A 141,320-nucleotide genomic window follows, 5' to 3' on the forward strand; every position below is an offset into this window, starting at 1 on the left:
CTCTCTCTAGCCGACTTGTTTTCTTTTCTTCCTGGTCTGAGAACCTCTAGTTATTAGATCGCTTCTCTTGGTTTCGTGTGTCTGTCTATTGGGTTTCTTTGTGTCGTATGTGTTTTTCTGTCTGGGAGTCCCCGTGTTAGATTGTTTTTTGACGGCTGAGGTTCTATTTCTTCTTACTCGTGTCTCTTTGTGGGGTTTTATTTGGTTATCTGCTTGTTTTTTCCTGTCCTCAACTTCTGTTTTGTCTTGATGAGTCTTTTGTCTTTCCCTGGGGCATTTCTGTTGGTTCTGTTGTGTAAGTTTGAGTGTGTGAAGCTTTTATTTTCGTTGTCTTTGTCCCTGGTAGTTGGTAGGTTTTGTCTTTTGATTTGTCGGCATTTATGGAGGTAGTAAATGCTTCTATGACTCCCCCTCTTAAAGGCAAATGCCTTTCTGTTAATGATGCATCGGTTAAGTTGGTTCCTTGCGAATCTTCTCGAAAAGCTCTATCTACTTTTTGTCTGTTGGGAAAAGTGGTGGCCCCCATGGCTGTGTGTGAGGCCAATGTAGTGGAGTTTGTGGCCAAAGCTTGGAAATTCCCTGTGACAGTGGTGGCTCTGGTTGAGGGGCCTCAATACACTAACTGTTTTGAGCTAAGCTTTGCTCGTGAGGAAGATAGGAGTTGGGCTCTTGATCATGGCCCTTGGTGCATCCGTGGCTACACTTTCTTTCTCCAAGTTTGGTCCTCAACCTCGGAATCCCCTTTGCTGAGCGATACGATGCGGCTTTGGATTCAGGTACACAATATTCCTCATGAATATTTTTCTATGGCTAATGGGCTTTTGTTAGGTGGAAAAGCAGGGAAAGTAATCTATGTGGATTTGAAAGAGAACAACCCTGCCTCTTGGAGCAAATATCTCAAGATTTTGATTGAAAGAGATTACAAAACACCTTTGTTTTCAGGTTGTTTCTTCGACCTAGATTCGGGAGTTAAGAAATGGCTCCAGTTTAAATATGAACAAGTAGGCATCTTCTGCTACTTTTGTGGACGACTGGGACACCAAAGACGAGGTTGTACGATTTCTTCGCCGGAGCTGGTTACCAGTGAAAATGGGACCCCCTTCCCTCTTTTCGGGCCGTGGCTATCTACATCTTCGACCTATCGGGATGTCTTCGCCAGCGCCAATTCATTCTCTCCAAGTCGTGATCATGTTGGATATGCTCTGTATCCCCCGTTCCGCCGTCCGTCTAATGAGATCGTTATCGGCCATGGCGATGGTGGTTTCAGGAGCTCGGTTTCCATTGTTCCTCGTGGTTCGAGACGGTCAGGGATGGTGACTAAACGGGGCCCTCTGTCCGCTGGCAGTTCTCATCGGTCTGTGTGGGTTTCCAAGCGGAGACCAACGGGTGGTGTACCTCTCCGTTCTAAATCGGGTGAAGATGGAAATGTTGAAGCTATTCATTTTGAAAAGGAGTCTGGAACGTTTCCTGGAATAGAAGTGCCTATTACTGAAGCTACAAATGACCGTTCATTGATGAGTGTGCCTATTTTGAATTTATGTGGAAAAGAAAGTGTGGTCTCTTTAGTGGATCGGGCCCAGATGGAGCCCATTTCTGCAAGTGGGCCGAATGTAAATGCAGAAACAATTGGTGTGAATCTCTTGAGCCAAGAAACTTTGAATGTTACTAATATTGGAAATAAAAAAAGGGATGTTGGGCCTATTGCTATTGGGCCGTGTGTGTATAACAATGGGCTGGCCGCCCATAATGTGGACGAGAATACTAGCCCAATGCTCCTTCATACTAATTTGAGTAACATTGTTAGTGGGCCTCCTCCCATTAATAATAATACTCTCTCATGTGGGCCTACTTTGATGCAATCTAAAAAGTTATCTTCTCCAAGCCGTGAGTTAATGGGGTCGGCTGTTTTGGGTGCTAATGATAATAATAGTATTGGGCCAAATAGTTTATCTCAAGCTAATGTTGGGCACATGGAAACTACATCCATTTTGCCTAATGCTTCTCATGGTGCTATGGAGCAAGCTAATGAAGAAAAAGCGTTGACTCAATTTTTTAATGCTCAAGAAAGTTTATTGCATGACCTCAAGCACTTTGGGAACCTCGACTTGTATGAAATACGGAAAATAGGAGGGGATATTGGGGTCCCGGCTTCATCGGAAGTTAATGAGAGAACAACTCCTTTCAAGAAAAGAAAATTTGAAGCATCCGCCTCTCTGTGTTCTAGGCCCCACAAGGTTCCTCGCAAGTATCCAGATGTGGTTCGTGACTTTCCTTGGGACACTACAAACAAAGCTACTGAATCGGACTTGGAGATTGATGACCCATATGAGGATAGCTCTAGCTCCCCGAGCTACTCCGGAATTTTGAAGAATGCCCTGGTTGGTTCATTTGTGATCAATGACTCTGTTTCCAGTGGGTCCTCTTACTCCCACAACCCTGTGGAGGAGAATGTCGAATCTCCTCCACAGGAGCCATGAGAGGTATTGCTTGGAACTGTAGAGGGTTGGGGCAGACCTCTACAGTTCGGGAATTGAAGTCCCTGATATTTTCCCGCTCTCCGGATTTTGTTTTCCTTTTTGAGCTCAAAGTGGATGCTGATCCTCTGGTACGTACTCTTAAGTCTTTACACTTTTATTTCAATATTTGTGTTCCTTCTATTGGCAATGCGGGAGGTATTATTCTGGCTTAGAAATCGGGTTTTAATTTTGAATGTATCTCTTGTTCGCGGAATCATATTTCGGGGATTGTCTACTCGGACCCCCCCTCTTTCCCGTGGCTCCTATCTTGTGTTTATGGTCCCCCCTACATGCATGCAAAGAAAAAGTTCTGGTCTGAGTTTCTGACTATTGGAGATAGATTCGGTGGGCCCTGGCTTATTTTGGGTGATACAAATTTTGTCCTTTGTGATTGTGAGCGTGAAGGCTCCTCTGGCCGGGATCCCTTTATTCCAGTTATTTCTAATCTGATTGAGAGTAGAGGGCTTATCAATTTGCCTATCCAAGGGGAAAATCTCACTTGGGACAATCATCGGTCGGGGAGGCACCATGTCAAGTCTGCGCTGGATAAAGGCATAGTAAATGGGGCTTGGATTAACTTATTCCCCAGGGCTATTCTCTGTACTGCCCAAACTAGCAATTCGGACCATAGGCCGCTTTGCCTCCTCTCTGGAGGTTTGGAACCCAAATTTAAGAGATGTTTTAAGTTCGAAGAAGGTTGGACCCGTGATGGTCGAAGTAAGCTAGTAGTAGCTCATGCCTGGAAATCGATCAACCATAATTGGGCTCCTGCCCGTTTGTTCAAAAAGGTTGGTGCCACTAGAGTGGCCCTCCTCAGTTGGAACCGATCCCAATACGGTAAGTTGGATGTGATCATAAAAGATCTTGAACTGAAGCTCAACTCCCTTCAGAGCCTCCCGGCTGGGTCTCGGGACTGGAACCAGGAATGTGACATCCGTCGTGCTCTGAATGAGACGTTAGAAAGAAAAGCGATCTACTGGAAGCAAAGAGCCAGGGTGTCTTGGCTCAAGGATGGTGATAAATGCTCTAAGTTTTCTTTCTTACGGCTGCTATTAAAGGGAGAAGGAATGCCATTGAGAGTATCTTAAACAAAGATAATGTCTGGATCTCCGGTCGGGGCGCTATTGGGAAAGAATTTATTGAGTTTTTTAAGGGTATCTTCGCTGCTTCTGATAATGGCGTGGATTACAATTGTGCCAAGTTTTTTCCTCAGAAAATTTCTCAGGAAGAATCGGAGGCCCTTGTTTGCTGTCCTAGTGCTGATGACATCAAAAGAGTTCTGTTTGCAATGAATAACAACAAGGCCCCGGGTCCTGATGGGATGTCTGTCCTGTTTTACAAACATTATTGGGAGTCGGTTGGAGCGGACTTTTGTGATGCGGTATCCGACTTTTTTATCTCTGGAAACATGCATAGAGGAATCAATGCCACCAATGTTGTCCTTATTCCTAAAGTCAAAAACCCTACCTGTACCAACCATTTTAGGCCAATCTCTCTGTGTAATGTGGTATACAAAGTAATCTCTAAGATTATAGCAAACAGGATAAAACCTATTCTCCCCTCCATTATTTGCCCAACCCAAGCTGCTTTTGTACCGGGTCGGAACATCCATGATAACAATGTTATAGTCCAGGAGATCATTCACTCTTTCAACAGGAAGAAAGGCAAGGAGGGGTTTTTTGCTATTAAAATTGACCTGGTCAAAGCGTATGATAAGTTGAGCTGGCAATTTATTGATCATGTATTAGATTGCTATGGAGTTCCCCAGAAATTTCGTTTGTGGATTACTAAGTGTATCACTACTTCATCGCTAAATATCTGCCTCAATGGAGGGCAGGTTGGGCGAATCAACCCTTCTTATGGTCTTCGGCAAGGTGACCCCCTCTTCCCTTATCTCTTCATTTGGGCGGCTGAAGTTCTTTCTAGACTATTCCACGAAGCCCTTGATCAGGGGTCCATTAAGGGAATCCAACTTAGTAGGGGGGGCCGGTCCTGTCTCACATTTTCTTTGCGGATGATCTAATTCTGGTTGGTCGAGCTAATTTACGTGAGGTGAATGGTTTCTGGAGATGTTTAGAGAATTTCTGCTTGTGGTCAGGTCAACAGGTGAATAAGCTCAAATCATCTGTTTTCTTTAGTAAAAATACCCCCGTGAACTTGCGTGAAGAAATTAAAGAAGCTTTGGGAATTGATTCTCCTGAAGGCTGCATCAAATATCTGGGCCTGCCCCTTTTTAGATCTAGGCAGAAGGATGCTGACTTTAATTTTATCCTTGATAACCTCACGACAAAGCTCCAGGGATGGAAGGCAAAAACTCTATCAAAAGCAGGTCGAGCTACTCTGATAAAGTCAGTAGGCTTGTCAATGCCAATGTATGCGATGCAAACGTCGAGACTCTCTACTCGCATGGTAAACAAAATTGATGGCCTGGTCAGAGATTTTTGGTGGGGTTTTGAGAAAGGAAATTATGGGCTCCATCTAAAGGCTTGGGACAAACTTTGTCTCCCTAAATCCCTGGGTGGGCTTGGTTTCCGGAAAACCAAGGAGATGAATCAGGCCTTCCTTGCTAAATGGGGATGGAATATTCTCAATGGATGCCAATCTCTTTGCTGTAGAGTTCTAATAGCTAAATACCTCAAAGGAAAAGATCTCTTTAGTTGCAGGTACAAAGATTCAGATTCTTGGTTTTGGAAAAGTGTTGTGAAGGCGAATTCCATTTTGAAAAAAGGTGCTTGTAAGTTGGTTGCTAATGGTCAGAATACTAAGATCTGGGGAGATCCCTGGATTCCTCTTCGGAAAGGCTTCCATCCGAAACCTATTGAGGGAACTTCTCCCAACCTCAACTGTGTGGCTGAACTTCTGTTAAATAATGGGCAGTGGGATATTCAAAAGCTGTGTGATAACTTTGACCGAGAATCGGTCTCGGACATACTTAAAGGGGGCCATCCCTCTGGAAATGGGAATGATAGATGGATTTGGACGCTAGAAAGTAAGGGGTGCTTCTCGACTAAATCGGCGTATCTGGCTCAAGCTTTGGAAAGAGCTCGTCATCGTGAAGTTGCCCCGAAGCTCTGGAACAAGCTATGGAATAGCAAAATTTTAGAGCGTCACAAGGTTCTGTGGTGGAGTATCCTGTCAAGTGCTCTCCCTGCTAGAGCGGTGATTGGGAAACGTTTCCACATAGAAGATATTACTTGCCCCTTATGTGGACAGGGGGAGGAATCTCTTGAACATCTTTTCCTGTTCTGTGATGTGGCTTTTCATCTTTGGCGCTCCTCTCCCTGGGGAATTTTCCCAGTGTGCGATACTGGCATCCGTGTTTGGGATTGGGTCAAGTTTATCTGGGAGCTAAACAAAAAAGGCATCGACGCTAATGCGGTTTTCCTATATGCCTCGATTGTTGTGGATACTATCTGGAGAGTGCGAAACGAGAAGGTCCATAATAACTGTTCACCTGATATAAAAAAATGTATTGACAATATTTGTAATTCTTATGCAGATTCTCATGCTTCTTTGCTGCCTAGTCCAACTCCAAATCTAACGGAAGCTTGGTCCCCTCCTCCTCTGGATTGGATTAAGCTGAACTGTGATGTGAAGGTGGGCCTAAATAGTCTGTGCATCGCTGTTGTTGCAAGAGATCATTTTGGCAAGGTGATTAGAATTCAGACGGCTCGGGAAGATTTCTCGGATGCTCTGTGCGGTGAAGCTGCGGCCTGCTGCTTAGCTGTGTCGGCTGCTTTGGATATCGGAACTAAATTTGCTATTGTGGAGAATGATTCGAGGATGGTTATCAATGCGCTTAATGGAATGGAGTCTCATTGGGCTCTTGAAAACTATGTCTCATTTTGTACTAAATCTTCTCCTTCTTTTATTAGTTGTAATTTCTCTTATATTCCTAGAACTTGTAATTTTGCCGCTCATAATGTGACTAGATGGGCGTTTGCTCATCAGGTGTTTGGGACTATCCCGGTGTCCTCTTTACCTGACAATATACTATGTAACGACCGAGAGGTCTAACGTTTGATTTTATTTATGATATGAACGCTTCTTTCAAAAAAAAAAAATGTATTAATACCGAAAAAAAAAATTGAATATAAAAGTTTAACATTGAAAAGATATAAATATCCCTAAAAAAAGTTTACATAAGTGAAAATAAATTCCAAATTAATAACATCATGAATTAAATAATTATTTCATTAATTTTACTAAAGAGTCACACTACTACAAAATAAACTTTTAGAAGCGGGTTTTTTCAACAAATTAATAAAATTTTAATAAAATTACTTATAGAGTCGGTTATTTTGTAATAATTGGCTCCATAGGTAATAATTTTTTTTATCTTAATAAAAAAAATACTACGGAGTTGGTTACTTTGTAATAACCGACTTCGTAGGTGATTTTTTAATATTAATAAAAAATACATATGGCATCGGTTATTTTGTAATAACCGACTCCATATGTCTTTATATAACCATCTCCAGCTATCGTCTTCCTTAAACCCTAAAATAGCCAACAACCCTTCTTCCTCTCAAACCCATGAAACCCTCGCCCAACCACCCCTTTCTTCCCCCAATTTCTTCATTTTCATCCATTTTTACCCACTTTTTTTTTTTTTTTAAAAAAAAAAAAAAATCTTGCATTTTTTATACCCAAAAACATATCCCTAGAGTTTGATCGTTTTTTGTTTGGTGTTTAAGGGTAAACTGAGCTTATAGGTGGTGGTTATGGTGGTTGTAGCTCCGGCCGCCACTTTTGGTGGATAAATTGTTAAATCTCAATGTATAAATACTATTATTAATTTATGTTTTAAAAATACCATATTTTGTATTTTTACTATTATTTATTAAAAAATATAACTATTTTCTAAAAAAATATCTAATTTATTTTTTTTAAGATACTACAATCAATATTTTACTAAGAAAAAAAAAACCTAATCATATTTTCAAAATTCATATAAAAAAAGTTCAATTAAATTTTTTGGCCTAAGGCCTCCAAATAACTTAAGACGCCATCAGACAGAATACTGACTATTAGAATATATTTTACACATGGTAAATTGTTTAGAATGTTTTAGAAATAGTGAAAAAAATACCTATTATAACTATAATATACGTTGTCATATAAAAAAACTACTAAAAATCGAAAAAATTCTTACGAAAGGAATAAAAGTGGTGTCTCTACCTAAAATTTTCGAGAAAAGATATATTATGAATTTACAAATCCAAAGCCTCCTAAAATTGGCATTGTAGCTATTTATGTGCTGAAAATATGATAGCCGAGTACGTCCAGCTTTTGTTAGAGCATTGCTATGGGACATCAATGTACCTAGTACTGCTATGAGATAAGTGTGACCTATTATTGAATTGTACCAATAGCGATATTACACCTCATAAAGATGCTAGGCACCATAAGTAGCATTTCACTTTTTGTTATATTATTCCATGGTTAATCTAATGAAAAACAGTATTGTTTAGTTGCTTGAGATTTTTCAGTCTTGATTTTAAGCAGTGTTGAAGCTTGTGCAGTTTTAATTATAAGTTTTTAAAATTTTGATTTTTACAAATCAAATCATAAGCTTCTCTTTTTAGCCTTTCATTAGTAGACCCTTAAACTTAAGTAATTTTCCCAAAATGAACTCAAAATTTAAAGTGAAGGGGGCATAATTTTTTTTTTTGTAAGGTAGTAGGACAAAAGTAAACTTAAAAAGAAAAAAATAAAATGCTCTTGGTGGAATTTAAACCTTACTTCTATCCTATATGTAATCTAACTTAACCATTATACTAAAACTAACATTATGACTATAAATATCATCTTTTATTACAAATATATATTTTAACTAACTAAATTACACTTTACATATTGCATATACATATTTTGTAATAAGTTATTAATATACTCCATATGGTACAATAATATTAAAAAAAAAAAAACTAAAGGTTTATATAAAACAAAAATAGCAATCCCAAATTAATAACAACATGAATTAAAAAATTATTACATTAATTTTACTAGATTAATTAGTGTATATATATGTACACTTTAAACAAAAGGATGAACAATACTATTACTCAATCTAGATTGATTGGTTATAAATTTCATCATTAGTGGCCAATACCATAGAGCTTGGAATTTAAACTTACATTTGGTTATGTGAAAAATGTAAATGACAAGAGCAATTGTTGATGTAGCTATTGTAATCAAAAAAAGTACCCAAAAACTCTTGAGGCTTAAGCTAGGAGGTTCATCATCATCACCATTGTCATCTTCATCATCATCATTAGTGCCATTATTATCTTTTTTATTGAATGAGCAATTCTCAGATTCAAGCATAGTGTTCTCCAATTCTAATAGCTTTCCACTTTCAGAAATTTCAAGTAATGCCTTATTTATACTTGGAAGTAATGGAGACTCTTTTGGAAATGCCTGCAGTAATAATTCCAATTTACATTTAATTAGAAAAATATATATATATATTATGTTTTGATTAAGCTAAACATATTCAAAATAAACATAAATATGCAATTTTGTTACTTTGCTTCATTCTTAATTAGGGGCGGATTTTTATATTTGGCAAATAGAGAAATTTATCGAATTTTTTTATATGACATTGTATATTATAGTTATAATATATATTTTACCAGTTTTTAAAAAATTATAAATAATTTATATTGTTAAAAATAAAGTTTAAAATAGTGATTAGTAGCACAAGCATTTGACCCGTCTCAAGCTAATTGGGGTCTTGAGCCAAAAATTTAACGGGACTTTTTTTATATGAAAATTTTATATTTTTTTTTTCTATATATAATAATAAAAATCTAAAATATAATATTCTAAAGATATAATTAAATATTTTTTTTTTAATAAATATCAAATGTAGTATCTTAAAACATAAATTAAGTATTTGTTTTAGAAAATAATTATAGTTTTTTAATAAAAGTAGTAAAAATACAAAATATAGTGATTTTAAGAAATAGATTTGAGGCCTTTTTTTGTTAAAGAATTTTTTGGTCCTGGGTGGGGGCCCTTGGGCGTGGGCCCCTGGTGCCTCATCTTTAAGCCGACCTTCACAAATATACACACATATATAAAACGACACGCGTTTTACACATAGTAAATTATTCATTTTTTAAAAAAATAACAGACAAAATATCTACTATAACTATAATATACGTTATCATTTTAAAAAAATATTAAAATATAATTCGAAAATATAAAGGAGTAAAAGTGGTGTCCTACCTAAAATTTTCAAGATCAGATATATATAAAAATATATATTATGAACTTACAAATCCAAAGCCTCCAATACTATATGTTGGTGGAATCATGGTGAAGTCTTTGTTGCAATTTTTGGCAAGGAAGAGTTTGGCCAAAGCAATCTGAAGAAAAATACCAGCAACTTGTTTGGTTCTTAGGGCTTGAGCATATTCATCTTGTGTGTGAAATTCCCTAATTTGATTTGGATGGTATTTCAAAACTTCTACTAAGTACCTTTGGAGATAAGAACCTGTGCAATACCCAAATATGGCCTTACTACTCTGCAGTGATCCAATGTCCGGTTCCAACTGTTGTACGGTTAGCATGCTTGCAAGGTTGGCTGTGTATGTTTGTGTTATCACCAATGCCACAAATAGCCATACCAACATTGTCATTCTTGAGAGATTACTATGTAACCTATCACCTATAAAGCCATTTTTATATACATAATTAAATCAATTATTAGTATAATATAAATAGAGTAATGATATGTGAACACAAAATATATACAATAGCTAAGACCCACAATTTAATATAGAGCATTATTATAAGGCATCAGAGGTGCCTAGCACCACCTAGAGGTGGGGCCTTGTAATTAGTTAGTAATATTTTAAAATAGTTATTAAATTAAATTATGTGGGACGTGATACTTAATCACACTAATAGCGATATGACACCTCTAAATAGTAAATAGTGTTAGGCAACACTGGTGTCTTTTAGCATTTATCTTTAAGAAAGTATTGTTGTTAGGGTTTATAAAACACTTAAGAAATATATAAATCACAGATCCAAACATATTCCTAAAAGTGCTTTAATATAGAAAACCCTAAATCATAAATCTATAAAGCCTTTGCTAAATTAAAGAAGATGATAAAATATAAGCGGAAGCACTAACCTGAAGCCATTGTTGGAGATTACAGAGAAGGTTTTGATCTTCCAAGAATACACTATTTTCTAGAGTATTTTCTCTGATGGGGAAGGAGAGAATACAGAAACCCTTAGTGTTTCTTGGGGACCACTACCTATTTATAGAGTCATCTTAGAATAACTCTTGGGTATTTATAATTTGGCCCCTCAACAAATTATAAATTAACTTATGGTATCTACACATTAATTCCATGACACTTTAATACCCTTTTGATACCCATAACATAATTGGTCACTTAATTTTGTATCACACTTTATAATAGCATATACATTATACATATGTGCCCACAAAGGATTTTTAATCCAACAATCTCCCACTTGGGCAACATATGTTACCTGATAAATGTATAACCTTATGAGCTCAAAATTTGCTATTATGTAAAGGTATTTACAACAATCTCGTCCATCAACTATACCCATATAGGATCAAAGCGATTTTTGTCATATCAATCATGACTAAACCCATCAATGGTCACATATACAAATATAGCCAAATGACATAGATCAATCATGGATGTGTAGCATGGAAATTACATGCAATGTGAACCGAACATGCCTATTTCCAACTGGTCCTCCTTAAACCAAAGTGAGGTCAAACTTAAACATAACAAAATAGAGTGAATAAACTGAAAACTTTATTTCTGATCAGAAAATAACCAAATACATAAATGTCTTAAACAAACATAAAGCAAAGAAAATACAAACTCCCACTAAATCATGATATCCTCAAGTAATACTACACCCATATGAGCAGTGTGCTCATGAAAGACCTTGGGTGGTAATCCTTTTGTGAGCGGATCCGCTATCATGGAGTTTGTCCCAATATGCTCTATGAAAATCTGTCCACTCTGCACTCTTTCTTTCACAACTAGGAACTTTATGTCAATATGCTTTGACTTGGATGAGCTCCTATTGTTATTGGAATACGGCTTCTTGATTTATTGTCACAGAATATCTTAAGTGGTCTTTCAACATTCTCCAAAATACGCAGCCTAGTGACAAAGTTTCTCAGCCATATTCCCTGATTTGATGCCTCATAACACGCTACGAATTCAGCTGCCATAGTGGAAGAAGCTACAAGTGTCTATTTGACACTTTTCCAGGATATAGCTCCTCCAGCTAACAATAAAATGTAGCCTGATGTAGACCTTCTGCTATCTTGGCATCCAGCGAAATCAGAATCAGAATACCCTATGACCTCCAAATGATCTGATTTTGTTGCTATATTTTTAAACACTACGCAAGTATACGCAATCAAGTAGTAAATCTCACACAGGTGAGGTCGATCCCACAGGGAATTGGATTAAGTACCACTAAATTATACTTATGATTCTATTCGGTAAATCAAAAGCAATTACAGTTTAAAAACAGTAAAATTTGAAAGAAATTCAGAAAACTTAATAACACAGTTTAAAGTTGAGCAAGATGAGACAATAGGGAGGAGAATCCTGTTGTTGTTTACCCAAATTGTTAATGATTAATTACTATCCTATTCTTGGGGTGAATGACAGATTATAAAATAACCTAGCTCCTTTCAGATCTTCTAGATTCTAAATCACATGTTATCTAATTAATTCCTTAATCAAACTAACATGAAATCAGCATTAAGCAATAATCTACTCGTCACATAAGTCATGTAAATACTTTCGTTTCACATAGAACATCGATTATCTTAATTTTAGCATTCTCAATTCTCACTTTTCAGATTTTGAATTGAGATCATAGAGCATGCACAAGGTGATCAATCTTAAACATGAAATTAAACACAAATTAAGATAATTTCACACACACAAGAATTGAGGAATGGTAATTAAACATTAACTAGGAAAACATTAAACAACAATCATCATCCTCCCTAAATGGGAAATTTAGTTCAGAAACAAATCCATAACCATTCCTATAGCAATATTCAACATAAATAAATTAAAGAGGAATAAAGAAAAGAACTGTTTGAGGATGAATTCTGGATCTTCACTTGAATCTCTATGCTCTTCCTGCCGCTCTCAGCTGTGTTTTAGGGTTCCCAATCGCTCTCCCTGACTTCCAATCGCAGTTTTCTATTTATACTTGAAATTTAGGGTTCGATGGACGAAAATACCCCCGGTCCGTACGGGATCTCGCCGCGGCCATGCTTCCTCTCGCCGCGGCGAGAATGTGCCAATTTCAGCCTCTCTCTGTTTCTCGTATCTCGCCGCGGCGAGCCTCTTCATCGCCGCGGCCAGATATAGAAAAACTCAATTTTTGAGTTTTTCTTCGGCTCAGCACGTCTTTCAATGAATTTCTGCACCCGAGACCTCTTTTACTCCAAAGAACCTGAAAACATAGAAAACAAGCGTAATTCCGTCCCAACACAGCTAAGAATGCACATAAATCGGATCCATAACATAGGCTAAAAATAGCCTAACAAACTCCCCCAAACTGACTCTTTACTCGTCCCCGAGTAAACTAAGACTAAACTAAAGAACTAAAAATGATAGCTGAACTTTCCAACAATTAAATTGTTACCACCACCTGCACAACTTCAATCCCTCAATAACCAGAATTTCAACTTGCCAACTCTAAGAACTAAGTTGAATGTGCAGTTTACAAGTAAGTAATTCATACAAACATAAAGCATCGCAATTCCCATCAATATCACAACTGTTCTAACTTTCCAACATCCCACTAACACATGATCAATAAGTTTGAATGACATACCTCTCTCCACTAATGTTGACAAATTTCTACCTGGAATCAATAGGTCTTTTTCGGTTAAAATCACATGGCTTAGGTACATGGGTAGATGAGAAGTCATTTAGGCTATACTATACCATAAGCACTATTAACCAAGCAAGCCTAGACATTTATTTTGCTTTCTTTCCATATATCCCAAAAACAGAAATAAGAGATTGCAATTTGTTTCTTGTGTGTGCACCTCATAATTTTCTTAACTTTTTTTTTCTTAAAGCAGACACATTTTTTTTCTTTTTTTTCATAGGCACAACACACAATATTCTTATTATTTTTTTTCAATCTCTCATTCCTACACTTTATATTTTTTTTCACTTACAGCACTTATTCCCCCCCCAAACTTGCTTCAAGGCTCATGGCATAACAAAATATGTTCAGGGTGAAAAGAGTTTAGAATAACGAATTCAGCTCCGTGAAGTGGTGAAAAAATTTTAAAACAGGCTAAGGCTCAACTTTGGGTACACTAAGGAAATTTTTTTTTCAGGTAGGCTTGAAAGGCTCAATCGATCCAAAGAAAATTTGCCTAAATCATTTTCCAAACAAAAATCATCAAGGATTTCGCTTCAAGAGAGTATGTCAAACAAATTCTATTCCATGTTCAATCAATCATTCCACAATCCAAATAGAACACAAGTGATATGTGAGAATAGCAAATGTTTTAAACCTACATGAATCACTTCCTAGCACACATCCAATTTAATTCAAACAGTTGCAAGTCAAGCACACAGTTATGTTTCAATCCATTGCACAAGTGAATAACAACAATTCAATCCATTTTTCAATTTAGCTATCACGCAAGACTAAAAAAACTAAACTAAAACAAATAAGCGCGAAAAAATAAATTAAGTTTCCCCCCCCCCCAAACTAAAATACACATTGTCCCCAATGTGTGAAAATAAACCAGGGTGAGAGAAACTTACCTGAGCCCCTTAAAAGGGGTTTGGCGGCGGTGGCTGGTCATACGGGTTGAAACGGGGTGGCATGGGAAAATAGTTTGGATCATCCACACCGATGTTCATCCTCGTGACAAGGGTGTTCAATTGAGCCACCTGCTGCTCATCGAAGATACTCCTCTGGGCCATGTAATTTTGCATATGAATGTTCTGCTGAATCAGATAATTCAGCTGATTGTGAGTGTACTGCATGGCAGGGTCAAGAGGCCCGACAAGACGTGGTGGTTCGATGTCCTCACGTTCCTCTTCTTCTCTTGCCGGAGGACCTCCTTGAACTGGCGGTTGACCATGAGGATGAGGAGGTTTGAAGCGCAGAACAGTCGCCAAAGTAATAGGGCGCTGGGGCGGTACCTTTGTATCATACGAGTACTGTGGTACTCCATGTTTCTCACAGAGGTCAGTAATTATTCCAGCCAACCCTAGTCCTCCACCGGAAGATCCCTCAACCATAATATCAAAGGTTGTTCGAACAATATCCCCCACATTCAAATTATACCCTTTCATAATACCGTAAACCCATTTAAGTCTGTCCATTTGAGCATCAGAAAAATGCTTGTTGGGGAGCATCCTTGCACTAACAAAGTAAAGCCAAGCCTTGGCCACTGGGTTGAGTTCACATCGGTACAATTGGTATGGTACTCCACTAAGCTCATGGAACCTAAGGCCAGGATACCCTAGAGTCTCAGCCATATCCACATAATTCGTACTTCTCTCATAGAATTGTTGTTTCAATTGTTGTTCTTCATAAGTGAAAGTTTGGAGATCATAAAGGGCATGAATAGCTTCTACGGTAGCAGGCACTCTAACCCCCCTAACTCTAACTTTGCCCTCTTCTCTTTCAGGCCAGTTGGCTAAAAATTCCAAAGCTAGAGTTTGATTACCACGCTCAGTGACATCGACGAACTTAGTCCACTGCCTCTGTAGGATTTGATCCCTAATAGATGCAAAAGCAGGGGGAATATTGGCAGTTTGGCTTAGGTTGACTATGTCTATCCCTCTATCTTCAATGAACGCCCTATCTTTCAATTTTAAAAACCTCTCTTGAGCCTCCACGTTGGCAAACCTAACTCTATCAAGGTTAGGGCGTCCCCTAGATGGGTTGGATGATGAAGCTCCCTCTTCATTAACCCTTGACCTCTTTGGACCCATAACTCCCAAATTTTTTCTAACTTTCAAGATTTTTCAAAATTTTGACAGCACTTCCCCTTAAAAATTGACTTCCCGGGATTAAAATCCCTTTCAATTTAACCCAATTCTATTCACACAATCAATTTCAACAATGTATATAGCAAAAATCCCAAATATCCACCAAATAATTCAAAACTATCCAACAAATTCACAAATTTTTCAATAAAAATTGGAATGGAAGTCTTAGAATCAATACCTCAATGAAAATCACTCTTTAGTCAACCTCCATTGATGAGAACCTTGAAGCTTTAGGGAAGAAGAAGATGAATAGTGTTTTTTTCTGAAATTTGGGTGAGGTTTAGGGATTTTGGAATGAATTTTTAGAGGAAAAGAGTGTTAGATGAGAGAAATAAGGGTTTAGGATGATTGTTGATGAAAGTTTATGGTTAGATTTGATGAAAAAGGAGTTTGAATGGGATTAGATGAAGAAAAAATGGTGAGGAATGGTGTTTTCGGCTGGGAGAAGTTAGGGTTTGAGTGTGGGGTTTGATTTGAAATGTTAGGGAATTGGGGTTTAAAAAGGGTAATCTGACCATTCTCGCCGCGGCGGTATGTAGCCTCGCCGCGGCGAGAATCCGTGAATTTGAAGATGTTTCTGTAGGTCCAATCTCGCCGCGGCGGTACGTCCCCTCGCCGCGGCGAGAAATCTCGAAATTAAGCTCTTTTACGTAAAAACAATTCGGCGCGGCCGAGACATTTCATGGCCGCGGCCACCGACCAAAAACCAAATTTTTTTTTTTTTTTTTTTTCCAGTAACGAAACAGAATGAACATCAAGAAAAATAAAAGTAAACTTAAAGAGAGTTCAACTAAATCAAAAGAAAACTTGGGTTGCCTCCCAATTAGCGCTAACTTTATCGTCGCTCAGCTAGACGTTGATCGAGATCTTTAAAGTGGCGCCAGAATCATGGCGGACTTGGTTTGATCAAATTGACCCCCCAAGTAGAGCTTTAATCGTTGTCCATTCACCTTGAAAGTATTAGGACTTTCACCTTTTAGTTCCACTGCTCCGTAGGGAAACACTTTGATCACCGTAAATGGCCCTGACCACCTTGATTTTAATTTACCAGGAAACAACTTTAGCCTTGAGTTAAAGAGTAGAACTTGTTGACCAGGTTGAAACTCTTTTCTGACTAGATTTCTGTCATGCCATCTCTTAGTTCTTTCCTTGTAAATCTTGGCGTTCTCATATGCTTCATTTCGAAATTCTTCCAACTCATCCAACTGTAGTAGTCTTTTCTGCCCAGCAGCTTTTAAGTCCATGTTCAGAGTTTTCATCGCCCAATACGCCTTGTGTTCTAGCTCTACCGGTAGATGACAAGCCTTTCCAAACACCAACCGATATGGTGACATCCCGATTGGTGTCTTGAACGCTGTTCTATAAGCCCACAATGCGTCATCCAACTTTCTTGACCAATCTTTCCTTGATCTCTGCACCGTTTTCTCCAGAATCATCTTTATTTCCCGGTTAGAAATCTCAGCTTGGCAATTACTTTGCGGATGATAAGGTAGAGCTGTTCTATGACGAACACCATATCTCGAAAGGAGTGCTTCGAATTGTTTGTTGCAAAAGTGACTCCCTTCATCGCTTATGATTGCTCGGGGAGTTCCAAACCGAGTGAATATGTTCTTTTGAAGGAACCGAAGGACTGTTTTACCATCATTAGCTGGTGTGGCTGCAGCTTCCACCCATTTTGACACATAATCCACAGCTAATAGGATGTATAAATTGCTAAACGATGAAGGAAAAGGACCCATAAAATCTATCCCCCATACATCAAACAATTCAACTTCCAAGATTCCTGTCAAAGGCATTTCGTTTCTCCTTGAGATGTTTCCTGTACGCTGACAACGATCACATGCCTTCACAAAAGTACTAGCGTCCTTGAAAAGTGTTGGCCAAAAGAATCCACTTTGCAACACCTTGGCGGTGTTCTAGTTCCACTGAAGTGTCCCCCACATGGTAAAGCATGACAGTGATTAAGAATAGAATACATCTCCTCTTCAGGCACACACCTTCTTATTATCTGATCTGCACAGTGCTTGTAGAGGATTGGCTCTTCCCAATAATAATGTTTCACCTCAGAAAAGAACTTCTTTAGTTGTTGACGAGATAGCTCAGGAGGAGTGATATTGGCAGCCAAGAAGTTAACATAATCAGCATACCATGGTACCATCAGACTTTCCCTCACACTAAAGAGTTGTTCATCGGGAAATTGTTCATTTATTTGTACCTCTTTTGCATTCTGACTTTCTTCCAGCTCTAGTCTTGACAAGTGATCTGCTACCAAGTTCTCAGTACCCTTCTTGTCTTTTATGTCTAGATCAAATTCTTGCAAAAGAAGAACCCATCGAATCAGTCGTGGTTTGGCATCCTTCTTAGTCATCAAGTACTTGATTCTTTGAATGGTCTCGTATACACTATCACTTTATTACCAATTAAGTAGGGTCGAAATTTGTCACATGCAAATACTATGGCCGGCATCTCTTTTTCGTAGTAGCGTAGTTTAGTTGGGCATCATTCAAGGTTTTGCTTGCATAATAAATGGTTCTGAATACCTTGTCAACCCGTTGTCCCAAGACTGCTCCAATAGCATAATCACTTGCATCGCACATGATTTCAAAAGGTAATTCCCAGTTTGGTGTAGTCACAATCGGTGCTGAGATTAACTTCTCCTTGAGAATTTGGAATGCTTCAAGACAGTCTCTCCCAAATTCAAAAGGAACTCCACTAGCAAGAAGATTGGATAGCGGTTTGGCCACTTTGGAGAAATCTTTGATAAATCTTCTATAAAACCCGGCATGACCCAAAAAGCTTCGAACTCCCTTCACTGAAATTGGAGGAGGCAAGTTCTCAATTGTAGATACTTTGGCTCTGTCAACCTCAATACCTTCTTTTGAGATTTTATGTCCCAGCACTATTCCTTCTGTAACCATGAAATGGCACTTTTCCCAGTTCAGCACCAAATTAGAGTCTTCACATCTTGCTAAAACCAACTCCAAGTTACTCAGACATTGGTCAAACGATGAGCCAAACACTGAAAAATCATCCATGAACACCTCGATGCACGTTTCTATTAAATCTGAAAATATAGCCATCATACACCTCTGAAATGTTGCTGGAGCATTACATAGCCCAAATGGCATTCGTCGAAAAGCAAAAGTACCATATGGACATGTGAATGTTGTTTTCTCTTGATCCTCCGGTGCTATAGCTATTTGGTGATACCCTGAGTACCCATCAAGGAAACAATAGTACTCTTGTCCTGCCAACTTGTCTAACATCTGATCAATGAATGGGAGTGGAAAGTGATCTTTTCTTGTGGCCTTGTTGAGTTTTCGGTAGTCAATGCAAATTCTCCATCCCGTGACAGTTCTGGTTGGGATGAGTTCATTCTTCTCATTCTTCACCACCGTCATCCCTCCTTTCTTTGGGACCACTTGGACAGGGCTCACCCATTTACTGTCTGAAATAGGATACGCTACCCCTGCATCTAACCACTTCAAGACTTCTTTTCTGACAACCTCCTTCATTGGTGGATTTAATCTACGTTGTGCATCAATGGTTGGCTTCACTCCTTCCTCCATTAAGATTCTATGCATTACAGTTGAAGGGCTGATCCCTTTAATATCTGCTAAAGTCCATCCAATGGCTTTTGAATGCTTCCTTAAAACCCGTAATAGCTTATCTGTCTCTACAGAAGATAGGGAAGAAGCCACAATAACAGGAAGTGTCTTATTCTCTCCCAAATATTCATACCTGAGATGCTCTGGTAGGACTTTTAACTCTAGTTGAGGAGGCTTTTCAGTAGATGGGGTAGGCTTTGTTGGTATGACTCCTAACTCTTCATAATATTTTCTATTCAGCGGTCCATAAGAATCGAGCCACATAGCATATTCATAAGCTTCCTTACCATCTTGTTCTACCACCTCTTCTTGTACCAAAGTCAGATTAAGAGGATCTTCAGCATGTGTCTTTGTCTCCACCAACTGGTCCACCACATCAATTGCAAAACAGTTGTCACTAGCTGTAGGATAGGTCATTGCTTTGAGTACATTAAATACAACTTCATCTCCTTGTACCCTTAGCTTTAACTCTCCTTTCTGAACATCAATTAGTGCTTTCCCTGTTGCCAAGAAAGGTCTCCCCAGGATGATAGGAACATTACTGTCTTCTTCCATATCCAGAACAATGAAATCCGCTGGAAAGATGAACTTGTCCACCTTTACTAACACATCCTCAATGACTCCTCTAGGGTGAGCTAGCGATCGATACGCAATTGAAGAGTTACGGTAGTTGGCTTTGCTTCACCTAGCCGCAATCTTTTGAACAACGACAAGGGCATTAAGTTAATACGGCTCCCAAATCACATAGTGCATTTATCCCTTCAATTTTACCAATAGTACAAGGAATAGTGAAGCTCCCTGGATCTCTCGAGTTTTGGAGGAGTTTCTTCGTAGAATAGCGCTACACTCTTCGGTTAGAGCCACTGTCTCATAGTCTTCCATCTTCCTCTTCTTTGACAAAATTTCCTTCATAAACTTCACATAACTTGGCATCTGCTCTAGAGCTTCAGCAAAAGGAATGTTAATGTGAAGTCTTTTGAAGACTTCTAGAAACTTGGCGAACTGCTTGTCTAAGCTTGACTTTCTCAGCCTCTGAGGATAGGGTATCTTTACATGATGATCAATACTAATCGGTGGAGACTGTTGTGGTGGTGCTGGGCTATCAGTAGCCTTCTCTGCTGTCGGTGTTGGTGTTGGCACTGGTTGAGCATTTATTTCTACATCTACCTCAACTGGTTGTGGTAACTCAGGCCCATTATACTTCTTACCGCTCCTCAGGGTAATTGCCTTGCAGTTTTCTTTAGGATTAACTTCAGTGGTGCTAGGCAAATTTCCTTGAGGGCGGGTTGCTACCTGAGTTGCTAGCTGGCCCATCCGAGTCCGCGGGTCTTTAATTGAAGATCTAGTTTCGGTCATGAATTGGAGCGATAAATGCGTCCGCAAACTAGAACTTCCACCGCAGGATTGTTCTTGATTAAACTGTTGGTTACGATTTCTTTGTTGATAGAACCCACTATTTCTTCGGTTGTTATTACGGTTGAACCCATAATTGTTGTTGTTGTTGTTCGTGAAAAATTCCCAATGGCCTTAGCTTCATCCATTGGCAAATCATCCACATCCGCTTGGCACTCCGAAAAGTGATGACTTCCTCCACATAACTCACAAACAATTTGGGCTTGGTTAGCTTGCCCTGCAATGATTTTAGTCAATGCCTCAACTCGAGCCGTTAACTTTGTGATGGCATCGACTTCTAGCACACCGGCTACTTTCTTGGATTGACTCCTTTCGGTTGGCCACTTCTTGGTTGTTTAGAGCCATCTCCTCCAATAGATCATATGCCTCATTAGCACTCTTTCTCATAAAAGCTCCGCCAGCTGCTGCATCTATTAGAGTTCTAGTATTACCAACCAACCCGTTGTAGAAGTTGTGAACCAGCATCCACTTTTCTATACCATGATGGGGACACCTCCTGATCAGATCTTTAAACCTCTCCCAAGCCTCATGGAGAGATTCATTATCTTGTTGGCAAAAATTATTAATTTCTCCTCTTAGCTTTGCAGACTTCGCTGGAGGAAAGAACTTTGACAAGAATTTTGTTGCCAGATCATTCCATGTAGCAATAGAATTCGGTGGCAAAGAATTCAACCAACTCTTGGCTCGTTCTCTGAGAGAGAATGGAAACAACCTCAATCTAATGGCATCGTCGCTAACTCCATTAACTTTAAAAGTTTCACAAAGTTCCATGAAGTTAGAGAGATGCAAATTAGGATCTTCAGAAGGGAGACCACCAAACTGAACTGAAGACTGCACCATTTGAAGGATGGCAGGTTTGATCTCGAAGTTGTTTGCCTCCACTGCCGGTGGCCTAATACATGACTGCACTCCCGTCAGAGTAGGGAGAATGTAATCTCTCAAGCTACGGCCATTAGCTTGATCTTCCACAGCGCCACCATTATTACCATTATTACGCCCATTGTTCCCAACATTATTGTTCACATTGGCAGCCATGATTTCTGATGTTTCAGCAGTTGCTGAAACTCTTTCTTGCCTCTTGTTCTTTCGATTCTTCCTGCAAGTTTTCTCAATTTCAGGATCAACTGGTAATATGACTGATTGTCCTTGACGGCGCATGCACTTAGGATTCCTGAAATAAATAAAGAAAATATTGCAAGAAAAAGGTTAGAAAAATCAGCAAGAGAAAATATACCAAAGTAGAAGTTAGTATAATTTTTTTTTGTAATATTAATCTTTAAACAATTCCCCGGCAACGGCGCCAAAAACTTGTTGCTATATTTTTAAACACTACGCAAGTATACGCAATCAAGTAGTAAATCTCACACAGGTGAGGTCGATCCCACAGGGAATTGGATTAAGTACCACTAAATTATACTTATGATTCTATTCGGTAAATCAAAAGCAATTACAGTTTAAAAACAGTAAAATTTGAAAGAAATTCGTAAAACTTAATAACACGGTTTAAAGTTGAGCAAGATGAGACAATAGGGAGGAGAATCCTGTTGTTGTTTACCCAAATTGTTAATGATTAATTACTATCCTATTCTTGGGGTGAATGACAGATTATAAAATAACCTAGCTCCTTTCAGATCTTCTAGATTCTAAATCACATGTTATCTAATTAATTCCTTAATCAAACTAACATGAAATCAGCATTAAGCAATAATCTACTCGTCACATAAGTCATGTAAATACTTTCGTTTCACATAGAACATCGATTATCTTAATTTTAGCATTCTCAATTCTCACTTTTCAGATTTTGAATTGAGATCATAGAGCATGCACAAGGTGATCAATCTTAAACATGAAATTAAACACAAATTAAGATAATTTCACACACACAAGAATTGAGGAATGGTAATTAAACATTAACTAGGAAAACATTAAACAACAATCATCATCCTCCCTAAATGGGAAATTTAGTTCAGAAACAAATCCATAACCATTCCTATAGCAATATTCAACATAAATAAATTAAAGAGGAATAAAGAAAAGAACTGTTTGAGGATGAATTCTGGATCTTCACTTGAATCTCTATGCTCTTCCTGCCGCTCTCAGCTGTGTTTTAGGGTTCCCAATCGCTCTCCCTGACTTCCAATCGCAGTTTTCTATTTATACTTGAAATTTAGGGTTCGATGGACGAAAATACCCCTGGTCCGTACGGGATCTCGCCGCGGCCATGCTTCCTCTCGCCGCGGCGAGAATGTGCCAATTTAAGCCTCTCTCTGTTTCTCGTATCTCGCCGCGGCGAGCCTCTTCATCGCCGCGGCCAGATATAGAAAAACTCAATTTTTGAGTTTTTCTTCGGCTCAGCACGTCTTTCAATGAATTTCTGCACCCGAGACCTCTTTTACTCCAAAGAACCTGAAAACATAGAAAACAAGCGTAATTCCGTCCCAACACAGCTAAGAATGCACATAAATCGGATCCATAACATAGGCTAAAAATAGCCTAACAGATTTCCTGTATGTGAGCATGAAATATTTTGTTCTCTGAAAATACCTCATAACCCTCTTGGCTGCTATCCAATGGTCCATACCAGGGTTGCTTAAATATCTGCCTAACATCCCAACAATGTACGCAATATCTGGACGCGTACATACCTGAAGATACATTAGACTCCCTACAACTGATGCATAGGGAATCTTTTTCATTTCCTGAATTTCAAGGCTACTTTTAGGGCATTGTCTAAGACTGAATTTGTCTCCTTTAGCAACAGGGGTATCACCTGGTCTACAATCTTGCATGCCAAATCTTTTGAGTACTTTATCGATATAGCTCTTTTGTGATAATCCAAGAATACCCCGAGAACGATCTCGGCGTATTTGAATTCCTAATACAAAAGAGGCGTCACCAAGATCTTTCATCTCAAATTGCTTAGATAAAAATCTCTTGGTTTCGTGCAATAAGCCTATATCATTAGTGGCAAGCAATAGGTCATCGACATATAGAACCAGAAATATGTATTTACTCCCACTGAACTTGTGATATACACAATCATCAATAATATTCATCTCAAAACCAAATGAGATAATTACTTGATGAAACTTGTGATACCATTGACGAGAAGCTTGCTTGAGTCCATAGATAGATTTCTTTAATTTGCAAACCATATTCTTTCGGTCACCAACCACAAAGTTTTCTGGTTGCTCCATATAAATTGTCTCATCAATGTCGCCATTGAGAAACGCTGTTTTAACATCCATCTGATGTAACTCAAGGTCAAAATGAGCAACAAGTGCCAATATTATCCTAAAAGAGTCTTTCGATGAAACCGGAGAGAAAGTCTCTGTATAATCAATGCCTTGTTTCTGAGTATAGCCTTTTGCTACAAGACGTGCCTTAAATCTCACCACATTACCATATTCATCCTTCTTGGTTTTAAGTATCCACTTACAACCAATTGGTTTTACACCTTCTGGTAATGGGACAACTTCCCAAACTTTATTGTCTTGCATAGACTTATTCTCTTCATCCATGGCATCAATCCACTTTTGAGAGTTAGAACTTTTCATGGCCTGATGCAAGTTGATTGGATCATCTTCCATCATTCCAATTTCATCCTCATGTTCTTGAAGAAATACAAAATAGTCATCTGAAATAGCATTTCTTCTCTCTCTTGTGGACCTCCTTAATGGCTCTTGTTCTTGAGGGTGTTGAATTTGTTCTTCTCGAACAATAGCCTCATTTTGATTTGGGAGTTGTTCAACATTGTCTTGTTGAGGTTCCGGATTCATTTCTTGATCAATGACAGGTGTGGAAGCCTGAACATTGTCTAAAATGATAGTAGGAACTGAGTTTGAATTCAATTCCTCCTCAAAAATAATGTCTCTAACCTTATTTCTCCCCCCAAATTCAACATCCTCAAAAAATGTTGCAGTTCCCGTCTCAAAAATATTTCTGACAGTGGGATCATAAAACTTATAGCCCCTAGATCGCTCAGAATAACCAATAAAGTAGTTGCTAACTGTTTTGGAGTCCAATTTATTTTCATGTGGCCTATAAGGCCTTGCCTCAGCTGGACATCCCCAAATGTGAAAATGCTTTAGACTAGGCTTTCAACCTGTCCAAAGCTCATAAGGTGTTTTTGCAACTGCTTTACTTGGTACTCTATTCAGAATGTAAGTCATTGTCTTTAATGCTTCTCCCCGTAGGGACTCGGGTAAGGTAGAATGAGCGATCATGCTCCTTACCATATCCTTAAGAGTCCTATTTCGTCTCTCGGCAACACCATTCATGCTAGGTGATCCCGGCATGGTGTACCGTGGGACAATACCACATTCCTCTAGGAATTTAGCAAATGGTCCTGGACGTTGTTCACCTGAGCCATCATATCTACCGTAGTACTCACCACCACGATCAGATTTGACGTTCTTAATCCTTTTGTTGAGTTGATTCTCAACTTCAGCTTTGTAAGCTTTGAACACGTCCACAGACTGAGATTTTTCATGAATGAGATATAGGTACCCATAACGTGAGTAATCGTCTATGAATGATATAAAATATTGTTGACCATTCCAAGATGCCGTAGGGAATGGCCCACAAATATCTGTGTGAATCAATTCTAAGACTTCCGAAGCTCTATTGGCACCTAATCTCTTAGTTTTGGTCAGTTTTCCCTTGATACAATCTACACAGACATTGAAATCTGTGAAGTCAAGAGACTCTAAAATGTCATCAGACACAAGACGCTCAATTCTACCTCTTGAGATATGACCTAAGCGTTTATGCCATAATGACGCCGAATTTTCTTTATTTAATTTGCGTTTAGTACCTCGTGATTCCACATGCAAGGTTTCATTATAGGATGCAATTGTTTCTAACAAATAAAGATTGTCATAAGTATTCAAATAACCAGTTCCAATAATATTTGAATTTAAAGACAAAGTAAACTGATTGTTTCCAAATGAACAACAATATCCAAATTTGTCCAACAAAGAAACAGAAACTAAATTCCGCCTAAAAGACGGCACAACAAAAGTGTCTTTCAAATCCAAATAAGAACCAGTTCCTAATAACAATCTGAAATGCCCAATTGCTTCCACTTCCACCGATTGACCATCGCCCACAAAGATGTATCTTTCACCATCACTTGGCTTTCGGTAGCTCAGGCAACCCTGCATAGAAACACTTATGTGAGTAGTAGCACCAGAATCTATCCACCAAGTGTTTCTAGGTACCGAAACTAAATTAACCTCGAACGTACCAAAGCAAGATTAATACCTTTCTTTACACGCCATGCGTGATATTTGGCACAATCTTTCTTCACATGTCCAGGTTGGTTACAAAAGAAACAACCCTTAGAATCCTGTTGTTGTTTCTTTTGAACTGGACCCTTAGAAACTTCATTCTCAAATTTCCTTTTCTTGCCCTTATTCTTAGGGGTAGTGGCCAAATGAGCACTTTCGGTTTTGTCCTTTTTCAACCTTTCTTCCTCTTGCACACAATGAGAAATAAGCTCGTTGAGAGTCCATTTCTCCTTTTGACAGTTGTAACTAATTTTAAATTGGTTAAACTGTGGAGGAAGCGTTAACAAAACCATGAGTACAAGTACATCATCCGAAAGCTCAATCTTAAGTGTCCTTAATCTTGAGACAATATGATGCATTTCCATAATGTACTCCCTTACATTTCCTTGACCCTTATACTTCATGTTCATTAAAGAACCAAGAAGTGTTGTCATTTCAACCTTATCGTTTTTAGCAAAACGTTCCTCAATTTGTTCAAGGAAATTCTTAGCCATAGTAACCCCTTCGGATTCGGTGCCCCAAAAGGCTTCTGGAATGCTGTGTTTCATAATCATTAGACTCATGCGATTTGAACGATCCCACCTCTCAAATTCCCTTTTATCATCATGGGAACTTTCCTTAGTGAGAGGTGCAGGTTGTTCATTCCTTAGTGCATGGTCTAAATCCATACATCCCAGAACTATAAGTAAGTTCCTTTTCCAATCCTTGAAATTGGTCCCATTAAGCATAGGAATAGAATTAATGTTAGCAGATATTGAGGCAGCAGAAGATGAACTAGCTGAATATAGAACAAATAAAACAAGCTCACATTAATATGCATAATTAAACAATAAATTCAAAAATTGGTTAATCCCATCTCAAGATACCAAACACACATTAATATCAAGTCTTTGGACAGTAATATTAACTGTAAGCGGTACTCTTGGTGTAGCAATCAAATATTGACAATAAAGCGTGTCAAACAATAGATTAATCTTTGGACTAACGTATTGCTCACACAAAATACCTTATAATTGTCACACATTTATCGCCACAGGTATGTTTGAAATCTAGCAAAATATTCACTTACCTTTGGGCTAGTCAATATAAGCATCAATTACAAACATACAACCATCCTAATATTTAAATAAATTAATCTACACAAAAGAGGTCACTTTGGCGACATATTGTTTCAATTAATTTATTCAAAATACTAGTCATAAACCAACACCAAAATTTGAATTAAATTGTTTGCACCAAAATATATATTTACCAAATTATATTACACCTTGTATATATTATACAATCCATAATATTCATATTGTGCCACCAACAGATTAAATATATATAAAACTTTAATAAAATAAACTATAATTATACGATTTGCCTTAAGTATATATATATAATCCATAAACAAAAAACTTGAATCATATACAGTATATTGCCAAAACAATATGTTGACAAAAGTGAACAACTCGCAGAGGATTAGTAATTCAAAGGAAAAAGTAACCCTTTTATATATATAAGTGATCAGTCGAACCACGAAAACTAAAGCCAGTACAGAAGCCCAAGTCATAGACAACACGCACCCCAACAAAAAAAAGATCAATTGCTCTTATACATATAATCGGGCATTACCATTAATCCAAAAGTAATGCCCGATTATATGTATAAGAGCAATTGATCTTTTTTTTGTTGGGGTGCGTGTTGTCTATGACTTGGGCTTCTGTACTGGCTTTAGTTTTCGTGGTTCGACTGATCACTTATATATATAAAAGGGTTACTTTTTCCTTTGAATTACTAATCCTCTGCGAGTTGTTCACTTTTGTCAACATATTGTTTTGGCAATATACTGTATATGATTCAAGTTTTTTGTTTATGGATTATATATATATACTTAAGGCAAATCGTATAATTATAGTTTATTTTATTAAACTATAATTATATTACACCTTGTATATATTATAGAATCCATAATATTCATATTGTGCCACCAACAGATTAAATATATATAAAACTTTAATAAAATAAACTATAATTATACGATTTGCCTTAAGTATATATATATAATCCATAAACAAAAAACTTGAATCATATACAGTATATTGCCAAAACAATATGTTGACAAAAGTGAACAACTCGCAGAGGATTAGTAATTCAAAGGAAAAAGTAACCCTTTTATATATATAAGTGATCAGTCGAACCACGAAAACTAAAGCCAGTACAGAAGCCCAAGTCATAGACAACACGCACCCCAACAAAAAAAAGATCAATTGCTCTGATACCACTTGTTAGGGTTTATAAAACACTTAAGAAATATATAAATCACAGATCCAAACATATTCCTAAAAGTGCTTTAATATAGAAAACCCTAAATCATAAATCTATAAAGCCTTTGCTAAATTAAAGAAGATGATAAAATATAAGCGGAAGCACTAACCTGAAGCCATTGTTGGAGATTACAGAGAAGGTTTTGATCTTCCAAGAATACACTATTTTCTAGAGTATTTTCTCTGATGGGGAAGGAGAGAATACAGAAACCCTTAGTGTTTCTTGGGGACCACTACCTATTTATAGAGTCATCTTAGAATAACTCTTGGGTATTTATAATTTGGCCCCTCAACAAATTATAAATTAACTTATGGTATCTACACATTAATTCCATGACACTTTAATACCCTTTTGATACCCATAACATAATTGGTCACTTAATTTTGTATCACACTTTATAATAGCATATACATTATACATATGTGCCCACAAAGGATTTTTAATCCAACAATTGTCACATCACGTGTTGTGCGTGGTGTAGTGCTAGGGTTGCCTTTTCTGGCATGCTTCCTTATTTAGGCTAAGGGTTTAAATGCCACCACAACCGGTGAGGTACATACTGAGGATTAGGTATGAGTCCCCTATAGCTAGCACGTGGTTCCATAATTTTCTAAGCTACCTAGGAACAGAGCCACCCTTTGTAAAAGGGTGGTCATGCCCTCCTTCCCCGCCCCCCCCCCCCACCCCCAAAAAAAAATATTGATAAAACCTTTAATTTATTTATTTTTCTTTGTATTTTTCCATAATTTATATTTTAGCCCCCCCCCCCCCCCCACCCCCAAAAAAAAATATTGATAAAACCTTTAATTTATTTATTTTTCTTTGTATTTTTCCATAATTTATATTTTAGCCCCTTAATTTTTTTTTCTCTCTTTTGGCCCCCCTAAATCCAATCTCTGCCTCTGTCCTTGAAGCTACCAAAGGGACCACTACAAAAAATTAGTCACAACAAAACTTGTAAATAAAAGTAAAAAAATTGTGACTAATTATAAATCATCATTGCTATGTTGTGACTAAAATGTCTGTGGTTAAAAATATTAGTCACAAAAATTCCAATTTATTGTGACTAAATATTTTTTGTCACAATGCTTGTTGTGACTAAAACTAAATTAGTGACAACTTGTATTGAAATACTATGTTATAGTCACAAGTAACTTTTTATTGTGACTAAAAGTCACATTTATTCACAAAAATTTTATGTTGTGACTAAAAAGTTGTCACTAAAAGTAACTGTTTTTTGTAATGGGTGGAGAAGTGATCTGTACCACATAATTCCTTTTCTGCATGTTTATCTTTTATAATAATTCACAAACTTTTTAAAAATGATAAATTTGGCCTAATTCTAAAACAAATAATATATTTTGGCCCCTCCTCATTTCTAAAATAATTTAAGTACTAAAATTAAGATTTATGTACAGAAACTTCCATGCATGAATTTTTGCTTTTTATAGGATGTACCCAAAACAAGTTGTTTGAATTATGATTTCAACATCCTAAATTAAATTATCCATCATATATAAACATATATATGTATATTTATATTATTACTTACCATGTAAGGAGAAGAGAGTAGAGAAGGCCAACCAAAATAGGATTCCAATTTGATCTAGAATTGAGGAGTTTTTGATTTGAGGGCAATGATTTCGTTCAATGAGCCATACAACAAAACCATTGTAGATATTGACAAGTACTATAAGAAGCCACATTGACATTGTAAAAGGCTTTAAAAATAACCATGCCCTATTTGATGTTTTTGATCGAAGAGGAACAATCATCACCAACCCACTTTGTGTGTATGGAAGTGTGAATTCAGCATATTCATATCGATTTGCTACCATTGATACATCACCAACTACAGCATCAAATTCCTGCATAAACTTTTATTAGTATCATGCATGCATGCATACAAAGATTTTCAATCCGGCCCATAATGGTACTTATACACATAATGGTACTTTTGTTAAAAAGAACTATTAAAAACTTTTTAGGTATAAAGATAATATTTTTTTTTTTTTTCAAAAAAAAGTCGTCTTTATGTGAGCCCTAGGCAGGCTCACTTAGCATGTTTATGACTAAGATTGGCGCACTTTGTTGGTGCCTTTTATTTTATTATTTTTCTTTTCTAATACTGGTTTGAATAATTACAAACGAGACTCTTTGTTTTGTAAAATTGAATCAATATAAAGATATATTATGTACCTTTAATTGAATCTTCTCCACTAGTTCATCATATGTGACATTGAAGGGGATGAAAGTATATGGCAAATGATAGGGAAGCTTTTGTACTATCTCATCAAAGACATTGATTACAAATCCACTAAAAGTAATGTTATTGAAGATTTTTGCTGAGTCCAAGCTATGATCCTCACCCTCTTTCACATTCACAAGCTTATCAAATAATGATATACTTGGTACACCAATTTTCAAAGGTTTAGGATTCATTGGTATAGTCCATCCTTTTGGAGTTTTCCAATCTCCCCCTGGCCAAAACACTTGCCCTAAATCTTTCAATGAAGACTTATGAGTATTAATATTGCCACCTTCAATGGTTTTTGAGAAACCATATTCATTTGACCAAAACCCTAGCTCTCTATACCCCTTTCCAACCACATTTATAATTTGAAATATATTTTGGTGGTTAGTAGTACTAGTACTTAAGCCATGAAAATCAACACTTTTCAAAATTTGACCTAACAGTTCTTGTTCATATTCTTTGCGGTTACTAGAAAAAAACTTTTTGGTGGTGATAGCTAGAGCCATTGCCCTAGTTGCATCATATGCTTGGGCTGCAAACATACCGGGCTCGTGGCTATACTCCTTTGGATACATAGAGCTAAATTTTTTATGAAATAATTGGTAGAAGTGTTGCCAATAAGGGTTCTGATCATCTTCTTCTTCTTCTCGAAAATAGCTCTTAAGCCCTAAAACACCTTGCATAGAGGAGAAAGTTGAGGCATTGAAAGAATGAACAAAGTTAGTAATGGAATCGGTTGTGATCCATACATATTCTGTTTCCATCATTTTCATTTCTCTTGCCTTATCAAACAATTTGAGTGCAAATTCGACCGATGAATGAACCACAAAGACTTTACTTTGGTTTTGTTTGAGCCTTTCGAGTTGATTTGTTATCGAAAAAGAAGAAGAGAAAAAAGGTGGAAGTGGCACTAGTTGGCTAATCCTAGCACCAACTTCTTTGAGAGATGAAGATAGATGAGGTAAAACATCATTGATGCTTATTGAATCTTCTTCATAGATTAGAGTCACTTGATGCCACTCCCAAGATTGTACTATGGAAGCTATGGCTTTCATTTGGTTGAGGTTATTGTTTGGTGACAATTGAATAAGAGAAGGCCACATTTGAGTTGCCCACATTGGAAGTAGATTAGGGTTAGTTAATGAGAGAATTGGAATGTGATACTCACTACCAATCTTTGCTACCAATGAAGTCTCTTCCCATGAATGTGAACCCATTATAATGGTTTGGACCCCTTTTTTAATGATGAGGTACCTTGCTGCAATGCCAAAATTCATATGTATAATAAATAGATAATTGATTTAGGATTATAATATAACTTATTGTGACTAAGTGTTTTTAGTCACATTAATACTTATTTTTATTGACTACATTAGCTACCGTCCTACAAATGATTAGCGATTCCATAATTATTATTATTAAAGTAAAATAAATAGATCTCATATATAAATGATTAGCGATTCTATAATTATTATTATTAAAATAAAATAAATAGATCTCATATTAAATTGCGTTGATATAGCATCTCATATTAGGATAGATGCAACTTTCAATTATTTTAGGGGGAGGGCAAAGTGTAAAAAACTTTAAGAGGCCCAAATTTAAATTTTCTAAAGAAAATCAATAATAATTATATATAAAAAATAGATTTGAGGCCTTTTTTGTTAAAGAATTTTTTGGTCCTGGGTGGGGGCCCTTGGGCGTGGGCCCCTGGTGCCTCATCCTTAAGCCGACCTTCACAAACATACACACATATATAAAACGACACGCGTTTTACACATAGTAAATTATTCATTTTTTAAAAAAATAGCAGACAAAATATCTACTATAACTATAATATACGTTATCATTTTAAAAAAATATTAAAATATAATTCTAAAATATAAAGGAGTAAAAGTGGTGTCCTACCTAAAATTTTCAAGATCAGATATATATAAAAATATATATTATGAACTTACAAATCCAAAGCCTCCAATACTATATGTTGGTGGAATCATGGTGAAGTCTTTGTTGCAATTTTTGGCAAGGAAGAGTTTGGCCAAAGCAATCTGAAGAAAAATACCAGCAACTTGTTTGGTTCTTAGGGCTTGAGCATATTCATCTTGTGTGTGAAATTCCCTAATTTGATTTGGATGGTATTTCAAAACTTCTACTAAGTACCTTTGGAGATAAGAACCTGTGCAATAGCCAAATATGGCCTTACTACTCTGCAGTGATCCAATGTCCGGTTCCAACTGTTGTACGGTTAGCATGCTTGCAAGGTTGGCTGTGTATGTTTGTGTTATCACCAATGCCACAAATAGCCATACCAACATTGTCATTCTTGAGAGATTACTATGTAACCTATCACCTATAAAGCCATTTTTATATACATAATTAAATCAATTATTAGTATAATATAAATAGAGTAATAATATGTGAACACAAAATATATACAATAGCTAAGACCCACAATTTAATATAGAGCATTGTTATAAGGCATGAGGTGCCTAGCATCACTTAGAGGTGGGGCCTAGTAATTGGTTAGTGATATTTTTAAATAGTTATTAAATTAAATTATGTGGGACGTGATACTTAATCACACTAATAGCGATATGACCCTCTAAATTGTAAATAGTGTTAGGCAATACTAGTGTCTTTTAGTATTTGTCTTTAAGAAAGTATTGTCACATCACGTGTTGTGCGCGGTGTAGTGGTAGGGTTGCCTTTTCTGGCATGCTTCCTTATTTGGGCTAAGGGTTTAAATGCCACCACAACCGATGAGGTACATACCGAGGATGAGGTATGAGTCCCCTATAGCTAGCAAGTGGTTCCATAATTTTCTAAGCTACCTAATAGGAACAGAGCCACCCTTTGTAAAAGGGTGGTCATGCCCTCCTTCCCCCCCCCCCCCCCCCCCCCCCCAAAAAAAAATAAAACCTTTAATTTATTTATTTTTCTTTGTATTTTTCCATAATTTATATTTTAGCCCCTTAATTTTTTTTTCTCTCTTTTGGCCCCCCTAAATCCAATCTCTGCCTCTCTGTCCTTGAAGCTACCAAAGGGACCACTACAAAAAATCTTACTTTTAGTCACAACAAATCTTGTAAATAAAAGTAAAAAAATTGTGACTAATTATAAATCATCATTGCTATGTTGTGACTAAAATGTCTGTGGTTAAAAATATTAGTCACAAAAATTCCAATTTATTGTGACTAAATATTTTTTGTCACAATGCTTGTTGTGACTAAAACTAAATTAGTGACAACTTGTATTGAAATACTATGTTATAGTCACAAGTAACTTTTTATTGTGACTAAAAGTCACATTTATTCACAAAAATTTTATGTTGTGACTAAAAAGTTGTCACTAAAAGTAACTGTTTTTTGTAATGGGTGGAGAAGTGATCTGTACCACATAATTCCTTTTCTGCATGTTTATCTTTTATAATAATTCACAAACTTTTTAAAAATGATAAATTTGGCCTAATTCTAAAACAAATAATATATTTTGGCCCCTCCTCATTTCTAAAATAATTTAAGTACTAAAATTAAGATTTATGTACAGAAACTTCCATGCATGAATTTTTGCTTTTTATAGGATGTACCCAAAACAAGTTGTTTGAATTATGATTTCAACATCCTAAATTAAATTATCCATTATATATAAACATATATATGTATATTTATATTATTACTTACCATGTAAGGAGAAGAGAGTAGAGAAGGCCAACCAAAATAGGATTCCAATTTGATCTAGAATTGAGGAGTTTTTGATTTGAGGGCAATGATTTCGTTCAATGAGCCATACAACAAAACCATTGTAGATATTGACAAGTACTATAAGAAGCCACATTGACATTGTAAAAGGCTTTAAAAATAACCATGCCCTATTTGATGTTTTTGATCGAAGAGGAACAATCATCACCAACCCACTTTGTGTGTATGGAAGTGTGAATTCAGCATATTCATATCGATTTGCTACCATTGACACATCACCAACTACAGCATCAAATTCCTGCATAAACTTTCATTAGTATCATGCATGCATGCATACAAAGATTTTCGATCAGGCCGACCACATATTGTAGTATTTTTGTAATACTTATACTTTTGTTAAAAAAAACTATTTAAGGGCTTTTTGGGTATAAAGAAAATAGTCTCTTTTTTTTTTAAAAAAAAAAAAATGAAAAAAAAGAAAAAGTCGTCTTTATGTGGGCCCTAGACAAGCTGACTTAGCCTGTTTATGACTAAGGTCGGCCCACTTTGTTAATACTTTTTCTTTTATTTTTTTGCATTTCTAACACTCGTTTGAATAATTATAAACGAGATCCTTTGTAAAATTAAATCAAGATAAAGATATATTATGTACCTTTAATTGAATTTTCTCCACTAGTTCATCATATGTGCCATTGAAGGGGATGAAAGTATATGGCAAATGATAGGGAAGGTTTTGTACTATCTCATCAAAGACATTGATTACAAATCCACTAAAAGTAACACTATTGAATATTTTGCTGAGTCCAAGCTATGATCCTCACCCTCTTTCACATTCAAAAACTTATCAAATAATGATGTACTTGGTACACCAATTTTCAAAGGCTTAGAATTCATTGATATAGTCCATCCTTTTGGAGTTTTCCAATCTCCCCCTGGCCAAAACACTTGTCCTAAATCTTTCAATGAAGACTTATGAGTATTATTATAGCCACCTTGAATAGTTTTTGAGAAACTATTTTCATTTGACCAAAACCCTAGCTCTCTATAACCCTTTCCAACCACATTTATAATTTGAAATATATTTTGGTTAGTACTACTATTAGTACTTAAGGTATGAAAATCAGCACTTTTCAAAATTTGACCTAACACTTGTCCATATTCTTTGTGGTCATTACTAGAAAAAATATTTTTGGTGGTGATAGCTAGAGCCATTGCCCTAGTTGCATCATATGCTTGGGCTGCAAACATACCGGGCTCGTGGCTATACTCCTTTGGATACATAGAGCTAAATTTTTTATGAAATACTTGGTAGAAGTGTTGCCAATAAGGGTTCTGATCATCTTCTTCTTCTTCTCGAAAATAGCTCTTAAGCCCTAAAACACCTTGCATAGAGGAGAAAGTTGAGGCATTGAAAGAATGAACAAAGTTAGTAATGGAATCGGTTGTGATCCATACATATTCTGTTTCCATCATTTTCATTTCTCTTGCCTTATCAAACAATTTGAGTGCAAATTCGACCGATGAATGAACCACAAAGACTTTACTTTGGTTTTGTTTGAGCCTTTCGAGTTGATTTGTTATCGAAAAAGAAGAAGAGAAAAAAGGTGGAAGTGGCACTAGTTGGCTAATCCTAGCACCAACTTCTTTGAGAGATGAAGATAGATGAGGTAAAACATCATTGATGCTTATTGAATCTTCTTCATAGATTAGAGTCACTTGATGCCACTCCCAAGATTGTACTATGGAAGCTATGGCTTTCATTTGGTTGAGGTTATTGTTTGGTGACAATTGAATAAGAGAAGGCCACATTTGAGTTGCCCACATTGGAAGTAGATTAGGGTTAGTTAATGAGAGAATTGGAATGTGATACTCACTACCAATCTTTGCTACCAATGAAGTCTCTTCCCATGAATGTGAACCCATTATAATGGCTTGGACCCCTTTTTTAATGATGAGGTACCTTGCTGCAATGCCAAAATTCATATGTATAATAAATAGATAATTGATTTAGGATTATAATATAACTTATTGTGACTAAGTGTTTTTAGTCACATTAATACTTATTTTTATTGACTACATTAGCTACGTACCGTCTTATAAATGATTAACGATTCTATAATTATTATTATTAAAATAAAATAAATAGACCTTATATTAAATTGCGTCGATATAGCATCTCATATTAGGATAGATGCAACCTTCAATTATTTTAGGGGGAGGGCAAAGTGTAAAAAACTTTAAGAGGCCCAAATATAAATTTTCTAAAGAAAATCAATAATAATTATATATATAAAAAAATATACTATAATTTATATATAAATCAAAAATTTGGGAGAAAACAAAACTTTAGGCCCGACCTTAGATATAAGTAGATTAGATCTGTGCTTAGGACCAACTAAGTCTAGGGGCCAACTTTTTTTTCTTTTAAAAATATACATGTTTACACTAATTTTAAAAAATATCACATTATTTTTTAAATAAGAGTCGAAAAATATATTATTTTGTATAGCTCACTAAATTTCAGTGTTGACCCTGCAAAGCCTCCCTCACCCACATGAATCCGTCCCGACTTCATAAATGCCCTTTAACACTTTTTTAAAAATCTTAAGAATACGAGTAGTATTTATAATAAGTCAATAATAATATATTCTACTTCTAATAATTTAATTTCATCAATTACTATAAAAATACATGCTAACAAAATATATATCGAAATTATAATCAAATAATACGAATTTTACATAAAATTTCTGTTATATAATAATACACTATATAATGAATCTATGCCTTAACACTTTTTTACACATGCAATCGAGTAATTTGAATTTTAATTTTGACATCTTTCATTATCTTGAAATAAAGATAAAGAGCTAGCTAAATAATTCTCAATATATAAATATATATTTTTATACATATATATTCCCACAAGCAAACACAATTATTATTGAGAGACGGTAAATTGGATTATTGGTGCCTAGTCCTTTTTAGTGTCTATCAGTATAATTAAGTATTGCGTTTCATATAATTTAGTACAATAACTTTTAAGAAATATCGCTAATCAGTGCCATTTATATATAGAGGGCCCGTTTGGTACGCAAGATTGGACTGGATTGGACTGAAAAGGATTGGACTGGACTGGACAAGATTGGATTATGCTGAAAGTAATCCTGTGTTTGGTTTAAGAATGGACTGGACTATTTTATTTATTTCCTTTTAGAAAAAAAAAACTTAAATTAAATAAAAATATATAATAATAAATTAAAATTAAAATATATAATAATAAATATATAAAAATAAATAATTCGTAGCAAAAAAAATTAATATATCATATATAATTAAGAATATACATAAATATATAATAAAATATTTTGTCATATTTTTTATTTAATAAATAATTAAAATAGTAAAATAAAAATACTTGAATAATATAAAATTGTTTATTTTAAACACTAATTTAATATAAATATTAATTTTTTAGTAATTTAAAAATAATATATAATTTTATTGTCATATTTTTTTGGGTAAATACCATTTTGGACCCTCTGTTTTACAAAAGTTATCAATTGGACCCTGTGTTTTGTTAAATGACAAAATAGACCCTGTATTTTCTAAAATAGTACAAATAGGACCCTGAATTGATTTTTTGTCAAAATAAAGTTTAATTATAATCCGATCTAAAAGTGCAATGACAAAACTGTTTATATTTTTTGTATCTGTTCGTATTAAGCATTGTCTTTAAGTTGGTTGTATTAAAAAAAAAAAGTTGTCAAAAATTAAGCTCAGGGTCCTATTTTTACTATTTTAGAAAATACAGGGTCCATTTTGTCATTTAACAAAACACAGGGTCTAATCTGTAACTTTTGCAAAACACAGGGTCTAAAATGGTATTTACCCTATTTTTTTTTTAGAATCAATTTAAGTAACTATTATTTAATTAATAATATTCTAAATTTTAAAAACTTATGTATAATAATTCAAAATTATGCATTTTCATTAATTTTAATAAATAAGTTTTTGATAAAAAAAAATGTATAAATAAATGTGTGATAATTATTTCCTTTAAATTCTTATTAAATTTAAAATATATTAATAAAATTAAAATTAAAAAAACGATAAAAAAAAATATCACCTGCATGGGATTATTTATCCCACCCTGCTGGATGGGATAAATACTCCCAGACAGATGAGGTCAACTGGATTAGTTATCCAGACTTCTAACATGCCCAAACACTGGATTGGACAAATTAGCATGTCTAATCCAATCCAGTCATGCGTACCAAACGGGCCCAGAAGGTATTAGGCACTATTAGTACCCACCACTTTCTAGAGTTGTCGCTCCATGATTGGTTTAGCGATATTCCTTGAATTCTATTTTCTTGTTATATATGAGACCGATATTTAATTACACTTATAACACAGTAAGATACTATATAATATTTAATTAATGGCTAAACACTAAACACCACTATCAACTTAATTAACACTAAAGCTAATTAATTATTATATATATTATTAATTAGCATGAGATGATGAATATATAATTCTATATAAGAGTAGATATATATAAATATGAGTAATAATTACTACCACTACAAAAAATTGTTACTTTTAGTGATAATTTTTTAGTCACAATATAATTTTTTTGTGATTAAATGTGACTTTTAATCACAACAAAATGTTACTTGTGACTAAAACAAAGTATTTAGTTTTAGTTACAATAAGTATTGTGACTAAAAATACATATAGTCACAACAAATTGTAATTTTTGTGACTAATACTTTTAGCTACGGACATTTTAGTCACAACATATATAGAAATTATAATTTATAATTAGTGACAACTTTTTCACTTTTAGTACTTATAAGTTTTATTATGACTAAAAATAAAAATTTTTGTAGTGCAGCTAAAAACACCACTAAAATTAAATACCACTATCAACTTAATTAAGACAAAAAATTAACACTAAAAAAGCTTATATAATAATTATTATATATTATTAATTAGCATGAGATGAATAATATATAATTAGGTACCAGCTAGGGCAGCTTTGATGGGATCTCTTTGAGAGGTTGTTATGTGAAGAGATGAGATGTGATGATGATGATGATGATGATAATGATGGCTATATTCCTTGGCTGCCATTGTTATGGCTATTCTTTCTTCCTTCCCAACTCGACTACTCTCATCTATAATCCCACCAATATTAATCACTATATTATTCTTATTATCATCACTAATACTACTACATCTTATTAACATTAATAACATACTTATTATTAACCCAAGAAAACCAACTCTATAATTATTCTTCTTCTTTCTCATTATTATTCTCTCTTTCTTAATATATACTTTCCTTTTTTTCTCTTTTAATAAAGTATATATACATATCATATATCACTCCTAACATTTATATATATACATGGAATAATATTACTTAATTAATATATTAGTTAGTCAAAATCTTGAATTTTAGACCAATAACAATCATACTAGTATAAAGGTATATGTGATTTATATAATATAATATAATCATATATATATAAGGCATGTAGCAACAAATAAGGTCTTTCTATAGACCAAATCAATTCAATGATTTCTAGACCAATTCAATGGAATTTCTGGAAACTAAAGAATCTTTTCTTTGTTTTTTTTTTTTTTCAAAGCAAAAGTAATAAGAATCTTGACCATATATGCAAATTCTCTAATATTAATAATTAATTTGACTATATAAATTAATTAAAAGTTCTTTTTTTTTTACCAATATCTATTTTATATAAAATGTGGCTATATAACAAAATTTTTGGTTTATGAAAAATTATTAGGTGGCTTTTTTTTAAATAAAAAAAATAACAAATTATTAGATGTTGCCACCTAAAGTGATGAATAATAATTTTTTTTAATTACTATATATATATATATGGTCTGTTAGATCTTTCTTATTTCTTTTCCTTTTTTCAGGCTTTTGTGATTTTTTTAATGAGTTCTTTTATAAAGTTACCCAATCCCAAACACTGCCCCTGGAGTCAGTAACCTAAATATTAATCAATACTATACACTTCTCTATTTATCACTCTTAGATTTATTATTTATGGTTATAAAAACTTCTTTACCATAGTAACAAAACTAATATCCCTACTATAAACATATCTTGTACATATTAGTTTGAATTTTATTGTATTTTGAATGTGTTTTATTGGAATTTTAATAACATGTATAGTTTTGTTGTTTTGATGAAACTTTGATATATTATTTGTTTATTTGATGATAGTATAAATTGCTCATACCTCACTGTAATTTTACAGTGTGACTTTAAGATCTTACAATGTGGTCGCAGTTAAAGAAATTATGAAAACTGCATGTGCGATTGTGTAGTTTCGTTCGAAAAAATAATCGATACTCACACCACAAATATTTAAAAGCCATCAGAGGTACTTAGCACCCTCCAAATATCATATCAATTTTAGTGCAATTAATAAGTATCAGGTCTCATATAAGTTAATGTAATAATTTGTACGAATGTCGTTAATCAATCGGAAAATGCTACATCTTGATGTTGTTAAACACTATTGGTACCCAATTATAATGCTAAAAAAATTATGTACTTTTTCCAACAATAGTGGAGAAAAAAAAAATTTGTGAGTAGTGCTAGCGTCAGCCTTCTATTACAATTTCTTAGTCAACCTCTGTGTTTAAAATACATTCTAGAATATATTTTTTCAATTTTTTTATGACGTTGTTCGATATAGTTACAATACTATCTCTATAAATTTTTAAATTTTTTTGAACAGTTTATAATATCAAAATTAGATTTTTTGAACATCCAAAGTAAACTGAAATATCATAAACTTTTTGATTAAATTATTCAAAAATTTACAAAAAAAAATTAAAAAAAAAAAATATTCCCATATGTTATTGAAAGTTGAGTAAAACCCTAAAAACCCCAAGAAAATTGTAAAGTGTCAAATTCACCATTTCTTCTTTCCTTGTGTTCTTCCGATAAACCTCCCATCAGATCAGAAAACGATGATCCAAACCAGATTCTTTCCCAAATGGCTTCTTCCAAGAAACCCATCAAAACCCACTTCTTCATTTTCATCAAAATCCCATTTCAACCAACCCATTATTTCTCCTTCTTCTCCTTCTCCGATCGTCAACCCAATTCTCCTTCAACCACGTGTGGTGGTTTACGACGGAGTCTGCCATCTCTGCCATCAAGGAGTGAAATGGGTTTTCAAATTAGACAAACACAGAAAGATCAAGTTTTGTTGCCTTCAATCCGAGACAGCCGAGCCTTATTTAAGCCTATGTGGACTCAATCGAGACGATGTTCTTCGTCGATTTCTCTTCGTTGAAGGTCCTGGTGTGTTTCATCAAGGCTCTAATGCTGCTCTTAGAGTGGTTTCTTACTTGCCTTTTCCTTACTCTGCTTTGAGTGGTTTTAGGGTTTTTCCGACTACAATTAGGGATTCTGTGTATGATTATGTTGCGAAACGAAGGTATGAATGGTTTGGGAAGGAGAATGATTGTTTGGTTTTGGGAGAAAAGGAAATGCTCGAACGATTTATTGATAGAGATGAAATTTTGGGTCAGTTCTAATTGATATTGAAAAGGTTAAAAATTGAATCTTTTTGTGTGTTTCTCTGTTTCTATAAATATACATACAGTTCTTCTTTTTCATGAGATGCAATTTGTCATTTTGGTAGGGAAAAGAAAAACTTGAATTTCAAATGTTGAATGAATCTTTTGAGATCAAGCTTAATGGGTTGGTTTGTTGGGATTAGACAACTATGATTGGAATGTTGATGAACATCTCATCAGTTTCTTTGGAAAACTTACAGTGGTTAGTATCTGTAATCAGAACAATCTCATTTTCCTATGTTCCTTGGCTAGAAGTATTTGGTAGTTGTTGAATTAATGGATTCTTCAACTCAGAGAGTATGCTATCATTTGTTGTATGTTATGCTTAGAAATCAGGCTTTCCATGATGAGAAGAGAAGGTAATCAGATCATCTGCAGCCTTGGCCATCAAGATTCAAAGCTCTATCATTGACACTGAGTTCAGTGGTGTTACCAACACGCAGCGATTGGATCGTCGTTTGATGCACTTGCTCACTCTCCATTCCAGTTCCATTGTGTTAGTTCAGCTCATCCTAGTCACATGTCACATGTCTCTAGCCTATTGGTCTCTAACCCTTTCACTCGAATTGCCAACATGTCAAGACTTTGTTAGTTATGTTAGTTAAATTTCTGTTATGTATGTGTTGCCTAGTTGTCATGTCTTGTCGGTTGGTTAGAGCTACATTGTGAGTAGAGAGAGATTTCTCTGAGTGTTCGAGAGGCCATTGTCAAGGCTTGCTCACCCTGCAGATTCAGGGAGTTCAGAACAAAGGGATTAGGCTCTCAATGAAACTTGGGGAAGTTCAAATCTCTTTAACTCATTGTGTTTATTTCGGGTTGGTACTTGAGATTGGAGTTAGGATTGTGATCCTAACACTTTGGTTGTTCCTCTGCCCTTGAAGCTGAGTCTCGGGCCTTTCATACTAATTGCCAGGTGCTTCATTCATCGGGCTGTGTTATGTGTTATGTACAACCATTCTTAACTGGACTCATTCTTTGGGAAAGTGTATCTACCATGATTCTCCATCCTCAACATTGTGATGTTTTCGTTAAGGAAAAGAAACAATCTTAATGGGTTGGAGAGGAGATTATATGTGACTTGAGTTTTATAAGATGGAGATTCTTGTGTTGTTGTTCTTGATGGATAACAATGCTTGATAGATTCTATAAATATATCTATTCTATATAAAGTGTGCCTATATAACCGAATTCTTGGTTTATGAGAAATTCATGGGTGACATCTTATTTATATTAAAAATAAAATAGTTTATTATTAAAAATAGAATGGTTTATGAGAAATTCATGGGTCACTTTTTATTTATATATAATAAAATAAAAATAAAATAAATCTCATTAAATTCAAAAAAAAAAAAAACATCATTAAATAAAAACAAAAAAAATGACTCAACATCAAATCTTCAATTACACGATACATGTAATTACTCAAACATCACATCTTTCAATTATAAAAAAAAAATGACTTTTTAGGAGGGAAAATATGATTGTCTAATAGAGCTAAAACAATATGTTTCCAGTGTGATGAAAAATTAAAGCAACAATTTTGCTAATATCAAAAAGTTTAATTCAATTAATATTAATATATAATTTTACGCTTTCTAGAATCAATATATGAACAATAATTTGAATAAATCTTATAATTTTAATTTTTTAATTCAATTAATAATTATTTGTCACGTAATTATTAAGTCCTTTCCCTTTAATTTTCCTTTTGTTGATGATACTAATTTATTCATATTTTGATTTCTACAATTTTTGTGTTCAGACCATTAAGGTAGTGTTCTACTAGGGGATCTAACGAGTTTTGCCCATTCGCTAATGGTCTTTAATAGTTCAAATTCCAGTATTGTATAAATCTTCAATTTGTTCTATTTCTTATATTAACTGAAATTTTGCTACTTTTTTTTTTTTAATTTACAACTTTATTGTTTATATCTTATTAGGGACATTCATGGAAATTATGGTTTCTTTGAAATATACAATTAATGAGCATTACTTTTTTATCATAGTGTATTTTCAATAGTTGAAAACCTCAATAATCTCTATCATTTGATATCAAATAATACAAAATTATCATGATGTATACATTATGGTTATTTAATAAGTAATTAGTGTGTTAAAATTGTCAAGCTGATATTTAGAATTGTTTATAATTGAATTGTTTCTTTGTCAAAATTAATATTAAATATATTTATATGTTTATAGGTTTATCTATTTTCTCTTAGATCAATCATGCTCATATAGCAAAAAAATCATACTCATATAGACATGTTATTTTCATTTTGTAATTTAGATCTTCTTAGTCATTATTTAGTTCACTTAAACCTTTTCCGATTATGGTAACTGAAGTTAGCGTGACAAATTATTGTTCATATATTGAATAATTATTTTTGAATAATAGGATTCATATATATAACTGTGTATATTGAATTCTTTATTCAAATAATTATTTTTTATTTTTATGTGATTATTTATTGTTCATATATTTAAAACCCTATTTGATTAAAGTTAAGATTATAAGATTAATTAATTTGTGATTTCTTCCTATACACATAATAATAATCTCACATAATAACTAATAATATTTTTTCTTTAATTTTTAATTGTATAACTTTCAAATAACATAGAAAAAAATTAGCATAAAATTTAGTATACGTGTCTCGCACGTAGCTTTTTACTAGTATATATATATATATATATATATCTTTGTACCATAATAGATTAAAAATTTGAAAAAATTTACAAAAATATGCACAGAAATTTTTTTATTTTTTACTTTTTTGAAATTTTTTATTTATAAAAATATTTCATCAGTATCAACTGTTTTTTTAATTATTTTATAGTTTATTTATAGTTATTTTATAATTGATTTCATGTGATTTTTTAGTTGTTTTTTTACTTTTTGCTGAACAAAGTGTAGTTTTATAATTTTGAAATTTTACAAGAGTATTTTTGTAATTAAAATTTATAAACCGTAAAATTGTAAATAAAATATAAAAGAATGGTATTTTTGAAAATTCTTCTTTAATAAAAAGTTAAGGGTGATTCTAGCACCCTCCTAAAATGGATGCATCAATACATTTTAATCTATTTCGGTATTTAGAAGAATTTTTTATTCCAATTTTTTTCCAGTCGTGTACGTTATAATTATGTAACACATTTTGTAAAATTTTGAAAAATTCGAAATAATTTACAATATAAAAAATAATGTTGAAACAATGTATTTTACACACTTAAAATAAAGGGGAATTATCTCATATACTATTTTTTAAACTTTTTTTTTAAATTCACGGTTTGGGTTTCCAAAGTGGTTGCAGTGCTAGTTGCAATAGGAGCTTCTATACGATTTTTGTTGCAATTTAAGTTTCATCGCTAGTTGCAATAAGGGTTTCTATGTAAAATTTCGTAAAAATGCAAAAAAAAAAAAAAAAAAAAAAAAAAAAACTGGTTTGAAGTATAAAAATGAAAAAATCCCTAAAATAAAAGAGTCACACGCGTGTAATAGACTATTTAAACCCTGTTTTCGGTATGTTAAATTTTTTTGAGTTCTCAAAATTTCCAGAATCAAATAACTATAATGTAAACTATTATATATATATAAAAAAAAAAAAAAAAAAACACTAAAAAAGTTTCTCAAATACTAAAACATATAGAAGTGCATGAGGAACATCCTTTGTATGGGGTGCATTGTAAAATTTTCCGAACTTAAGTTGTAGATTAATTTCAACAAAATATGTAATCCAACCTTTCTTTCTTTCTTTCTTTCTTCTTTTTTTTAAATGAATCCTTATATAAATTTTTCTTCAAAATATTCTTGTGGAAGATTTTTCTAATATCAATTGGTAATTTAAAATCCAAGTATCTTTTCACAATTCCAAAGGGGGTCTAATTGAAATAATTATATACCTTTTTCTCTCTTTCTTTTTGGCATAAAGATTGGAATGATTCCATTCTTAACATATAATCATCTTTTGTTTTATTATTATTATTCTTAGAGAGAGATTTATGCTGAAAAAGGAAATATGTTTGGTTGTGAGTAAATATATTAATTAGTAATTATATTTTAATATTAAATTTATTTATTTATTTTAATTTTTTGGTAAATCAACATCATGCTCTTTTTCTCTAAATCAAGATATAATCTTGCCTTCAAGGCAAGCACAGACCTTTTTTTATTGGGATGATATCAAATATTCTAATCTCATTAATTTGTTAGTTGGAAAAATAAATATTAAAAAATTAAAAATAACAACACTTCTTTAAAATATTGATACAACTAAATTATAGGCTAAAAAGCCTTACACAGAGTAGAAAATAACTATGCAATAATAAGCATAAATTTTGTATTATGTTAAACTATGTGAGAGATTATCTTATATATTTGAAAATATCATAAAATAAAATTTCTATGAATTATCTACCAACACATCTTTCCTCTACTCCAATTTTCTAAAAACATAAATTTGGAAATTGGATTTTTGTGTAAAAAAATAAATAATTCACAAGAAAAAGTACGAAAAAAAAAAGAAAATAAAAAGATTCAACAAAAAATTTCATATCGAACATAAAAATTTGATTTATTTTATTTTCTACAATTTTCTTAACTTTTTTTTTACCGAAATTCAACCTTCAAACATAACTTAAAAAGAAAAACATTAATAAAATTCATTATAAAATACCTCAATTCAACTAAACTCGTCTTCCTCAACCTATCCAAAAACCTAACTCATCTTTGCCTTTTTCTATTTCACCAAAATTCAACTTTCAAACATAACTTAAAACAAGCATTAGCAAAATTCATTATAAAATACTCGATTCAACTTAATTCGCCTTCCTCAACCCCTCTAAAACCCTACACACGAGTATTAGAACTCAAAGAAGATGAACTTATAGAGATTCGTCTTGGAATAGAATTTTTTACTCTAAAACCCCCAACAAAGACTCATATTTGATTTATTTCTCCTTTTAAAGATAAACAATGTGTGTTCCCCTTAAATCTAACTCGTCTTTACCTTTTTCTTTTTCTTTTTCTTTTTCACTAAAATTTAACTTTCAAACATAACCTAAAAAAGAAAAACATTAGGAAAATTCATTATAAAATATCTCGATTCAACTAAACTCATCTTTCTCAATCTCTCCAAAACCCTACACAGAGTATTAAAACTCGAAGAAGATGAACTTGTACAGATTCATCTTGGAATAGAATTGTTCACTCTAAAACTCCCAAGCAAGATTTGTATTTGATTTATTTCCCCTTTCAAAGAGAAACAATATGAGCTCTCCTTAAACATCTCACATGTCCCGCATATGACTAAAGTTCATTTGTCTCACCCCCAATAGACTAAAGTTTTTTATTTTCCTACCAATGTGCTTTTCTTGTGAAAGAATAACCTAAGCTAGAATACCTCAATTTAACTAAACTTATCTTCCTCAACCTCTCCAAAAACCTAACTCGTCTTTACTTTTTTCTTTATCATCAAAATTTAATTTTCAAATATAACCTAACAAAAAAAAAAAAACCTTTAGCAAAATTCATTATAAAATACCTCAATTACTAAACTCGTCTTTCTCAACCTCTTCAAAACTCTACACACGAGTATTATAACTCAAAGAAGATGAACTTGTAGAGATTCATCTTGGAATAAAATTTTTCACTCTAAAACTCCCAAGCAAGACTCATATTTGATTTATTTCCCCTTTTAAAGAGAAAAAATATGTTCCCTCCTTAAACATCTCACATGGCCCCCATATGACTAAAGTTTCTTTGTCTCACCCCAATAGACTAAAGTTTCTTCTTTTCCTACCAATGTGCTTTTCTTGTGAACCTTAGCTAGAATACCTCAATTCAACTAAACTCATCTTCCTCGATCTCCCCGAAAACCTAACTCGTCTTTACCTTTATCCTTTTCAATAAAATTCAACTTTCAAACATAACCTAAAAATGAACATTAGCAAAATTCATTATAAAATACCTCGATTCAACTAAACTCGTCTTTCTCAACCTCTCTAAAACCCTACAAACGAGTATTACAACTCGAAGAAGATGAACTTATAGAGATTCATCCTGGAATAGAATTGTTCACTCTAAAACACCTAACAAAGACTCATATTTGATTTATTTTCCCTTTCAAAGAGAAACACAATGTACTCTCCTTGAACATCTCACATGGCCCCCCATATGACTAAAGTTACTTTGTCTCACCCCAATAGACTAAAGTTTCTTCTTTTCCTACCATGTGCTTTTCTTGTGAAAGAACAACTTAAGCTAGAATATCACAAACAAAAAATATCATTCCTTTCCAACAAAACACAAATAGATCAACAAATAGCATAAAAAGACAAATAGAGAATGAGAAAAAAAAAATCTGTACAACTTGGATAGATACAAGTACAAATGTTTTTGGCAACCAACAAAATAAATGAGCTGGACATGTTCCTGTTGGTCATAGAATAGACTCATTATATGTATATGCAAAAGTGTTGCATTACAAAAGTATCAACACTGTTATATATTTAACAAATTAACTAAAATTATGAAAGAGGACACAAAAAAGGACAAGTCTTTTCAATTTTTAGCTCACCCCCATTTAGTCAACCCCCCTATACACATAATCATCATCATAATCATCATCATCATCATCACAAACTCTCCTTCAAGTGCTCAAAGCTTCAGATTTGCACACAGGGCACACATTCTTTATAAGTAACCATCTCTTCAAACACTCTGCATGGTACTCATGTCCACAATTGAGGATTCCAATCTTCTCAAGATTCTTATACTCATCCTATGAAAAATCCCAAAACAAAACATATTATTAGTTTATAGATTGAGAAAGTTAAGAACATATACAAAAAAAAAAAAAAAGAATTTCATAACTAGTTTGTAGTTTTTACCTGGCATATAATGCAACAATCATCTTCCTTATACTGACAATCAGCTTCTTCTAAGTTCAATCTCATTCTAGATGATAAATATGGCTTTGTCTTTAATTGGCTTGTAATGGCGTCCTCTGATAGCCCTGTATTAACATTACCAATCCTCTCCCCTAATGCAAGAAGTTCCTGCACATATTTTTGAGTATAACGGGTTGAGTTGTGTTCATCTTCATGATTAGGAAAGAAAAAACAATATGAACACCGATGCATCTTTACCTCGTAGGACATGTCTTCAATATCCAAACGCATGTCACTGTGGTGATCGGGAAATTCTCCTACTTCGTATAAGTCTGGAAGCTCGAGTATGGCAACCTCCTGTGCAGTGATAAAATGAAGTAACAATGAGAAATCATTCATAGTTCAATGAATATATAGTACATGGATGATAACCGAGTTTGAAGAAAATTACATCAGCATGTAGAAATCTCAAATGAGGAAGATGTTGCTGTCTCAAAGCGTTGTTATCAGGAGTGACTCCTCGATGTGGTCGGTATATCCTGATGCCAGTTGGTGGAGCAGTTGTATTGCTGCGAGAGGAATTCGCGGAAAATCTGTGTGAAGCTGCAGTTGAGTTACTATTTCTCGGTCCCATCATAGGTGGCGGTAATGCATGGTGAGTGTGATGGTGATGGTTTACTGATGGAGGCTGTCTTACACTCTGGGAATTTCTAGTGTTAGCTGCTGCTTCATGATATCCTAGATTGCTCCCTGTAAAACAATAGAGAAAAGAAGATGGTTAGCTTTGATAAACCAAATTAGAATCAAAATTGAATGGGAGATTATAACGGAACAATGAGTTACCATGCATTAAGGATAAATTCGGGGCCTGGTTCCAAGCTTGAGCGCTTCCATCACCGGAATTGTTGCTTAAGTGTTGTTCCAACCATATGCCAGATGGTGGCTGAAAGTGCTGACCAGCATAGTTTCCTTGAGCAAGATGGTTATGGTTGTTATGATCATGCATCACAGCACACTCCATCCCGGCTGCAACCAATCTGTTCCTTGAACCATTCTGAGGTCCTACTTCCATTATTGGCTGAACCCCATTTCCCATGTATTGAGGAGGAGGAAATGGTGATGGATCAGAGACAGCAACCCCGCCAGGATATCTTGCGTTCAAAGGAGGAACTGAAGAACTCGAGGTTGCAGAGGCATTAAAATGTTGGTAATTTCCAGGGACAACTTCAGGAAGTTTTCTCTTGCACGGACCTCCTCTAGCACCATCAATAAAGTGATTAGTTCTTCCATACTCATCTGTAGAAATTCCATTACCGCCGCCGCCGCCTACTCCATAATTACTAGAAGAAGCCTGCATTTGATCAGAGGTGCTGTGATTTAGAGGAACCGGTATCACCCCACCACCACTAGATGGTGGCATAAATGTGTAGTAGACATTGGCGGGAGCAGCGACATTCAGATCAAGATTACGGTGATGGTGATGCTGCACGCCATTGTACTGTGTCATCCCATAAAAAACTCCATTGTCGTATCGTTCGGGAGCGTATTGGTTATCGAAATTTGAGCTACTCCGTGAAGCTGTCTCCATTGTGTGAACGTTTGGCTGTTGAAAGTTTGGTGTATGCCCTAAATTGATGGCGGGACCAGGATAGAAATAGCCGCCTTGCCCTTGTTGATCCATTTCAATCATCTGATTAATGCAGAGCATATTCCTCTGCCCCATCAATCTATGAAGACAGAATATAAACCTGCTCTTCAACCAAAACACACAGCAGAATATAATTAAATAACTGGAATCAGAGTATAAAAGACATAGAGAATTCTCATATAGACATAGAGATATTAGTAATCTTTTAATTTACTCTCAACTGTCTAACATCAATTACTATCACATAATCATATCTTAGCATAACAATTACCTAAGAAAAATGTTAAAAATCATAACAAGAATCACCTAGAGAAAATCAATTAAGGACATAAATGATGCATTTGATAGGAAAAACAAAACATTGCAAAGTTTACAGACAGAAACCATAAGCATAAACTATCCAACAATAAACAACCAAACTCAATCCAATAATTAGAAAATGAAAAAATAAAGATAGACCAAACAAAATTCAATCTTTGGAAATCTAACTGAAATTAAAAAATGAATAAAGCAAATTGAATAGATTTTCAAAATGTAATAAGTTTGAACATGGTAATGGTATAAATTTCATATATTCTTAACCAAGCTAAACAATAAAGCAATTCTAATTTAAAGAAGTAATTTTTCTTGTTCTGTTCATAGCAATCTAGAAAAACATATACACTATTTGCCAGAAGATATGTCATGGCAGATTAAAGCAAAGTACATAGATAGACCAGAGACGCTATAATATTAATGCACATATATATATTATAAAAGAACAGAAATAAAAAAAATAAAAAAATCTAAAGAACATACAAAAGGGAAAACTATACGGGAAAACATCGATAATCAGCTTCATCGATAAAAGTTCAAAATTATATCTTTTAACCAAATAAATAAATATTTAAATGGCTTGTAGCTTTTTTCAATGACCCGATGAAACTAAAATCTGAATACCCATTAAAAATCATAAGAAATTACCCAGAAAAATTCATAAGAAAGTCTTAAAAAAATAAAGCCCCAAAAATAAAACTTCATCAAAAAAAAATCCAAAATTTGTTCTTTTACCTTTACAATCATATGAACAAAAAAAAAAACCCAGAAAAATTCCAAAATTTCACCGACGGAATCAATCCCTAGAAACCAAACCCATTAATTTCAAACAATCCCCAGAAAAGAAAATCAAACAACAACAACAACAACAACAAAAAACCCTAAATTGCAGTAAAGAAGAAGAAGAAGCAAAAATTGAAGAAACACACCGTGAGATACGGAATCGATGAGGCTCAAAAAGCGATTAGGGATCTGAATTCTGAATTCTGAAGAAGAAAGATGAAAACTTTATGCGATTGAAATTATTGAGAGAGAAAGAGAGAGAGAGATTATAGAGAGAGATTGAAATTATTATTGGGAAGCTTTCTTTCGTGTTTATATTTATTTATCATTTTCCTTTTTTTCTTTTTTTTTATTTTTCTAATAATTAATTTAATGACGGTTAATATGATAGTCCATTAGTTTCCTAATTTTTATGCCGTTATTGGCTTTTTGTGAATTTACTAAAATACCCTTTTTTATGAACGTTACTGTTACTTACTTACCTTATTTTTGAGTTTACCGTTAAATAATTATGTTTATTTGTTTTTATTTTTTTAAAAAACTCTTTTTTTTTTTTTCTTCCTCTTCTTAATTTGAACAAAATCGCATTTTCCTAAATTATTATTATTTCTTTTTTAAATTGGGAGTAAAACTCTTAATAATTTCATTTGTTTGCCATTAACTCTCAATATTTAAATTTTAATCGTAAAATTACCAAAATTATGATATCGTTAGCAATTTACAATTTTTATCCAAATTTAATTGTTAACTGTCGCATGACTGATTGTTTACGTGAACACAGTATACACATGGCAAAATTTTATAGATCCACATAAAAAAAACTTTTTTTCTTTTTCTATATTTTCCTTTGTTTTCTCTCTCTCTCTCTCTCTCTCTCTCTCTCTCTCTCTCTCTCTCTCTCTCTCTCTCTCTCTCTCTCTCTCTCTCTCTCTCGATAATGCAGGTACCTAAGACCACGACCTAGTTGCTGCCGTTGAGGACCATCGAGCCAGACACTTTTGTCGAGGACCATCGACCCAAGTAAGTCTCGATCGCCTCTTTCTCTCTCTCTCGATCTAGGGTTTTTCATAATTATTTACAATCTTATTGATATTTATGTGTATAAATATCCATATTTGAGTATTATTGTGTTCTTTATTTTCAAATTTGAGAAAAAAATAATGGCTATAGGAAAATAAATTTAAGGTTTCCAAATTTGAGTTTTCAGATTGAGATTTTGTGTATATATATATATGTGCGTGTATTTGTTTGTTTATTTGTTGAAATTATATTTGTTTAAATTTAATTTAAGTTTTTTTTATTATTTTTTTTTTTTTTGTGTGTGTGATATGGAAGTGAAAAATAGATTGTGGTGGTAATTCTATAGTAGTGGGTGGTGATGTTTACAGTGGCTATGGATGGTGGTGATTTCGGTACTGGTGGTGGTAGTGTTTACGGTGGCTATGGATGGTGGTGGTGGTGACAGTATATAGACTGAAGAAGAATAATGAAAAATATAAATATATTAGAGAAAAAAAAAAGAAAAAATATATTTTTTTTTTATTTTAATTTTTTTAGTATAATTATTTACGTTGGCCAATAAAATTGTGATACGTGTACACTTTGTCCACGTGGACCATCCAACATGGTAGTTAAAAGCCAAATTAAGATGGAAATTGTAGATTGTTAATGGTATCATAATTTTAGGGGTTTTGCCGCCAAAATTTAGGTTTTGAATTGCAAGCAAAGTGAAACTATTAGGGGTTTTGCCGCATTTCACTATTTTCTTTTAAGAAAAAATAATTTTTTTTTTTAAAATGGATTCTTCATTAAACATAAATGATTACAAAGGATTAGGCACATCAAGTGCAATAGCTTGACGAGCACAAGAGGAATCAAGCCCAATCCAAAGAGCACAAGTTTGTGAACCAAAGCGTGATTGGCTAATAGATGAGCTACTTTGTTGGCTTCACGGTATACAAACGAGATACTAACAACACAATTTAATGATTAAAGATTTCTAATGTGTTTTATTAAGCCATCAACATCTCTGTAATTTCGTTTGAATTTTTTTGGGTTGTTAAAAATTCTTCTAAACTAAGATAATTGGATTCAATCGTTCGTTAAATTCCACTAACAAGTGGTTGACTTTGATGGAAGTTTAGGGGTACGATTTTGTATATGTTAAAGTTCAGATACCAAAGTTTGGGGATACGGTTTAGTATATGGACAATCATCACATTAGGCGTCTGTTAGTAAAAATTTAAAGAAATTTGACAAAAATTTAAGGGGTACAATTTGATTTATATCAAAAATCAAGAGCTCAATTTGGTATATCTCAAAATTTAAGATAAAAAGCTCGTAATTAATCTCATAAGTATCGACTAAATAGTGTTACGAAAAAAAAACACAATCAAAATTTATTAGTTATAATAGTTTAAAGTAATTTAACACTGTGGTATTATTCCTTAACCCCCAACCAAGATTCGATTAGTTAGTTAGTCTTTAACTAACTTAACTATCAAAAAAGACAACTTGCATATTGGGCTCTTGGCCTATATAAAGTGAACTACTCCTCTCATTTTATAACAAGTGAAAACAAGTCAAACACAAAAAGAATAAGAAAGTAGAGAGACACAATACAGTAGAGAAAGAAGTTAGAGTGAGAAATGGAGAGAGAGAGAGAGAGAGAGAGAGAGAGAGAGAGAGTTGGGATTGGAAAATTGTATTGAGCAACATTGTTGATTGTGTTGGCTCGGGTTAGTGAGTTAATGAGTGTTGAGGGATTACAACATGGATGACTTGCTATGATTATTTTCTTGTAGCTCCTGAGATTGATATCTCTTATTCTCGTTATCAATAAAGATTGGTGGCAATGTTTTCAAACTGGAGTATGACCAAGTTCACATTGAACTTTGGATCGGAACAAGTATAAATCTCTGTGTTATTGTGTCTGATAGTCATTTCGATTTATCTGTGTGACAGTCAGTAGTCCCGTGATCCGTAAGGGGAAATACCGGGTAAGTTGTGCAATCCCACATCGCCTGGGGAAGGTCAAGTGGGATGATTCTGAGACTGTGTAGGCATGGGACTACGCAGTTGACGAGAGCATAAATGGATTGATTGGTACTACCTATATCAACAAGGTGCATCTTATTTTTCGGTAGCCCATCTCGAAAGAACTCCACAGTTAAGCGTGCTTGTTTTGGAGCAATTTCAAGGATGGGTGACCTCCTGGGAAGTTTTCCCAGGATGCGTGTGAGTGAGGACAAAGCACGCTGAAAACACTCGTGTTGGTCTGTAGGGTCAGTCATCAATCCAGGAAGCAGCCAGGGTGGCGTACTCGTGTATAAGAGCCATTAGTCCGTGGGTGTAAGGGCCCAATGGAGGCTTGAAGCGGGGACGTTACAATCTGTGTTATATTTTTCTGGCTTAATGTGTTTGCTGATTTTTGTTCTTGATTTGTTTGTTTTGATTTAACTTTTGTTTGTTTAAGTGTGATCTTGAATCTGGAATTACAGAGGGTAGTTCCTATGTATCATAGCTAAATTTCCTACAAACACAATGTGAAATAAAAATATAGGGGTACTAAAAAAAAAAGAAAATTACATTGTATACCCATTTTATTTTATTTATTTTAATTTTTACTTTCATTTTCATATTCTTTAAGATATACTCACTTTTATAGATAATGTCTCAATTATACCCCTTAAGTTAATATAAAATATGTGTTACCCTTAAATAGAGAGTGAAGGTATATTAGGCAACCCACTAAAAAAATAGATATATAAAAAATAACATATACGGTAAATACTATTTTGGACTTCTATTTTATAAAAGCTACCGATTGAATTATCTGTTTAGTTAAATAACAAATTGGACTTAATATTTTTCAAAATAATATAAAATAGTATCGTGAACTGATTTTTTGTCAAAATAAAAGTTAATAATAATATGATTTAGAGTTGTTAGGATAAAATTGGATATATTTTCTACATATGTTTGTTCTAGAAATTGTCTTTAAGTTGATTATATTAAAAAAAAATCAAAAATTAAGTTCAAGATATTATTTTATACCATTTTGAAAAATATAAAAAATCCAACTTATCATTTTACAAAACAAAAAGTTTAATCGATAATTTTTACAAAACTTAATATCAAAAATAATATTAACCCTAAAATATAATTTGGAGACAAAATATCTTTCAATTGTAATAATTAAGGATGACCAAGAAGAAGAACATAGTAAAGAATTACTTGATTTAAACGTTTTTTTTTTCTTTAAAATGGAAATTTATAAAACGTTTTTGTTGTGTTATAAAGATAGAAAGAAGTGTTATGCTCAAGTATTTAATTAAAAAACGTCGTCGTTTCATACTTTCTAAAGTCAAAGGTGGCTGCTTTTATTTTAACTGAGAGTTTTTTAGACCAACATTTACATCTACACTACATCATTATTTGCCACGTCATCACCACCAACAAATGTGAGAACAATTTTTTTATTTTTTTTCTAAAAAATAAATAAATAAAAAGGTTCATAAAATGCCTAAGGGATATTCTTTTATGCAAATTTACAATTACAGGTAGAAATGAGGTGGGCCTCATATTATTTTATTTTTAAAAAAATAATAAAAAATTGTTGCATGAGAATGGTATTCCTTTTTGGTATTTTTAGATATTATTATATATTATATAATAATAAATATAAATTAATTATTTATTTATGAATCATATGACAAGAATTGTCTACCTCTTAGGTTGTGACACCTAATTCCAAAAATATAAATAAATATTACTAATTGTTTTAATATCATTTTTTTTAAGATAGGGTTATTAATTATGAGAATCAAACCACTTGTTTTTCATAAACTATGTGTAATTAAAAATAAATTGTCCACTTTAAAATTATGTCTAATTTTTACAATTAACCCAAAATGTCAATATCAAAAGAAATATAAATAATGGGGTAGATAGAAAGTAGAAAACTCACATCATTATTAATGTTAATTGTTCTATCCAAATTCCAAATTCACTTTTTTTAATTACATAAAAAAAGAAAATACATTTCATAAATTATCATATTGTCTATATTCTTTTGCTTGGACTTTTTCTTTTCAAGTAAAATATATTATAGAATTTTTTTTTAAACAAAATAACAAAAGCATCTCACAACAAAAATAATAAGGTTGATAACAACCATGTTAAAAATAAATAAAAAATAATTATAAAAAATTACAACAATCAAACAAAACAATAAAATATAAAAGAAGAAGAAGTTGAGTTTATAAGCTAGTAGTATTTGACCTTGGAGCTAGGGTAAATCTCATTTTATTCTTCAAAAATATTGGTAGTTATTAAATATATTTAATTATAAATATTAATTTTAAAAATATTAAAAATCATTAAATTTTAATTCAATGATGAATAATAATAATAAAAATTTAATTTATATGCTTAATTTTGTTACTTAATTAAAAGATATATTAAAATATATTTTCCTTTTACATTATATTAAAAATATATTTATATACAAAATATTTAAATAATTTTTTTTGGGTCAAAAAAACTTTTTTTTCTTTATTTTTTCTGATAATAGCTATTCATGTGTAATAAAGTACATAGATATAATACTAGTTCTTTTATTTGATATTTTTGTTATTTTGCATCTTATTTAACTATTCATTAAAAATTGTGGAAATTACTACTATACTTCGGGCTTACTTCGTAAAAAGAGGTTAGAGGTCGAGGTTGAGGCTGGGTCGGGGTTGGGGCCGAGGCCGAGACTACTTTTGTGCAGTTTTTAATTTTTTATTTTCATTCATCGTGAAAAATTTATACGCGCTTTCTTATTTTATAGTATTTACATTTTTATATTATATTTGGTTGAGAGTTTTAAATAGAGTTAGTAATCATTATTAATATCATGTTATGTGTTATAATAATATAACCATCAATTGTAACATATAATAAAACAAAAATAAAAAATCTTTTAATTAAAAAATTAATTTTTTTCACAGGTCATTTGTGGTCTATAACATTATTAATTGAGCATGTTATATGAACATAATCTTGTTTTATTTGTTTTCATTATCTAATTAGCATCTTAATTATAATAATTATATATATATTTGTTATGTGATTGTTGAAGGCCATGTGTATGTAACATGTATTTTTTATTTTATTTTTTGTTAATATTAAATAAAAGAATACATGAATATGGCCAAAAAATAAGGTCTCCTTTAAAATAATTTTTTGCTTATGTTTATAGTTTTTTCATAATATACAAATGTCTTAAACTTTGTTTGTCTTTTTATGTTTTAAAAATAATTTATATTAAGATTTGAGGAATTTAAAGTGAAAATGTCCACTAATTTATTTATTTATATTCTTTAAATTTATATAAACCAAAAATATGATTTCCCAACTTTATAAACCTTCAAAGTTGTATAATTTTTTTGGAGCTATCTTTGCATGCCTTAAGATAAACAATAAAAATTTTTATATAAAAGAAAATTCTCAATTATTTCATAAAAATAATGTAGTTAATATTGTTATTTTAATCTTTATTAATTTTATCCTAGAAAAAAAAAATGGTCAAATTTAATCTTTTTAAAGTAATAATTGGAAATTTATCTTTACCTAAAAAATTGGCTTGATATGATATAGTTTGATTAATTAATTAGGAAGATGATTCCTTAACCTCAAAGAAATTATGTAGTGATTAAGGTTAATACACATTGGATCCATAATTTAACTTGAGGGGCATAATTTGAAGTATACACAAAGAATATATTCTTAATTTATAAAATTAATAATAAAGATAATCTCCATATTATTATTATTATTATTATTATATAGCCTTAAAAATACTAATTATTTTTTTTTTAACAAAAAAGCAATCTTTAAAGTTATATATGACTATAGAGAATATGCATGTCCTTTTAATCAAATTAATCACATGTGATATTCTCAAATGTTGGTGATGCTTAAATCTATATTCAAGTAATCAGATTTGATATTAATTAATAATTTAATACCTAATTATATATTTGGAGGTATAAATTTGGGGTGGTTGGAAAGATGGAGCTCTATAAGAAATATGAAGGTAAAAAAATTATTTATTTTTATTTTATTTTATTGGAAAAAGAAAAGAAAATATAAAAAAAAACAAAAATATATATCCACTGTTTTTTTCGGTTTATTTAAAAAAAAAAAAAAAAAAAGTGATATTTTTGGTACTAGGACCGAGACGGGGATGAGCATTCCAACTTGGAACTTAGGACCCGTTTGGTTGATGGTAATGGGCCAGAAAAGAATTGAATGGAATACTAATGGGCCTGATTCTTTTGTTTGGTTGGAAAATAACAATTTTGGAAAAAATTTCCATAGTTTTGCTATTCTCCCAAACTAAAATAATAATACTAATGGACCGTTTGGTTGGAGGTAATGAAAGCAATGGAATATGAATAGGAATAAGAATATGAATAGGATTAGGTTGTTTGGTTAGATTTATGGAATCAATAATTGAATACAATTCTTATTAATAATTGAATACAATTTTTATGTTTGGTTTATTTAGTAATACTAATAGGTTGTTTGGTTGGAAAATACAATTTTGGAACTTAGGGCCCGTTTGTTATTTTTTTATTATTTGAGTAAAGATGTGAAACTAGTGTATTACTAAATAAAAAAATTCATTTAGTAAATCATGTTGTATTATATTATATTGTGTTAAGTTATATTGTATTATATTAATATTACTTAATGTAATACTATGTTTGATATTATGTTGTAATAATAATTTGTGTAAAATTATACTATATTTATTATAAACTCGACTCTAATTCTGACCCTTATTCGGGTCCAAGGTACGAGGTCTGGGTAAGGGGACAAGTTGGGATCAGGGTCTACGGTCTGGGGTTTGGTGCCGGATCTGAATCCAAAGTCGGGCCAGGGTTCGTGTTAGGGTCGGTTTTGGGTCTTAGGTGCGGGCTCGAGTCTGGATCGGGTTGTGGTCCAAAGTTGGGGTCCAGGTCCAGGTCTGGGGCCGGTTCAGGTTTGGGTTCGGGGTTGGAGTTCGGGTCTGGGTCTGGGGTTTGAAATTGGAGTCGAATTTGGGTCGGGGTCCCCAACCCCAAACTTTTTATAAATATTATAATACAAGTTAATACAAGTACTTTGTTATATATTAAATAATTTAATTCAGATTTATTATCGTAATGATTAATACAATATATAATGTATTATCCAAACAAAATATTACTTGTTATTTAATATAATATAATATAATATAATATAATATAATACGATTCTTATACAACCTACCAAACAAACTCATAGTGTAATTTTTTGCTAGTTATATTTTTTATTTTTTAATGTTTATAAAATTTATTTAATTAATATGAATTTTATTATTTTTTTTATTTTCATAATATTTTGAAATAATTTTTTTTTTTTGTAAGGTTTAGTTTATTTTCTTGACAACAATTTTCCTATTTTTTACTCAAAAAATATGGTCTCACTTAAAATTATAAGTGGCTAATATTTATTATTTATTATTGTGTGTAACAAGTGTGTAATTTGAGTGTGCAGTATATTTTATTTTTTAAATAGAAAAAGTATAAAGAAATGTGATTGAGTAGCTGTAAAAGTTGGTGAGTAAAATTTCTAATTATGTTACATGTATCATTAGACATGATCTAATAGAAAGAAGAAACATTAATTTTCAATAAAATGAAAAGTTGGGAGAAATTTTTATTTGAATCATTTAGTAGCACAATTTGATAATAATAACAGCTTTTAAAGGAAAAAATATTTTATGAGAAGATTACAACTTAGGCAATGAAGATTTTTGTAATTATAGTTTAGGACTATCTAACATTAATTGTTGAATTTTTTTTTTAAAAAAAATAAATAATGTGTTCATACATTAAACTAAATTAGACATTATAATCTTTACAAAAAAGGTTTTAAGTATGGAAGAAATATCCAAACAATCATACTAGTCGGGAAAACATTTATTATGTTATATTATGGGCCAAAAAATTACATATCTTAACAGTATTAAAAATAAACAACCAACAAAAAAAAGAAGCAGTTCTTCTACAATGATTAGAGTAATTCTCAATTTTCCATCTAGACTCCAATATATTGAGAGAGTTCATAACCCACCTTAGAATCACTTTCTACAATTACAAATTTCCATCCCTTAGTCACCGCCATATCCAAAGCCAAATAGCAAGCATGATCCTTACCACAAACGGAATTAGAGAAGTCTAAATGCGTAGTAGTCACCCAAACCACTTCACCTTAATGGTCTCTAGTAACTATTGTAATACACATGTTCTCCATCCCACTATATCATCACAATTCAGTTTCAACCAATCTTAAAAAGGAGGGCGCCAACCATTCAAAGGACTCGAAGTAAGATAAGGAATAAGAAAATTTTTGTAATCTGGACAACATTAATTAATAAAGTCAATCTAATGTTTTATGTTATAGAAATAATTATTATTTTACAACAATCATATCTATATCAACTAATACCATATAAATAGTGCCAAAAATCATATAAAAATACCATATTTAGCATTATTGTAAATTAATATAGAATTTTAAATAATTATTATTATAAAAAAACTAATAACCTAGCTAATTATTAAAAGGCACTAATAATGTCTAGTAGTCTCTTATATATTAATATTGTTATTGGTGCAATTAAATATCGAATCCCATTAATTTTTATCTTTTATCAAGAGCTAAAACGAGGTCAAGTTATACAACCAGTAGCAATAACCCTTTTTTCAGCCATCGGACGTGGTAACTACATGAATACAACCCATTTTTGGGATATTTTAGAGGAACCAACAACTTTTAGAGAGTATCACTGATCAATTGTAAGGTAATATGTTTAGAATGTGCTAAATTAGGAATGTTCATTTTTTCCATGGGGATGGGCCCCATAGAGACCCGCCCCTAATGGGGCTGGGATTTCCCATCTAAATGGGAAACTAGGTGGGGACTTAGATTATTTTTTGTCCTCGAATGTTAGATAGGGCGAGGACGGAGATGACACTCCCTGCCCCGATAGGGACCTATTTAATTTATTAACTATCTTTTTATTAATATTATATATTTTATAATATGTGTTTGTATTTATTTTAGTATATTAGTGTATTTTTTATAATTTTTTTGAGTTGTATTTTTGTTTAATAATTAGTATATTCTCTCTTTTGTTGGGAGTATCACATTGATAAATTCAGTCTTCATTTCGATACACATTTGTTGGAGTCAAATTTTTTTGATTCCTAAAAATATCCCGAAGGCTATAAATGCAATATAATAATTAATGTATATTATTTTAATTTTTTATGTAATTTGATAATTTTATACATCTAAATTTTTAAATAATATTTATTTTTACATTAAGAGATTTTTTGTCGTCTCTGCTACGTAGTACGTTCTCGATAGAGAATAAACTAGGATGGAGACGGAAGAGCACTCCGCGCTAATTTTCTACCCCGAGACACTACTATGGTAATGTTTTATTTTAAGATCACGTGTTATGTCTCCTATTAAAATATAATTGGGCTAAAATGTGAATTTAGTTTAAATATTGGACGAAAGTGTCAATTTATTTATTTCTTCGAAAGGGCAAAAGTGTTATTTTACTCATTTTCAAATCATTCTTAGGCTGAAGAAGAAGAACTGAGGAAAATTCAGAATCGAAACCAGTTTAATCTCATCAATCGTACTCTGATTCAAAATCAAAAGCTTCCCCCTTTTGGTTTTTTTGGTCTCGAAACTCTAAGAACTCAAAGTCAAAGAGAAAGATTGCTCTCATGGGTAGGCCTCCCAGTAATGGAGGTCCTGCTTTCCGTTTCACCCCTATTGAGGTATTTTACTTTCTCCTTTGTTATTTATTAACTTCAAGTTCCAATTTTGTTAATGGGTTTTCATTATTTGAGCTTTTTATTGCGATTTTGAGTTTCATTTTCTTAAATATTTAATCTTGAATTTGGGGTTATTTTTTTTCTGGAAATCTGTTTGCATTGGCATTTTTACACACATTTTGTATTGCTCACTGATTTTGATTTTGTCTATTGGATTAGGGTTATTTTTTATATATATTTATTTAAGATAATTGGGACTGTATTATTTGTGGGTTTAAGGGTTCCTTAACAGTCATTATTCATTAATTTTTTTTTTTGGGGAATTAGCTTTAGTGGTTTTAGAAAGCTCTTGAAATGGATTTTCAAGGGTTTTGGCTAATCTTTTACTTTAGCTAATCTTATAGCTAAGTAAAATGTTTTAGTTTATTTTTTCAGTTTGGATAATTATTATATAAATGAAACATTTTTTTATGAAATATTCTTTTAAAGTATTCGGATATCATTAAAAAATGATTTTTGGAGAAGTCATTTGAAAATAGCTTCTCAAAATGATTTTTAAATTAAACAGTATAATTGTTTTTATCCAAACATTCGTATAAGGTTTTTTTTAATTCTAAAAGGTAAAAAAAGAACTTATAGAAGCTAAGCTAACGGGGCAAGCTAAAGGAACCGTTACAAAATGCTATTAATGTGTTTATATACTTGTATTTTGTGTATATATGTGTATACATTAACAATATGCTATAAGCATTTCTACATGCCAGTGTGTGTGAGTGTATATAAATATATATATGTATGTATTCACTTGTATTTGTTGAATTTAAGGTGGCTGAGATGGAAGCTATTCTACAAGAACACAGTAATTCAATGCCCGGACGTGATGTTCTTGTAGGTCTTGCAGATAAGTTCAGGTACAGCTTAGTTTATTTGAGACTCGAAAAAAAAAATCAGCTTTATTTATTTTAAGTCTTTTAACTTGTGCCATATGTTAAATTGGGGTATTTGGTCTTGTGCCACAGTGATTCACCAGATCGGAAAGGCAAGATTACGGTTCAAATGAAACAAGTACGGTTATTCGCTTAGTTTAGTATGGCAAATTATTTAGAACACTCTTTAATATTATGATTATTATTACAGGTTTGGAACTGGTTTCAAAATAGGCGATATGCTATAAGGGCGAAATTAAGTAGGAACCCTGGAAAGTTAAGTGTCTCGTCTATGCCTCGGGAGGATCCAATGCCAATGAGAAATATGCCTCAAAGTTTAACTGCTCCTATGCCTAATCCTTCAGGTAAAATGCACTCTCTCATTGGTTGAAGTTATCCTTATTTCTTTCTCCTAAATTGTGTGCTTTCATGTCTAGTCTTATTGTTTTATGTACCGAGATTTTAAGTCCTTACATTTGTAGTTTGAAGTGTGAATTAGTTTCGTTTTCTGTCTTGTGAGATAGTTTTACTGTCAAAAACTCTGTATTGTTAAGACTCGCCTTATTTATCAATTTGGGCACACGTCGGGTCGTTAAGTTTAAAGGATAAACACTCGCCTTATGAGACTAGAATGTTACTTATAGGTTGTCATGTATATTTTGAACTTTACTCAACATATTAAGATTTCGATAGATCTTCTTTTGGGTGTCAAGTTTCAAAAAGTATGTTATGGCGAGCAAATTTAGTCATCATCCGTTATATGTCTGTTTTTTTTTTTTTTTGTTATAGGTATATGCATTGAACTATAAATATTTCTGCGTCTTGACAATTTGTTTACCCTTTATTCTTTTTCAACCAGTTTCAGGCGCGGGAAGAGTTACTTCAGAAAATTCTGTAATGGAGTTTGAAGCTAAATCCGGGAGGGATGGTGCATGGTTGGTATCTCTTGTCATTCATGTCTACACATTCTCTTTTGTCCTTTCAGGGGATGTTAAGTTCGTAACGGTAAATGAGTGATCAGTAATGCAATTCCTCTTTTTGAGAGTTATAACGCGTATTAACTGCAAACTTAAAATGGTTGTGTTGGGTACCCAAAAGGGGTAGCTCAAATGGTCAAGCATGTGGTCTGAGGTTCGAGTCCCTCCTGAATATCTACATAGCAATTGCTATAGTTTTCTAGTTTCCAAATATTGTAGGATTAGGCGGGGATCCTAATTTAAAATAAAAATGGTTGTGTCGGGTGGGATTGCTTGACTGCTTCTTAGGAAAAAGTTGATCAATATTAGGCGACTATTGAAATTGGATAAAACAAATTCAAGTATCTCGGCGCAATTTTATTATAACAGGTCTTTTGCCATTGTTGTGTGCTATATTACCCTGCTTAGTAACTTGGGAAAATTGCCATATTACATTATTAAATTCTTGTCTTTTACACAGGTACGACGTTGCTAACTTTTTCTCCCATAGATATCTGGACAGTGGTGATCCGGTAATTTTCAAATCTATCTTCTCCGGGGATGTGTAGCTTCATGTTTTAAAGATCTGCTGGATAATTTTATAGACATATATATTTTTTTGTCTGCAGAAAATAGTTCAAAGATGGTTGTAGTTGTCATTGAGTTTGTTAGATTGTGCTCGTTTCTAATTTTCATTAGTTGTAGTGGAGAAGATTGAAATCAGATAATTCGATTAGGTAAGATGAACATACCATTTTCTTTTGACCTGGTCGAATTTTGACTGAATTTTGGATGTTTGAGATATGTGGATGCTGTTGCGAAACTTAGAATTGGAGATGAGTATAGTTTGTTAGTTTGGAACCGGTAAAGAGACGATTGATTAGATCCTAGCTGCTCTAAGTACAAGGTCTTTACTTTTTAATATGTTTTAGTAATTATATCGGTAACAAATTTTACGGGCCTTACTTATTTCTCTGTCGAATTCATTCTGGCCAAGAATTTCTTTCGTTTTATGTTGAATTTGGCACAGCTGTTACTTGCTCGACCGTTCTGAATGCTTTCTTTTGGTTGTTTAGGAAGTGTTGATTCGATTTGCTGGTTTTGGGCCTGAAGAGGATGAGTGGGTCAATGTGAAAAAGCACGTGAGGCAACGCTCTCTGCCATGTGAATCCTCGGAATGTGTTGCAGTCCTTCCTGGAGATCTCATACTCTGTTTTCAGGTGAAACTCATTTAGAGTTCTTGGAAATCATATTTTAACGAATACTCTATAAAGAAGTTAACAACCAACCCCTCTTTTCGTTTTCTTTAACACTTACGCGAAAATACATTTTACAGGAAGGTAAGGAGCAGGCTCTTTATTTTGATGCTCATGTTCTTGATGCTCAAAGACGAAGACATGATGTAAGGGGTTGTCGGTGTAGATTTCTGGTGCGCTATGATCATGATCAGTCTGAGGTATAATATTTTTGTTTTTATGTGTTTCATCTTGAGTAATTTGCGGCATAAATACCTAAGTTTAACTTCGAGTAGCATATAAATACTTAAGTTTAATTTTTTATGGTAATAAAGCCTAAGTTTAGGTACCTAAACATTAAGTGTCAAGTCAATGACCAAATGACAATCTCTGGTTGGTCCATGTCATTAAATTTTTATTTTTTATTTGAAAATTAATTTAAATGCCAATAAGAAAATGACACGTGAATAATGACTTGACATTTAACATTCAGGTACTTATGGAAGTTCCAAAAATATAATTTAGGTATTATTACCCGTAAAAAATTAAACTTGAGTATATATCTGCAATTGAGAATTAAATTTAAGTATTTACGTCGCAAATTACTCTTTTATTTTTAAGTTTTCTATTGTTTCATTCTCTAGACGTGCCGAGGGAAACAATTGACAAACTGTGATTTTAAGAGTTAGCATGGGATAAGATTTGGGTGGGTTGTTTAAGCTAATTGGGAAGTTTTTCACAAATCCTTTAAAAGGGTAAGCAAGGGAGCTTTCACCGACCTAGCTTATCGCTTTTAGTCCCCCGAACATTTGCATTCATAGTGTGACGGACTCATGATCGAGTGGCACCTATAAATTTCATGGTATTCATTAACTTGTTCTCAACTCTTTCTATTTGTTTTCTTTTTCAGGAAATTGTGCCTCTGCGAAAAGTTTGCCGTAGGCCAGAAACTGATTTTCGGTTACAACAACTTCATGCCGTGAACGAGGCAGCTTCAGCAGAGCAGCAGAAAAGTAATATGGATTCTTTTACAGTCAATGCTCTGAGAGCCAATATTCCTGCTCTCGAAACTGCACAAAAACAACAGCATCATCATCATCATCATACCACAGATGCAACATTGGTTACTCCAGTTGCGCTCTCTAATAATAATGCCTCTTTCGCCCCTCAAGCTTCTTCAGTGCTTGAACCGAAAAAGGCTGAAACTAGCAATGCTGTCGATGCAGCGAACTCAAATACCGTTCCTTCAGGTGGCAATTCGGGTGCAAGCGTCAGTTTAATCAGCAACAATACTGTAATCTCCGAAGATAACCCGACCGAGGGTAAGTAAAAAAAGAGAAAAAGAAACACAGGTTGATGACAGTTGCTAAGTTTAGAGGTTTTTTTTTTCCATTTTGTGCAAATTATGAGTAGAATAGTAGTGAGCTGGCTTAGGGGTCTCTCTACTGAAGCTGGTTTTGACAAACACATTAAATCAGCATATGAATTGAGAGTTAGTATTTTTTTTCTTCTGTAAACTAAGTTCAAAACATTAAAATATATTAAAAGGGAGAATGAAATATTTCGACAATCAGTTCAGATACTATTATGAGGTGGCGTCTTGCAATTGGTTAGCGATTTGTTTGTTTGTATGATATCCTTCCACCTTTTCCAACATTGGTTCGACAGGCTGAATCATAGCTGGAAGGAATCATACTCTTCCCACTACAATCTTCAAAAACCGAACAAAATCCAAATATAATCTTCAAAGAAGATGAACATAGGCACAAAGTTGTTATACAGTTCGAAAGGATAAAGAGTGACTAAATTACTTAATTGGCCTGATGCGAAGCTTTCGCATCAGCCAGACAACCTAAATGTTACAACAACATGAGGCACAAGTAATAAGATCGGAAGACAACGCAAAAGCTAAGAACCAACCTAAAATTCATCTCAATGACGAATTAACGATTAGAACTTATTCAAAATCATTACAATACTCCAATAAGAAATATTTCTCCAATGGGAAGTGTTTTGCAATATTATTAAAAGAGATAGAAGAGATGAGGTGTACAAGCAAAGTAAGGGTTCAAATTAATTGTAGCATTACTTGAACTCCATATTGTGGCCTATTTGTGATAATGCTAAGTGGTGAATGGACATATGTTGGGGACAAGGTGAAGCTGTATCGTTGCAGAATCATTGTCAGAACAATTTTCGCTTCGTTGATGGCAAAGTTAATCCCGACACAAGATCGAGGTCCAATTCCAAAGGGAAGAAAAGCAGCCATGTTGTCCTTAGTAGCTTTAGCAACCCCTTGAGAAAATCTCTCAGGCTTGAAAAGATGAGAATCATGTCCCCATATTTCAGGATCATGATGAAGTGATAGAATTGATATGAGTATAATTGCATTGGCTGGAAGATTGAGATGTCCCAATCTTACTTCCTTTCTAGTTTTTCTTGCTAATGAAGTTAATGAAGGATATAATCTTAGCGACTCATGGATAATCTGATTCAGCTGCATCAGAAATAAAATGATTATATAGATAGATAGAACATATCAGAATTTGTCAAATGAATGTAATATAATAATATAATAATAATGATAATCGACAATAAAATTCCTTTATGTTTTAACATTTATACACTTAGCATCTTGATTTTGTTTTTATGGTTACAATGCTCTATTCCCTTCACTTCTGTTTGCAAATTTGAAACATCAGTTAAATTCCATTATTAAATGTCAAATGGAATTATCACTGTGTACGTTTATGTATATCTGGCACTAAAACTTCAAAGTCAATGAAAAAATATTTCGTATACACAAGTATACATAGTGACAATCCCAATGGCTAAGTGAAAAAAGATCACGAAGTTAAGTGTATAAAAATTAAAACATAAAAGAATTTTACTGCAAATTACTGTAATAATTTAAAGTTTTTCTTACAATTTTAAGTTTGGGTATCCCATCTAAGTTTGGATTTTGTTTTCCAAATATAGTGAAGACCTCTTTCCTTGCTTCTTCTTGCCACTCAGTATGGATAGATAGGAGGAGAATAGTCCAAGCAAGCCAACTATTAGTGGTTTCTTGTCCAGCAAAATAGAATGTCTTGCATTCATCAACAACATCATCTATTGAAATTCTTTGGCTTATGTTGTCATCATGGTTTGCCTTTACTAGTAATCCAAGAAAATCATTCCCATAATTGTCTGCATCTTTGTTCATTACTTTGTCTTCTCTTTTCTTAATCAACTCTACAATTGATTGGTGAATTGTTTTCTCAAGCTTCTCTGCTTCTCTCTCATCTTTGGTCTTAAAAATTTTACTACATAAAAAAAAACAAACCATGGTATGTTTATTATGTCCTGTTTGGCTAAACTTCTAATTTTGACTTTTTAACTTCTCAGGAATTTCTTTCAGAAAACTACTAAAATTGACTTTTGTTTAGAGTTAAAATCTAATTCCCTAGTTACCCAAGTAGTAGCAAAAATATTTTTGAAACTTCAAAAACTTAAACAATTTTTAAAAGTCTAACCAACCAAGGCCTAGCTAGTATAAATATGTAAATTCATTTTATAAATGGAGGCATCAATGAAAATGAATTACAATTAGGAGTATTTCTATTAAGAGATTAACACGGTCTCAAAGAGTGCATTTGAAATTTGATACTGACTCACTAATGATACAAAGTATCGGGTCGCACTCTTCGAGACAGTATCAATCTCCCAGTTGAACAAAAATTTTATTTTCTCAATCCATATCTATTAACCTCTATTCAATTACATATTATAGATTCTATACACCAATTACAAATACTAATAATTTGCTAATTAGTCCTTACACTATTTTCGTAGTGTAACAACTACTACACAAAGTAACTAAGACCCTATTTGGGTGAGCTTCTGCTTCTTATTTTAGCTTGGTAAAACTTTTTAGAATTAAAAATTGAAACTTGTTAGTTACCTAACCAACAACAAAAGTGTTTTAGAGCTTTAAAAGCCCGAAAATAGCATTTAAAAACCTAGCCAACCAGGACCTAAGACTTGTCTCGAAACTAAAAGAAATTTACCTGATCCCCGGAAGTCTTACTGTTAACATGTTTCTGGATGCTAACAAGGACAACTTAGCCAACATTTCAAAAATGGCACTGCCTTCCTTATAACTGCTCCCAAATGCTGTCCTAGAAATAACCTCTGCAGTCAACAATCTAAATTCTTCATACACTTCAATCTCTTTGCCTTCATCACAATTCCATTTCTCTAACATTGTCTCAACACTAGCAATCATTGCTGGAGTCATACCCTATTAAGAAAAAGTTTTATTTTTAAAATTACACTTAAAGATGATCAATAAAAGTAAAGGGTAATTAGGATTTTTATTCCTTAAATTTTTCAGGCCGTTAAAAATTCTCTTCGAATTATTAAGATTATTGGATTTAAGAGCTCACGTCCAATTTCACTTACAGGCACCTGAATCACATGAGTAAAATTAAACGGAATTGGACAGAAGTCCTTAATTCTAACAATCTCAATAATTCAGAAAAAAATTTTACAATCTAAAAATTAGAAAGGTACGATTTGGCACCTGTCAAAATTCAGAAACAAAAATCTTAATAAGCTAAAAGTAAAATAACACTATGTTAGTTTCCTTTTAGTTTCACATGATCATATGTACACATTAGCAAATAAAATAGGCATACCAAGAGCTTACTTTCAAGCTCTCACCATGGAAAGCAAAATTAGCAAGTTTTCTCATTTTTGTCCATTTTTCACCTTGAGACATGGCAAGGCCATCTCCTAGAATTTTCTTCACATATAGGCTCCAATTTTGTTTGATATAAGCTCCCTCTTTGTTGATCAATATCTCTTTCACCAATTCAGGCTCCAAAATCACCAATAGTGCTCGAGTGCCATACCATTGAAGATAAACTTTTCCTATTTGATTCAACATACCAAAAGTTTACAACAACTCCAAGAAATTTAAATCCCATAATAGAGTTTTGATAATTAAATAAATATTTTATGTATAATTAAATATATATATATAAAAAACTAATTTGAAAGGAAAAAATAATCATTTTATGGTTTTTAAAGCAATAGTTTGCAAAAATATGACCCTTTTTTTTCTTATAACTTCTTTAAAAGGTGTTAAAAAATATGAAAAAAAAGTAGAAGATAACTGGTTATCTAACCATTAATTGGACAATTACCCCTACCTGTATTCCCATATTTCTTTTTCACTTGTTCTTGATTTTTTTTTTTTTTTGAAAAAAAAAAAGATTTTATTTTTGTACTCATCATAAAAAAACTTAAAAAATTTACAAATTTTTTATAAAAACATAAAATAAAGTAGTCTAACCATATAAGTTGGCCCAATAATGAATATTAGGCTGAAGTTTAGGAAAGATAAAATTTGACAACTCCGATATAGGTTTGGCCTTGGCCGCCTTCATCATAGTTAATATTTCTTTGGTGTTGCCCTGGATGAACTTGTAAGGAGGACCATTGACTCCTTGCAAAGACAAAAATTTCTGAAATCGAGTTGGAACCCACCATAGATTGTGGAAGATCTTGATCAAAGCCAAAAGAAGAAATACAAACACAAAGATCAAAACTATGGTTGTAAAATCTCCCACTCCTTTCATGTTCATCTTATTTTCTTCTAAGTAATGGTTTCAAGGTTTGAGGTTTTTAATAAAGAATTTGAGGCTATTAGCATTAGAATTCAATAATATAGGACATGACATTATTGCCATATTATACTATATCTTATTACTATATACTATTATATTGTTACAAAACAAAGATTGTTGTTGATGATGATGTGAAGGGTGTTATTTTATTATTCTTATTTTGGGGAAAGAGATTGGAACTTTGACTTCATGGAAAAATGTAGTGCTAATGAACTATTATAATACATTAAAATATATAAATAAAAAGATTTAACACTTATATGATTTTACCTACTGAATTATTATTATTTTTTTAAGAAAATTGATAAAAATTATTTATTGAATAATATAGTAAAACTTCCCATTAATTAATAAATATTTGAGCAAGATTATATTCCACATCCCATAAAATATTATATGACATTTTATTTTGTAGTGGTGCACCCAAGATTTAAGGTGAGACTTGAGAGGACTTTTTTTTTTTGTTTTTGGTAAGACATGAGGGCAAAAGTAATTTTTTCTTAGTTTGAACTCTTATACTAAATGCTATCTAGCTTAACTATTATACTAAAACTAATATTATACTTATAAATATCATCTTTTATTATAAATACATATTGTAATTAATTAAAATATATTTTTTCTCTTTTTTTAGGAGGGCAACTGCCCCACATTACTTCTATGTGGGTCCATCCATGCTATTTTGTTAAATGACAATTTAGACACGGTATATTTCAAAATAGTATAAAATAATATTTGAGCTCAATTATTGTCAAAATAAAATATAATAATAACCTAATATGACTAAGCAAAAAAAAAAAAAACTAATCTAAAAGTGTTATGAACAAGTTGAATACATTGTTCACATCTATTGGTGATGAATAGCTTCAGGTTTGTCATATAAGAAAAAAAAAAACAAAAACTGCATTGAAGGTATTATTTTGTATTATTTTAGAAATAAAAGGCAATTATTATTTAACAAAATAGAGAATTTAGTCAATAATTTTTACAAAACACAGGATCCAACATAATATTCGTAAAAAATAAAGATAAATACCATTTTAGACCTTGTGTTTTGCAAAATGATCGATCAGATTCCCTATTTTATTGAATGATAAATTAGACCCTATATTTTTCAAAATAGTTACCTGAGATCAATTTTTATCATTTTTTTTAATATAACCAACCTCAAACTAGTTTCTAACATGAATACATGCAAAAAAAAATGTATCTTGGTTGGTCATAACTGATAACATTTCTAAATCAGGTTATAATTAAATTTTATTTTAACAAAAAATTATCTTAGCTACCATTTTGTAATATTTCGAAATACAAAGTTAGAATTATCGTTTAAGAAAACATAAAATCCAACTGATAATTTTTGCAAAATACAATATTCAAAATATTTATCTAAGAGTGTGTTTGGAAGTAACTCTGTAATTACTAGATAGTGTAATTACTACCACAGTCTAATAATTACAGTATATTTTAAAATACAATAATTAGTAATTACGCAGAAAAATAATATTTTTTAGTAGTTAATATTCAAAATTGAAAGTTTTTAGTAATTACATAGTGTAGTTACACTCAATTTTAACGGGAGCCATGAGAATTGAAGAGAGTGTAATTAGAACTCTTGAATTACCTTCAATTACACATTTACAGTCTAATTACATGATCAGACAAACATATCAAATTTTATAATTACTTTCAATTACACATAAATTCAATTAGGCTGTAACTTTCCAAACACGCTAACAATAATAACATTAATTTTCCAACCAAATTTGCAAGATTGTCAGCATGGCCGAAGATAGCTAGCTAGCGTTGGGCCGAACGAGACACGAAGAAAGAGACAGAAACGAGGAGAGATGGGGATTGAGATTTTCTAAGTTGGGGTTTTCGTAATCGCGGAGCTTATATGTTGTTTCCTTGTAGGTTTGGACCACTGTGTGTGGGAGATGCGGCGGGGTGACAGTCAGGGTAGGTGATTGGGTGGGTGAGGAAGCGAGAGAAGAAACGAAAAAAAAAAAATAATGTTTTTAAATTTTTAATAATGATTTTTCATTTATAAATTATTTTTAATTAAATTATAGTTGGAACTAATAATATTTCAACACGTGGCATTTTTAAAAGGTTAATTAGTAATTTTCTTCCCGAATTTTGACATGTAATAAATCATTCCCCCTGAACTTTTTTGGCCGTTAAAAATCTCCCCTGAACTATTAAGATTGTTAGATTTGAGGACTTTTGTCTAATTTTAGTAAAAATATTCTAACATGGATGAAAGTTCAGGGGGCATGATTTAGTACATATCAAAGTTTGAGGGGCATGATTTGGTAGATCTCAAAGTCTGGGGAGCATAGTTTGGTACATAAACAATAACTGAAATAATAAAATTAAATGAAATTAGACAAAAGTCCTTAAATCTAACAATCTTAATAGTTCAGGGGAAATTTTTAACGGCCAAAAAAGTTCAGGGGGCATGATTTGGTATATGTCAAAGTTCGGGGGGAAAAATTGCTAATTACCCTTTTAAAGTAAATAAATGGATCACTTAAGTCATGGACTATTATTGCCAATTTTTATAATTAAAGACTTATCTGCATTAAACATAAAATTTTAGGGGTTTTACCCACATACTGAAATTTTCAACTTTTTAACTTTTTTTACTGTGGGTTAGATTTTTTTTTCTTCAAAAATACTGTGTAAGTTTTATACTGTGTATTATGTTAAGTTTTCATTGTTGTTTTACGATTGTTTTTTAGTTGTTCCACTGTTATTTTAATTTAACTGTTTTGTTATTTTACGATTGTTTATAAAAATATAGTATTTTTGTAAAAAAAAATCGTGTGCCAATAAAATTATAAACTTTTATTTAAAATCCAATATTTTTTGTAAAAATCTTAAATTTTTGGAGACTTAGAGCATCTCCAATGCAAGTACAAATAAGTGGTGAATAGCTAAAATATAGCTCATTTAACAAAAAGTGTGCTCCAATGGTGTGCCAAAAAGTGATGTAAATTTGACAAATAGCAAATTTTGTGCCAAATTTGGCACAATATTTGCTATGATGTAAAATTTACACCACAATAAATGAACTACTTTTTCATTTATATTTATGTCATTTTCATTATTTTATTAGTATATTTAACTATCACATTAAATTATGAAATATTTATATTATTTTTTTTATTATCTTATATATTAAAATAATAATAAAATTGATTATAAAATTATTAGATTTTATTTTTTTTAATAAATCATTAATTATATATTAAATTTTACATCAAAATTTTACAATTAGAACACAAAGTTAAAATTTAATGTAAATTTATAATAAAACTATTTTTTATACTAAATATAGCACAATTTTTACATCTCGTTGCAATTTTTCATTAATTTTCCCACCAAATTTGCAATATTGGGCCCACAAAATCCATTAATATATGAAAATAAATATAATTAAATGGAAAAGAAAACGCAGCACTTATTAACTTACTTGGCTCCATTTCTCTCTCTTTTGAGGACCCAAACACAGACACGTTTTAACACACAAACACAAATGCGGTTCTTCACTTCTCGGGTCATACCCGACCCGACCCGAAACCCATCCACCGCTCACCACCACCGCAGATCCATCGTCACCGCATGCAGAGCCGTTCTTCTCCCCCGCTTCGGCGGCCCCGATGTCCTCCAGCTCCGTCCCAATGTAGAAGTTCCTGATCTCAACCCAAACCAGGTTCTTGTTCGTGCTCGTGCAGTTTCCATTAACCCGCTCGATACCCGAGTCAGTTCTCTTTCTCTTTCTATTGTTTCTGTTTGGTTCTTGGGAAAATTGTTGATAAAAACTTAGTCTTTTCAGTCACTTGTTAGTAGGAGTAGCTCTACTTCGTTTACGGGGTTTGGTAGAATATTTGTTGGGACTGAGAAAGTAAGGTTTTTTTTTTTTTTATAATTGTTTTAATATTTCATTTGAATTGTTCCAATCTTGGATTTTTAGTTTGTGTAATTAAAAGAAATGGGTTGAAATGAAAATTCTTGAACCTCATTTCTCTGGAGTTGAACATTGCCTAATCTTTATTTAGGAAGTTTTGATGCTTCACTTATCAATTTTGTATGTTGGTAATTTAGTTGTTCATGGAGGTTGATTCAATTATGAATTAAGTTATTGATAATTAGTAATTCTCCTTCCGAACTTAGACATGTACCAAATTGTGCCTCCTGAACTTTTTAAGCTATTATAATTTTTTTCAAACTATTGAGATTGTTGAATTTAAGAACTTTAGGCAATTCCGTTTTACTAACGAACTATTGATATGGACAATTGCCACATTACACGTCTGTTAGTAAAATTAAACGAAATTGGGTGAAAGTTCTTGAATCCAATAATTTCAATAATTTGGGGATTTCTAACAGCCTAAGAAGTTCAGGAGGCACGATTTACACAATGTTGTTGAGATGAGGGATTGCTTTAGTAAACAGCAATTGTGATTTTATAACATAATGCTTTCACATTGTGTTATAGATTTTTCTTGCTGTGCTTGATTATTAACTTTATTTCAATTTTCAACTAATCAAGAATGGAAATTTGTAAATGTTTATCTTTTGCAGATGAGATCAGGCTATGGTCGTTCATTATTTGGACCTCTTTTACCTCTCATACTGGGTCGGGATATTAGTGGCGAAGTTGCAGCTGTTGGAGCTTCGGTCAAGACACTGAATGTAGGACAAGAAGTTTTTGGTGCTTTGCATCCAACTGCTGTGAGGGGTACTTACACTGACTATGCAATCCTTTCCGAAGACGAACTTACTCCCAAACCAGTTTCTGTTACACATGTGGTAAATATTATAAGCTTGTCTATCATAGTATGAATTGGATAGTTTTTTTATGTTTCATTTCAGCTAATATAGTTAGAAATTTCTCTTATGAGGCCTCATTGAACTTTTGTGATCTGTTAACTTATTAAAAGTACTTTTGATGGGATAATTCTATGCAATGATCATCCGAATTTTTATCAAGTTTTGAAGTGCTGACGTCTAGTTAAGAGCTTGAATAGTACTTACTCCTTGTAAAGTAAGCTCGACATAGGAGTCTCGACACTTTTTAGTTGCTTTGGAGATAAGTAGTGCCGAAACTACTTGATATGGTTCTCGGCCGAAGTAGATGGATACTTAACGATATATATACTGTATGATTTAGATGTAAGGGAATATTAAAAAGGTGTTTGAGGCTAATGAAGCTGAAGAAAAATTTCTGGAATGTAGAGGCTGCAAGAAGCTCTGTCGTAGCTTATAAAACCATTTGGCTACTTTGTAGGATTTCGTTTCTTATTCAACGTGATGGGTAGTTTACATAAGTTTATTTCAAATTCACTTTCTTTTTACTTTCATCTAAGTGGGGAGCTCCTTCCTCATTTCTTTGCTTGTTCATATACATATATGTGAGTGTGTATGTGTGTGTGTTACCTTTATAAGAATCTGAGTGGAGAAATTTATCATTTATGTTTTTTATGCTTATAGGAAGCAAGTGCCATACCTTTTGCTGCATTGACTGCATGGCGTGCTCTAAAAAGTACTGCTAGGATAACTGAGGGGTATGTTCTAATGTTCTCATTGGTTGTCATCTTGTATACATTTCTTGATTTCAAACTTCGTTTTGTATTCTCTTTGATACCCTTATGCATGTTTTAGGGAACTATGAAATGACCGTAATGAAAACTATTCTAGATACATCGTGTGCAATTGTATTACCGACTTGAGGTTTTCTTTACCCCTCTTGTAATGAAATGGAATACCTATGTGATAGAATTGTTTATACTAAGCTGATAAGAGGGGGAAAGTAAGATTATATGTTATTGAATAACCTCATTTATATGTTCTCTTACTATTTGGTTATTAAATTTGACTCCACAGGCAAAGGATATTGGTTGTGGGTGGTGGAGGAGCAGTAGGATTTGCTGCAATTCAGCTTGCAGTAGCTTCGGGGTGCAATGTGGCAACTACGTGTGGAAGTCAAAGTGTAGACCGAGCAATGGCAGCTGGTGCTGAGCAAGCTGTTGACTATACAGCTGAGGTGTGATGTTGGATTCAAATATTGCTAAAATTGATTTCTTATTAGTTTCTATAGCTAACGGTATTTAGTTAACACTTAACAGGACCCTGAATCAGTAATAAAGGGAAAATTTGACGCTGTCTTGGACACCATTGGCGTTCCAGAGACGGAAAGAATTGGGGTAAATTTTTTGAAGAGAGGTGGATACTACATGACACTTCAGGTACGGTTTCATATGTTTGTTTTCTTATCTTTTGCATGGAAGAAATTTAGGTGAAAGTTTTCTAACTTCGCCGTTCTTTATGTCAATTCTCTTGTGTAGGGTGAGGCTGCATCACTTACTGATAGCTATGGACTTGTTATTGGGCTTCCACTTGCATCATCAACTCTACTGAAGAAACAATTGCGATATCAATACACTCATGGAATAGGTAAACCGATCTTCTCCTCCCCCCGTTTAAACATGTTTTATTATGCAGTATGTGCTAGAGGAAGGGAACTAAGATAATGACAGAAACAAAAACTCAAAGAAGTCAAAGGGAAGTAATTATTAAGGTCTAAATTGGCTTTATAGTCAAAGGAATAATACACCGAAAGAGATAGTATAGGTCCCTAACCCCCACAATTCTTCTCGCTAATTTTCCATACCTTCCACTATGCTAACCAACTTTCCTATCATTGCTTCATAATTGGGAGAGAAAACTGAGTTTAAAATAATGGCGCTGAACCGTAGAATTTAGATGTTAATGATCTTTTTCTAGCTAAAAGATTTATGGTGTTTGTTGTCCTTAAGACATATTCTTGAGGATAATTTATGAAATTGGATAAAAAAATCTGAATGTTAGATTGTTTTATGTTAATTTCTGAAAGATAATTTGCATCATTTATATCAAAGTTTTTTTATGATGATCCCGTTTTCATGGGGTACAAAGCTTTGTAACAAACCTGAAAAGATTAAGGACTGAACAATGCTATTGTTTTGTGTATGAAATTATTGAAGTTACAGATATAGATAACAAAATTATAACAACAGAAATCCGGGTTTGCAAGATATATATTCTCCGTTATCTTTTCAGTTGTATCTTTTGAGTAGTTTTATCGTCTTTCAAAATGCTTCGGTTTCTTTCTCCTTCTGTAGTCGAGACTAGCTCTAAGTTTTCGGGTGCATGTTTATTATGTAACTGATGGCTGAGTACGTCTTGTTTTGAATTCGATTATGTAGAATACTCGTGGACTTTTATGAGAGCGGATGCAGAAGGGTTAAACGAGATTCGAAGGCTTACTGAAGCCGGGAAGCTGAAAATACCAGTGGAGAAAACATTTCCTATCACACAAGTGATAGAAGCTCATGAGGCTAAAGATAAAAAACATATACCGGGTAAAGTTGTGCTCGAATTCGACTAAAGCTTAGATTTTTACACTTTCAAGTTGTGTTGTGTTGAAAACTTTGTGAAACTTTTAGTATTGAAGGTTTGGATATGAATGAAAATTGAAATGAAATCTTAGGCTTGTTCTGTACAGTGTGTCTTTCTTCAATAGCATTTTTGTAATAATGAGAGCTTTGTTTCATGGGGGAAATTTTGCAATTTTCTTACACTTTGACAATATGTAAATTTCTATAGTTGAGCATAGACTATAAGGCATCACTTTTGCCACTATGGACTTTTTATTTTGATACTTAGATAAATTATAGTTTATAGTTCTTTTTACATCATCTCTAGTAATCGAGAAATTTTGCATAATTTTTAGGGTTTATGAACTTCAAACACAGTTGTTTGCATTTTAATTAAAAATTTATTGATATATAGTTTAGGAAATTTTTGTAGTACACCCCTTAAAAGGGTGCTTTGGTAGACCCATGCTTGTTTCGGAATTTAGAACTTTTTTTTAGTATAATTATTTTACATAATTGTCTACATTGTAGCTATTTAGGACTATCTGTAAATTTTTAAACTTTTTTGAATAATTTTTAGTGTTGAAAATAAGGTTCAAACAATTATTTACCACATGTATAAGAAATATTGGTGTTACGTGCAACAAAATTTTTAAACTTTATTTTCAACATGGTAATTGTTTAAATTTTTTTGAAATTTTATAAGTAGTCTTAATTAAGTATAATGTACATGACCATAAAAAAAATAGATTAAAATTTTCTTTTTGATGTTAAAATAAATTGGGGTCTACCGAAATACTTATAAAAGTGTACTATAGACTCATCTTATAATTTAATCAACTTATCTACAATTGGCAAATATGTTAAAAATAAATTATAATGAGGGAAGAATATAACAACAAGAAAGTTTAACCAATGTTTATTTATTATAAATAATGTAATTTATTTGTTAATAGACTATAGTTTTTTATTCTTAATAATATATTATGATAGTTTAAACCAATTGTATGACCTCTAATCTTATATAAGAAAAAGATGTATAAATATTTTCAAATATATATAACATGTTTTGTCAAAATTAGACATGAAAATGAAAATTTTGTACCTTCATTTTTTCTAATAAAAGTTTGTCATATTTTTTTAGCCTATTATTTTTATCATACTCCACTAAATTTATGTGATTATTAATAACTTTTTTCTTTCTTATGATAGAAGATAAAGATTTTTGTGAATATCCTATTTATTTTAGTTCTAATAATAGCTTCTTTTTCTTTTTCTTTTTTCCCCACTAGTATAGTAGTCCATGACTCAGTGAATAGTCCTAGCCTTAACTCTTCTCTGATTTTTGTTTATTACTATTATTATTTGGTTTGGATGTAGTAAGTTATGTACACACATGATTGAATTGAATTTGATTGGTTCATTGAAATTTGAAAAATTGAAAATTGAATGGGAAAGTTGGACATGAAAGGGACTTAAGGGAGTATGGTGGCTTCTATGGACCTCTTCTTCTTCTTCTTCAAGACTTTACCAAATTGACTTCTAATTATAACAGTCTCAAACTATTAATTTTGACCCATTTGACAGTTTTATGACTTAATTTTTCTTTTCTGTTTTGGATTCATATTAGTTGGTGTCTTTATTAATGTAACTCAAAACTATTTTTTTTTGTTACATGCGTACTCTATTTTTATAGGTGATTCTACAATGCACACCTTTAAAAGTAATGCACCAATATATTTTTTTACCAATTTCGGTATTCATAAGAATTTTTTTAATTTTTTTTTTTCATATTCGTGTACGTTATTGTTACTTAAGATATTTTATAAAATTTTGAGAAATTCGAAATAATTTATAATATAAAAAATAATATTCAAACAATCTATTTTACATGTTATAAAATAAAATAGTCACACTTGTTGTTTAAACTATGTTTTTGGGGTGTTAAATTTTTTGAATTTTTTAAAATTTTGCAGGATATTTTTAATAAATATAACACACATGACCATGAGAGAATAGCTGACTTATTTTTGATACCAAAATAGATAAGGGTATATTGGTGCATCTCTTTCAAGGGAGTGTATTATAGAATTTTCCTATACAAATTATTATGAATTAAATTTTTTTAAAAATTTTAATTGGAAGCTCCTATGGTGCACATTGATGCATTCTTTATTTGTTTTAACATTCAAGATAACTTTTAGTCTAATTTCTTTTCATAGTCGTTAAGATTATAGTTATTTAAGAAATCTTGTAAAATTTTAAGAAATTCAGAATTACATACCGTATAAAAAATTATATTCAAACAGTCTATTTCACACACGTATAAATTAACAGAATTATACATAGAATACATTGTTTGAAACTTATTTTCGGTGAGGTAATTTTATTTTTTTAATTTCTTATAATTTTACAGATTATCTTAAATAACTACAATATACACACCCATAAAAAAAATTAAACTAAAATCATCTCCTGAATGTCAAAATAAATAATGGTACATCTGTGCGATTATTTTAAATTTATTTAATAATAATAATAATAATAATAATAATAATAATAATAATAATAATAATAATAATAATAATTTACACACTAAAATTTGATCTAAGTAAAATTGGTATGATATAATGAGTTGGCATAATTGATGTATGTGGACTAAGATCACTCAACATATCATGTGGATTGTCTAGTATCTACTACAATTAATAAACAAATTATACAATAAAGCTTTGTTATAATCCAATTGGACATGAATTTAAACTTGTTCGATCCAATCTAGTTTGACCCACTTCAACCTAAAATCACTAATGCACATTGTATCAAATCAATAATTTTGGGAAATTTATATGGTATACTAACTTTTGTCATTTTTTTACAAAAATATTGTCAGGCGGTATTTTTTACTTTTTTACTGTGTTTTCTTATAAGTTTCATACTGCAGTATACTGTGTTAAGTTTTCACTGGTGTTCTACTGGTGTTTTACTAGTGTTTTAATGCTGTTTTGAGTTGTTCTGCTTTGTGTTTTACTGGTGTTTTATAAAAACACAGTATTTTTGAAAAAAATTCTGTGTGACAGTATTTTTGTAAAAGTTAATCCAAATTCCAGTATTTTTTGTAAGTTTCCTATAATTTTTTACCCTCATAATTTTTTTTAAAAAAATACATTTTTAGACCTTATTTTTATTAACACAATTATGGTTAAAATATTTTCAGAAAGATTTTTATTCATGAGGTAATGGACTTAGAAATAAGGTAAGTCTCCTTTTGGGGATCCATTTTTATGGGATTTTAATTTTTATCGAAACGTTGTGACCAATTGATTCATCTGAATTTTTTGTTTCAAACACATAAATAATTAGAGTTTGAAAAAAAAGTATAATTATTTGAAAAGGCTAATAAAGTATTATTTATGGACAATATGATTTGTAAAATTAAAAATGTTAAAAATGAAACGTATAATTGTAAAAAAAATTAGTAAATCTCCCTAAAATATGTAATTCAACAAATATATCTACAATAGTATTATTATTATTTTTGTTTAAAAATTCTCTAGAATATCTCATTAAATATATCTACCATTTTAAATTATTTAGATTATCGAATCAAATTCCAAATAACTTATTAAAAAGAAATAAAAAACAGAACAACAAACTATATGAAATTTAACTTTTAACACTCAAAATAATTGAGAATTTCCAAAAAAAAAAAAAAAAAAAAAAATACCGAAACCTAAATAGCTACATTAAATATCATTATATAAAAAAATTAAAGCTATAGCTTCTTCCATTAAAAAAAAATTAAGCCTATAACTTTTCTATATATCAATAACTAAAGTAAACTGCACCCCTTTTTACGATTAGGATTGCACTAAAGAATTAGCCATTATTATTTTGTTAAAATGCCCTCAAAACCTAAAACCTTTATATTATTTATATGGTTTAAGATGTTTTTACAATGCACCCTTTAAAACAAAATTACCGATTGACCTCTTATCTCTTTCGTTATCTGAGAAATTTTTTTATTCTATTTTCTTTTAGAGCAATTTGCGGCGAAACCCCCTTATGTTTTGATTTTTATACACTTAACCCCCTTATCTTTATTTTTGGTGGCAAAACCCCCTTATGTTTTAATTTTTATACACTTAACCCCCTTATCTTTTTTTTTTTTTTGTGGCAAAACCCCCTTATGTTTTAATTTTTATACACTTAACCCCCTTATCTTTTTTTTTTGGTGGCAAAACCCCCTTATGTTTATTTTTCTTTGCAAATTTGACACGCCAGTTAAATATTACCGTTAAATATCAACTGGATGACCACTGTATACACTTTTGTATAAGTAACGGTAAAACCTCGAAGTCGATACAGTAGTAATCCGGTTAGTATTTAACGGTAATATTTAACTAAAACTTTAAATTTGCAAAGAAAAGTAAACTGAAGGGTTTTGCCACCAAAACAAAAGATAGAGGGGTTAAGTGTATAAAAATTAAAACATAAGGGAGTTTTGCCACCAAAAAAAAAGATAAGGGGGTTAAGTGTATAAAAATTAAAACATAAGGGGTTTTGCCACCAAAAATAAAGATAAGGGGGTTAAGTGTATAAAAATCAAAACATAAGGGGGTTTCGTCGCAAATTGCTCTTTCTTTTATAGTCGTTTACATTGTAGTTATTTAAGACATTCTGTAAAATTTTGAGAGATTTGGACAAATTTAATACGCTGAAAATAAATTTAAGACAGTTTATTGTACACGAGATTCTTTTATTTTATACGAGTGTAAAATAGTTATTATTTTGAAGGGCATATTTATACCCGAAACTCACCCGACCTAAAACCTAAAAAACGGGTTTTAATTTTAGTAGACTGAATTTGGGTGTAACCTGGTTCTGTACCGGGCCGAGTTCGAGTTTAATATTTTTGAAAACCCAAAACTTGAAACCTGCCCGAATCCCGGTTAGCATTTTTTTTTTTTAATTTTTTATGTATAGATATTATATATGTCTTTTTTTTTTTAATTGTGAATTTGTGAGTGTGTGTTAAATTATTAGTGTGTTAGTTTATGTAATGTGTATATATAATAATATATTGTATAATTGTATGATTTTGTAAATTTTTTTGTTGAAAAAGTGATATTTAAGGAAAAGTCTAGCCTAACTCAAAACCTAATCCAACCCAACCAAACTCGTCCCAACCAGAACTCGACCCACCCAGACTTGAAACACGAAAAACTCGGTCTACATACGGACGGATTCGGTCCCAAGATTCCAAAATTTGAACCCAAAAAACCCAAATCGGAAAACTAAAAACCCATTAAAACACACCTGATGTGCACCCCTACCATTATTATTTTGCTAAAATGCCCTCAAAACCTAAAACCTTTATTTATTTATATGGTTTGATATTAGGGGTGTTCATAAAGTATCCGATCCAATCCAATCCGCACGATCCAATCCAATCTAATCCGCAAAATGCGGATATCCGCACTTGTGCGGATTGGATTGGATTGAAAAATCTAAAATCCGCACTTGTGCGGATTGGATGTTGTTTGACCTCAAAAAGTAACCGATCCAATCCAATCCGCACTTAATTATATATATTTTTTTAAAAAATTATAATATGTAATATATATTAATTAAAAAAAGACACAAACTTTTAATTTCTTAATCTTTTTTAGTAATATATTGAGTTGGTGCATTTTATTAATTTTGTAATAAAAAACACAAGAAAAATAATTCTTATTCATATAGACACATATACATAAAGTTTAAATATATATATACTAGCTTATTTATTTTAGTAATTAGATACATATATATTTGAGTGTAAATCTAAAGATAAGTATATATATATTGATATATGTATATTGGTTTAATTTGTATATAAATAGAGATGGAAATAGATTAGTATTGGAGATTAAGAAACAATAGTCTTTTTTTAATTTTTTTTCTATGAAATATTAAATAATTTATTATTAAAAAAGTAACCGATCCAAAATAACCGATCCAATCTGTACTATTGCGGATTGGATTGGATTGGATTTAAACTCTTATGCGGATCGGATTGGATCCAAAATATAAAATCCGCACTTAGTGCGGATTGGATGTTGTTTGACCAAAAATGTGCGGATTGGATCGAATGAACACCCCTATTTGATATTATACTACTTTTCATTACAGTTGGCTCTTTACTGCCTTTACTTGAATTCTGGTCCTTTTAAAGTTAAGTAGGTCCCAAAACCAAATCCCTCTTCTTTATGTTTTTATTAAAAACATTATTGTATATTTGTACTATAATTATATAATCTACTTTTTCAATACATGTTTTGTTTGGTTGTGGTGTAAATGTTGGTCAAACCTAAAATCCCTTCTTCTTAGCTAATAATTAAGCTTGACCCACTTATTATTATTATTTTAATTATCATCCCTATCATTTTTCCTTTGAAGTTTGGGCTTTTATAGCTTTTTTTTTTGTTTATTTATTCATATTGTATAAGAGCCTTTATTCATATGGGTTTTGTATTAAAATATAAGTGGAAAAAGCAATAGTATTTGTTGTCTACAGAAACATGTATATACACTAACACTAATGCCATTATTTAAGTATTTCAAATAAAAATGTTTTACTTATTTCAAAATTAAGGTTAATATTTTTTTAAAAAAAGGATATTAAGTATTTTGGGTTTTCTATAAAGTATTAACATTTATTAAGTTTTATTTAATATATTACTCTATTCATCTTTATATTGTATTTTTAGTGACTTATTCTAATAGAAAATACAATGTATAAATAATTTCAATGATTTTATTTATTATTACTATGTGTTTCATTTTCACTATTGTGTTTATGTATATGGATATAAAACTTTGTGTTTTTATAAATAAAAGAAAAACTTAAAACTATGTTTTCCGAATAAATTTTTAGAAACTTTTACTTAAATTAGTTGTATTTTTTTTTTTTAAATAAATAGTTGTTGTATTTCGAATCACTTTAATAATTTTATTCTTCTGAATTTATGAACTTTCATGTGGAGAATTAATTCTTTTGGTGCAAGATACTAAAAATGATAAGAAATAATTATTATAATAATAATAATCTTATTTACTTATTTATTTTGGCTAAAATTTTCTTATTTATTTCTCAATTATTACAAACTTCACCTTTTGGCTCAAACTATTTTATTCCCTTATCCAAATATATTCCCAATAGTTACTACTACTTACCTATTTTCCTTTCAAAGCAATATAAAACCTAATTTATTCATTTAAAAAAAAACCAATTAATTATTTCATAAAAATAGTTAAAAACACATTATTTATAACCATGCAAATTGACTTTACCATAAATATGTAAAAATTTTCCTTTAAAAAAAACAATACAAAAACTAATTATTGCACTTTGCATACATGGAAAGCAATGAGTGGAAATCCAAAACACAAGCACGTGGTCTGTGCCGCAGAGAATCAAAACTCCACTGAAACAGTTTCCTATGCAAAGGCGTGGAAGCTATCAAGTACAGCACAGTACACCATAAGCAAGCATAGACTCTAATAATTCAGTTATTCGAAGTAGAACCAAAGCTCAAATCCCCACTCTTTATTATCACGCGCTTAAACAAAGGAGATTAATAAAGTACACAAAACCGTACAAAAAGAGAAAAGTGTAATACACGCTCTGGTTAGGAGAGTGGGTCCAACCAAATTATAATAGACCATGACCATAATAATAATAATAAATTAAATAATCATGATTATTGGATTGTTACTATAATTGTTATTAATTTCACTGTCACGTGCGATCTTTGGATTCTTTAACTTCTTCGACCCCACCACGTGATCTGTCTCAGTATTTAATTACCAAATTGCCCCTAGGTATCTATTTTATTTATTTTTTTACCCCTAACCTAAAAATAAATAAATAAAATAAAAAATAAAAACGGCTAGTGCCACTGCAAAGCTCTGAAAAAGCTTATATTTCTCTCTTTTTTTCTTTCTTAATTTCACACGGATGGAGTTTATATTCCCAAGAGAAAATAATAATAATAATTTTTCTTTAATTGATGGGTCTCAATCTAATTAATCTTCATAGTATGAATTTGATGCCATAGAATGGAAACTTTGGGGGTTTTGTAAAATTCATGAGTGAAGAATAAGAAGAAAAAAAGATGAGACCTTTTGAAGAAAGGAAAATTTAGATATAAAGTGAGATAGTGATATATTATATGTTTCTTCAAATTTCTCTTTTCATCTTAAGAAAATGACTTTACTTATGTGAAAAGAAAAAAAAAATCATAATTGGAGTTGAATATATCATAATTACCTTATATATAAGGTAATCATAAGGTAGGTAAAGAATAAGCACCTCTTAAAAATTAACATATAGAAGTAATTTTTACTAAAAATACAGCTACTTTTAGTGAATTTTTTAGTCACAATATAAATTTTTTGTGATTAAATATGACTTTTAGTCACAAAAAAATATATTTATAACTAAAAGTATAATATTTAAATATAAGTTATCACTAATTTAATTTTATAAATATTGTAATTAAAAGAACATTTAGTCACAATAAACTGACTAATATCTTTAGTCACAAATTTTTTAATCACAACATAAAATGATAATTTATAATTAGTTACAATTTTATTTTTACTTTAATTATAAATTTTAGCGTGACTAAAGTAAATTTTTTTATAACATTTGGATGCCAAAAATTAGTTCATATAATTTTCAATTTTTAAGTTTGGCAATAAAGTTAATAATTATACATAAATAGTAATTAATAATAATATTTTGTGTAATTATACCAATTCTCATGAAATTATCATAATTGATGAGTGTATATCTCAATTACATCAAATTAGTGTGACATTACTTAATTAAAAATTAAACACACATACCAAATCTCATTATTACTCTAAATCATACTTAATTCTAATTACATTTTACATATAGGCCTACCTAAAAAGGAATACTCTTGTTACTATCTAGGAGAACAAGTGTGACCACCATCCTTTGTCCCAAAAGGGAGAGATAAAAAACTTTTTTATTCAAAAAAATATTTCTTTTATCTTCACACTTTAAATCTTTATTATTATTAGTTGTATGTGTATAGGTTTTTTTTTTCTTTTTCTTAAGGGATAAAATACTAAGGTTGTTCAACCCCTTTTGCTAGACTTTTTCTAACTCTTTTTTGGCTACCAAGATTCTCTACCAAAAGAAACCCATCACTAATTGGCCATGCATACAATGACACATAATAATAATAATAAAATCATATTATCTATTCACAAACTACAACCCTAGGCCCATCATTCACTCATTGTTTATTTTTAAAAATTATTTATGTAAACAAACTCATAATGGGGCAAACCCTATTTGTCTTATCAAAACAAGGTATGTCCATTGTGATCTTTTGAAAATGTTCATCACTTGTAAATGATAGAGTTTTTCTAACATGGGATGGAAAACTTTTAAAGAATAAACTAACAATAATAATAAAGAAATATTATATAATGTTTCTAAAATGCATCCTTAAAACATAATATATTTTTTTATGTTGTCAAACATATATATAGTTCTAATTTTATTTTATTTTATTTTTATATAATAATATATATTGTAGCTATTTAAAATATTCAATTAATTTTTGAGAATTTTATAAAAATTATAGTGCCTAAAATAAAATTTAAACAATCAATTTAATACGTGTATAAAATAAAACAGATACATATAACAAATTATTTTAATTTTATATTCAATATTAAAATTTATTCAAAATTTATTAAAAAAAAAACAAATAAAATAAAATACCTTAACATATATTTAGAAATGTATACTACCACATAAAAAGAAAAGTAAATTTATAGTTATTTAAATATTGAAAGAAAAATCTATTGTACACGATGGTAAAATGGTTACATTCTTCTAAAATTTGGAAGGTGCTAAGTCGTGGTAGATCTGCATCTTTGGCGGAGTTGCTTGTTTACCTCTTTGAGGTGCTTGATACGAATCATTTTGCTCTGTTAGCTGTGTTATGGTGGTGGTTGTGGTATGATGAGAATTTTGTTCTGTTTGAGAAAAAACAATCTAGATTGGGTGTGATTAATGTGTTAGCTAAGGAAGCTTTGGAGGAGTTTCAAGGTGTAGGGGTAAGTTGTGGGGGTCGGGTTTTGGGTGCTTCGGAGGCAGGGGAGGCTAGGCTGGGTGCCGGGGGTGGTGGTGTTAGCCAGGGGCGGTTGGGTAGGGGTGGTGCTGGGGTGGGAAGGGCGCGGTGGTGTTCACCTGGGGTGGGTGAATTTGTGTTGTCTGTGGATGCGGCTGTCACTCCGGGTAGGGGCTTTGCGGGTTTTGGGGGAGTTATCCGCGGTGGTGAGGGGGTGGTGTGGGCGTCTTGGGCTGTGGGCGCCGTTGGGGATTTTCAGGTGGCGGTGACCGAGCTCCTAGCTCTCCGTGTGGGTCTTTTATGGGCTAATAGATTGGGGTTTTCTTTGGTGCGTGTGGAGACAGATTCTACTGTGGTAAGCTCGTGGATTAATTATCCGGATAATATTCTTATGTTTAAACCAATTGTTGAGGAGATTATTTCTCTTTTAGCTGTTGTTGATGGTAGTTCTTGTTGTGCCGTTTCGCGTGATGCGAATGGTGTGGCCCACGCACTAGCTAAGTCTGTTACTAGTTCTATAGGAGTTCATTTGTGGACTGATACTTGTCCTAAATTTATTAGTGCTCCTGTAACAGCTGATTTGATTTGAATAACATGCTTTCTTTCAAAAAAAATAATAAAAAATAAAAAAAATTACCCTAAAGAACTAAATTCATAAAAGCATCCTAAAAACATAAAGGGTGCATTAATACAAATATTTTTGGAATGGATTCTAAAATTTTGCAATATCATAATATATGTATAGTAGTGTAGTACAAATCTTCAATTATTACAAAAACACAAGGGTAATATGGTCATTTCCTCTAACAAGTCCCAAATGAGAATAAGGGTCCCTCCCTACTCCCTACACTACACTCTTCTCTGTCACTCAGTTTCATATTTTTCCTATTTTGCTAAAGACAAACTCCATTTTCGTCACCTTTCTCTCTCTCTCTCTCTCTCTCTCTCTCTCAAAACCTAACAAAACACCCCAAAGATCTAATCTTTCTCACAAATCTCACAAACCCCATTTCAGATTCAAAGAAAGTTTCAATATTTCATCCAAAAATGTCGAAGAAAACTCACTAAGAAAAAAAAAACACTAAATCAATGGAGTCCGATCAAAGAGAGAGACCCCATCTCACAACAACCAGTACCGGCGGCGGCGGCGGAACAAGCGAGCTTTTCATCTGTTTCACTTCTCGACTCTCATCTAAATCGATTCTCAGTCCCGGCAGAGCCGCCAGAGACTCTTCCTCTCAAATCTCCCTTTCTTCTTCACTCAGTCGCCGGCTCAGAACCAGTGGAAGTCTAAAAAGCTCAGCCGGAGCCGGTCAAGCCTCGCCGATGTTTCCCACCGGCGGGAAGAAACGTGGCTCGGCTGCTTTCGAAAACCCAGAACCGTCTTCTCCTAAAGTCACTTGTATCGGTCAAGTGAGAGTGAAGACCAAAAAACAGAGCAAGAAACTAAGAAACAGATCGAAAAGAAAGTCCGGCGCCGGTACCGGTACGGGAGGAGGAGAAGCAAGCTTTAGAAGAGGGGAGAAAAGCTTAAATGAGACAACTTTATCATCATCTTCTTCATCTTGTTCGGTTAATCATAATCATCGAAATCAGAAATGGGTTCATCTTCCATTAACGATTTGTGAAGCTTTAAGAGCTTTTAGTGCTGATTTGAACTGTTTCTTACCTTGTAAATCTTCTTGTACTAATAACAGTGATGAACATAATAAACAACATGGTAATAAAGAGAAGAGAGTTAGATCGGAGAATGGTGGTGGTTCTTCTTGTGGTGGTGCTTTTGCTAGGTGGTTGGTTTCTGTTCAAGATGGTGAAAATGGTAGGAGGAGAGAGATTGAGCTTGTGGTTGGTGATGATGATGATGATGATGAAGAACAAGAACAACAACAGAGAAGATTGGCTTTGCCTGAGATGGTTAGAGGAAGTAGTCAAAGAAGGCAAGTTTTTGAAGGGATTGAGTTTAGAGAAGAAGAAGATGATGATGGTGATGATGATGGTGATGGTGATGATGATGAGGAGGAGAAGGGTAGGGTTAGTATTTGTATTCCACCTAAGAATGCTTTGTTGCTTATGAGATGTAGATCTGATCCTGTAAAAATGGCTGCTTTGTCTAATCGGTTTTGGGAATCTCCTCCTAAGAAAGAACAAGAAGAAGAAGAAGAAGTTGTTGTTGATGATGATGATGATGAAGAGAGTGAGGAAGAATTGAAATGTGAAGAGGAAGTAATTACAACAGTTGAAGAAGTAGCTGTGGAATCTGATGAGGTTGAAGTTGTTATTAATGGAGATGATGAAGAAGAAGAAAAGGAAGAGAAAGTTGAGAACTTTGAGGTGTTGTTGAATGAGAATGGAGATAATGGAGAAGGGTTAAGTTCTGGAATTGAAGCTTTAATGGAAGAAGAAGAACTGGAGAAAGAAAATGAAGAAGAAATGGAAGAGAAAGTTGAAAATTTTGAAGCTTTAATGGAAAAACCAGAGAAAGATAGTGAAGAAGAAGAAGAAGAAACAGGTAAGTTAGGTGGAGAAAGTTCTGATTTTTATGGCTGTTTATCTGAAATTCCAGAGGTTGAAGATGATGACAATGCAGTCAAATCAGTACTTGAGAAAGAAGAAGAGCAAACCCTAGAAGTCGAAGAAGAGCAAACCCTAGAAGTCGAAGAAGAATCAAACCCAGAACCAGTAGAAGAAAAAGTCAAAGAAGAGTCAACGGTACAAGACGAAGAAGAAGAAGACTCACCTGGATCCAAACCCGAACCCGAACCCGAGAAACAGGAAGAGAGCGAAGATAAAGTAGGTCGGAAAAGCGGGTCGGGTTTACCAGATTGCTTACTGTTAATGATGTGTGAGCCGAAGTTATCCATGGAAGTGTCTAAGGAGACTTGGATCTGTAGTACGGACTTTATCCGGTGGATACCGGATCGAAGGCCCAATTCGAAGAAGGGTTCGGGTTTGGGCCCAGGCCCAGGTGTGGAAGAGCCCAAAAAACGGCCCAGTATTGTTGTTAACGGCGGCCCTAATCGTGGTCTGCCGCCTATTCAGCCGCCGAGATCTTCTGTGTCGTTTCCGATTACGGCGGCGGCGCCGCAATCTATGGCTAACGTTATTGAACAGAAGTTAGTTGGCTCTGCTAAGCCGTACGAGCCGTTTGTGCTCACGCGCTGCAAATCTGAGCCGATGAGATCGACTGCGGCGGCTAAGTTAGCTCAGGAGGCTTGTTTTTGGAAGAATAGGAAGCTTGAGCCGCATCATCCGGCTTCGCTTGGGGTTGGCGCGGCTGGGGTTGGGTTTTGAGCCGAGAAATTTTAAAAATTAATATTAATTATTAGAAAATTTTTATAATGGGTGTGTGGTAAATTAGAAAATTTTATGGTTTATTGTAGTTTTTTTTTTTTTTTTTTTTAAATAATAGAAAAATGTATGGTTTGGTCTTGTTTGTAAATGTTTAGTTAAATGGTTTTAAGGATATTTTTTTAAAAAAAATTAATAATTTTCTTGTTCTTTTTATATTTGGTACTAATTCTTTTGTGTGTAATAAATTTTTGTTTGGAAGGCATGTTTTTGAGACCATGCATGAATATTTCTTGAAATAGCAAATAAAATATTGTTGTAGATTTTGATTTTTTCTAATCCATTAAAAAATAAAATAATCAAACAAGATAAATTATAATATTATCTAATGTTGTGTAGAAATTAGCAAAGATCATAAAATTAATAAATGATATCATAGGATTCAAATTTCAATAATCTTAATCTTATCACTTTCTTTTAAATTTTTATAAATATAGATATAAAGATATAAAAAAACAATTCTTTGTACAAGACATGTTTTTTCAGACATTAATTATAATTTTAATTTTATGTGAATTTAATATATTTAATTTGCTAATTAGTATCTAAGATTTCACATTATTGAAGTTATATTTGTTAAGATTTAGGATTTAAAAGAAAAAAAATGTGTTGATTGGCAATTATTATTATTTCCATAATAATAGGTGAAATTAAAGTTTATCCCCAGAAGAGAAAATCATATATAAAAAATGTAATTAGATCTAGATAAATAAAATATAAATATATCCATTTAACAATTTCTTATTTAATAAAATTTTGTTTTTTTTCTTCCCAAGATATATATTATTTAAAGTGAGACAAGTACCATGTTTTGAAATCATTAAATTCATTGTTTTGTTATTCCTTTTTTTTTTTCCTGAAAAAAATTTAAAAAATAATAAATGTGTATTTTTGTGTGATTAGTTGAATGAATTATCAAATTCAGATTACTTGGTTACATGGTATGTACTTGAATTACTATTATTGTTGTTGTCTTTGAAATACTAAAGACAATATTAATAATTGTAAAATAATAATTTAACTTGGACTAAAAGCCTAAAATAAGTGAACTCAAATCACTATTTTTTTAGCTAAAATTGTTATAGTGATTATTTTTAATCTCTATTTATAAGTATTTGTAGTACTTTAGCATAAACAAAGTCTATATATAAACCCTATATATATTTAACATGATTGTGTATAATATAGTTAGATGAGATCGCTCATTTTATTTTATTTTTAAAAAAAATTAATTTAGCATACTAAAATCAATATTCAAGTAACTTATTGCAATTATGGTTATTTCAATATATTATTCGTGTACAATAATTTATTTGAATCACGAGTTGCATATCTTAAATTATTTAAAATTTTATAAAAAATTATGAATATTTTCTATAACTACATATTAAAGAAAAAAAAAATCCAAATTTTAACTTTTCAATGTACAAAAAAAATATATAAAAAATAATTAAATAATCACTAGTGTTACATACAGATAGATCTTAACCAACTCCTTTTAAAAATTACATAGTTTGGTGAATTTGGTAATACTTTATGGTAATAGTAAAAAATAAAAGCTAGATGGTAACCAACTCAACTCTACTTGATCTATGCACATGGGTTAGTTGATGGTAGTTTGGAAGGTTTATGACTTATTTACACAAAGGTGAATCTAAAGTATTTGATTTGATATTGTTTTGTTTTTATTGAAGATAAAAAAAAAAATCATTTGGTGATAATCTTATTTTTATACTTATTGACTTATAATAAATTTGGTATTTTCAAATGTTAAATTATAGTTTTTGGCTGGTAAATAGAATAGTTTTTGAAGACATAAATGAATACATTAATAACAAAATACTATAACATGGAAACAAACGAAACAAACGAAACCTTATGGCATGTTTAGTTTGTTGTAATGGAAATAGTAATAGAATCAAATTATCTATTACAATGTTTGCTTTGCTTTTAAAAGTGATGTAATGTGATTATATTGTAATCATAATTACATTAAACAAGGGAATCCCTATTACATTAGAAAAGCTATGTAATGAGGATTACATTACAAAAGACTAAATAAAATAAAGCTAAAATGACTCTAATACCCTTTTTTATATAAATATAAAAATTAAAGTAAGGGGATAATTTTGTCAATTTATCATTTATTCTAATAACAAACCAAACATCTTAATCAATTCCTATTACTATTCTTATTCCATTATATTACTATTATATTCTACCAAACCAAACATCACCTTAACTAATTAAATATATACATTGATGTTTCATTGTTCTCTATATTTTTCATTTTCTAACATCTTTGCTTTGAGAGGTCTAGACCCCTTAACTCTACAAATAAAGAAACAAAACTTGAGTCGATTCCATTAGGCCCGACCTTGGTTATAGGCGAGTTAGGCTTGTGCCTATGACCCACTTAATCCAAGAGCCCAATATTTTTTTTTTATCCTTTTAAAATTACACGTTTTTTTTATTATATATAAGGGTTCTAAAATATTTTTTTTCTTATGACCTATTAAATTTCAAGATCGACCTTCCATCTTCATAATTTGCTATGCCTTGTGCCTTGTTTACAAAGATGAATGGGTTTAGGTATATGATTTTGTGATTTATTGGTGTTATGATAAGAGTTTTTGTTTTCTAACTTTTGGTAGGGTTTGGATTATGAAATGAAATGGGACAATTGGAAGTGACAATATTGGAAATGGATTCAATTGATGTGGTTTTCTACTTTGTTGTTGTTGTTGTCTAGTATTTCTTGCAATAATAGTAGACACTAATATAGTAGTGAAACCCTATTATTTTGGAGTTTGGAATATTTATGGATAAGGTATTAGTTGTACCATTATTGGACTACTTGTTGAAAATGAGTCTTTAATAAGTCTTCATCAATGATATATAATCATCCTTTTGTTTCACACCACTAAGTTTAGCTTTTCACAAATTAATGTCTCTAACTTTTTAGATTTATTGCTAAATCATTTTTGAGTGATGTTATAGTAATTAAGGTGAATTTTTATTTTTATGGAGTTTTTTTCTTAATAAAGTTTACAAAAATATGATTTTTCTTTTTTTTTTTTAAAAAAAAAAATTACTCTATAGAATTCAAAATAAAAAATATATGAAAACAATTTAGTTACTCTTAGGTTAACCAAAGAGTAACCAATTATTTTATATTATTTTTATTATTTTTTAAAAAAATTTCCAATAATATATATATTTTTTAAAGAGAGCATATTTTTGCACAAATCATATAAAAGCCCATAAAATGTGTAATTTCACTTAAATAATGTATATGCAATTTTAAATTCTTGTGTTTTAGTTTAGTTTAATTCTAGAAAACTTTAAATAAAACACTATTTTTGGTAAAAATTTAACACTTTAATTCACGAAAATAATAAGAAAATTATATAAAAATAACATAAAAACAACATCAAAATAATATAAAAATAATATACAAATGAAAAACAAAAAACCAATAGAAAAACAATAATAAAATAACAAGAATACAATATAAAAATAACATGAAAATATCAAAAGACTATATTTTATATGAATAAAATCTTAAAAATCATAAAAAAAATATTTAAAATTCCGTACAACCATATTTTTATAATTTTTATAGAATCTTTGTTTCGAAAACTACACATGATTCTCTGTTTCAAGGGACAATTATATAAAACACTAATTTTTGTAATTTTTTTTTTTATATTTTTACGTTTAAAGTTTTTTTCTTTTATATATTTTTACGGTATTTTATAAAAATACAAGACAACAATATAAAAATAATGTACAAATAACAAAAAATCAATAACAAAATGATAAAAGTACAACATAAAAATATACCAAATATCGTATTATGTAAATAAAATTTAAAAAACCGTAAAATATTAAAACTTTCGTACCGAATGTATTTTTTTCATTTTTTTTTATTATTTTTGTGTTTTTTTTTTTGGAAATTATCCGTTTTTTCAAATGACTGAAAATAATTTTTCTAAGGTTTGAAATGGGGTAAATTGAAAAATGCATCTTTTATTTATCAATTAACTAAATCTACCTCTAATTTATATTTAATTGAAACATACCCACTGTACCCAAAATACTCTGAGATAGGAGAGTCACGTGGAGAGTATATTGAAGTGACATGGGTAAAATTGGTAAAATGTTTAAAAAAAGAGGTAAAAATAATAAACTTTAAAAAAGAGGGTAAAAATAAAAAAAGACTAAAAAAAGGATAGACTATAGAGTCTAATTTTCTGGTTGGGACATTTTTCTACAAAGCCCAACAACAATATTTCCCAACTCAGATCCAAAAACCTATCTTGTCTTCGTTTCATTCTTGTAAGCGAAAAGATTCAAACTTTCCATCAGTTTGGCCGGAAAATCAACAACCCTTTTACTCAAATCCACAGGTAATCTTCACCCACTTCTGCTTTTTCACTTAGATTAGTTCTATTCAATGACTTATGTTTTTCCTATATTTGGGTTTTTAGAATTTGGGTTTATAAGATGATAGCAATTGTAGTAGCTGTGGTTCTGGCTTTACTTTTGGGAGCTTTTGTTTTGATTCCCAGACCCCCAAAATCTGGTAAATTGTTCTTTTCTTTGGACCTTGTTTTGGGATTGATATGCAATAATCAAGTATAATGAATTGGGTTTGGTTTGGGAATGTGTTTGTGAAACAGGTCATACAAAGAATGATCAGTCAAATGTTAAACTCAATAAGGTGATTTTTTTTCATTCAATAACTGAACTCATTTCTTTCTTGTATGTTATAGACTAAGTGATTATGTTTACTGATTGTCTTTGGAGTTATGGACATTTAGGTAGAATGGAAACAATTTTTATTCTATTCTTTTAAGTATTAGAATTTTATTTCTTATTCTAGCTATATTTTCATTCCTTTGACGCCACTTAATGAAGTATTTGTTATGTGAGTTTTAATTGGAGAAAGTAGACTTAGAGGAAATATGAAACCAAGTATTAAAGGGGATTAATATTACCGCTTTTTAATTTAAAAAGCGAGACCTACTTGGAAACACAAACTTCTTGGTCATTAAAATTTAATTTAAGTTTGACATTCTTATTAGTTATTTGCATCAAGTTTAAACTTCATACTAAACGTCTTAATCGGGTGCGTTTGGAAGTAACTGTGTAATTATTAGGGTAGTACAGTAAAGTAATTACACTATATTTTAAAATACAATGTGTGTTTGGGTATACAGTGTTAATTTATTAAGAATTTTTAATTTCTTGTTTGGCAAAATAGTTAATAATTACACAAAAAAATAATAATTTTTAGTAAATAATATTTACAATGTGTGAGAATTGGAGAGTGTAATTGAAGTCTCTTACTTACCTCCAATTACACAAATACATTATAATTACGGGGTCAGAAAAATATCTAAAATTGTGTTATTACCTTCAATTCCAAGTCTCTCTTCGTCTTTCCAAACACACCCTTAAAAATCTCCCATTTCCAAAATTTATAAATCAGAAATTTGCTTAAATAAATTCACTCTTTTACATATTATTTAAATCTATATTGAATTGATCATTTGCTTAGAATAAATTACTAGAAAATAAGTTGGATGCAAAGTAGGATCTATAATGGTTTTGGAATGAACATGAATTCTCCTTTAGGTGATGAAAAGGCTTTTGCCATTGCATCCACAATTCCTTAGAAATTTCACTTTTGACATTTGAGAAATATGGATTTTGTTTTATAACAAATTTCTTTTTATTATGTTTTCATAAATGGAGATGAGGATTGGATAAGATAAAACTATCCATATATTTTCAATGGGATTAATTTGATAACAATTACATTGTAAAAGTTAAGATTTCTGTACAAGATCACATTCCATTTGTTCATATGATTCAAGTGCTTTTGTTACTAATCAATACTTAATGGAATTAACTTAACTCTGTTTTATTTAGGGAACAAAACTATACACCAAATCAGAAGTCTCTTTGCACAACAAGGGAACTGATTGTTGGATCATCATTAAAGACAAGGTTATTTTTTGATTTTGGGGGATGTTTAGAATCATTTGATTATCTAAATCTTGATTCATTTTCTTCTGTATAATCAATCCCTTTTGACAATGATAGGTATATGATGTTACCTCGTATGTAGAGGAACACCCCGGCGGTGATGCCATTCTTGCACATGCCGGGGATGATTCAACCGAAGGCTTTTACGGGTATGTGAGTCTTTTGTTTCGGTTCTTTTGTTATGTTAAAACAGTTATGTTCTACACAACAAGTAAGCTTGTTTTTCCATGTTGTAGGCCACAACATGCAACTCGAGTTTTCGATATGATCGAAGACTTTCACATAGGCAATTTGGAGAAGTCATGATGTTTTCCATTGAGAAAGGCTTATTTTACAGCCTTCATCTACTCTTAAGATAGAAAGCTTGGGTAGAATCATTTAAGACAATTTGCTAGGATGATAAATTTTGTATTTATTTTTGTGTTTTTGTTATTTAATCCTTGAAACTAGATTCTCAACATGGGAATTTAGAGAGATTTTTGTGGTAGTTATTTGTTTTCTATATTAGTTGTAAAATTAAAATTTGTAGGATCTAATATTAAATTGTACTAATAATGATATGAGACTCTAGGATGGTGTTGATTACCATTGGTACTTTTTGCATATCTACCATGATGCATACAAGACTTGCATAATAACATACAGTGAATAAATGAGGCACACAATATAATGGTGAGTATGGTTTTTTTTTTTTTTTTTTTTTGAAAATAAGCGTAAATTATATTAAAATAGAACTAGACCTCATGGTCGTTACATAAAATGTTTTCCGGAACAGAATTGATCGGGATCGATCCAAAAACTTGGTGGGTAAAGGCCCACTTAGCGACATTGTGTGCCGCAAAGTTACAGTTCCTACTAATGTTAGAAAAATTACAACACATTAAAGAAGGAGAAGACTTAGAACAAAAGGAGACATAGTTCTCTAGAGCCCAATGAGACGCCTTCCCATTGAGAGCGTTGATAAGTAGTCTCGAGTCACTCTCCACAATAACATAATTATACTTTAAATCTAAAGCAACCGACACCGCCATGCAACAGGCCGCCGCTTCTCCGCAAAGAGCTTCCGAGAAATCCAATCTAGCCGTGTGAATAGAAACCACCCTCCCCAGATGATTCCTAGCAACAACAGCTGTGCACATACTCTCCAAACCCACGCGAACATCACAGTTTAATTTTATCCAGTCCAGTGGTGGAGGCATCCAGATGTCCTTCCCAGGCGGAGTAGGACTATGCAAGAGAGAAGTATGTGCATCTGCAAAAGAAGAACAAATATGGTCAATACATTTAAGAACATTAGGAGTGCAATTATTGTTTATGACGTCGTTGCGCATCCTCCATATGTTGTCCACTACAAACGAGGCATAAAGGAAGACATCGTCCACTCGGAGACCCCAGCTATTAAGGCTCCAAATGAACTTCACCCAATCCCAAACACGAACACCGGTGTCACACACAGGGAAGATCCCCCAGGGAGAAGACCTCCATAAGTGCATCGCCACATCGCAGGTAAGAAACAAGTGTTCCATAGTTTCCTCACCCCTACCACACAACGGACAGCTGGTATCATCAATCTGAAGTATGGTTAGGCATGAGGTGTTGTGTTTATCAAGTGAGAATTTTCAACAAGCAAATGTCAAAATAAAATTATTGTGCAAAGTGGTTATAAAGGAAAAAAAAGGTATTATTTCAAAAATATATAAAAATAATAATAAAAAATTATAAAAATAGGGCTGTAAGGAATTTTTAATATTTATACGGTTTTTAAAGTTTTATTTATAGAAAATATAATTTTTTGATGTATTGTTATGTAAAAATTTTCAAGTTTAATAAGAGTTTGATATCATACTTGCACTAGATTACAATAGGCTGGGCTCGTAAAAATCCCATTTGGCACAATTCCTTGATGTCAATTGTTGGAAGCCATATCGAGTCGTTTTCAACCCCAAATAAATCCTTGCTGACCTCAAAGTGGATTGTTGTTGTTTTTAGCCACATATTGAGTAACTTAAAAAAAGTATTGATTATTGAAGCCCTTTTTGGTGCAACGTAGCGACCTTGTTTACTCGGCCTCTCTGGTTTTTTTCTAGACTGTGTTCGAGGACCAAGTAATTCTTTAGAGACTTGTCTTTTTCCACTCACAAGTTGCTTCTTCTGCATTGGTTATTGGGGCGTTGCCTCTATATGGAAAACAAAACAATTAAGTTAGAGTTTTTCACTAATCAATAAATATATTAAGTTAAGAGAATTAATTAAAACATACAAACTCTATTCCAACTGGCGTAATGTAGTCCTTCGGCCATGCTACATAAAGTCCTATAGCATGACCTACACTGGTGTATGCATGGTGAACGACGGGACATGGAAGAAGGGCATTTTCTACATAGACTTCATCGATGAAAACCTGACGATAATCCTTGTAGAGGAAATCATAACCCTGGACCAAGAACTTGCCATTCTTCAAATATTGCTCCTTCACCATAAATCCCCTAGCAACTTTCAATGACAATCTACTGGGTTTCAACCGAACATGCATCTAACATGGATATTTCTGTATTTTCAAATTAAAAAAAGGAATCAATACAATTTGTAAATTGACAATACAAATTATAAAGTAATATATTGAGATTACCTTTTCTGAACTACAATCAGTATGTGGCGGTGGAGTTGGTGGAGCGATTACCTTCTCAGCATGCAGTGTACTCGGTTGTGGTGGAGTAGAGACATGGACATCACTTTGTGGTTGTGCTTTGGGGGCAGAGACAATGTCATCATCACGAGCTAGTTTGTTTGATTCTCCTCCAACACCCGAACTAGATGCATGTGATGTACCCGCAACACCATTATGCTGGGAGCGAACTATACACAAGAGTTCAACCATTTGTTCTTTAAGCTGTCTATTACTCTCCTTTGTCTCACGAAGTCGCTTATCCATATCTGACAATGCCTCGTTGCCCTCATCATTCTTTCTCTTTGTAGGGTGTGGAGTGTGGGAAAATTGGATGTAAGTGGCACCATAACCCAAGCCCCGGACTCGACCACCATGCTCATCTGTCCCAAGAGCCATGGTCAAGATGTCATTCTTCCTTTCCACACTTATTGTTCCCTCTTCGACTTGCTTTTGTAAGTCATCCTACAAACATAATAAATAAATAGAGTTAGAAATAAATTATGAAACATAAAAATATAAATGCAATTATACTTTAAACTTACAATTTGTGTGGCAACTTCCGCAAGCTGGGCCCTCCAACTCGCTTTTAATGTTAGTTTCTAAATAATTATAGTAAATTTAAAGATTTTATTTTTTTTTTTTTTAAAAAAAAAGATGAAGCTTACCGTGGATAAAAATGATCGGTTTTTTACCATTTATATAATGGTCGGTCAGTTTTTGGATTATAACCATGAAAATCGAAAAGTAAATTCTAAATTTTTTGTGTAAAAAATCGATCAAACCGACCGTTGCTCACTCTAGTTATTTCCAAACACATTCTAAAAATAATGATCTTATGTCTTAATAACTTTTCAAAACATACAGGGTTATCTTAATTTGTTTCTTGCTTAATTTAGTGCACATTTTTCTTGAATTTGTTTATGTAGTTTCACCCTAATTGCCATTAAACCTAAATTTATGAACTTTCATCTTAAACAATAAGGGGTATTTTTTTCCTAGATAATCTTTTGACAAAAATTCTTGGCAGAAAATTTACCAATCTTAAGAAAAACCTCATGAATAACTTAGCTATACAAATATAATACACCATCTTGTGTAAATTAGTTACAACATGGAGGACTGAGTCAGCATGGAATTAAAGAAGGAAGCTTTTGGATTTTATGTTCTGTTATTGCGAGTCATCTGAAGTTTGACTCCCTTCGTTGCTGTCGCCAGTGTTTGTAGGAGTCTCGGCTGTTGAACTCAGCGAACTTGACCGATTCTCACCCTTGTTCTCGGTTTCATTATTTCTGGATTCTTCTTCCATGAAGGAGTTGATGGCTAGCTGACCAGCATAAAGAACTAAGCCGACTGAGTTGATACCGAAAACAAATGTTGCAAGGTAGCACAAACCATTTATGATAGTCCTGCAAAATGAAAAATGAAAAGATGAAGCAAAATAGAAAAAACAGCAAGGAATGTAGATAGAAATAATCAAAAGAGGAATACCTTATTGTTATAGTAATCTGTTGAACCTGAAATTGGGAAACTAGTTGTGTGTTAGAACAACTTACATAAATTGTAAGAAACTTGAGCAAGGATAATTGAGACACTTGTGTGAATTTTATGTCATACAAATCAAATACTATAGCACTTTCATTATCACATCATAAATTACTCTTCCTTAAGAGAAATCAAATCAGTAACTTAACAGCAGATGAGATATTTCACTTAACACCATTACACTAGCAAGTGACAACAATGAATGGTAAAGGTAGCAACTTTAAATCTTTAACCACTCATTTAGAAAAACAAGAAATTCTTGCATATCATCTACATAAGTAATTGTTAAATCTAGTGATTATTAGACAGTCTCACATTGATTTGATAATAAGTGGAAATTTAATATCATACATACGATGCATATGCGACTCCACTCGTTGCCAATTGATTTTTACATGAAACCCCATATATCTTACCATATAACTTACCTTATTCTACATTCTCAACCTCACTTTCACACCTATATCTTAGTACCATATATAAGATACATCATTGTCGATTGGTTTCAGTATGGAAACTCATACATCTTATCATGACTGATTTGAAGGTCACAAAGTTCACAATTTCATAATGAAATAAACATGAATGGACAGGATTGTACAATGGCCTTAGATTAGTCATCAAACATTGTATACAATAACCTAAACAAAACTACATATTTGACTGAATTTTCCTAGTAAAATTGTGCAGGGAAAGAAGGTTGTACCGAGAAATTATCTGAAAGTGTTTGTCTATTAAGAGCAGCCTCAATAGTTGTAGTGAATTTGTAAAGAATAAGAGCAATAACACCAGCTGATATGCCTCCCAACAAAGCTTGAACAGGTGAAGGTGGTGACTTAGCTTCAGTCACTGAAGCTGATCTCATTGCCTTTAAGCTTTCAAGTGCTTCTTCCTTCACTGATTTCTTCACTCCATCTGACCTAAATTTCTACACACCAAATTCAAAATCAAAACCCCCATTTCTTGAAAATTCAAAATCTTGAACCAATCCCACCAAATTCAAAACCATAATTGTTGAAAAAGTCAATAACTTGAACCAAACCCACCAAATTTAAAATCACAAAAACAAAAACCCATTTCTCAAAAATTCAATAACTGAAACCAATCCCCACCAAATTCAAAACCCTAGTTTTTCATAGAGTCAGTAACTTGAACCCAAACCCATCAAATTCTTCAATCAATGTTCTGTTTTGAAGATAAAAAGGGGAGAAATTTACAAGTGCTTTAGCGCGGCGGGCTCGGCGGCGGAGCGAGCGGAAGAGGAAGACAGCAATGGAACCGGTGAGTAGAACACTGGTGGCGACTTGGAGAGAAGAGGGTTCGTCGGAAGTGGCGAAAATCGGAGCTGTAGATTGGAAAAACTCTACAGGACCTTCTTCTTCCTCTTCTGGAACATTGTTTGTTGTTGTTGTTGTTGTTGTTGTGGGTTCAGAAGCTCGAGCTAGCCATGGTTCGGGTCGGGTTCGGGTTCGTAAGGGAGCAGAGATGGGTCTGAGAGTTAGTGGAGGAGAGAGAAAGTGGTTATGGAGATGATGATGATGATGATGATGATGAGAGAAGGGGAAATGGGTGGTGGTGAGGAAGTGTTGTGAGTTCAACATTTGATTTGAGTTTAGAGAGAGAAAGTAAGAGAGAGAGAGAGAGAGATGAAGCTCTTTCTTCTTCTTCTTCACTTCACTCTGCTCTTTTCACCATTCATTCATTACCAGAAAGAAAGAAAGATATCATTTTTCTTTATCTAATAACGGTATTAACCGTTACTTGGATAATTTAATTATTTTATTTTATTTTGTAATAATATTTATTTTTATTGTTTAATATAATTGAAAACATGTGATTTTATTTTTGAAAAATTATTCATTTTTTTAAGATACAATTTTATTAACTCAAATCAGTTAAAAGTACCTTATGTAAATTATTTAGAATTGTAGAATCGAATAAGTATAACTAGCATTTACCTATAAAATTTTAGCCAAATGGTGAGTAGCACGATTAGCGAATTGCTTGATAAAAATTAAAAAGACATTATTCAAATTAGAAAGAATTTCTCTGCATTCAGAAATGCAGAACACGAAAATAAAAGTCATATTTGACGAATTTTGAATAGCTTAGATTGTGACCAAATTGTCCGATTCTACCACTACATTATGTCGCCTTGTTTCTTTCAACCAACTCAACACCTCATTAATCCCGATAACTTTAGCTAGAATAAGATTAACCACCCTCATTCGACATACTGTCCGAACAAATATTGTGGGAATATTGATACACCTGGTACAAAATACTGAAAGAGAGTGAGTTTGAAACGACGTATTAGAATCTGAACACACATTGTAGAGTTCTCAGAGTCAACTTGGACGCAGGGCTAGGGACTCCTCCCAAGTCGACCGCTATTACTCGGAACTACTCAACTCCAAGATGTTATCTTTCTTGTCATGTGTCAGACATTAATATCTACGTTACCAAAAAAAAAAATTGAATTAAACCATGAATCTCAATTATTAACATGATTATTTTATTTAGATCAAACTTTAATTAGCAATACACTTTTTTTTAAAAAAAAATTATTGTTTTTCTCTTTTTATATTCTCAACAAAATATATGAGCAGTAATAATTAGTTTTCTTTTTATTTATTTAATTTGTGTTTTGTATATTCGAATATAATTATAAATAGCAAACCAAATATCACTAATTTTATACCAAATTTAACTCAAATTTTGATTTTGCATGGGAGATGGTTTAAATATAGTGAGGTGCTATCAAGACAATAAACATATCTAAAGATTCTAAACAAAAGAAAAGATAAATAAAATAAATAAACAATATAGTACAATGTTTCATAATTTCATTCAAAGGTTACAATCAATCTTTTTTATGATTAATATTATTATTATTTATTGTCTGTCCAAGATATTATTTTAAGGTTACTACTCCTTTTGCAATTCTTACAATAGTTTCTTATTTCATGGCTACATACACACCCATGAAAGACAAAAATGAAAATGAAAGCAAGAATTACAAAAATTAATAAATAAAAAAAAAAAAAAAAAAGAATTGATTAGCAGATCAGATTTTTTATTTTATTTTCTTTTTATTATTATTTATTTCAGCACTCTTGGCGCACATTAGAGGCCACAGCTCGAGCCCAAAACTTAATATGGGCCTTCATGTCTTCACCAGAAGATTTCCTGAAAGCCCAACTTGGAGGAGGAGGAGGTGGTGGTGGGCTATAACTTTGGGCCAACCATGCCTCAGAAAGATAAGGCCTTCTTACCTTATTTTCTAGGCCCATACTATCCTCTTCATTCTTTTCTTGCAAACCTGGAATTATATTAACCACACTAGGGTTTTTTAACTTATCAAATGTGAACCCCAAATCCTTAAATCCTTGCACTTCTTCAATTTCAAGGTCACTTAGGCTTCTTCTCATATTTTTTCCATTTTGGTATCTTCTTCTCATTTCTCTTGACCCATCTGTATTGTTATAAAAACCCTCCAATATTGTGTTTTTTGGTGTCCTATTTCTTGATGAATTTCCCTACAAAATCCAAATATTAAGACTTAGAAAAATGTAACATATTGTAACAAAATTGTAAGATAATTTTTCGCTCGTTTCACTTTTAGAGAGAACGATCGTACAAGTTATTGATTACGTTTAGGTCTGAGCCTGAGCTAAGGTAGGCTAGGCCTGTGCCAAAGGCCCACCCAACCCAGTGCCCCAAATTTTTATACAATATATTAATGTGTAGAAGAAAAATATTGTAATTTTGTAAAATTTTATTAAATATAGGCCCAAACACACCAATTACCTCTACGCTTTAGATAAACCCCAAATAAAAAAAATCTTAGACCCACTTTTTTTCAAGGTCGGCCCTGATTTACGTTAAACGGTCGTGTAAAAAGATAATTACTCGAGCGATCATGAAAGCTAATGTGTAAATAAAATTGATATTTTTATATAAATTTTCTTCTTAATGGTATTTTTGCAAAAACCATCTTATTGTGAAATACATACATACTTTGTTACTCTATTTTGCAAAAAAACAAAATTATATTAGTTGTACCTACTCTTCAAAATTTCACTATTATTACTTTTGAAATATGAAGCATGTCACATGTTAAATTAATAGCCTTATTCAAAAAATGGAACTAAACTATATTCCTTCCATGTTAAGTAAATTAAAGTTATATATATATACTCTTTTCATGGCTAAAAACAATACCATGATGACAAAGAACAAGAACAAAAACTTCCACCATTCTTATAGTTTTTATAAACCAAATATGAAAAATGAATTATCCATTTTTACAATTTTTATATAGATAAAGTATATACATACACATATACGCTATCAAGACATTGACAAAAAAAATAGCATTTTTGAAAATATATACTATAAACACATAAAAAATGGTAATTTTGAAAACACCCCAATATGAAATAATAACAATAAAATATAAATAGTACCTTATTATGTCTAGGGGGCAAAATATCAGCAAGATTAAGTGAAGGTTGGCGATTTGATTTGCTAATCCCACCATTAATTTTATCTTCATCATGATGATCTTGAACAATCTCAACTTTTCTCATTGAAGTTGGCAAAGTTTGTGTTCTCACTAACATATTTTTCTTAGGCTTTGGTAACGAGTAACAACATTGCTCCTTTATTATTTTACTACTCTTCCTTTCTTTTTTCTCATCACTTGCCAATTTGGTAACCAAAACCCTATTCGAGTTACCATTTTCTTCTTCTTCTTCTTCTTCTTTCTCTTCTCTTCCAATATTAGGTGGCAATGAAGGAGCTCGAGCTAGATTTCGAGTAATGGTGTTGTTGTTGTTGTTGTTGTTGTCTAGGGCAATAATATTCGAAATCGAAGAAGAAGAAGAAGGACAAGGATCAGAAAAACACCTTAACATTTTTGGTTTTTGGTTAATGAGTAGGTTACCAAAAAACCAAGACTCTTCTAATAAAAGATCATAATCAATAACTACATCTTGACATGTTTGATCATGATCTTGATCTTGAATTGATGAAGAAAATGATGATTGACCAGAAGAAAACTCTTGTTGTTGTTGATGATGATTATGAAGATTATCAATAATAGCTTCCATGGTATTTTTTTTTTTCTCTTTAGGTACTTATTATTACTACTCTCTCACACATAACATGTATTTATTTTGGCTTTTCTATATATTTATATATATGTCACAAGTTGCACCACATATATATAAAAATAATAATTAGTTTATACCTAAATAATAATAATAATAATAATAATAATAATAATACTATAATTATTATAATAGGTGTACCAAAACTAGCTGTGAGTAGCTAAATGATAAATCATGGAGAGAAAAGCATGTGCTTTGGTTATAATATTCTTATGGAAAAAAATGTACTATAAAGTTTGATTAAGATATATATTTGATGAATCACTAAGAGAAATATATTTATATTTATATATTATTATTCAGCACCAATAATATCTATCACTATTTAAAGGTGATGTAATACAATCGGTTAGAAATATTATCTAAAAGTTATTATTTTTAGTTATATGAGACCTGATACAGTGTAAGACACTATTGATATCTTTCTCTTCATATATATTGAGTATTGTTATTGAGTACCTTAGTACCTCTAGATATATCGCTTAATTGGCTGATGATACTCTCTAAAAGTTATTATATTAAATTATATGAGACTTAATATTTAGTTAGATCGATAACAATATTGATGCATAAAAAAGTATTAATCATCACTGATCTCTTTTAGTATTTCTCTCATATATATTTAGAGAGAGAGATAAGACTAGAGTCTTCTAACAGCTAAGGAATATATTGTGAGTAAGACAGGGTCATGCCAGCAAAGAATCCCATGTGATGAACTTTTGTTTATGCTCACCTATACAAGAAAAAAATAATAATATATAAATAAATAAATAAAATCTCAAAGTATTTTACTATTTATGTTTTCTTTACATCCCATTAATGTTTTGAAAAATTATATTATTAGTAGGGTATTTGAAATTATTAGTAACTAATATATTAAAATATCATTTTTAAAATATGATTTGATGAGAAATAAAATGATTTTTCAAGTGTTGTAGAGAATATTGTTAAAACACTAATCATTTTGTGTAATAATTCTCTTTTAATTATTTTCCCAATAAAATTATAGCTAACTTGACACATTAATTTGATATTTTATCCAAAATGCCCTATGTATATAGAAATGTTATTTAATAATTAAAAAAATGTCAATTTATATTGTTAATGAAATGTTTGATCTAAGTTTCATTAACAATAATGCTTAACTAGCTCAATAGTCAAATAATAAAAGAGTAAAAACCAATAATTATGATGATTATTATTAAGACTATTTAAGAATTTTGCCTCCCGAACAATGATATATGTATAATATATTATTGTGCTCCTAAATTTTTCAATCCATTAAAAATAATCGCCAAAGTATTCACAATGTTGTAAATTGGTTCTATGGTCAAGTTTTGTCACGACAAATAAAATAAGGACATGACTCTTTAGATAATTGTCAACGCCATGTGTATAATTAATTTGAGAAAAATAGTTCAAATTTTATTTTACGTAATAATTTTAATCATTAATGGATTTTTAGTTTAGTGATCTTTTAATTAAAAATACATATATATTTTTTAAAATTTTAATATATACACGTGGTGTTGATGTGACAACTGATTAAATAAGATAAAACTTGATGTAAATAATTCAGAAACTATTTTTAACAGCCTAAAAAATTTCGAACACCCAATAATATATAAGTCATAGTTTAGTAGTAAAAAATCCTAAACAATCTATTATCAAATATTATTTTCCAAGATGAGGATATACATGTAGTGATTGTGTGTTAGTTTATTATAGTAAAAAATCTAAAAAAATATACATATATATTTAATATTTTTGTGTATTTTGTTTTAGGGTTTGTTTGGCAAGTAGTGAAATGGGGCCAAAATTTGTATTTTTATGCTATAATAAAAATAGGTAGCCGAACGCCGAACTTGGTCCCCATCCCAATACCAAAACATAATTAATAATTAAAAATACTATGTTTTGTTTTTGGACAAAATTAAGTAATAGTACTTTTCTTATTATGGAAAAGAATCTATAATTAAATAAGTAATTATTAATTATTATATTATATTTTAAACACAATTAGTGAATTGGTGGCCCCACCTCATATATCGGTGATGTGATCTGTTGAGTATAATTAATTAATTTAATTATTATTTAAGTATATATTACATTTAAGTATATATTACATTTAATTATTATTTAAGTATATATAATTTTTTTTTTTTTTTTTTATGGAATTACATATAGAAACATTTATAGTAATTAACGGAAGAACTTAAATCTCAATAAAAACTTATATAAAAACTTTCGGAAAAACTATCAGAAAAACTCAAACTGTAAATTTAAAAAAAAAACATTAAAAAAATAATATATAAGATAATTTTCTAAAAAATTATTAATAATTAATTAGGCAAGAAATTTCTAGCACTTTTTTTTATGTACTTTTTATAACACTTTTGAAAATTATAAATTTAATCAAATAAAATATATGTAATGCCGAACTATTAATTATTACAACACCCATGCAAAATAAATAAATAAATAACATTATTAATAATAAAAATTAACTAGTAATGTAGATATATGTGTTATTACATTGGCAAAAACACAAATTAAATAATTAGGTGGAAGGACAGCCTATATACTCATCATCCAAATATAGAAAGCTTTGAAAAAAAAAATGCTTACAACATTAATTATTTTTTTAAAAAAAAATTAAGTAGAATAAATGTAATTGGGTAATTTTATAGTACACTCGCTAAAATGGTCGTACATTTCTTATTTTGGCATTTACGAGAGTTTTTCAGTTTATTCCTTTTTTTTTTAATAATCGAGTATATTTATAATTACTTAGGACCACTTGTAAATTTTTAAATTATTAATTACTTAATAAAAAAAGTAAATAACAGTGCAAATACTTAAAGTTTTGAGCTTGTAAGTGACATAAATTTAATAAACTTTTTAACAGCATAAATACTCAATATTTATAAAACCGTGATTTTTTTCAATTTTATCTGTACAAACTCTATTAGTATATTAAACAGGGCATATGTAAAGCTCAGATTCTAAATCATTGAGTTTGGATGTAAAATTATATGGTATCAGACTATCAGTTACTTTTAAATTTTCTTTTAATATATTCAAAACTAGTGTTTTAAGTGCGTGCGTGTCGTATTGGCCCGACCCATATTTATCATAATTTTTTAAAAATTAGGTCGTGTTGTGTCGTTTCACAGAAAAATATAGATCATGTTGTGTTGTCAGGGCCGACCTTGAGTTGAAATAGGCCATAGGTAAAAAAAATTAGGCCCTTACTATAAAAATAAATAGTATTTTAAAAATTATTAAAAAATATGTATATTTTTTAAAAGGTATTTTTTATTTGGGCCCCTAAAATAAGTAGACCCTAGGCGCGGGCCTAGCCCGCCTATGCCTAGGGTTGACCCTGCGTGTTGTGCCAATATTGTTAAAGGATAGGCCCAGTACGACCCGATATTTTTGAATCATGCTCGGATTCCTGTGGTACTTTGCTCGTGCCGACCCTTAAATAGGTCAGCCTACTTTAATATCCGGGCTTAAATTCGTGCTTTATTTTTTTTTTTTATATTTTTTACAATTACTAAAGTATATGTATATTTTATAGCTTAGTTATATTTATATATCTTTTCAACAATATTTTATAAATAATTATATAAAAAAATTATTAGTATCATTAGAATTTAAATATTTACTATAAATACTCAAATTTTATAATAGACCCTATTACTAAATTAATATATAACTTTCATTTTTCGATAGTTTTAATTAAATAATTATAATATTCAGTCTTATATATAAATTTTATTATTGTTGTTTTAATTTATTTATAATTGATAAATTCAATTATTATTATTATTATTATTATTATTATTATTATTAAATTATAAAGTTTTTTGATATATCATGTTGTATTTTTTACACTTGTCGCGTGTCGTATCTTTCAGGCTAATCTATTCATCGTGCTCACGTGTTGTGCCTTTCATGTTTCTCGTGTCGTGTCGTACTAATTTATAGTATCGTGTCATATTATGTCCAAATTCGTATTTTTTGTACCTAGTCGTGTTTGTATCTTTTAAGCTCGTATTATGTCAAAAAGTTCAGCCCGTATCTACAGTGCACTATTAAAAACAGTATCCGTATTTAATAAAACTCGATAAAAATTATAATTTTATTAATATTAGATATTTATGCAGTTAAAAAATATATTAAATTTATACTCGTTACAAACTCAAAATTTTAAATTGTGTTGTAATTATCAAATAATAATAATAAATGGGACCCACAATTGCCCCATTCCAACCTTCCTCGCCGCCCCTAATTACGTTTGAAATAGATGCAATTGACTCATTTTAGGGTTTTCAATTAATGTGGGCTCCTTCCTTTACATAATAAATATGGATAAGTTTGAACATTTAACTTAGACAAAGACACATTATTAAATTAAAAATTAATTATGTGTATTCTTATTTTTTTATTTTGTTTATATATAGATGATGGTGTTATATTATAGTTATCTTATAAAAATTATTTTTTTTTAATAAATTCTGATTAATTTATCATACAAAAAATAAAATTTAAATAATGAATATATACATAATTAATTTTTAATTAACTATTTTGAAAATTATTTTTAACATTATAAACTACTATTCATTATTTGTTGTTGTAAATAAATATTTATTTATTTTTTACTAAGGAGGTAAATTCATTATTTTTGAATAAATATTCATTATTCTTGAAATTAATAGGATGCTTATTATAAATATAAGTATAATATAACCGCTACATAACTAATTAAATTATAATTTTTCAATTTACATACACTACAATAATTATATTGTGTTTTTGTAGCTGAAAGTACATAAAAACATAGTAAAAAAGCAAAATGAATTAATATTTGAAGTTTAATTAAAGTATAATAATTCAAACAAAAAAAATGATTGTAAAAGAATGAAATAGACAAAAAAAGTATATATACATTATGTAATTTTGATCAATATTCTATTTAATATATATATTTATATATATAGTTGATTTGTATATGGGTGACATAGGCCATGATTTTGGATAAGTTTCAGTTTGATACATATCCTATAAACAATATTAATGGATTAATTTGGAACTGAAATATTCTATCAAAATTTACAATGATGTCAAAACACTTACAAATATTTTTATATAATTAAATATGGTAGGTGCTTGTCACTAAAAATATGACTTATATTAATTGATAAATATAAAATATCCTATATATATATAGGGATATGATTTTGTCCCGTGATGTACTTTTACAGATTGTATTCCGTGGTACATTAGATGGGTCTCAGGGTACATTAAATGAGTGTCAGGGTACGTTTCTACTTTTTAATCCTAATTACCCCTAGATCAATCTCAGCCGTCAGATCAAATAACTCCCTCATCTGACAGCTGTCGTACATCACGAATTACAATCCGTGAAAGTACAATAACGGGACAAAATCATATCCCTATATATATACATAAATGTTTGATGATGAGATCATGACAATTATAATGTATAGAATCAGTTGATAATGATTTGTCTAACACGTTTATGATCTAATTATAATTTGTTAAAGTTTAAAATTAGCTTTAAACATATTATTAATAGGTTAATTTTATGTTAATCTTATCAATCCTAACACAATTTTTTAAAGGGAATATATAGGCCATAAATTTTTTTTGAACAAGAAAATTCTCATACTTTAAATGAATTCATTTGTTTGGAATTCCAAACTCATGTATTAGTATATGAACACAATTTTTTTTTTTGTTGGAGAACAATATATGAACAAAATTTAATATTAACTTCATGTACTCGAGAGAAAGAACCCCAACAAGTAATAATGAATTACAAAAATAGCACATTTAAAAGTTTACTTAAAACTGCTATAATTTTCTTTCTTTCTTAAAAAAGCCCATAAATATTGTTTGAGCTAGGCCCATATTAGTTTTGGGCCAGCCCTGGAACAGGATGAAGAGGCCTTTAAAGGCTTTAATTTTATAAAAATCACATAAGTTAGCATTCATGTTTTGGGTTTAATAAAATCTATTTTTGCTATTAATTATTGGTTGGAAGATTTCAAAATGAGGACATTTTTATTGGGAATTTTAGGAAACCCATTATTGAAGAAGAAATCCTTAAATTAGAGAATTATCAATTAAGAAAACTTTTCAAAAATACATTTTTTTTATATTTTATTATAAGTTTACAGTCTAAAGTTCTTATTTACAAAAATATACTTGAAAAGTCTTAAAATTATAAAAATACATCTTTCTTAACAAAAAGTAAGAAAATAACGAGAAATACAACCATAAATCAATTATAAAATAACTAAAACAATCATAAAAACAATCTCATGACAACTATAAATAAACTATAAAATAACCAAAAAAAATAATTTATTATTTTTATTGCAGAGGTATTTTTATAAATAAAAATATTCAAAGCATAAAAATAAAAATAAAAAATCGCATAGATGTATTTTTGTAATTTTTTTTTTATATTTTGGTTCTATGTAAATTGGGACATATAGTTTAAATATAACAAATTATAAATACATGAATATTTAAGATATTTAATTTACTTATTTAAAATATTAGTCATTTTAAAAATCGAGGAAGAATATTATTTTAAATAATTGTAATGTTATTAGATAAAAGATATGTTTTATTATTATGGAAAAACAAATAAAATCGTTATTTAAAATTATAAATAATATCTGATCCAAAAATCTTAAGCTAGATGTACGGACAGTACACTCTTCTAGAAAACATATATAAATCATAATTAATAACTAATTTCAAATCATTATTACTTATAATTCTCCAAACTACGAACAAAATTAGTATACATAATATTATAGCTATCATTAAAGAACTAACCCTAGCTACGTACTTTTGAGATCAAGAAATTAACACACAAAAATTATATTAATTATAGGATAAATATGGATATGAACAAAGATGACATAGTGGATATGGATTTTGAGATGGAGATCACAGATAATAATAAGAAGAAAATCAAAATGGTTTGTGAATATCATTACATACCTAAAGATGATGTTATAGGTGAAGATTCTCACTTCATTTGCGAAGAACAAGAAATAATTGGAGTAGCAGATGGTGTTGGTGGTTGGGCTAGTCGAGGCATCGATGCTGGTGAGTATGCTCGACAACTCATGAATAACTCTGTCAAAGCCATTGTTGACAACAACATCACCGATCCCAAAAGTATTTTAAAAGAAGCTTTTGTGGCTAACGCTAAGGCTGAGATTCAAGGCTCCTCAACTGCATGCATACTTAGTCATAACGATGGAGTTATGCAAAGTGTTAATGTTGGAGATAGCGGTTTCATCATCTTTAGAAATAATGAGCTCATTTATAGGTCAAAAACTCAACAACGAGGATTCAACACGCCTTATCAGCTTGGAAACTCTCAGGGTTGTGACACTCCAGACTGTGCTGAAACAGTGAAGATAATCGAGATGGTTCCAGGAGATGTTATTGTTTTGGCAACTGATGGAATATTCGACAACATGTTTGTTTCGGAAATAGAAGAAGTCTTGAAGACACAATCAAGTCTGAGTAGTGCTTTTTGGTTGGCGGAGTTCTCTCGCCATTATTCTTTGAAGAAAGATCGAAAGAGTCCTTTTTCTGAAGCAGCCACCAAGGCCGGCAAACCCTTCACTGGAGGAAAGTTCGACGATATAACTGTTATTGTTGCAAGAATTATTAGTGAATGAATTAAAAAAACATACATATATATTAGCTAGGGTTAGGGTTTGAGAGATGGGAGCTTGTAAGTACTTGTAAGTTGTAACCTTATTGTTTTCCCTATATTGAATTGTATGTAAGCTTTTCTTATTATTTATATGTTTACTACAAGAAATGTAACAACATATATATAATTTAAATTAATTAAGTTTTATACTCAAAATAATTGTTGAATAGCTCTTTGGCAAATAATTTGAGTACAGAGTGTTTAGTCTTATTTTTCCAGCTATATATATATTGCTAAGTTTTATGGAGAGAACTTTCATTCAACAAGCAACGATTACAATAGAGAATAGGCTTATCTGCCAAAATAGTAGAACAAGCAATAAAGAAAAAAATTCTTATATATGGAAAACTAGAGTTGTTCACGGTGTGGGTGGTGTGGATATAAGTTATTTTTTTCAAATCACAACTGCAAGACCTTAAAATTGCAAAAATTACACTATAAAATTGTGATGCAGTGTGGTACGGTTTAGACGGTTTACACTTTATATCAATCATTAAAATAAAATAATTAGTCTAATAAAGTTTCAACAATTAATACAAAAGAAAAAAAATATCTTATCAAATTTTTAACGTCATAATGTATATACTAATCAAGTTATTGTGTTGAATTGTCTTTAAAAAAATACATAATACACACACATATATATATATATATTACATATTGGAGGAGGTTCTAATGATTACATTTTTATTGTAACCACATGGTTATATTTTTTTTAGCCATTGGATCAGTACTATTAAATGGTTGTGATTAATTTAGAAATTAAATAAAAAAATTAAAAATGACCTGTAACCTGATATTAACCTGTTAATTTATTTCCTTTTAAAACTTTAATTAAGATTAATTATATTTTAAAATTAAATTAAGTATAATTATTAATTAATTTTTTGTAATTTATTATTAAATAAGGATCTTTTAGCAATTTATTTTTTTTACACTTAAATTATTTTAATTTATATAACAAAACTCTTAATAATTTAAAATTATAGACATATAATTTCATAATTAAAATTTTATTATACTTATAATATTAATTTAAAATGATTACACTTCCTTATACTTCTTGTATTTCAATGTATCTTAATAATATCCTCTCTTGTATTGTACTTCATCTGAGTTCTGACTATATTTGTTATGTTATTCTTGTTTAGATTTGTTTCATCATCAACAATGTGTTACTCAATGATGAGTACTCATTATAATTTTGTTTGTAACACTATTACATAGCACTAACAAAGAAAAAAATATTAATACATTGTAATCACTTTTTACTTTTGCCAATAAAAGTGTAGTGGCATGTCTACTAAATTGCTTAAAATATTTTTCTAAAACTCTTCTCTATACCAACTTCTGACATCCTCCCTCCTCTCCCTCAATAACAAATTCTTATATAATAAAAAAAAACACATACTAAATTGTAAAATATTTTACAATTCAGAATAAAATTTCAAAAATAACAAACTAAAATTCACATCAAATTTTAATACACAGTTACAAAATTTTACATTCTGCAGTTAATAAATTAATAACATTTCATCACTAATTACATATTTTAAAAATAAAAAAGAAAGTTCTAAGCAAAAGAGTTTAAAATTTATCTTTTTCACCTACAAAAGAGTTTTGAGCTACCTACAGTAAAAAAATCATATCAATTATCAAAAACTAATTTCTCTCATTTCCAGCAGATTTCACAACTGTGTTATAGCCAAATATACATCAATGACATTCTACGCACTCTAAGAAACTCTACTTAGACATTCCCTTTTACTTTTTCTTTGCCCTCTTATCTGGCTACTTAAGCCAATCTGTACCACTTCATCCTTTAATCTCTTTTCCATGTTTTATGTGGAAGTCAACTGCTCCTTTTCATGTTTTCTCCTAGTAAAAGAGAATAGAATTAGTGGTGTAATTCAATTTTTTGTCTTATTATTTAATAAAATATAACCATGATTGAAGAGTTCACTCAAATCCAACCATAACAATAGACAAATAATAAAATATAGAATAAGATATCTATCAATAAACAAAACTTAGTGGCTAGAAAAAAAAAAGTGAGAGATTTACCTTTAATGTGATTTTTTATTGTAGGGTGTTTTTCATGATTTGTGGCCTTGATTATAGCAATGTCTAATTTCTGAAAAAATATTATTACCAATTATGAAAATCTATTATAATTTAATTTGTCACACAAAACAAATAATACTACAAAAGAAAATAATTCATCAAAAATCCATATTTTTTCAAAAATCTCACAAATATAAAATAGAAACTCAAAATTTTAACTTAAAGAGAAAACAAAAATTATAATTGTTTAATTATTTATATACATATTGTCAGTGTTGTAAGATAATTTAGTTCAATGATCCAAGAAAGATGATTTTAGAAATATATCTACTTTTTAAACAAATAATCATTATGTGAAGCTTTTTGTCATTTTTTAGTTTGACTTGATCTAAACAAAATTTATAAATTTATGAAACAAAATCATCTGAAAGAAAATTAATATGTCAATGAACTTCATTATTTAACATGTAGAGTAATGATACATATACATAAACTTATAAAAGAGTACTTTCTTTACAAAATAATCTCTGCATCAATATAAAGACATACACCCACAGCGTCAAGAATCACTTTTTCACCAACCAAACAATCAAATATTGTTAAGTTCAAATTAAGGCAGAAGACAAAAAACAAAAAAAAAATTAAACTTAATTAAGATTAATGACAACACTAAACAAAACAACATTCCCATATGAAAATCATTTTTCAATGGCAGAACATCATCATCTCTAATAACTACACATGGTTATAAGTAAGCTTTCTATCTTCTCATAATAATAATACAAAGAACACTCACACTACTTTTGAAATAGAAACAGTAGAATTTTCCCATTAATCCCAATTGCCAAAATGTTTTACCCTCTTCGATCATCCTTTCCAATTAGAAAGTGTCAGTATTGGGTCGAGAACCCATGCTATTCTACAGATCTGAAAAATATAAAATTAAAATCAAAATTTTACAAATTAGTAAAGTAGAAGAAGAGAAATACCAAAAATAAAAAATAGTAACCAAAGCTGCATTTTCAAAAGACCAAAATACCATTTTAAAGATTAAGCCAAAACTAATTTCAGAGATTCAATTCGTGAGATTTAAGACTCAATCCAAACCAACACAACTAAAATCAAATCATTAGAGATAGTCATATTGTCATTGTTAAACTTTCAGAGATTAAACCCAAAACTCATTTTAGAGAGTAAATTGAAAATCCACTCCAGAGATTAAATCCAAAAAAAATTAAATAACTAAATAAAAAATTAAGCCTTTTTCACAGTCTTATTTATCTTTAACACACTCTGTAAAAATACAAAAAACCTGTACAAACTCAGATTAAATTTTTGGTGAACAACTTTGTTAAAATCAACATATATACATAAGTAAATTTAAGAGAAAATAACGTAAGAGATTAATTTAAAAAAAAAATCTTCAAATTAAGATAATTACATAAGACATCACAATATACAGTTTACTTTTTAACCATCCTAGTGAAAAATTGATTATGATTTAATTATAAGAGAATTTTACCATCAACCTCTTACTACAATCTCTGTATCCAAAAATACATGTCGAAAGAAATTAACAAAATTAACTTAGCTTTTGGGAGAGATTCAAAGAAATTATAATTAATTCCATTCAAGTTTGAAAAAATTTTGGTGAAGAGAAAAAATTCCATTCAGAAAAGTATACAATTAACAAAATTTTGATCTCTAGAATTTCTTTTCTTATCCCATTTTTCTTGTTTAAAAAAAATATGGCCGGACCAAGCATAGCCATGGAAAGTAATTGAAAGCCTTTGAAATCCCATTTTAAAAAACAAGAACAAAAAAAACCTAATCGAAAGGCTGGTGCTTGGTCATTGCTATTATTTCTACAAGAGAACAGAGACACAAAGTCTCGAATTTACAGTGAAACGAAACATCCTTGCTTGGATCCATAGTCGGAACCAACACACCGTCTCTGAAAATAAAGTTATGCTCCGATGTGAGTTCGGTTGGTGGATTGTGACACCCACATTCCCTCGGCAATGGCGCATAGCTCTTATTTTCGAGATCGTTGCAGCTACATGTTTTCGATTTATCATCATCGATGGGATTTTCTGCAAGAACCCTACTTGCAGCGGATAGAAGATCAACCGATATTGATGCAACAATATCGTGAACATCGTCGATTTTCCACTGACTACTGTACAGTTTCTGTTCTTGGATAAGGAGTTTCTTTGTCAAGTTATTGAGGGTGTTCATGCATTGAGAGCAACAACGGTATAAACATAAATCTCCAGACTTTGTAGCTTTTGTTGATGGGATTTCTTCGTCTTGAAGAATCTTATCGGTATCAATGCTATGCACGGTAGAATCTGCGAATGTTGATCCGTTTACATGTTCAGAATGCCCGTGATCTACGTCTACTTGCATGATATTTCCACAGCTCGAAGAATCGGATGGTTTGTGTGTCCCATTTTGCTTATTCAACATTTCAGTGTGCTCGGAATCCTTAACAGGTTTGTTATTAGGGGTAGAATTATTCACCGGAACAACTTCGAGCTGTAATCCATCGGCGTCAGCACCATCTGTACCGTCAGAATTATGATAATTCAAATCAATAACTTCTTTATTCAAGTCCAAATCAGTAGCGAAACTCTGTTGATTTTCTTTTTGTGCTTCCGAAACACATGGCTTTAACTCCTGGCTTTGAGTTTGATTATCTGGAGTTGTAGTGCTATTGAGATTAGAGTTCACTACTGGCACCATGGGCGCTGGCATTGGAGCATCAACCTCTAAGCTGGAAATTAAAACTCGAATTACACAAGAACAAATACGAAACAATAACAATCCGAAAGCAGACCAATGACGATTAACAATCTTACCTTTGCAATGTGTATGCCCAGCTGTTTACAACATCTTCAAGGTAAGCAACTTGTGACAAAAGGCGAACGAATTGATATCTATCTTTCCCGGCTCGAACTCTTTCTTTGATCTGTTCAACTAGAAGCTCGAGAACCTTCCTTACATCAAAAGAAACCTCTCTCAGCGATGTGTAGACGCCTTTGTATGCTAATAAACCAACAGCTACTAAGCCCCTAACTACACCGGGTTTCTCTTTCGTTTTCAGGTTGGCAGAACTAGAGCCGCCACCAGCTGCCTTTTCGTCTGAGCTATCTGGCCAGATGATACAGGAATTGAAAGGCCAGCCTTTCCAGGGTCCAGTTATGTCCGCTGAGGGACCTTCTTTCAGCTTAGATGTGAACCAGCAGAGCTCGGCAAATTGAGGATACCGCAGAACTTGAAAGCCGAAAGAGGATACAGCTAGATGCAAATTTGATCTTCCTTTGACAGTTCTACTATTTGGCGGCAGAGAAATTTTATCGATAGGTCCTTCCTTCGGTTGTGCTATATCTTCATTTGCATCACCTGTTCCATCAACTGTCTTGTGATTTACCGACATTGGATGCTCTTCTATGAGTAAATTAGTAGTTTTATAATATTCCTCTGCTGATGTTATATGGATGTGAGATCTTTGGTGAATTAACTGAATTAGCTGTTGAATCACATCCCTTGATAACTTGGCGGCAGATAGGTTGATTACCGAGTCATGGTCGAAATCCCCATCAACTTGCACAAAATATCGAGGAACTGTGTACTCCGTTTGTGATGACTGATTGCAATTTGATACCTCTTTCTTGAAGAACTGCCTGATTTCAATTGGAAGTACTGGAACTTCTGATGTGGCCTGTAGAAAAATGAAAAAAGTATTACACAGGATGGATTGAAAATTTTCTGATCTAATCATTAAATGAAAAACTATTTTATAGAACTAAGCAAAATAGCAAAACAATGATATAGGAAAATAAAAGTGTTAATTAATACCTGACAATACACATCATAAGCTGTGTCTTAGATAAGAGTTTAAAGTATTAATTAGAATATTTTGGATTATTATTACTAGGTTTCATATAATTTGTGATTCCTCTTCAGAAAAATCAAATTAGTGTCTGGACAGTGGGTACCGTACCGCAAAGAAAATGATTTAAATGACTGGTATTTGAATGATAGGAGCAAAGACACCTAAGACATTTCAATGATATTATCTGTTAATGATCTTCCAAAAATAAAAATTACAAGTTTTCGCAAGAGCATAAAAAATTAGAAAGTGATTTTTTTCCCAATACAGCTATGGAAACAATGAAGATCAAAACACTTGTATGCTTGTGCCAAGCCATTCATATAATAACCTTTGCCATAACTATAAATCACCAAAATTGCATAATATTTGGAGAAGAGAGATTGACAGAGAGAATATAGCATACCAGAATCATCACCGAGGTCGAAATACAGATAGATTCCACCTGTTCAACAAATAATCTCCAGGTATTCGAAGCATTCTGAGTAAAGCCTTGATCTCCTACTGTCCCTGTTAATTTGCTATGTGGACTAGACAAGTTTTTATTTCGATCATGTTTAATACTGGGAGGATTACCCTTCTCGGTGCGCTGATCGTTCATTGAATTGGAATCACAGTCTTCTACTTGCTGAACAGCCCATAAATCAATTCTTGGCATAAATATCATACATGAACCAACACCAGCACATTTCCCTGCAAAAAAAAAATATTATTTAGTGGTAATACATTTAGTTTATCCAATCTAACTACCTCTCAAAGCATATTCTTTTTCATCAATAAAACACAAAATTATTTTACAAAGGAAAAAGGATATAAAAATAACTGGTTGTTTTCTAGTAATCAAGTTTGAATGTAAAACACAACAATTACAAGAAAGGTCCCCAATTCCAAATTAGCATAGAAACATGAATCCTTAATTTTCTTCAACATAAACCAATGAAGAAAACTATTCCACAATAATAATCTTCTTCACACAAGAGTACTAAAAAAATTGTTTTACCAGATCTTCAAGGTACTTATTGAGAAACAGATCTTGAATTTTACAAAATATTTTGGAACAATTATGAAAGCACACACGTTGTAATGGTAGAATTTTAAAAATCACACAAATTTAGATGTAGAACTAAGGTGGTTCAAGGTATTTTCAATAACAAAAATAATACATTAGTTCAAGAAAAAAGAAAAGGGAACGTACTTAATATTTGTGTCATCCCCTGAACAACATCGCCATGCCCTTCTTGTGATATTGTAGCCAAATCAACCTTCTGAATTTCAACATTTCCAACAAAAGAGTGAATAAGACAAGAAGCAAGATGCCTCTGCCCAGATCTGGGACTTCCAGCAATTAACATACGGAACCCTGAATTACTCGATGGATTTAATGGGGCCCGCAACATATTTGAGTGGGCTCTGCCATTAAGTTTCAAGTAAGGTTCGAATTTTGCATTGCTGTGGTCAATCTCATCATCAAAATCAATAGTTGCAGTGGAACTAAAATTTCCGAGGGAAATGCCAGAATCTAGAAGTTTCTTCTCTATTTCTTTCGCAACATCAGGTTCTTGAATAAAATCATCAAGAAATGACCACCAACAATCACTAGGCAATTTCTTCTTGTCCAAAGTTGAAACTATCACACTTTTTATCATGTCTGCGGCTGTAGAAAGTGCAGCTGGCAACAACAGGCGTTCATCGAGATAGAGGGAGACGAGCAAAGTGGCTAATGGTCGTAGAATACAAGGAATAAGGTGGAAAGGAAGAGGAGAAGATACTACGTCATTAGCAGCTATACCAGCTTCCCTTCGAGAGCAAGGAGGTGGGGAGCATGATAAAGCTTCCAACCAGTCTTTTTCCTCTACTGCAAAGTTTGGAAGAGGAAGGCGTTTACCAGTGGAAGTGTTTTTCTCAGCAGCTGACAAAATTTCATGTAGAGGAAAATTCCTTTTCAAACCAGTGACGGCTGCTTGAGTACAGAGTGCCTGCAGATCCGCACCAGCAAATCCTGCAGTTTTTCTCGCGATCCACTGAAGCAAAGATCCACTAACTGGTTTCGGCCACCTTTGAGTGTGAAGCGAAAGAATGGCAGCTCTGTCCTTCATTGATGGAAGTGGAAAATAAATCTCCCTATCGAATCTTCCAGGCCGCCTTAATGCAGGATCAACTGCATCAGGACGATTTGTTGCACCAATGACTACGACAGAACCTCGAGATTTTAAACCATCCATCAGAGCAAGTAATGTTGATACAACTGAACTATGGGTCTGATCTTGTCTTCGTGAGCGGCAAGGTGCCAATCCATCTATTTCATCAAAAAATATTATAGAAGGTTGGCATTTCTCAGCAACCTGAAATAAAAGCCTTAGCTGGCGCTCAGCATCACCAACATATTTTCCTAAGCAATCTGCCCCTTTCCGGGCAAAATAGGCTATCCGTTTATCACCACGAGCACATGCACCTATCAATGCCCTCACAACGAGAGTTTTACCTGTTCCAGGATACCCATGGAGTAGAACACCCCTAGGCGGTGTAAGGCCAAGATTATCAAAGAATTCTGGATATAATAAAGGCATTATGACAACTTCCTTCATACACCGGATGACATCTTGAAGGCCAGCAACAGATTCCCAACCCTGAAACAGTTTTCCACTTTCAGAATCTGTGCCTCCAATATACACAGGTGCAATCCTCGCCAAATCTCGATGAAGTCTCTTGCTTTCACGCTTTAAAAATTCTTCATCCTCACCACAGTTCTCCAACCATTTCTCTTCTGCCTCAATATCCTTTCGACAAGCATCATTCGAAAGTTTTCTCAATTCCAACTTCATTTTCCTAGCTTTAACTTTCTTTATTCTTGTGAATTTCTGAAAGCCCTGAGGTTGGAAGAGACGTCGATGATCCGTGCAGGCTATAAGAAATTTTCGATGATCAAAGATACACCCATTTGCTCGAGCACAAGGCTGAAAAAACATGAAGCACAATCAATATCATTGGACAATATGGGTACATATGCCATCACTGCATATGTACAATGCATATATATACCTCTCGCAGAAACTCTTGATTCCTATATTCTTAGTTTTCCAATAATTCCAAATAGAAATAACTAACCAAGTGGTAAGTTTTTGGACATCGATCAACACGACATCCAATGGTGGCCCCTGGCCTTCCACAGCGGGTACATTTCAATGCTCTTCCTCTACAGAGCGCAGCCCTTACATTTTTCAAGCAACCTAAACCAGCAAAATATACCTGCAAACACAAACCAAAGTACAAGCAAAGTTACTGCGAGTACATACGAGACTGCATTCAAACTAACAAAATGAAGAAATTGTTGAATTTTGTCCAGAGCATATTGATGAAATCAAGCCACAGATTAGTAGATACTTTATCAGCTTGTGTCAGTCAAGAAGCAGAGATTGACGTCTGTTTCCTACTTATGGGCCCATCACAAGAAAATATCACAAATGACAAAATTAATTTTCTCCCAAACTTGTGTAATTAGGACTCCAAGTCTACAAGAAGTTGAATTTAGTCCAGAGCATAACCACAATACTCCAACAACTCAGGTTCAGTCCTTATGGTTACCAGCCCAGTAGGGCCTAAACAAGATAAATAGCAGTACCTGAGGTGTTCATCTCATTGAAGTAAAAATTTACTATATGTTAAAACTAAAGTATATCCAGGCTTTTGAGTCCAACACACACAAGACTTCAGCAAAGCAGTAAAAGGTTGTAGCAGCGAGAAATTTCAAAATCTAGAATATAGAACACTCCCACATTGGTGTAAAAGAGAGATGTTTTTGACATTTATTTTGCTTTATCTTTTTTAACAAGTTTCAATAATGACACTCCTTTCTCACCCGTCCTGATTCAAAATCTGTTAATCATCGGCATGCTGGTCTCTTTATATATGTTAAAAAAGTAAATATGCTTAACATTTAGCATCTTTAATCTTTACAGTCTTAGGCTCTTAGTGCAACAGAAAACAATGGTTCATGCTTTGATAGATGGAAATATATGATTCAAAATACACAAGATTAAAACTGGGCAAAGGGAACACACCTCAGGACTCCATACTGCACAATGTTGGTGAACCCATATTCCAGCAATTCCATGCCGATCATTTATAGGACCCAGAAGACGTCCAAGCCAGCCAGGTTCATCACCAAAACCATCCCATATATCGTACTTGTGTTCCTCAGAAGCTGAAGAACCACCGTACAGCTCATTCTCACTCTCTCCTGCATCATGAGCTAATTGTTTTGGCGGTTTACCATCTGTGCCGCCACCACACAAACCACATCGCCTACCTTCCTTAATGCGCGGTTTGCCAAGTATGGCACTTGAAGCACATTTTGAAGCATCCGCCGTACCATTTTCTTTTACATGAGATTCATCAAGTTTTGTTTTATTCATATTCTTCCCCCCATCATAACAGCCTGGGCCCTCCTCCAATTCATTTGCTGCAGATGCAACAGCTTCCACTTGGTTAGTTTGGTTTTCTCCAAATTCTAATTGTTCCCCCTCTTTCTCTACATGTTCAACGGCATCAACATTTTCTTCATTTTCAGCATCTTCAATGATCTCTGCATTGTTCTCTCTCTCTACATGTCCAATGGCCTCTGTAGTGTCCTGTTCATCTTCAACGATCTCCATATTGTCATCATCCTCTACGTGTTCAATAGCCTCCCCAACGTCCTCTTTCTCTTCATTTTCAATGGCCTCCATGGTCTCCTCCTCCTGAGCATGCTCAATAGCCTCCACGTTTGCCTCTTTCTCTATATCTTGAATGGCCCTTATGTTATCTTTTTTTCCTACACTTTCAATTAACTCCAATCTTTCCACAGTTTCCTTAGAATCATTGCAAATGCACTCATCCTCAGACTGCAAATGCTCCTCTGTCTCAACCACTTCTGTGTCTGTGTCCCTTTCAGAATGACCACCTGAATCATCCCTTCCCCCGTTATCAATGACCTTCAATTCTTCCCGCGCACAATCATCTTCAATGATTCGCAACTCTTTTACTCTTTCTTCCGTCTTCTTCAAACCATTTGTTGCTTTGATCCTTCCTGACCTCTTAGATTTCACAACGGTGTAGTTACCTTCTGATTCGCCTTTTCGAACCCCTTTTTTCCCCGAAGCTTTTTCATAACTTCTACCCACCTCTACTTCATGAAAAAGCTTCCTCTTCCCCTTTGGCGAATCATCCTCCTCTTTCCCTCTAAAACTCACATTTCTACCCCTGGATCTCAACCTCGACTTCCAACTTCCCGGAGTGTCCAAATCCTCCGAATTCGAGTTCCTCAGAGGAGAATTCTTCCTCACACTCTCGCCAACACTGGAAACTACATCCTTCTTAATAATCTTCCGCCGCTTTTTCGGCGGCGAAGGCGACAAATCAAGCAAAACCGGAGCCCGACGAACACGCGAACTTCTACGGATCTCTAAATCAGCACTCTCATTTCCAATAACACCGCTATTCTCATTCAAATCAACACGGTTTTTGTTATACTCCTTCTCACAAATGGCGTCGAGCCTCTTGTGCTTCTTCCGAAGCCGAGGACCCGACAGATTATTACTATTACAACCCTTACTTTCCTTAGAAGACGATGCACCCGACGATTCCCCCGACGAAAATCGCATGACAAGAATCAAAAACAAAGAACTCTACACAACCACAAACATATATACATATAAATATATATTAATATCAACAAAAACCTCTACATAATCTTATCTTAAATCAAACAAAAATTTCTCAGCTAGCTTTGAGAAAAACAGGCATTGATCGATCGTTCTCTTAATCCAAATGAATGTTCAAATACAGATTCGATAAATCAAAGCAAAAATAAAAACTCAACTCACCTAGTGTTATGAGCTGAAACCAAATCAAACCAATGCTTGTTTCTTCTGAAAGACGAAACAGAAACCCTAGAAGATGAATTGGCGAAGCTTCATAAGCTTTTCCTTAAGGCCTTTCGGCTTAGCCTCCATGAAATTGGGTCTCTCTCTCTCTAACTCTCTTTCTCTCTCTAACTGAAGCTCTGAATTTTATTTCATTTTCATTTTTAATTTAATTTTTGTAATTTCAGTTTTTAGGGCGTGAAAAATTCGCAATATATATAAGAAAGAGAAGAGCTTTTCTGGGTTTGAAAACCGACGCCTATCGTGAGAGCGTGTGATCACGCGCTTAATCTAACGGCTGATGATTCTTTAACTGTTTGAAGTTTATTAAAGTTTGAGTCTTAAGCGTTTGTAGAGAGAGTGGGTCTCTCTCTCCTTTTTTTCTTTTTCTTTTTTTTTAACTAATTTTTTATTTTTTATTTTTATGAGTCGTTCGTTGCCGCCAAATATTATTTTTTTTAGTTTATTTGTTAAATAATTAAAAAAGAAATTGTGGGAAAAATGTATTTGAGTTATAATTTATTTTAAAGATATGAAAAAAAAATATATGGCAAATGATTAGAAAATGGCTCATCTTGTATGCCAATATCTATAATTAATTGATTTAAAAAAAAAAAAACCTAAAATTTGTCACAAAAAAAAACCTATAATTAATTGTTTGTAATAAAATTTAGCAAATTGGATTGGACAATTAATTTTGTAAGATCTAACTTTTGTAATTTGTTTAGTGATATTTAATTACATATGTTAATTGGATATGATTATTTTTTCTTAAATAAAGCTTGCTTTTATTTTTAGGTGATGGATATATTTTTGGGAATATATTTTGCATACTAACTTTAATTATTTTTCTTTATACTTAGTAGATATAAATTTAAATTCCATGATAAAAATTTAATAATTAGATAAATATTATATTTAATGTAATTTAAATAAAAAAAAAAACTTAAATTATTTTTCTTTGAATAATGTTAACCCTATTGTTGGTTTAAATCTTCTTCATAAGTTATACTTTACATACATAAAAAACTATTAACTAACTTAAGAAGTCAACTAAAGGGTTCAAAAGGTTTACTAGCAAGAAGGTTTTGAATTGTTTGGTTCTTCAAATATTTGTTAACTAAAGATTTTCAGAAACTATTTATAGTTATAATAAAGCTAAAGAAAAATATTACAACCAAAGAACAAGATAATAGATTTTACGTGGTTCAAAAATTAATAATCTCTAGTTTACGAGTCAATATTATTATGATTAGAAAAATCTTTGAGTATTACGCAAATGTTTGCCAAAGTTAATGACCCTTAAAACTTGCCTTAGCTTGCAAGCACTACTACAAACAGACTTATTCCCATTGATTTTCAAATCGATTTTTTTCGAGAACTATCGCTAATAAAGTTACGTGACTGTTTAAAATTATCGGCTATAGTAAAGTATTCTTGGCGATTTTAAACAGCTATGGAGAATCCCCGACGGTTTAAAAGAGTGACAAGCCAAAAAATAAAAACGGGTTTTAAAGGGCATCTCGACAGTTTTAAACCGTCGGCGATACTTGTCTTCAAATAAACCACTAAGAAAATTGGTGTGAGTCTCTCATATTAGTTAACAATATTTCATGAGTTGAGTACATACACACTATGATAGAAAGTTCGTCATCTAATTAATCCTATAAAACCACTCTTATTCTGAGTGTTGAAGTTGATCTGGAAGATCCTAGTGTGAAGTCTTCATTGTGTTCATATTGCTTTTGGATTGGATGATCAATAATATATACGGAAAGAATCGAGGATACTCTAATATACATAAAGAGGTAAAAAAATTTCACTCATAGTTTATATTTAATTTATGTAATCATGTTGAGATCTTGAGGATTATGGTTCATATTAAATTCATCTAAAATACTTTTTATAAAATCTCGTTCCGCAAAAAGAGACTATAGTCCTACGAGGAGTGAGAGTGTATGAGATATTCTCAGAGTTATGAAAAGAAAACTTCTTTATTGATGATGAAATAAAAAAATAATTTAACTTTCAAAATATTAGTATCGCCAATTACAATTTTTTGAGAGGATTGCGAGTCTTTTCTTTTTTATTTTCAACTTCAATATTTCTCTATTATTTATAGACACTGAATAACATAAATAGTGTCAGCTAGGAGATACTAAAAATAAAACAATAAAATAATCATTTAAAATAAAAGTACTCTATCCTTACTTAGCATATCTTTCTGTTATATCTAAAATGTATACCAGGCAAGATGCTAAGAAAACACTCAATTCTAGCATGCCCCAACTAACCCTTTACTGACATCGGACACTTACTATCTCCATATTAGTATGATATTGTTTGCTTTGGGTCTACGCTCTCACATATTTATTTTTGGGCATTCCTTTTCCAAAAAGCCTCATACCAATAGACATATTGTTTATCCTTATATACCCATGATCCTTCTCATTTATAGCCAAGATTTTGAATACACACCCAACACAAACTTATAGATACTAATCAATTCATTTCCAATCACTACTACAAATCCCCAATACAAGTGACTCATATTCCCTCCTATATTTTTTAAAAAAAAAAAAAAAAAAAAAATTGAAAGAGTTTCCTCTCCATAGAAGATTATATTAAATTGCTAAAACACCATCAATAACATTACAACTATCATAAGGAGAAGATAAAATTGGTAAACAAATTATATATATATAGTGTGTTATTTTTTTTTTAGGAAAATATATATAGTGTTATGAATAAACCTTTTCACCAATGAAAGACAAAATTTACCATATATGTAATTGTACACACATTTTGGTTGAAGTCTCGTCTTAATGAGCTTCAAAGTTGAAACTTGAAAGTATAGTTAGAGTTTCTAGTTTCTACCACATTGGTAATGTGTTCAATTATTGTCCATTTTAGACCATTTATAACAAGAAATGTGATTAGTTTCTACTAAGTTTAAAAATATACAATATAAATAAAGTCAATATTTAATAGAGAGGCATCTTTTTTTGTCTTAGGGAGCCACCACTTTGTGGCTTATGCTTCCACGAGATGTCATTTAATAGTTTCTCCTTGTCTTGAGTGTTCTTCTTGCAGTCTCTGATCTCTAGCACTTTCGTAAGAGTGAAACAATACAAATTTTCACTTTTTCTGTGCTAAATTTGTCATTCACCTTTTGAAAGATGGAGGTATAAATCTGTAAGAAAGTTGGAGAGGAGGATTTGATTTTGGGTTTGTTTGGATTCAATAGGTTGTGTTGTGTTCGCAACCAGCCAAACTAATCTTACTTAAAAATAATGATTAAAAAATCTTGAGCGAAAAAATTTAAAAATAAAATAAAATAATAAAAATTATTTAAAAAAACATAAAAAATAATCAATCCTTCTTTCTTGCTCGATAATTAAGATAAAGAAAATTATTTGGGATATCCTCAAATTATACACAATGATGTGTAACTAATTTTAACTATATAATTAAAAAGTAATATGCTTTACTTAAAGAATATAAATAGCTAAGTCTATGCAATTTGAGGGTGTATCTAACTCTTTTGTCTTAAAATGGGATACTTTTTTATATCAAGTTTTCAGTCAAAAGTATTTTTTTAGTGGATTTTTTTCATCTAGTTCATAATATATGCCTCTTCTACGTGAGGCTTTGCCCTTTTAGTATGGTACGTTCTTTGCATGCATGGTTGTGTTGTCTATCTTTTAATGCATGTAGCTGACACGTGTCCTGACTCATTTTTTTTTGCTTATGATTGACATGTGTCCTTAATAGTTTTCAATTATATTAAGGCCACAAAAACATAAATTAAAATTATTATAGAGTCATCCCATTCCAAAAAAAAAAATATAGTGAATAAAACTTTAAACAAAACTAAAATGATAGAATCCACCGAATAAACATCTCTTGAGTTCTCCGTTGTTGTTGCCTTGGCTTCTTTGTTAGGTTAACTATCTACAATTAAAAAACGAATATATTGTCATGAATAACATAGTAATTAAATTATAAAATAATTCCAAATAGTGAATTAAACAAATTAATAATTGCATATCTTTCATTTTCAATTATTAAACTTTGAAACCAAAACTGTTAATGTATGATTTCCCAAAAAAAAAATATAATAACAATTAAACATTTTTATTTCAATGAGATATAACATAATATGTATTTTTAACATTCCTTTTTTACAATCCAAATTTTTAAAATACCCAGATTTAAAAAAAAAAGTAAGCTTGGAGAGTTATATGATTTTATGATATATATTTTGCATAACACATTAATATATTTACAAGATATATTTAACAATGAAAAATAAAACAAAAAATTGTTGCAAATTCAAAAGACCAAACTCAAGCAAACAAAATAACACGGATAATACACTTATATATAAAATCATCAAAAAGTAAAATAAATAAAACAATACTATCATAACGATACAATCAGATTTAAATCTAAAACCATAGAAAATTAAAATAAAATAATATAGAACATGACTAAAAAGAGAAAATAAATATAAAGTAACAAAACTATGAACTAGAAAAATCAAATCAAAGAAATAAAATAGCTTTCTTATCGTGCGTGAGCATGTTGGTGGCTTGTATTGCCCTAGGTGGTGCGGCAAACAAAGGAGTTCGTGGAGAGAGGGAACTCCGGTGTGGCAACGTAACTTAGAATTTTCCAACAACAAAAAAAAAAAAAAACAGAAAAGAAATAAGTGAGATTGAGATTGAGAATGAGTCTCTTTCCAAGAAAAGAATCCAAAAAAATAAGTACAGATGAGGAAAGATGAGTTACCTTTTTCACGCCCTTGTGTGAATTTTCCCGACCAAGAGGCGGTGACCTAGTTTGTTGTAGTGTATGTCAGTCGAGTCAAGAATGAGAGAAAGAAAGGTGGGCAGAGACTAGGAAAAGGGAGGCGGTATCGTGTTAGGGTTAGGGTTAGGGATAGGGCAACTATTAGAGAGCGACTGTCATTCTCATTTGTATGTTTGTCTACTGCATTGTGTTAGGGGGTAAGTTAAAAAATACTACTTTTATTAATCAATTAATCAAATTGACCTCTAATTTTATATTTAATTGAAACATATCTCTTTTTATATGTATTGTACCTAAAATACTCTGACATAAGAGAGTCACACGGAGAGTATTTTGAAGTGACAGGGGCAAAATTGGTACAATGTTTAAAAAAAGAGATAAAAACGATAGACTTTAAAAAAGAGAGTAAAAACAAAAGAGGACAATATAAAAAAGGTATAGAGTGTAATTTCCTCTTGTGTTAGATGTATATGTTTGCTAGGGTTAGGGTAAAGGTAAGAGTGAAAGTAGCAACCCCATATTTATAGCCCATACTCATTATTTTTTTTTTTTATGTTACAGGGTCGGCCCGGGTTAGGTTGGGTTTATTGGGTTGTAATTTGCCCAGGCCGTTTCTGACTCATAACTCACGAGTTGTAATTTTTTCAAACCAAATAAACTTCAACCCATAATTATATGGGCTGATCAACCCATTTTTGCTTTGGGTTGGCCGAGTTAGTAGGCCCAGCGGGTTAAATGATCAACCCTATCCAAGATCGGGCTTGTGCTAAGGCTGATTAGGCCTGCGCCTAAGGCCCTTCCAGCCCAGGGGCCCAAAAAAATTTTTTTCCTCTTAAAAATATACATATTTTTTTAGTAATTTTCAAAAATACTACATAATTTTTAAATAAAGTGTCTAATAATTTTTATTTTTCTAAGGCCCACCCAATCTCAGGGCTGACCTTACTTGTATCCCACACGCCACTTCCTCTCACTAAGAAAATTGGTGTGAGTCTCTCATATTAGTTTACAATGTCTCATGAGTTAAGTACACACTGTGATAGAAAGTTCATCATCTACTTAATCCTATAAAACTACTCTTACTCTGAGTGTTGAAGCTGATCTGAAAGACCCTGGTCTGAAGTCTTTATTGTGTTCATATTGCTTTTGGATTGGATGCTCAATAATATATACAAAAAGAATCGAGGATACTCTGATAGAGGTAAAATTCTCTTTTACTCGTAGTTTATATTTAATTAATGTAATCATGTTGAGATCTTGAGGATTATGGTTCATATTAGATTCATCTAAAATATTTTTTTATAAAATCTCGCTTCCGCTTTCTACTCTCATAAGGACTATAAAAACTAACAATCATATGTTATGTTGCAATTAGTTAAATATTCCTAGTTGGCACTTAATGAGCTTAGGTGGCATTTAACTGCCAAAAAAACATCGTTGCAATAAAATTGTAACCGAAGAGATTATCGCCGCTACTTTTTTTAATTAGAGTCAAATTTGTAACAATTATAAATGTAACTTTTTAACAATTCTATTAAGGAGAACCACTTGAATGTTTTCTCACAACTGATGTTGAGTCAATCAATCTTCTAATTATAGTTAAGTGTCACCTATAGTATATTATAGGCGACGGTTTTCAACACTCAGATAACTTTTTTAGCGACGGTTCTAAAAAAAAAAAACTGTTTTTGGGACCGTCGTGAATTTTGCCTTTTCTAGTAGTGGTTGTATCATGCCAGACATTGCATTTTCAAATGTTATATTACTTTCTCCTATTAGAACTTACAAAGAGAGGCTCTTCAATCATGTTGTAGGCTTGTAGCTATTTGTCAACATTAAATATGGTTCTATTGATATAATCCATTCTTTGCCATTTGACAGCTCTAAACGATAGAATTACTTAAGCAACAACAATTGTGGAATGAAAGATGAGCTATTATTAATTGTAAATGCAAAAAGAGACTGTAGTCCCTACAAGGAGTGAGAGCCAAATCTCTCTAAGTGATGTGATAAGATATTATTAGAGTTATGAAATCCGTCAAAGAAAATCTCTTCATTGATAATGAAATAAAAGAACAATTTAACTTTCAAAATGCTAGTATCTTCAATTACAACTTTTCAAGAGGGTTGCGAGTCTATTCTCTTTTATTTTTAAGCTCAATCCTTCTTTCTTATTTATAGGCACTGAATAACATAAAATAGTGTCAACGAAGATGTACTAAAAATAAGATAAAACAACCTCTTAAAATAAAAGTTCTCTATCCTAACTTAGTGTATCCTTCTGTTATATCCAAAATGTATACGAGGCCTGTGAAGATGCTAAGAAAACACTCAATTCTAGCATGTCCCAACTAACCTTTTACTGATATCGGACACATATATGTCTTCATATTGGTATGATATTGTTTCCTTTGAGTCTACGCCCTTACATATTTATTTTTGGGCACCTTCTCAAAAAGTTTCATAATAATAGAGATATTGTCTATCCTTATATACCCATAATCCTTCTCATTTTTAGTCAATATAAGACTTTGGATGCACACCCAATATTTTTTTTTTAATTTATTTTTTGAATGAATTTTCTCCAAAGATTATATTAAATTGCTGAAACACCATCAATAACATTACAACTATAGAAGATAAAATTGGTAAACAAAATTTACCATATATGTAAATGTGCACACATTTTGGTTGAAGTCTCGTCTTAATGAGCTTCAAAGTTGAAAGTATTGTTAGAGTTTGTAGTTTCTACCACATTGGTAATGTGTTCAATTATTGCCCATTTTAGACCATTTATAATAAGAAATGTGATTAGTTTCTACTAAGTTTAAACACATACAATATAAATAATGTTAATATCTAATAGAGAGGCATCTTTTCTTGTCTCATGGAGCCATACAGTTCATACTGTTTACATGAGATGCCATTTAATAGATGCTTCTTGCATTCATAAGAGTTAGTCTTTGATCTTTATTATTTTTGTAAGAGTGAAACGATATAAATTCTCACTTTTTCTGTGTTGAAATTGCCATTTACCTTTCGAACAAACTACAGAAAAAATTAGCACCATTTATCATTCCAAAGTGATGGCATGTCTCTCCCAAAAAGTATAATATTTTGTTCTCGTAAGATAATTTTCTAGTGCAAGTTCGCTATAAAAAGACAAAAATATTTTTCATATATATATACATGTAATATTTTAACAATACAAAAAGCTTATCCGTTATGAAAAGATTAAAAAATTTATGCGATGAGTTTAGGTTTAATGATTTAAAATCTTAACTAGGAAACTAACACCACCACGAGTTGGAAATTGGATTCTCAAATGATGTATTTATTATTCAAGTTGTTTTTTTGTTAGATTTTTTTGTTTGGTTCAAATAGTTTATTTGGATTGGACAATTTGTATATTTTGTTTTACACATGATACTATAATTACAAAAGCTATTCAAATAAATTGAAAGTAACTTATTTTATTTTCAAAAGTTCAATTCTTATTTAGAAAAAAAAACAAACAATATTTTAACAAACATGTTTTTTTTTAGAATATTTTTGCTTTGCTAATTAAAAAAATAAAAAATTATTTAAGTGTTATCAAACGCAGCCTAAATAATTGGTTTTAAATTTTGGATGATTACAATTCCAGATTTTATAAAAATTTATATGTAAATTGATAAATTTAAAACAATGAATGCTAAAAGTTCATGACCAAATACAACACAACAAGAATGGATGCATAGATCAAAATGAATCGAATTTGCAGACCTTCATTCATGGGTTGAGAAAGATTGAATCAATTTTCATTTCTCTTATCTTTCTTCTAGTTCATATTACAAGAAAGGTGTACAAATCTAGAAGGAAATAACTACCTTATTCTATTTTTGAAAAGAAAATCAACTTCGTCAAGGCGATCAAGCTTCCTCCTAGCAGTAATCGATATCACTGCACCATCGGTGAGCATGCGTTGCAATACTCTCGAAATGTTCTTCGTGTCATCAAAACCAAGATGGTGACTTCCTAATGAAGGTATACAAAGTTCTTTCATCATTGTCATCATTCCTGTTGCCTGTCATCCACAACCGAGCTAAACACGATTCATAACAGGAAAAAACCGAATGAACCATATTACTTCATGAACTTCAAACACCGTGGTGAGAACTTTGTACCAACAATGGTGATTAAATAAGTTTTGATAAGTTCAAAGATACCATATGAAGAGAAAAGGCACATATTGTAATAATTTCTTGAAAATTTATAACCAAAGTGATTATGAACTAACCCTTCTATTGTAGAAATTAAGATACACATCTTTGAGATTGATCCATTCCATGAAATATGAGGGAAGCTTCAACTTTGATGCTTTGCATTGCTGAGGGACCTTTGTCTTGAGATCCCAATTTCCACTAAAACAAGTAGAACAAGAAAAAGGGTCAAAAACTTCAAAGTATTGTTTATATTCATTATCAATTGTGCCTTTGTAGAATTCACATAGAAGAAACTATTAGTGCCAAGTGTTATCTATAGGAGGCACTTCAAAACTTCAAAGCAACTAAAAACAAAAGCTGTAATAGCTTGTTGTATGAGAATATCTTCAGTTAGGAATGGAGTTTGAATGAGAGGGGTGTGAAAAATGTTTGGGAATTGAGTTTTGGCTCTTGCGAGTGTTGAAGTCTCTCGAATACCTCGGGTTTCAGTGTTCATATCACTATTCTATCATCTAATAGCAATATCAAATCGGTCCATTACTATCTAGCTCCATTCTTTCTTCCATATTTGGCCTATTTCGTAGCTCTTAAGTTCCTATCATCTTCATATAGTGGAAACGAAAACAGAAGTTTATAATAAGAATAATGATCAAACTTACCATGTTACAAATGCAGCTTTGTTAAGAAAACCACCTGAATGTTTTCCCCACAACTGATGTTGAGTCAACCAATCTTCAAATTGTTCAAGAACGTCTGTAAACGGTATAGCTGTATCGTGCCAGACGCTGCATTTTTCAAACATATCACTTTCTCATATTAGAATGTATTAGTTATTTCTCAACATTAAATATCTTCGACTCGAGAATTCATTCTTTGCCATCTGATAGCTCCAACTCTAGTAGTATCTTCGACTCGAGAGCTCGAGCCTTCAAAATTTAAAAAGTTTAGCACTTGCAAACGAGAATAGATACATTTTCACAATGAATAAACATTAATAACATTACAAATATCAGAAGGACAAGAATCCTCACCTCAATAAAATTGTTTGAAAAATTAATAACTCATGAATTATTTGATTTTGGTTTCATTGACCTTCATAGGAAACTTGGTTTGATCAACCAATTATTGAGTAGTACATGGTGAAATTTAGTGGCTTACCCATCTACTCCAAATTTTCCATATTTGCCTTCAATGTACTCATTTATCCTTTGTTCACTCATTAATGAGGGCCTCACAAATCTGCAAGTGATTCATGGACTAATGCTAATAAGTCAATGGCGAAAATATGATGATGAAGCTAATGAGAGAGCAGAATGAACCTGTGAAAAAAGTCAACAACTTCCATGGTTTTGGCATCAATCATCACAACCGGGAACTCGAGAATTTCAACCTTACCCTCCAAATCCAGCACAAGGAAGAAATCTAAATTCTGTGGACGCATTTTGTTTAAGTTGGAATCATCAACTTGAAGATCCCATGAGCAATCATGGTTGAACTTCTCCATATGCATAGGATCATCCAACTACAAAAAAAAAAGATGAGATTTTTCTTTCAGTAGAAGATTATAAGATTTCTTGTTTATGAAAACTATAAAAACTTATCTTTACAAGAATATACACTTGATGCATTAAATGCAAGTTCCTCGATAACAAGCCCAAGGACAATATCGTGACTATGGAGCTGGACATGCGCTAACTATCAATATGATGCCGAAATAGATTAGTTTTATATTACCATTCGATTTGAATTAGCAAATGCAATATCTCCTTGAATAATATGGATTCCAAACATTTATGAGATGGATGTAAATGAGTCGAATTACTTATCTCTCGGTCTATTAGTGAACTATCTCTCCAAGGATTGTGAAAAATGTTCCACTAGAAATATTCATTGTTATTGCTTCGACTCATATTCTCCAAAATGTGGATCAAGTACACACAATTCACATATTAACAAAGTTCATACCTTAAAGAAGGATTCAAATAACACTTTTATGCAGATAATGAAGAAGCTAGATACAATTGCAGCTATGCTTTTGGCCTATATCTCCAAGTAGATGATGCTAGAAAAAACTCCTTATGGATCACAAGATCAAGAAGATAAGAACTCCCACAATCTTTGTAAAAAAAGTGCTATGTAAGCAAATAATTTATTCACACGCATACCGCTAGCTCGGTGAATTTATAACAAGTTCGATTATACCTCAATAAAGGTATTAAAAAATACATATCTAACAACACATCTGTATGAATTTCCCTCTGATCTGCAGCAATTCTAGATGCAACTACAAGACTTAAAACGAACACAATTAAACCAGCAGTAAAAGAACATTAAACAAACAATTAAAGAACAAAAAATAAGTGCAAGAAACAAGCACAATTATTATACTGGTTCAGACTTTAGAGACAAAGCTATGTAAGCCTTGCTCCTTCTCCAGGGTTTTTTTTTTTTTGATAAATGAAAAAAGAATATCACGTGGTGCAGATCTCTTCCCCACCCCTTCGGTAGCTTAGACAATTCCGAAGACCACGTGTCAGCTATAGGAGCCTTATACCTCATCTTCCCTTAATTGGGTCATCGGTAAGTACCTCGAGGGTTCCCATCCCATTAAGGATGGCACAGTCATAACAAACTAGCCTCCCAAAGGGGCAACCATAATTCCTCCCATGAGGGGCTGTGGTGGGATTCAAACCCTTCACCCAAGCAAGGAAAGACGTCAATAAAGGCATCCCTATCACTACACCACACAACACGTGGTACTCCAGTTTTAAACCACCATTTCCATTTCTGTATTCATTGAAGCAATCTTCAAAGTACAATCACAGTCGAACAACAATAAGAGAAGTTTTTACTCAAGATTAATTAGTAACCAGTAACTAACTTTCAATTGAGATTTATCTCAAACCAACCATATATTTATTCATTGAGACATTTTAACAAACAAGAACTATGCAGTTTAAAAAAAAAAATCCAATCTTTACAATCAAAAGGCAAATTAAGTAAAAACCCATATAGAAAACTACACAGAACACAATTTCACATAAGCTAAGATCAGTGGTTCGGATATTTAGTCGAGTAAAAAAGTCATCTTTAGTGTTTACCATGGTACATTTCCCTTGTGTGAAGTACAAACACATGGGTTTCCACCGAGTCTGACTCGTCATCTTTGAGTAAGAAGGTGCTGTTGTTGGTGTTGAATGTTGGGGTTGGGAAGCTGAGACGGCGGTGGAAATGGTGGCTAGTCGGAGTGGAAGAGAAGGTGAAGCAATGGAAGAAGAAGAAGACATGGGTATGGGAATGGGAAGCAAGTGAAAGAGAGCAGAAGAGTAGAGTGGTGAAATTCTAGAGATGAGAGGAAGAACTCTTGTGATTGTGAGTGCCATTGTTGAAATTAAAGAAGGGTTGTTTCTTTGAAGTTTTCAGTAATGGTTGGTGGTTTTTATAGTTAGAGAAACCCACTAAATAATTAAGATTTTTTTTACAATTAATGTCACGTTTACTATACAGTAATCAGAATCGGAATAAATTAATGGAAAAATGTAACGGAATAAATAAAAAATAATCGGAATCAATATTTGTAATATGTTGTTTACTAAAATTTTTTAGAAATGGAATAGTTGTAATTTATCTTGTTTACTTTATTAGGAAACGTAATCGGAATGCTTAAATTGACTAAATTACCCTTTTGAGTTAAACTATATTATATTGTAGTTATTTTGCAAGACATATTTTAAAGGACAAAATTGTCATTATACATTTAATACTAAAAATAAAATAAAAATAATAAAAATCCATTACCCCTAATGGCATTCCTTATAAAATTGGTGGGGGAAGTTCTCCCTTTCTTTTTTCCCTTATTTAATCAACTTCTCCCTTTCCTAATTTTAATAATGGAAGTAAACAAATGTAAGTGAATGATTATCTTACTATTGATTCCCATTACTTATTAGTAAACATGCCATAAACTCTTATATCTATGCATTTAGGCATTTGAGAGAATATTTTAGTTTAATATCGTTAAATTTAGAAGAATTTAATATTTTAAAAATAGAGTTTAAATAGTTTATTTTAAACGAGTATAAAATAAGAGAGTCGTGTTAAATTTTTTTGAATCTCTTAAATTTTATTGTATGTCTTAAATAACTACAACACAAACAACTAGGGGTGTTCGCGGTGCGGGTGGTGCAGTTTTTAACTATTTTTTCAAATCAACCCGCACATGCGGTATTTCCAATTTTCCAAACCGCACCCGCACCGCGATACTAAAAAACCGCAAAAATCGCACCGCAAAAAATAATGCGGTGCGGTGCGGTTTCTGCGGTTTATGCGGTTTGAACTATCACAATTTTTTTCTTTGAAATCATCATAAATAATTAAACTATTATTAATATAATTATTCCAAAACACTTAAGAAAATACAACAAACTTGACACTAATAAAAGTTATAACAACAATAAGTCAACAATCTTTTTAAAGTTTCAACAACACACCTAAATCAAAATAACAAACTTGAAACTAATTAAATTCCAACAACAATATATATGTACAACTAACATACTTTATTAAAAATAAAACAAACACAAACTTCCAACTCCAAATTTCAATACACATGGATGGGCTTGGGTTTGTTGCTAAGAAGAGTGGGTTTGTGAATAGTTATGGATTTTGCCCTAAGATTTATGGACTTGGGTTTGGCTCATATGTATGGGCTTAATTAAATAAATATAAAACTTGAAATTTTAAAACATGCGGTGCGGTGCGGTTTGTATCGCGGTTTAATAATTCAAAACCGCAAACCGCACCGCACCGCGCGGTTTGGGAAAAATTCAAACCGCAACCGCACCGCGAAGAATTTCAAACCGCACAATTTTTGCGGTGCAGTACGGTGCGGGCGGTTTGAGCGGTTTGATGTACACCCCTACAAACAACTATAAAAAAAATTAGAGTAAAAAATTTTCTTAGATACCGAAACATATAAAGAGTGTGTCAGTGCTCTTTTTAAGGGGTGCGTAGAAGCATCCAATAATTTTTTTTTTTTTTGGAAAAAAAAAAACAAAATTATTACATGATATTGTGGTCATGGTAAGTAAGAATATGTGTATAATTTCTAATTGTATTTACCATTAGTAAATTGATACAACATAGTGTTGTGATTTATGATAAATTACTCTAAATAGAGAATGAACTAAT

At 31.8% G+C, this 141,320-nt stretch overlaps 13 protein-coding genes, 1 non-coding gene and 1 pseudogene across 15 annotated transcripts; 7 read left to right on the forward strand and 8 right to left on the reverse strand.

The window, feature by feature from the left end:
• Positions 1-21,082: 21,082 nt before the first annotated feature.
• Positions 21,083-21,189, forward strand: LOC115703403 (small nucleolar RNA R71). Its single transcript, XR_004009169.2, has one exon. It is a non-coding gene; the product is annotated as a small nucleolar RNA R71 (small nucleolar RNA).
• Positions 21,190-30,383: 9,194 nt separating this feature from the next.
• LOC133029192 (glutamate receptor 2.1-like) lies at positions 30,384-31,679 on the reverse strand. Its single transcript, XM_061101682.1, has one exon. It carries the CDS (start codon positions 31,677-31,679, stop codon positions 30,384-30,386), a length of 1,296 nt encoding a protein of 431 aa, XP_060957665.1.
• A 729-nt stretch (positions 31,680-32,408) lies between these two features.
• Positions 32,409-39,496, reverse strand: LOC115697660 (glutamate receptor 2.7-like; annotated as a pseudogene).
• A 1,578-nt stretch (positions 39,497-41,074) lies between these two features.
• On the forward strand, positions 41,075-43,152 carry LOC115698114 (uncharacterized). The gene is made up of 2 exons (XM_030625288.2): positions 41,075-41,745; positions 41,864-43,152. Exons 1-2 carry the CDS (start codon positions 41,184-41,186, stop codon positions 41,878-41,880), a joined length of 579 nt encoding a protein of 192 aa, XP_030481148.2. The 5' UTR covers positions 41,075-41,183; the 3' UTR covers positions 41,881-43,152.
• Positions 43,153-48,145: 4,993 nt separating this feature from the next.
• LOC115697280 (probable E3 ubiquitin-protein ligase ZFP1) lies at positions 48,146-51,816 on the reverse strand. Its single transcript, XM_030624219.2, has 6 exons — positions 51,582-51,816; positions 49,533-50,437; positions 49,141-49,439; positions 48,948-49,046; positions 48,690-48,857; positions 48,146-48,580 (listed from the first exon to the last, which is right to left on the reverse strand). Exons 2-6 carry the CDS (start codon positions 50,410-50,412, stop codon positions 48,449-48,451), a joined length of 1,578 nt encoding a protein of 525 aa, XP_030480079.2. The 5' UTR covers positions 50,413-50,437; positions 51,582-51,816; the 3' UTR covers positions 48,146-48,448.
• A 10,251-nt stretch (positions 51,817-62,067) lies between these two features.
• LOC115697287 (protein SAWADEE HOMEODOMAIN HOMOLOG 2) lies at positions 62,068-67,008 on the forward strand. The gene is made up of 9 exons (XM_030624226.2): positions 62,068-62,309; positions 63,132-63,217; positions 63,326-63,371; positions 63,444-63,597; positions 64,092-64,167; positions 64,670-64,721; positions 65,265-65,408; positions 65,525-65,644; positions 66,334-67,008. Exons 1-9 carry the CDS (start codon positions 62,256-62,258, stop codon positions 66,751-66,753), a joined length of 1,152 nt encoding a protein of 383 aa, XP_030480086.2. The 5' UTR covers positions 62,068-62,255; the 3' UTR covers positions 66,754-67,008.
• Positions 67,009-67,144: 136 nt separating this feature from the next.
• Positions 67,145-71,215, reverse strand: LOC115697286 (cytochrome P450 CYP749A22). Its single transcript, XM_030624225.2, has 5 exons — positions 70,762-71,215; positions 70,114-70,337; positions 69,473-69,705; positions 68,350-68,728; positions 67,145-67,920 (listed from the first exon to the last, which is right to left on the reverse strand). The coding sequence occupies exons 1-5, from the start codon at positions 71,051-71,053 to the stop codon at positions 67,492-67,494; spliced, it is 1,557 nt and encodes a 518-aa protein (XP_030480085.2). The 5' UTR covers positions 71,054-71,215; the 3' UTR covers positions 67,145-67,491.
• Positions 71,216-74,544: 3,329 nt separating this feature from the next.
• LOC115697288 (uncharacterized) lies at positions 74,545-78,784 on the forward strand. Its single transcript, XM_030624227.2, has 7 exons — positions 74,545-74,864; positions 75,689-75,916; positions 76,598-76,671; positions 76,991-77,150; positions 77,233-77,352; positions 77,452-77,560; positions 78,352-78,784. The coding sequence occupies exons 1-7, from the start codon at positions 74,640-74,642 to the stop codon at positions 78,531-78,533; spliced, it is 1,098 nt and encodes a 365-aa protein (XP_030480087.1). The 5' UTR covers positions 74,545-74,639; the 3' UTR covers positions 78,534-78,784.
• Positions 78,785-89,533: 10,749 nt separating this feature from the next.
• Positions 89,534-92,056, forward strand: LOC115697274 (uncharacterized). The gene has a single exon (XM_030624210.2). The coding sequence runs from the start codon at positions 89,772-89,774 to the stop codon at positions 91,971-91,973; it is 2,202 nt and encodes a 733-aa protein (XP_030480070.2). The 5' UTR covers positions 89,534-89,771; the 3' UTR covers positions 91,974-92,056.
• A 4,211-nt stretch (positions 92,057-96,267) lies between these two features.
• LOC115697002 (cytochrome B5-like protein) lies at positions 96,268-98,675 on the forward strand. 2 transcript variants are annotated; one of them, XM_030623902.2, is made up of 6 exons: positions 96,268-96,442; positions 96,524-96,618; positions 96,716-96,756; positions 97,971-98,048; positions 98,145-98,236; positions 98,324-98,675. In XM_030623902.2, the coding sequence occupies exons 2-6, from the start codon at positions 96,540-96,542 to the stop codon at positions 98,391-98,393; spliced, it is 360 nt and encodes a 119-aa protein (XP_030479762.2). In that variant the 5' UTR covers positions 96,268-96,442; positions 96,524-96,539; the 3' UTR covers positions 98,394-98,675. The 2 variants fall into 2 exon arrangements, with proteins under 2 accessions (XP_030479762.2, XP_060957556.1); XM_061101573.1 differs by having other exon boundaries at positions 96,285-96,442; positions 96,540-96,618.
• Positions 98,676-101,775: 3,100 nt separating this feature from the next.
• LOC115696826 (uncharacterized) lies at positions 101,776-104,028 on the reverse strand. Its single transcript, XM_030623709.2, has 4 exons — positions 103,515-104,028; positions 103,004-103,225; positions 102,244-102,269; positions 101,776-102,161 (listed from the first exon to the last, which is right to left on the reverse strand). The coding sequence occupies exons 1-4, from the start codon at positions 103,896-103,898 to the stop codon at positions 101,924-101,926; spliced, it is 870 nt and encodes a 289-aa protein (XP_030479569.2). The 5' UTR covers positions 103,899-104,028; the 3' UTR covers positions 101,776-101,923.
• Positions 104,029-105,141: 1,113 nt separating this feature from the next.
• On the reverse strand, positions 105,142-107,499 carry LOC115696238 (uncharacterized). The gene is made up of 2 exons (XM_030623144.2): positions 106,767-107,499; positions 105,142-105,836 (listed from the first exon to the last, which is right to left on the reverse strand). Exons 1-2 carry the CDS (start codon positions 107,409-107,411, stop codon positions 105,405-105,407), a joined length of 1,077 nt encoding a protein of 358 aa, XP_030479004.2. The 5' UTR covers positions 107,412-107,499; the 3' UTR covers positions 105,142-105,404.
• A 6,919-nt stretch (positions 107,500-114,418) lies between these two features.
• On the forward strand, positions 114,419-115,213 carry LOC115697661 (probable protein phosphatase 2C 55). Its single transcript, XM_030624749.2, has one exon. The coding sequence runs from the start codon at positions 114,419-114,421 to the stop codon at positions 115,211-115,213; it is 795 nt and encodes a 264-aa protein (XP_030480609.2).
• A 3,797-nt stretch (positions 115,214-119,010) lies between these two features.
• LOC115697685 (uncharacterized) lies at positions 119,011-127,299 on the reverse strand. The gene is made up of 7 exons (XM_030624777.2): positions 127,072-127,299; positions 125,269-126,873; positions 124,316-124,456; positions 122,406-124,164; positions 121,617-121,903; positions 120,177-121,039; positions 119,011-120,091 (listed from the first exon to the last, which is right to left on the reverse strand). Exons 2-7 carry the CDS (start codon positions 126,847-126,849, stop codon positions 119,143-119,145), a joined length of 5,580 nt encoding a protein of 1,859 aa, XP_030480637.2. The 5' UTR covers positions 126,850-126,873; positions 127,072-127,299; the 3' UTR covers positions 119,011-119,142.
• Positions 127,300-135,672: 8,373 nt separating this feature from the next.
• LOC115696968 (uncharacterized exonuclease domain-containing protein At3g15140) lies at positions 135,673-139,591 on the reverse strand. Its single transcript, XM_030623862.2, has 6 exons — positions 139,232-139,591; positions 137,450-137,652; positions 137,289-137,369; positions 136,790-136,915; positions 136,205-136,328; positions 135,673-135,991 (listed from the first exon to the last, which is right to left on the reverse strand). Exons 1-6 carry the CDS (start codon positions 139,511-139,513, stop codon positions 135,791-135,793), a joined length of 1,017 nt encoding a protein of 338 aa, XP_030479722.2. The 5' UTR covers positions 139,514-139,591; the 3' UTR covers positions 135,673-135,790.
• Between the last annotated feature and the right edge of the window lie 1,729 nt (positions 139,592-141,320).

The sequence above is a fragment of the Cannabis sativa genome, chromosome 7, assembly GCF_029168945.1.
Source record: "Cannabis sativa cultivar Pink pepper isolate KNU-18-1 chromosome 7, ASM2916894v1, whole genome shotgun sequence".
NCBI classification, from domain to species: domain Eukaryota; kingdom Viridiplantae; phylum Streptophyta; class Magnoliopsida; order Rosales; family Cannabaceae; genus Cannabis; species Cannabis sativa.

What these genes read in the sequence shown, in the direction of transcription:
- LOC133029192 (XM_061101682.1), bottom strand. Translation starts at nt 31,679, where the DNA reads ATGGGTTCACATTCATGGGAAGAGACTTCATTGGTAGCAAAGATTGGT.
- LOC115698114 (XM_030625288.2), top strand. Translation starts at nt 41,184, where the DNA reads ATGATCCAAACCAGATTCTTTCCCAAATGGCTTCTTCCAAGAAACCCA.
- LOC115697280 (XM_030624219.2), bottom strand. Translation starts at nt 50,412, where the DNA reads ATGGGGCAGAGGAATATGCTCTGCATTAATCAGATGATTGAAATGGAT. An exon ending in TTGAAGACATGTCCTACGAG is followed by an intron (nt 48,858 to 48,947) that starts GTAAAGATGCAT and finishes AAATATGTGCAG; the next exon opens with GAACTTCTTGCATTAGGGGA. An exon ending in ATTGTTGCATTATATGCCAG is followed by an intron (nt 48,581 to 48,689) that starts GTAAAAACTACA and finishes GATTTTTCATAG; the next exon opens with GATGAGTATAAGAATCTTGA.
- LOC115697287 (XM_030624226.2), top strand. Translation starts at nt 62,256, where the DNA reads ATGGGTAGGCCTCCCAGTAATGGAGGTCCTGCTTTCCGTTTCACCCCT. An exon ending in TCCGTTTCACCCCTATTGAG is followed by an intron (nt 62,310 to 63,131) that starts GTATTTTACTTT and finishes GTTGAATTTAAG; the next exon opens with GTGGCTGAGATGGAAGCTAT. An exon ending in TTACGGTTCAAATGAAACAA is followed by an intron (nt 63,372 to 63,443) that starts GTACGGTTATTC and finishes TTATTATTACAG; the next exon opens with GTTTGGAACTGGTTTCAAAA.
- LOC115697286 (XM_030624225.2), bottom strand. Translation starts at nt 71,053, where the DNA reads ATGAACATGAAAGGAGTGGGAGATTTTACAACCATAGTTTTGATCTTT. An exon ending in GTAAGACTTCCGGGGATCAG is followed by an intron (nt 68,729 to 69,472) that starts GTAAATTTCTTT and finishes TTTTTTATGTAG; the next exon opens with TAAAATTTTTAAGACCAAAG. An exon ending in GGATACCCAAACTTAAAATT is followed by an intron (nt 67,921 to 68,349) that starts GTAAGAAAAACT and finishes TTTCTGATGCAG; the next exon opens with CTGAATCAGATTATCCATGA.
- LOC115697288 (XM_030624227.2), top strand. Translation starts at nt 74,640, where the DNA reads ATGCGGTTCTTCACTTCTCGGGTCATACCCGACCCGACCCGAAACCCA. An exon ending in TTAACCCGCTCGATACCCGA is followed by an intron (nt 74,865 to 75,688) that starts GTCAGTTCTCTT and finishes TATCTTTTGCAG; the next exon opens with ATGAGATCAGGCTATGGTCG. An exon ending in CAGTTTCTGTTACACATGTG is followed by an intron (nt 75,917 to 76,597) that starts GTAAATATTATA and finishes TTATGCTTATAG; the next exon opens with GAAGCAAGTGCCATACCTTT.
- LOC115697274 (XM_030624210.2), top strand. Translation starts at nt 89,772, where the DNA reads ATGGAGTCCGATCAAAGAGAGAGACCCCATCTCACAACAACCAGTACC.
- LOC115697002 (XM_030623902.2), top strand. Translation starts at nt 96,540, where the DNA reads ATGATAGCAATTGTAGTAGCTGTGGTTCTGGCTTTACTTTTGGGAGCT. An exon ending in TCCCAGACCCCCAAAATCTG is followed by an intron (nt 96,619 to 96,715) that starts GTAAATTGTTCT and finishes TTTGTGAAACAG; the next exon opens with GTCATACAAAGAATGATCAG. An exon ending in GGATCATCATTAAAGACAAG is followed by an intron (nt 98,049 to 98,144) that starts GTTATTTTTTGA and finishes TGACAATGATAG; the next exon opens with GTATATGATGTTACCTCGTA.
- LOC115696826 (XM_030623709.2), bottom strand. Translation starts at nt 103,898, where the DNA reads ATGTTGAACTCACAACACTTCCTCACCACCACCCATTTCCCCTTCTCT. An exon ending in CACTTTCAGATAATTTCTCG is followed by an intron (nt 102,270 to 103,003) that starts GTACAACCTTCT and finishes TCCCAATTTCAG; the next exon opens with GTTCAACAGATTACTATAAC. An exon ending in CAGATTACTATAACAATAAG is followed by an intron (nt 102,162 to 102,243) that starts GTATTCCTCTTT and finishes TTCATTTTGCAG; the next exon opens with GACTATCATAAATGGTTTGT.
- LOC115696238 (XM_030623144.2), bottom strand. Translation starts at nt 107,411, where the DNA reads ATGGAAGCTATTATTGATAATCTTCATAATCATCATCAACAACAACAA. An exon ending in TGCCCCCTAGACATAATAAG is followed by an intron (nt 105,837 to 106,766) that starts GTACTATTTATA and finishes TGGATTTTGTAG; the next exon opens with GGAAATTCATCAAGAAATAG.
- LOC115697661 (XM_030624749.2), top strand. Translation starts at nt 114,419, where the DNA reads ATGGATATGAACAAAGATGACATAGTGGATATGGATTTTGAGATGGAG.
- LOC115697685 (XM_030624777.2), bottom strand. Translation starts at nt 126,849, where the DNA reads ATGCGATTTTCGTCGGGGGAATCGTCGGGTGCATCGTCTTCTAAGGAA. An exon ending in GGGGATGACACAAATATTAA is followed by an intron (nt 121,904 to 122,405) that starts GTACGTTCCCTT and finishes TTTTTTTTGCAG; the next exon opens with GGAAATGTGCTGGTGTTGGT. An exon ending in TGGGCATACACATTGCAAAG is followed by an intron (nt 120,092 to 120,176) that starts GTAAGATTGTTA and finishes TTTAATTTCCAG; the next exon opens with CTTAGAGGTTGATGCTCCAA.
- LOC115696968 (XM_030623862.2), bottom strand. Translation starts at nt 139,513, where the DNA reads ATGGCACTCACAATCACAAGAGTTCTTCCTCTCATCTCTAGAATTTCA. An exon ending in CACAAGGGAAATGTACCATG is followed by an intron (nt 137,653 to 139,231) that starts GTAAACACTAAA and finishes TTTTTTTTGTAG; the next exon opens with TTGGATGATCCTATGCATAT. An exon ending in GTTGTTGACTTTTTTCACAG is followed by an intron (nt 137,370 to 137,449) that starts GTTCATTCTGCT and finishes AATCACTTGCAG; the next exon opens with ATTTGTGAGGCCCTCATTAA.